This window comes from Pseudophryne corroboree, chromosome 12, assembly GCF_028390025.1.
Source record: "Pseudophryne corroboree isolate aPseCor3 chromosome 12, aPseCor3.hap2, whole genome shotgun sequence".
NCBI classification, from domain to species: Eukaryota; Metazoa; Chordata; class Amphibia; order Anura; family Myobatrachidae; genus Pseudophryne; species Pseudophryne corroboree.
This window is the reverse complement of record NC_086455.1, coordinates 150,189,377-150,333,555: the sequence shown is the minus strand read 5'-3', so window position 1 is coordinate 150,333,555 and position 144,179 is coordinate 150,189,377. Positions and strand designations below refer to the sequence as shown.

At 42.1% G+C, this 144,179-nt stretch overlaps 1 protein-coding gene across 1 annotated transcript; it reads right to left on the bottom strand.

The window, feature by feature from the left end:
- Positions 1–29,281: 29,281 nt before the first annotated feature.
- LOC134979998 (embryonic protein UVS.2-like) lies at positions 29,282–125,308 on the bottom strand. Its single transcript, XM_063946594.1, has 14 exons — positions 125,178–125,308; positions 124,311–124,342; positions 123,241–123,300; positions 115,927–116,065; positions 115,719–115,832; positions 108,756–108,934; positions 105,022–105,103; positions 100,779–100,906; positions 92,957–93,072; positions 88,334–88,559; positions 73,312–73,430; positions 71,428–71,647; positions 29,556–29,640; positions 29,282–29,468 (listed from the first exon to the last, which is right to left on the bottom strand). Exons 1-14 carry the CDS (start codon positions 125,306–125,308, stop codon positions 29,282–29,284), a joined length of 1,818 nt encoding a protein of 605 aa, XP_063802664.1.
- Positions 125,309–144,179: the final 18,871 nt, after the last annotated feature.

Here is a 144,179-nt window from a genome sequence, read left to right as displayed (position 1 = left end):
TTTGTCGCTATGGTCATTATAATTGTCTCTATAGATAGAAGCTGTTTTTACTGAACCTAAACTTTATTACCCAAGATTCAAAATAAGCATACAGTAATACAACAAGATCTAGGGGTATTCAATTAATAGCAAAACTGCGGCAATTTACCGTGATTGCCGTTTTCACCATTTTCGCCATTGTCATTTTCTGCATAAACAGACTTTTCTTGGGTATGCACGATCCTGCGATTCGCCCTATTCTATCAAATTAGCAAAAATGAGATTGCCGTGAAAACTGGTGCCGAAAGTGAAAAGTGAAAAATGAATAAATCTGTCTGTATGCACCCAAAAAGCTAAACTAACATTGGATAACAGTATAAACGTTTATTATTGGTTATAAATAAACATATTCTGGTACCTAAATTGGGTCAAAAGGCTGGTATATGCATTTTTTTTAATGTAAAAAAATGATAGAAAACAATTTTTTTTAGCAAAATTAGTGCTAAAATTAAACTTGGCGTGCAGAAAAATGGGTATAAATATATATTTGTGTAATTTTAGGGGATTTTTAAAAAAGTGTAAACAGACTGGTTACTTCCACCTGCAAGTCTAAAAACACTTGTCCCACTCATAAAGCACCCCAATATACCTGTCCCATACCTTGTACCCCAATTTATATCATTTTGCACTTTTTCACCCCAAAAATTACATGTCATTTTTGGCCAATTAAAAATAATTAAAAACTTCTAAGTGTCTAATTAGTCATTTAGGGGGTGTCCCAGGTGTTCAGAACCAAATCCTGACATTTTTAACTTAAAATAGGGATTTTCCCCAAGTCAATCACCTGATAAGAGTTGGTGAATCTAAATTTGCGTTAAAGTTACAGCAAAAATGTTTTTTGCAGATAATTGAATTGGTGTTTTAGTGAATTTACTACAATTCGTATTAAATTCATGATTTTCAGTGTAAATGCGATTTTGATGCTAATTGAATACCCCCCATAGCGTGCATTTAACATTAATAAATGTTCTATTTATAATAAATATCCCTTTATTCCCAAATTACTTAGTTTTTGGACATAAAAAAATGATGAAAGAATAAAGTATTAGAAGCATGACACTTGGGACACTGACCTCATCCTCCGTAACTACATGTTTATGCTGCCCTAGCTAAACTCTATGTAGTTTTTGATTGTGAACCTCTTGTAATTGGGCTGATTGAAAATACCTAAAAGTATAATCCAAATTATCCAATAAATATGAATGATATCTAATAAAAAAGCAATATAGGGACCATTTATCTAAGCCTCTAAGGTAAATTTCAATATTTTTTCAATAGCTCTTTGGATAATATCCCAATATAAATATTTTGTTTTATATGGGAGAGAAAATACCAATAAAAGTTAAGATGTAAGAATATCTGTACCCGTTTCACCAAATTGCGGAGGGGGAATTGATTGAATAAAGTGCTTAAGTTGAAGATATATATAAAATTGTTTATTACTGTACTTATGACATATTTCACAGCTAAATCTTGGAAGGAGACTAAGCAACCACCAGGATCAAATACATCTTTTAATTGCTGCGATACCCTTAGCTTTCCAGTACAAAGATTTTTTATTCTCTAATGCAGGTTTAAAAGAGGGATTTCCATTAATAGTTATATATCTAGATGAAAGTGGATTTCTACATAACCCTTTATTAATGGCCCACCACCACAGATAGATATTTTGAAATAATACATTTGACATCATTAAAGCTGAATAAGCCAGTTTGACATATGAAGTAGTGCCCTAAGAGAATTTGGATAACACACTGCCTGCTTCTATTTTAACATAAATATATCTGCCTAAAAGCTAATCAGCAATATACTGGAAGTATACCGCCCAAATAAATGCCAAAATGTCTGGTACTACCAGTCCCCCTTTTCATGCTGTTATCTTAATTTTACCATTGATAGTTGTGATTTCTTCCCCATCCAGATGCATTTTGAAATCATCTTATTCCAAACTGCAATATCTGATTTTGACAATTTAATCGGTAACATTTGTAAAATAAAAGATATTTTAGGAAAGATAATAATTTTAATAATTGCCACTCACCCCAATAATGTTACTGGTAGTAATTTCCAATTTTCCAGACTAAAAAATACATTACGTATAAGCATAGAGAAATTTGCTTCATATAAGTCTTGGATCTTGGACATAATATTAATCCCTAAATATTTAATTTTTGAGAATAATAACTGTAATTGAGTAATTTTTTCAAATAATTCAGACATAATAGGGGTCAAATTGAGTGGAAGGTGTTCTGATTTATTCAGATTAATTTTAAAGCCTGAAAAAAAGCCCAATTTGTTTTACTTTGTTCACAATTGCTGGAATAGATATAGACAGTTATGAAACAAAGAGCAGTATATCATCTGCGAATAATGCAAGTTTTTCTTCCAATTTATTAACATAAATCCAATGATAATCTCACATTTTATGTTAAGATATTTACAATGGCCCTATCGCTATTACAAAAAAAAAAGGAGAAAGCGGACAGCCTTGCCATGTTTCTTTCTATATAATAACTGGATCTAATAAATATCCATTACATGCAATTTAAGAGGTTGGAGATGAATATAATGTTTGAAGTATAATAATAATTTCTTCTGGAAACCCAAATATTTAGTTTCAAACATGTGATCCCATGATATAAGATCAACAGCTTTCTCAGCGTCCAATGATAACAAAAACTGAGATTCTGCTAAACCAGCAGATGAGATCCATTGTCCTGCTGTTAATACCTTCCTAATATTGATGGCCGAATGCCGACCACACATACTGTAAATCCTGTCTGGTCTGAATCAATTACAATCTGGAAGAACCAACTTAATTCTATCTGCTGTATTTTAGTCAAAAGTTTGTAAGCCACATATAAAAGTGATATAGGTCTATATGATCCTGGTAACGCTGAATCTTTACCTGGTTTTGGAATTATTTTAAAAATTGCATTATTGAAATACATTGGAAGTGTATGGTTAGCTATAATATTATTAAAAACTTCTGGTAAGGTAGCACAAATCCATGGCAATAGAACTGTATAATATTCTCCTGTGAGGTTTCCTGGACCTTGATCCTTCAGAGATTTCAGTCTTTGAATAGACTTATGGACTCCCTCCGATGTGGCTGGTGTATCCAGCTCAGGGGCAAATACAGGATTGCTAGATGGAGGTTTCCAAATGCAAACCACAATCTCCCACTCTGCAGAACATTGGAGCAAGTGTGGGTATCTGGTAGAGCCGCAGAAGAACCTCGTACAGACCCTGAACATCTACATATATATAGAGAGAAAGCATGAGACAAGTGGCACCCACTTTAATAATCAACACCCTGGAGTGCAAAGCCTTATAAATGTAGGTAAAAGATAAACAGAAGGCAGCAACATCTAGTATAAACTTTTATATAGATTTCATAGAGCAAAAAAAATTTCTTTCACAAAGTGCTTCGTGCAAAACACAGTAGCAGATGTCCAGCAATGATTAAGTTGTAGACAACACAACACACTTGCATCCTACACACTAAATGGGGAAAATATAGGGGTAACTGTGGTGGAAAAAGATTTCGGGGTGTTCATAAATAATAGGCTTAATAACAGTACGCAATGTCAAAATGCAGCAAAAAAGGCAAGTAAAGTGTTTGCGTCCATAAAACGGGGCATTGAGACAAGGCTAGAAAGGGAATATTAGAATAATCCCTGGGTGGCGCAAATAGTAAAAAGTCCAAAGAAATTACCCGTGTGGGCTAAAGTCCGTTCCTTTTCATACAAGTGAGTTCATATATGAATCCGTCGTCCAAAGATGATGTATGAAAAAAAAACACAATATAAACACAAATGTTCAGTACAGTCTCTGTGGGTATTAGAGGAACAAAATGTACACCCAGGTTCCTTCGACTATTCAGTACTTGGGATGTGCAGTTCTACTCGTAAGGTCCACCTCAGTGACTCGCATAAATGGACTGCTTACATGTGCTTACTTCTAAAACAATTGTATAAATCACATCAAGGTTTCTTTTACCCATACAAATGCAGTATCCAAAATAATCAAGCACCCACGAGTAGGTCTCTGGGTATATAGGATGCTCACGTGTATGCTTACTTCAAGGTGCGGTGTACTTTCACATCAAAGGTTTCTTTCGATGTTTTCCGCTGTCTTTCTCCTCTATTCCTTCAATTTTACTTCATGATTATTGAGACAAGGGACGAGGATGTAATCCTGCCACTGTACAAATCATTGGCATGTTCGCACCTGGAATATTGTGTTCAATTTTGGGCACCATATTATAAAAAAGATATTGAGGAACTAGAAAGAGTTCAAAGGCGCGCTACTAAATTGATTAAAGGGTTAGAGACACTTGAGTATGAGGAAAGGCTTACTAGGTTAAATATGTATACACTAGAAAAGAGGCGTCTAAGAGGGGACATTATTAATATCTTCAAATATATAAAGGGTAATTACAAAGAGTTAGCAGGGGATTGGTTTATTAAAAGAACTCTGTACAGGACACATGGGCACTCGCTGAGGCTAGAGGAGAGAAAATTCCGTACACAACGTAGGAAAGGGTTCTTCACGGTAAGGGCAATAAAGATTTGGAACTCCCTGCCAGAGAAGGTAATAATGGCAGACTCTGTAAATGCATTCAGAAACGGATTGGACAAATTTTTAACTGGAAAAAGTATCCAGGTTTATAGCATTTAGCATAGTGTCATTAATATCTGGGAGTGGTAAGAATCATAGTTGTCAATTGGTACTAAACCATTACATCAGCAGGTGCATTATAATATGAACAGCGTAACACAGAATACAGGTTGAACCCGATGGGCATTTTGCCTCTTTTCATCCTCACTGACTATGTAACTGTGTAACTATGTAACTATGTAACATTAATGCATTAATATTTAGAGATGTGCGAGTTCAGATTTACTTGGTTCTGAATGCCAAAATTAAAGCAAGTTTGGATTTATCCAGATTTTTCTTATTGGCTATTCAAAACACATCACATCCAATAAGATGCCATTTTGAGATCCAGGTAAATATGGGTACATCCAAACCTACATATCTTATTAATATTGCAGATGTGTTTGCACAGTACAAATACCAATGCCAGTTTATATGGCTGGAAAGGATCCCATTCTTCTTAGTGTTTGCATTCGATATTTTAACTGCTTATACTATTGTGGACTATCTATAATCAAGTTTAACATTTATGTTAAATAAAGCTATTTACTATTGATATCTAACCATTAAACATTTTAAAAATATATGCTAAAATGTAATCACACTAAATAAATGAGTTCTAACTTTAGGAAATAATATAAGTCTCTTCAAAAGCTTTTAAAGGTGAGTAAGCAAATGGCAGATATTTTATATTTCTTTTTGTGTTCACAAAGCATGCAATATAGATTTTATTACCAGGACATTATTTGCATTCACAATATTCAAATATTGTACTTATAAAAACACAGGCCAGAGTATTACTTATAACAAACTAAGAAGTTACTGGAATGGTAAACAATTAGATAAATATAAAAGTACATTTTTTAACAAGCAATGGAGCTCAACACTCTTCATTTTATTATATTGCCGCTAGACGCCATTGTACTCCTGGCTTCTTTTTCTGGAAATACAATTATCTGTGTTGTAAATATGTTGGATTGGATCAAGAGCAAAACGCTTTCTGTCACTGACCAACTTATATTCAGTATCAGTTTTATTAGTCTTTTACAAGGACTGCGCAAACTCAATTCCATTTTCTTTTACTTTATGAATGCCTACACATCTGAAAGTGTACATATAGAATTATTTTTTTTCCTGATGTTGAAATCCTGCAGTCTTTGGTTGTCCACATGGCTCTCTGTCAATTTCTGCATCAATATCGTCAAGATTAATTATAGAGTCTACATCTATCTACAAAGAACATTCCCCAAGATGTTTCCATGGATCCTCATTGCATCTGTCTTGGGATCCTGCATTGTATCTCTTCCTATTAATTTTATTAGAAAAGATGTTTTTCCAAAAATGAATTCTTCTGATAAAAATATATCACTTCATTCTACATCCAATACAGGACTAGTTTGTTTCATTTCGGCATATGTTACATGTTCTACCTTCTGTTTTCTGTTGTGCTTAATATCAGCTATTTCATTTATTAACTATCTGTTCCGACACATTAAACAAATTCAACTCCAGACCATACAGAGTACGTTCCTTACAGTAAAACCCCATATCCATGCGGCTAAGATTGTAATTAATCTTCTCATCCTCAATGGCTTTTTATTCTTTTCAGTTGTCTTTGTTACCTTCAAAGGAATTGCTATGAATTCATATATTCTTGATGTTATTATACAATTTTTTGATTTACTGCGTTCTGTTAACCTAATAAAAGGAAACACTAAACTTAAAAAAATAGTAAAGGAAATTATTACTTGTCATCATACTAGCCAAACAAATAATGAATGACTTCTTTGTGAGATGTGAGAAAACTATTTCAATACAATCACTGCACATATGGTTATTAATCTTTATTGGTATATTGACATTATATTGCTATTATGCATCAGACCATATACTGCATTGAAATTATCTGCAATACTGTACAGTACCGTGAAATATAAAATAAGAATAGAAGAATTACTTATTCCTTTTCTGCAATATCCAGTCCTTTCTCCAATATTTTATTTGCTAAACTAAGGATTACCGGCCTTTCTGTGATTATGCACCAGCCCGCTTTACCGGATTTATACTCTATTTTCTAAATTGAGGATTACCAGCCTTTGTGATTGAGTATCACAGTAAATGTGTATCAGGATAAAAATGCTTGTCAACAGACTGACTAGCAAGCATTTAACATTGCATATATATTACTAGCTGTAAAGCTTGGCATTGCCAGGCTTTTATTTTTTAACTTTTTTTTCCCGTTGCAACCTCCTTCTCTTTCTCTACATCTCATTCTACCCAACTCTCTTTCTCTCCCTGATATTTTATCCATACCTCTATCTCTTTCTTCTTTCTGTTGCCCCCCCTTTATCTCTTTACCCCACCAGCTTTATCCATTTGTCCATTCTCTCTCTTTAGTACTGTAACCTGACTCTCTCCTGTGCATCTCTGATATTGGTGGAAGAAGTCAAAGTTCAGGCCAAGGTGTGCATTTACTAGAGGTTGATTTCTACCAATTTTCAGCATTTTTAAATGAGAGAAATCAATAAAAATTGATCTAAATTGATACTGAGATTCAGGGGCTAAAACACACATTTACTAATAAACAAAAATCAATATAAATCAAATGTGTGTTTTAGCTCTTGAAAGAAAACATCAATTTACATTGTTTCCTATTGATTTAAAATTTATAGAAATAAACCTTTAGTAAATATAGCCCCAAGTCATTACAATGTGTTGACATAATTTTTATCAGTAGTACATTTTTATATAGATAACTTTTTATGTTCTTACTAGCTTGGATGCATTTTAAGTAAATGATGTGAGTTTATTTCAGATATATACTTGATTTATATGTGTTTTCTGTATGCATAAAGTTTATGATATTATACTATGAACACTCTAAGCTGTGATAAAGACAGAGCCTAGTCTATATTATTGTTCATATCTTTGTTTATCCTTAAATGTATTTTAATAATTTGTGTGGAGTTTGTGTCCATATATTTTATGATTTCATTAGCTGTAGATTCATTATCTCACATTGTTTCAAATTTTCAATAGAGGAAGCAATTTGTATTCAACCATAAAGCCAAAATAATGGGATTTCAGTCTGTGCACAACATTTGTTGGATGAATTGCCCAATAACCATGTGAAGAATAGTCATAGTCGTATATGATATTGTATAGATAGATATCTAAGATCGTGTGAATGGCAAAGTAGTGCCTATATTTTTAACCCTTTCCGATAATTTCAGACAAATATCTGTGAATCTTCAGTCACATCTTCTATACTAAATCAAACCCCAAACAATTCGTTTTGGTTGTTTAATATTATTTGCATGTTGTCCCAACTTATTTGTATACACTTTCATATTCTCATTTACTGCAAAGATACAATCAAACATTTTTAAATATGACCATGATGAATGGAATATAGGCAAATATATGAAATAATACCTAGTGGATATATGTTGAATATATTTCTTTAAACACATCATTCCTGTTCCAGTTTACTTAAATTTTGTAATACATTGCAATAAAATAAGTCTAAAAAATAATATTAATAGTGTTCATTATTTCGTTATTTTCTTCTGTTGGTTTCACCTGACATTTGTAATTAAGAATCACATTTCTCCTTGTGTGCTGGTTAAAAAAACAACCTTATTAATATAAAATTAATGATATGTGGCATCATGTACATCTCAATGCAATGTTTAACCCACTGATGGCTGGGAGCCGCTAACAGAGAACAGTGTTGCTATTGTATGAATCCAATCCAATACAGTACTTTAATACAGTGTCGGAGCATGAAGGGCCCACCAAGGGTATGCAGTGTTAGGGGCCCATGATTAGGGGTGTGGACAGCCTCCAAATGGGGTGTGGCCAGCCACCACATAGGTTTGGCTAACCATTATAGAGTACCTGGTCTGGACTCCTTGATAATTTATATAATAATTAATGCTAGTGCATGCATGATAATGTGCCAGATTAGTGACAGCAATGTACTGTAGAGAATACATCATAATCCTGTGCAGTATAAGGTAACATATGTATAATGTATAATTCAAGTGCACAGTCTAGAACCTGATCCCTAGAGGAGGAGGGCCCCCCAGGCAGTGGGGCCCACCGGTGGTTTCCCCTGTACCCTTGTGGGCCAGTCCAAGCCTGCTTTAATATATGTATGGTGTCAGAGAGACTATGATGGGTGGGCTGCCAAAGGATTTGACCGATAGTATTAAAATGGCAACAGAATTCTAAGCAATCCTGATTTGGCATTAGTTCCTGTTGCCATTTTAACTTATCCATCAAATCTGCCAATGATTGACGGCTTTGACAAACCATAAAATTTGTACATTTATTTCAATTATCACCAATTGCATTTTTCTTACAAATTTTTATTCTCATCCATGAAATAAAAAAAAAAATGCTAATGTTTATCTCTTTGTTAATAATTTGAAATCATAGTCTTCAAGACTGCAAATCAGTCTCTCATGCCAACTAAGCTAAAAAATAGCTAGATACCAATTTTCTATTGTAAATCCAAAATGTAATTTTCATTTATGTATGTGTAGGGTTTTAGTGAAAGGCATTGGCCCTCATTCCGAGTTGTTCGCTCGGTAATTTTCTTCGCATCGCAGCTATTTTCCGCTAATTGCGCATGCGCAATGTTCGCACTGCGACTGCGCCAAGTAAATTTGCTAAGAAGTTTGGTATTTTACTCACGGCATTACAAGGTTTTTTCTTCGTTCTGGTGATCGTAGTGTGATTGACAGGAAGTGGGTGTTTCTGGGCGGAAACTGCCCGTTTTATGGGAGTGTGTGAAAAAACGCTGCCGTTTCTGGGAAAAACGCGGGAGTGGCTGGAGAAACGGGGGAGTGTCTGGGCGAACGCTGGGTGTGTTTGTGACGTCAAACCAGGAACGAAACTGACTGAACTGATCGCAGTGGCAGAGTAAGTATCGAGCTACTCAGAAACTGCAAAGAAATTTCTAATCGCAATTTTGCTAATCTTTCGTTCGCAATTTTGCTAAGCTAAGATTCACCCCCAGTAGGCGGCGGCTTAGCGTGTGCAATGCTGCTAAAAGCAGCTTGCGAGCGAACAACTCGGAATGAGGGCCATTGTTCAATTCTTTCCTTGAGTTGCATTTGTAAGTCTAATTGTTTCTGTCCTTCTTTGTGAGAAAAACAATGGTAGGACACATTACACATTGATGGAATTTGTGGATCTTACAAATAGTATTTCAATATAACGTTTGTAGGAGAAATAATTGAGTCCATTTAATAAAGATGTCCATTGCGGTTTTTAAAGTAATAATACTGCTGCATTATATCAGGTTAGTGTCACATTAGCAATATTACAACAGTGTATCTTATTGTATAAAATTCTAGTGAACTAGGGGCCTAATTCAGACCTGATCGATGCTGTATGTTTTCGCACAGCAGCCGATTAGATCTGAAATGCGCATAAACCGGTGCCGCAGTGCGCCGGCGCATGCCAGACAGCCGGAGGCTGTCTCAGCCCTACGATCGCCTCTACCTGAATGACCGGCAGAGGCGATCACTGGGCGGGAGGGCGCGGGCTGGCGGCATTTGGCCGCCATTTAGGGGGCACGGTCCGGCAATGCAGGCATGCCTGAACCGTTGAGGGGGGTGGGCTGCAGCGGCTGCGTGATGTCACACACAGCCACTGCGACCCTCACAGCGACAAATAGCTCCTGCCAGCACGCAGGTGCTGCACTGGTAAGGAGCTACTCCTACAGTACAAAAGCATCACCGCTGTGCGATGCTTTTGTACTTGTACTTGTGCGGGGGAGAGGGGGGAGTCGGGCCTGACATGCGGGGCGGACTAGCCCTGTGCTGGGCGTCCCCCCGCATGTCTGTGTGACCGAGATGTGCTAAATTTAGCACATCTATGATCAAGTCTGAATTAAGCCCTATGTGACTATGTTGAAAGCATTGGTACATGAGATCTACATGGCACATAGAACATTTTAATGGCTGTTTAGCACTAATTTGTAATATTTCGTTTTTTTTTTATTTCCCACCTAATTGCCATTGTGACACTCCCCTTGTAGAAAAGCAGCCATTACTGTTAATAGATATTACACCTCCTGCTTCTCTTGTTACATGGTGCAACGGGTTCACTACGATATGCCGACGGTCGGGCTCCCGGCGACCAGCATACCGTCGCCGGGAGCCCGACCACCGGCTTACCGACAGTGTGGCGAGCGCAAATGAGCCCCTTGCGGGCTCGCCACGCTACGGGCACGGTGGCGCGCTACGCGCGCCACACTATTTTATTCTCCCTCCAGGGGGGTTGTGGACCCCCACCAGGGAGAATTAGTGTCGGTATGCCGGCTGTCGGGATCCCGGCGCCGGTATACTGTGCGCCGGGATCCCGTCAGTCGGCATACAGAAGACCACCCGGTACTACACCAAGGACTCCTTTACATAGGAAACAATAATAAAACAATGTACATCTAATTATTAAAAAATAACTCATATCTTATTTGTTTTATTGTCTCCAAGGTGAGAGTTGCACATGGCACAACATGTCGGGGACTACATTGTTTCATTTGTCAAATATTCACTAATCTTATAAACCAAGCAAGTGGTACAGACAGTGGGACAGTCCGCAGCAGCTGTAATGAAACCTTACTGTTCAGGGCTGGTACAAAGTTTCTCACTTGTAAAATAAAAATAATAACTCATATCACCTCCTTATATTTTGTCAAGGCTGCGATCAAGATGCAAAATGTTGTCCATACTCCACTGCTACCCAGGAGCAAATGCAGGTTTTCTGGAAGGGAGGGGATTCCAAATGTTAGAATTCGCAATACAGATAATAAAAGACTTGCTGGAATGAGTCTGGAAACAGGAACACATAATGCACAGAGCATCCTAGTGATCTATATACAATACAGAGAGCATGCCAGCAAACTGCCATGTAATGAAGAGCACCCTAGTGACCACCATTCAGTGCATTCAAAACAGAGACCACCACACAGTGTCATCTAGTCATTAATTAATCAAAAATCATAAACAGCTGCAACATCACCATAGGAACCCCATTTCATTTTGTTAGCATATTTACAATCATTAACTTTCTCATCTCCATAATTAAATGATCCCTGCATCATTAATTAATTAAATTAAATTTAATTAACTTCAATAAATACCTCAATAAGTCTCATATTTGTCAGCCTCATTAAAATGATTAAGCTATTCACTCTTATAATAAAACCAAACCATCCTAACTCACTAATTCATAAGATTATTTTCCCTTAGTTGAAACCCTTCCTCCCTCTAACCCCATTTACCTGTTGATCATCGATCTTCCTGTGCAAAAATCCTGGTCCCAACACTGTGTATGAGGGAGAGAGGGTAGCGGCCATGCACTGCAGTAATAGGCTGTACAGTCTTTACATGAAAGAACACTCTATTTGAAATCCGCTCCAAACATCATACCACTCCACTCAACACTTCCCACTTGCAACTCTCAAGAGGCTGAGTAGGTAACAGGAAAAATACAGTTATTGTGGTCACTATATAAAAATTTGGCCTGCAGCTGCCCATGTCTTCCAGCGTGCAGTTTAATTAAAAAGAGTAAAAAAAAAAAAAAATATATCTCACTGGTGCCCCCTGCAGCCTAGCATCATAAGGCAATTGCAAATGCTGCCTAATTCTAGTGTTGGTCCTACTCCTGTTTTAACATGTCCCAGATCATTGGGGGTCATTCTGACCCAATTGCACACTGCAGTTTAGCGCAACAGTGCGATCGGGTCAGAATTGCGCATGCACCGGCGCTGCAGTACACCGGCACATGCCAGTGATCGGACCAAATGGGGGCGGGGCCGCAGCAGCTGCGTGACGTCACTCGCAGCCGCTACGGGCCGGGGAGCAATGAGTAGCTCCCGGCCAGCACGCTAAAGCTGCGCTGGTCGGGAGCTACTCTTGAAGTGCAAAGGCATCGCCGCTGTGCGATGCCTTTGCACTTCTGCGGGGGGGCCGGCACTGACATGCGGGGCGGGATAGTCAGTGTGTGAATGATCATAGCTGTGCTAAATTTAGCACAGCTACGATCATCTCGGAAAGACCCCCATTGTCCCTAGAACTGCTTATTTATCTATGGGTATTTTTTTAAAATTATTCTTTTAATAGGAATATTGTCTTTTTTCATCATTTACAATTTTATGAAAGATATGTATAGATGATATCTAAATATAGCAGTACGGATGGTGTAATGGTTAGCATTACTGCCGCACAGCACTGAGGTCATGAGTTCGATTCCCACCATGGTCCCAGTTGTGCGGAGTTTGTATATTCTCCCTGTACGTGCGTGGGTTTCCTCCCACAATCCAAAAATATACTGGCAGGTTAATTGGCGCTGTGGAATAGGTGTGCGCTATATAAACAACTGGTAATAAATAAATAAAATAAATCTAAATAGTATGGATTTGATCAGTTTTGGATTGAGTTATTGCATGAGTTTTTCAACATAGGAAATAATGAGTATTATATTTTATTTTAGAAAAGATTAATAAACAAAATGTGAATATTTGGTTTTGCTATTACATACATGAATCATAAATGATACAGTATAATTAAAATCTGTAGACACAAATATCTATGTGCATTTTAACAACGGCCACATCAAAAGATGCAAGACTAAAGTTACACAATCCCAATTCCAGATTATCAAATAGAACTGCGATCAAATCTGTGAAGATCCATATCATTGTGTGCACATAGGGGGTCATTCTGAGTTGTTCGCTAGCTGCTTTCGGTCGCAGCGCGGTGAGTAGGTGAAAAAGCGGCATTTCTGCGCATGCGTATGGTGCGCAGTGTGCACGTGCGACGTACTTTCACACAAAACTATGCAGTTTCACACAAGGTCGATCGACGCTTTTCAGTCTTACTGCTGATCGGTGAGTGATTGACAGGAAAGGAGCGTTTCTGGGTGGCAACTGACCTTTTTCCGGGAGTGTGCTGAAAAACGCATGCATGTCAGGTAAAATAGCAGGCGTGCCTGGGGAAATGGGGGAGTTTCTGGACGAATTAAGGGCGTGTTTGTGACGTCAAAACAGGAACTAAACAGTTTGAAGTGATCGCTATCTAGGAGTAAGTCTCAAGCTACTCTGAAACTTTTTTGTAGCAGTTCTGCAAACCTTTCGTTCGCACTTCTGCTAAGCTAAGATACACTCCCAGAGGGAAGCGGCCTAGCGTTTGCTCTGCTGCTAAAAGCAGCTAGCGAGCGAACAACTCGGAATGAGGGCCATAGTACTCTGAAAGAGGCAGGGGCGTTTTAAGAGAGGAGGAGGCCCTTGTTCAGCCTCCTCCGTTGGGCCCCCTCCTCTCTGCCCGGAGCACCGTAGAGTCTGAGCTCTAGAGGGCTCAGACTCTACTGCACATGCTCAGATCTCCAGGTAAATGGCGCGGCGGCCATTTTCCCTGAGATCGCTCTACGGCGCTGCAGATGCCGGCGCTGGACTTCGGAGGGGTAAGTATTTTACAAATGGGTGCAGTGTGTGTGGTGGGGCCCCCCTCTGGACTCTCCCACTATCTTTAATAAACATGATAGACTAATTGTCAGAATAATAAAACTGTTATAGTGTAAAACAAAACACTAGACTGGAAAGTCTCCATTTATAAACTGACAAATAGGTGGACTGTAGAATGTTGAAATTTCAGATGTGAACGCTGCGAACATGCCAACTTACTAAGGACGTCGACATGCTTCCTGTTGACATTTCAACTATGTCAACATCATAACTGTTGACATTGTGTTGTCGATATTGCGAATGTTGATATAGTGAATGCTGACCATATGACGGCATCCCTTGGACTTGTATTCCTTACATATGTCTGGTGTAAATACTACTTAGTGGAATGTATATAAAGATACTTGCAACTCAGTATACACATATACTGTAAGTATACGATCACTGCAAGAAACTTGTTATACAGATGTAGCCATGCTCATTGTGTTCCACAGACGGACCCTCTCGGCGTGGCTAGGTGCGCATGGTCGCGCCTAACAAGATGCAACTGTGCCGAGATGTAGCCATGATAAGCGTGGCTACATATGTACATACTGTATGTTCAGATTGCAAATTCATCCAACTTAGTGGCCCTTAAGGTGTGTAGACAGTAGGACGATATCAACACGATGGGGTAAATTTACTAAGGTCCCGATTTTGACCGAGATGCCGTTTTTTCATCAAAGTGTCATCTCGGTAATTTACTAAGCAATAATCACGGCAGTGATGAGGGCATTCGTAATTTTTTGGAAGTCCAACAAAAAAAAATACAAATGAATACACCATCGGTCAAAACGCGGCTGTTTAAGTATGAATCTCGGTAATTTACTAAGAAGTGCAAAGTATAAAAAAAAAAAACACTGCCGTGAAAAATTACAACTCGTAAAAAAGTGCTAAAAAAACCCAGACCTGCTTTTTTTTTTCCGTGATTGGATAGGCATGCACGGATCCATGAGATCCGTGCATGTATATCAGTGGGAAGTGGTGGGAAAGTGATTATTTTCTCAATAAAAATTGCGTGGGGTCCCCCCTCCTAAGCATAACCAGCCTCGGGCTCTTTGAGCCGATCCTGGTTGCAGAAATATGGTGAAAAAAATGACAGGGGTTCCCCCATATTTAAGCAACCAGCATCGGGCTCTGCGCCTGGTCCTGGTTCCAAAAATACGGGGGACAAAAAGTGATGTCACCGCTGAGCAGAAAGTTCCCACCATTGGTTACAATGGAGCGCATAGGCGCTACATTGTAACACTGCCGTGTGCCGCCTGTCACTCAGTACAGGAGCACACAGCCGATCAGGAGAGTGCTACAACGTAGCGCTCCCTGATTGGCTGAAGAAACCCACTTAGACATCAGTCAGAGTGGGTTTCTGGCATTCGGGGAAAGGAGTCCCATGTGAAAACATGGGGCCCCTTTCAGTTCGTGGCTCGGCTTTCCGTTTTGTTATTTTATTCAAGTACCTGGATTACAAATGGTTGCCCCGAGGACCCTGGGACCCGGGATCTGGTGAGTAGAATTTATTCAACAGGTACCCCTTGGATACTACTGGAGAAGAGGACCGACCTGCGTGTGAACATAAGGTAAGTATGTATGTATGTTTGTGTGCATGTATGTAATAAATCTTTACTTTCACGGTGTGTGTGTCTTGTCATTTTTTGGGTATTTTTTTAGTAGTAGTACTACAGGTACCAGCGGGCCCGTTTTTCCGCCGCATGCTGGTACTTGTGGTTCTCCAAGTACCAGCATGCGGGGGAGGCTTGCTGGGCCTTGTAGTACTGCTACTAAAAACAATATATTTTCATTATCACAAAAGGCTATCAGCCCCCCCATCCGCAGCCCATTGGATGGGGGGGGGACAGCCTCGGGCTTCACCCCTGGCCCTTGGGTGGCTGGGGGGGGACCCCTTGATTGAAGGGGTCCCCACTCCCCCAGGGTACCCCGGCCAGGGGTGACTAGTTGGATTTTTGATGCCACGGCCGCAGGGCACTATATCAAAGTGACCCCCGGCTGTGGCATTATCTGTCCAGCTAGTGGAGCCCGGTGCTGGTTTTAAAAATACGGGGGAACCCTACTCTTTTTGTCCCCCGTATTTTTGGAACCAGGACCAGGCGCAGAGCCCGATGCTGGTTGCTTAAATATGGGGGAACCCCTGTCAATTTTTTCCCCATATTTCTGCAACCAGGATCGGCTCAAAGAGCCCGAGGCTGGTTATGCTTAGGAGGGGGGACCCCACGCAATTTTTTTTTTTGGATTTTACAGTGTTTAATTTAAAAAAAAAAAAAAAAAAAAAATGAACCCCAGCACGGATCACACAGATCCGGCCGAGATTCATTGTAAAAAAGTCGGCAGTGTTTTGCTAATCACTGCCGTAAAAATAAAAAAAAAAACACGAATGACATCGACATCGGAACAAAAGAAAAACCCGAATACGGCAGCTTAGTAAATCCGTCGTAACAAATTCAAAAAGTTGCAGTTTTACACTTTCGATGTCATTCGTGATTGAACTTTGACCTGAAACGGGAAAATACGAATGTTAGTAAATTTACCCCGATGTGTCCAATTTGGACACATGCTTCACTCCAGTGTACTCCAGTACATGCAGGTCCGGCATGTGACATCGCCAGTGAGGGCCATACCGCCGAATACAGCATTGCCACCTCCCCCCCCCTGCTGGGTCGCATTGCTGACGACATTGCATCATTTGCGAGTCGTCCTAGTGTGTACCCACCTTTAGTGTACAGGTCTTTCAACTTCTAATTAAAATGGGGGCAACACACAACTACAGTAAGTGTATGATGCCATAAAATGTCATTTGTGCTACAGTATTGCATTGATAAATGACCCTTAATTACCTAAATATTCCTTCTTCATTAACAGGGAATCTTATCATGGCATTATAAAGTAGATAGGAGCCAATAGCATGTCATATACTGTAGACACTGTTAGATTTTCTTTTAAGAAGGTATATTTTGTCAACCTACAGTAGTATTCTGCAATATATGGCACATTTATTGAAGTAAGTTCCCCTTTTTCCATTTCCATTTGTAAACAAGGTATCTTGTTGCAAACAGATATATTTTGCATCTCACTAAAGCAAATCTCTTTCATCCAGTATATCAAGTTTTGTGTATACAGGCTCCATGAAACACAAGCTTGATGTTAGGCAAATAAGAGTAAGAGGCTATGAGGGCTCTTGCTACTGTATCTGTTAAAATAAGCAATGCAGTATGGGGGTCATTCCGAGTTGATCGCTCACTGACGATTTTCGCAGTGCAGCGATCAGGGCAAAAAATGGCATTTCTGCCCTGCAATGCGCATGCGCGACGTATGGGTACAACAAACGATGTGATTTTGCACGGGCTCTAGCGAAGAATTAAGTCGCACTGACGGCCGCAGAGTGATTGACATGAAGTGGGCATTTCTGGGTGTCAACTAACCGTTTTCGGAGAGTGTTTGGAAAAACGCAGGCGTGCCAGGGAAAACGCAGGCGTGGCTGGGCGAACGTTGGGCGGGTGTGTGACGTCAAATCCGGACGTGAATAGGCTGAAGTGATCGCAAGCGCTGAGTAAGTTCTGAGCTACTCTGAAACTGCACAAACTGTTTTTGCAGAGCGCGGCTACACAAGCGTTCACACTTCTCCTAAGCTAAAATACACTCCCCAGTGGGCGGCGGCATAGCGTTTGCATGGCTGCTAAAAGCTGCTAGCGAGCGATCAACTCGGAATGACCCCCTATGTTCCATCTAGATGACAGTTGCCTTGGATATTTTTTTTTATATGATGTTCATTATTATTTAAAGACAAACTGCTTTAACATGAAAAATACACATTATTAAAATGTAAGTTTTACAATAGTAATAATAATTTAAAATAACTTATAATGATTTCAGCAAAGGTTATCCTGTGTCTATAACCTTGTTTTTTTTTCTCTAAGCACAATGGGGGTCATTCAGATGTGGTTGGATACATAGAAACAGCAGTGACAGCACTAATATGATAATGCGTCATCAGCAGGCACCACGCCTCCTGCTTCATTACTAATCCGAACTGCATCTAAGGATGCAGTATCATTTCCGACACCATTGGCCGGCTGCGTGACCCACGGGGTCATGAAAACCGTCCGCTGAAGCTGCTATCTAGAGACCAGGAAATCTCCATCATCTGACGGAGATCCTGGCCTCTTCCTTCCACTGCAACAGTGGTGACACACCTCCATTTTGAAAAATGGAGGCCATCATCGTCCCCTCCCTGGCCCCAAATGGCATCAGACTGTCAATCACTGATTTAGTAGTATACTGACCGTACAAGATTCATTCATGTACTTAGGGCCAGATTAACAATGGGGCGGATGGAGCTACAGCTCCAGGCCCAAGATACAAATAGGCCCATCAACATAACAGCATGATGATGATGATTAACTGCCCAGTTGGTCACATGGTTTCCATAAATGATAAGAATTTTAATTATAATTCTAATTTCCTCACAAAGTGATGTTTTCTACTTTTACTTATTTTGGGAGACATTGGGGCTTATAGTGAAGGGAGTGTACATGCCCATATGTCACTGGCCACACCCACACAACATTAGTCACGCCTCCTCAACTTCTCACAAAAGGCCCTTGATCATTTTTAGCACCAGGCCCATGTGGATATTTATCCGACCCTGTATGTACTAGACAGTACTGAAGAGGTCAGTGTGTTATGATATATATGTCACTGAAATAGGCTCATACACAATATAATAACTGTGAAGCTATACATTTCAATTAATTTTGCAAATACTGATACACTTACAAATCATAATATACACAATCTAAAGTAAACTACACTAAATAAGACTGTAAAATTACAACTGATCCCTAAAGGGTTAGTCGAGTGTTGCGTGTTAAGCCTTTTTAGTACTTGCTTTCCATACGATTCCAGTGTGAACTTTCTTTGACAACGCTTCTGTAGAATTAGTGTACAGGGTGGTCCAAAAGTGGTCATATAATACTGGGAATTCCACACATAAAACAATTAAAACTTTTTAACATTCATTAGTGGATGTACGTGGACAACCACTTCTTGGTTAGTCTGTAACACTTTTAGCCTTCTTGAACTTCTCAATCATTTTGGAAATAATTTTGGCAACAGTTCTTGGCATGTTCCCTATTAAAGTCTATTGCGACCTTGTGATCCAGCCATTTACATAAATTCAATACTGTATGTTCTTCTGACAAAACTTATACCTGCATATTTTGAAATTAGTAGTTTGTGTATTTCACCGTGAGTGCTACTACCACCTGTCTCCAGTAGTTTAGATTTTAGAAATCAGAACTGCAATATTGAAAGTGGTTATAGAATTATCACTTAGGGTTATGTGGATAATTTGAACCACTCTAATAATCTAAGTTACACCAGATACTGAGGTATTAGTAATATGATTACTTAATGTTACAGATATTAATTGACTATGTAACATTGCAGGCATTGTTGCAGTCTAAAGTGGTGAATCACAAATGAAACACAAAACTAGTAATTGCAATGTAATTGTGTTTATCCATGTGTCAAGAATATGAAATGACATATAACTTCAGTAAAGGAAGCATAACAAGCTAATCAGAAAGAAATAAAGGCGATTGTGTTAGAACGAAAGTGAAAGTACCAAATAAAGACAACAGGACAACAGTAGGAGTTGGATGTTTTTATTACACATGATATTTTCTTTCTTTTTTCGCCATCCTTTATTTTATACTTCACCCTTTTAAGAATTATGAGATATTTTAATGCATATTGATAAAGTATAAAAATGTTTAAATTAATTGTTTCAGTCCTAGTGCACCTGGGTAAAATATTTACATTTTTTCTTCAGTTTATGCAACTACCACCTATCTGCAATAGTTTAGATTGGCTGTGTGACAATATGCAAAAGACATAGTAGGCATCTTGTATAAAAGACATCTGTTGCTGGTTTCTTTGATCTGCTGCCTGTGTCTGAAGATGTAGCATCAGAACAACCTCCTGACAATTGTTCACAGCATCAGACCTCTGAGTAACCCTTAGGTTTCTCATGATGTCTGGCAAAGCTATGCTGCCAAAGCCAGTGAAACTGCATCCTAGGAGGCAGCCACTAATTTCTGGCTCCCGTGGCATGTGTTCCACTGCTGATACCGGAAGCCAGAAGTATGCGTTCCACCGGTGCGTTAGCCATTGGCTATGGCTATTCAAAGCTCATGGCTTGTACTCCATACCTCTTTGTGGAAGTCTTGAGCCATCCATCAGTCTCTCCCCCGGCATGCATTCCATTTGCCGATCCCGGAAGCCAGAAGCTTGTATTCTACCGGTGCGCTAACAGATGGTTTCAGTTTGAATTCCACGGACTTTCCCAGAAGCTTTTAATATACATTCACCATTTGCCTGAGGTTTAGACTGACGGGGAATATAAATTACCATATAGATGCTGGGCAAAAATGGATTTGTTGGAGTTGACCGCAATCATTTATCCATACTGATTTATAATTGATCATATAATCTGAAATGTGGACATCTCTTGGATTCAACTATGTATGTGGCTGGTGAATGTATATTAAAAGCTTCCGGGAAAGTCAGTGGAATGCAAACTGAAACCATCTGTTAGCGCACCGGGGGAACACAAACTTCCGACTTCTGGTAACGGCAAATGGAACGCATGCTGGGGGAGCGGCTGGTGGACGGCTTGAGACTTCCAGAAAGAGAAGTGGAATACAAGCCACGAGCATCGAATAGCCATGACCACCGGTGGAACGCATACTTCCGGCTTCCAGTACCAGCTGTGGAACGCATGCCGTTGGAGCTGGAAATTAGTAACAGATGAAAACAATGATTATCTCTTCTCTCCATATAAATATTTGAAAACAGTTCACAGCCGTATACCCTTGAAAAAGGAACCATCTGAAAACGCGTTGTGCTGAATGCTGTGAACCAGGGCTCCTGAGGACTCTTTTATCCCATTTTGGGCTTAAGCTTTGTGGTGTGTTGCTGAATTTCCTAATCAATGAACTGAACCATCTAGGCACACACCACCACTCTAACACGGAGTATCACTGAATATTCAAAAGACATTAACCAGTGGTATAATTTTGTACAGTACCTATAATGCCTTTTTTTGCACATGTTTAAATGTTGTAATGTTTTAATGTTGTCTTTCCTGTAGAAAGTGAATGCATTTGTCACTTTTATTAATCATGTTACAAATAAAAGTTTTAACCCTAAAATACAGAAACATTTGCTGCTTTGATTAATTATTTTGCATCCAAAAGGGAATACTGTAGCACACAAAATCAATCAATCCTTTATTTTATAAATCCTTCATGTGCCTTGTTAAAACCCTTCATATACTGTCTTTGAAATATTCAACCATGTCCCCCCTTTCCCTTCTCTGCTCCAAACTATACATGTGAAGATCTTTTAGGCAAGACTGGGTCTGCAAGCAGAAGCAACATTTAGGAAGGACAGGCACAATATGTTAAGCAGTGCAAAATTGAAATTTTAAGATATAAACCATTTAAGTAAAAACATTTTAAAAAATGACTTGCTAGTTAGCTGACATAACAGCATTTAGTTTGATAGCAGCATTTGATGTACAAACAAGTGTCAAAGTAAAATGTTTCTCTGAAGGTACTAGCATTTCTGACAATACAGATGCCAAATTGAACTTCTGTTGGTTTTGCTGAAAGAGGGGTGTGCTACTGCACATACTTCAGTCTTCAGGGAGACTTCATGACCTGTTTTAAAATGGCCACTGAGCACTCTACTGAGCACGTGCAAGGGCCATCTTATTCTTTACTATGTAAGAATGTGTAGTGTGGCATGGTGGGAGACAGAAATGTCCTGCTTATCTCCAGAGAGACCTGAAATTGTCTGCTGATATATAGCTGTTCCAGCATCCCTGCACTGCTACCCATTTGCAATATACACTCATCGGCTGGTGTTCTGTATGAAACTCCTTTACTCTCAAGCTCCACTTCACCAGTGTACATGTAATTGTGTCTTGGGGCCTAATTCAGACCTGATCGGCAGCAGCCGATCAGGTCTGACCTGTGCATGAATCATCGCACTTATGCCAGACAGCCGACGGCCATCTCATCCCTGATTGACAGGCAGAGGCGTTCACTGGGAGGGACGGGGCAGGCCGGCGGCGTTCCTCCAATATTTTAGGGGTGCAGTCCGTGCAATGCAGATGTGCAAGAACCGCACAGGGGGTGGACCACGGCGGCTGCATGACATCACACGCAGCCGTTGCGACCCGTACAGCAACGAGTAGATCCCTGCCAGCGCAAAGGAGCTGTGCTGGTAGGGAGCTACTCGTAAAGTACAAAAGCATCACCGCTGTGCAATGCTTTTGTACTTGCGAGTGTGGGGGGGTTGGCAGGGCCTGAAATGCGGGGCGGACTAGCCCAGTGCTGGCCCTGCATGTCACAGTAAATGCACGGCTACGATAAACTCTGAATTAGGCCCTATGGCAGTACCTGCTATATGTCAATAAACGAACACCACTAGTTAAGTAAATGGACTGTTCATAGCTTGATTCACTTGCCGGTGTGTGCCTATATAACTCTGCAATATCAACACCTGCACACAAATAATTCCCAACAAGTTTACCAGACCTGAGCAGATTGTTTAAACCTGGCAATCCTTGTTTGTTTACATGGGATAGTCTTTGTGGCTACAGCTCATTCTTCATTAGTTGCACACAACAAGGCTAAGGTCAGAATCTCTTCTAAAGAAAATACCAGCTACCAATAACGTTCAATTTGCCTAATATATCGGAATGTCCCATCTCGCAAACAGCAATGCTACAGTAAATTACATTGTGGTTGCTAATCATAGGTCAATGGCAATTACCAATCATACTGAAAGTGATATTCCTTCTCCAAAAGTGCCTTAAGTCCTTTTGGAGTAAAATGCTATATAAATCATTATTATTATCCATCAGGGCTCTTCATTTTCAACTTGTGTAATTTATTCCTAGCACAATTGTAAATTCACACTTACTGAAGTGTGATAAAAAATTAAATTAGAAGATTACATTGATACTTCTGAATTAAAATGGTCCATTACATCCACTGTATCACCACGTGGAATGCAATTGTCCTCTTATTGGTCAATGACAATTCAAAGATCAATAGAAAGGTCAACTGTTTGATACTAACTTCTCTTCTATTGCTATGCTGTTCTGAATTGGAATCTTGATAGAAAAATGTGGTATGATAAAACTAGTCTGATGGATGATGACCAAATAGGTCCTCACTCTACCAAAAATGGGTGACCAAAATGGTTGGATGTAAGTTCAAGAAACCTACAAATATATAAAAGTCTAAACTATGAAGAATCTGTTTACGATACTTAAAATCTGATAACAATATCTAAAGTAGCTCTCCTGCTCTTGAAGTGTTCTGACCAGTCTGCACCAAAGCTGCAGGTGAAGGCACACAGCAGATATGTGACAGTATTTCTGCTCAGCAGATAACTGCAGCCTTAAATGCAGGATGATAGTTCCTGTTTAGATAAAGGTGACATTATAATGATAAAGGCAGAGGCAGGTCAAAATATAGTTCCAAGGTCTGGCAGCACAGGTATCCATAATACACAGGCAAGGCAGAGGTTGGTCAAAGCCCAATTCCAAGTTCTGGCAGAACAGGTATTAAATATATTGAGGCCTAGCAAAGGCAAAGATTGCAGGCTCAGAGTCAGGAGGTCAGCATCTCAACGAAGACCAATCACCTACAATTAATGTTGTATGAAATGACCTTAAACAATTCCATATGGATTGAAAGTTAGTGCTTGTCTGCTCCAGCTCTACTGTACAGGCTCATGAACATCCTGCTGTTCCAATAGCTGGGAACCTTTAAGCCTTCACACAGGTGCCAAACTTCTCCTAACTAGCACTGTCCCAACAGCAGTGAATCTTGAATGCAGGGCCTGTGAACAGAAACCTGTTCAGGGTGAACAGACAACTGATTCTGACACTTACAACTGGATTTCAATGTGTATAGATGGTAAATCAGAGTTGATTGCAGCAGCAAATTTGATAGCATCTGGGCAAAACCATGTTCACTGCAGATGGGGCAGATGTAACATGTGCAGAGAGAGTTAGATTTGGGTGGGCTATTTTGTTTCTGTGCAGGGTAAATAATGGCTGCTTTATTTTTACACTGCAATTTAGATTTCAGTTTGAACACACCCCACCCAGATCTAACTCTCTCTACACATGTTACATCTGCCCCCCCCTGCAGTAGACATGGTTTTGCCCAACTGCTAACAAATTTGCTGCTGCGATCAACTCTGAATTAGGCCCATAGTTCAGTATGACTCTGGGCCCTTGTGTGTATCAATGTCAACCCTTGTAAATTAAATGTTTTCACTATTTTGAAAATCATACAGTAGGTCCAGGGGTCTACTGTATGGTCACTTAGATATACAGATGTAGCCAGGCTCATCGTTGCCGCGATGTGTACATATGTGCATACACATCGCAGCAATGCCTAGCTGCGCCTGGCTGCACCTATTTGCACCCGCAACTAAGTCCATGCAATGCGTACGCATTGTGGATGCTAATATATGCATGCACACGTCAGTGTGCATACGCATCATGGCAACCTAGTCGCAACCGCAACTAGATGCAGTCACAATGAGTGTGGCTATATCTGTACCTACATTTATGTATCTTAATTGACTATATTTTTTCATCATCATCGTCATCATCATCATCATCATCATCATCATCATCATCATCATTATAATAATTACTCATCTTACTATTGTTGTGATTCAAAGTGCTTAAAAATTTCTCAAGGGGGCATAAGAGATGATCAGATTATGGTGGTGCTATTCCCATGGACTGCATTGGAAGCCTACTGTATCAAAGTGTGTGAATAGAGACACAATTGCTGGTTGCTTATGTGAAAAGGAGAAAAGTCAGTGGACTACTGGGGAGATTTTTTTTCTCTGGGTCTCCATTTCAGCAATTAAAGTTACAATGTTAAGCCTGCACATAATATTGACATTGCATTGTGACATTGACCATAAGGATACAGAAATTACATTTTGCTTGATCAGATTTAGCCATTTCTCCCAGGACAACTGTGCTTCGTGTCATACAACCTGCATCCATTGGGTGTTTCATCTATGAATTGCTGATCCACACTAGGAGACTGACTGCATCCTCCTCACCAACCTGCCTGATGCATCATTATCATCCCCTAAACACAACCATGACCATTTTTGAGCCCTCTGAGCCTCTACAGCCTCTGCTTGGCATCTAATCTGGACTTGATGCCATTGGTATATCTGTACCCATCTATGCTGTTATTAACCTTTGCCATATTCTTGGAAACTCATTCATCCTGCTCAACTGTCCATTGCCTAAGGCAAACCAATATCAATGGAGCACCAGCATCTAGGCCTCCTAGCCTGCCCCTATCAATAGACCTAACTGCTCTCCTATACCCTGCCATCCATGCAGGATCATGTGCTCCCATAACACTTGCATTGAAATCTATTGCCATGGTGCCCCCACCCATATCAGATACCACTATCTTTGCAGACTTTACTCGGAACCACATATCTCCCAGTGAGCTTCCAGTTCCACTGCTCTGGTGATATCCATTGCTGCAGACTTTCCATTGACTCATGCTGTAATGATTCACTACTGTGTAACGCTACATTGATTATTGTTTTCCATGTCTTCGCACGTTGCTACATCACATGCTCCATAACGAAGTATCACTGTTCCACTTGATCGTTCTCTAGAATGTGATCTCTAATAGGCAGAGTCCCATGTCTTTCCTTAATCCATCTACTTTGGATGTTCCTTGTCCTGTATGATGCTGACTTTATTTTTTCACTCTGTGTGATTTGTACTGTACTGTTAATTGTTGCATTCATTATTCTGCTCAACCATACCCACTGTTATTATGATTACTTATAGTATGATGTCATTTATTTAAGGCACTGTGTAATCCGTGATACCATATAAGTAAGTGATGATGATGATCATATATGTTTCTATTTGCTATGTCCCCACTGATAATTCATACAGGTGCACACTGCTAGAGGCAACTCCATAAATTTAAATATATCAAAATTTTGTAAATGATAGAAACTTGGCATTTTTAATCCCATATGCAAAGTTAACACAAAGGTTTAATCAATTAGAGGTTTTATGGATGGAATTATTTTCTGCCAGTTGTTAGTAGCTATAGTGCAAATAGGAAAAATGACCTATGCATGCATACAGACCAATTACAATATTGAAGAGTCCAAATTAAAATGGAAAAAGATTTGGTTAAGATAAGTTATTGTACAAAGAAAGTGAGTGAGATAGATGGAAAGGTAGACGGACAGACAGACAGACAGATAGATAGATAGATAGATAGATAGACAGACAGACATAAGTACATTTACTCCACAATTATATTTAATATGTTTTCTCTTCTATACAACATAATCCACATGTACCTGCTTTAGAAGGCATATTTGTTTTGTTTGTTTAAAAGATTATTTTATTCATGCCGCATACTTTACCACACGCTGGCATTATTCCAGTAGTCTTCCTAAGTAAATATCTATTTTGTCTTAATACATTGTTAAACTGGGGATTAAATATTTTAATTATTATAGAATAAAAGGAATGTTTGCTAAGAGGTTATGTTATTACATGTATTTTTATATTGAAGTCTGTCAGGCACACACAAAATTCAATCCAGTTAAACACTATTGAGAAAAGTTTTATTTATATATGATGTCTAAAATACAGAAAGCATCAGTGACTATTCTATAGAAGAACTGTATTCATCAAACGGTTCCAGCAGATGGGAAAAACCATGCACACTGGATACTCCGAGATGTTCCATGTCCATATTGTGTTGTTAGCCTTGGACTCTTTTGGTTTGCTGACTTATATTCCAGGCAACCTATTTATTCTTTATAAGGAAAAGAGGTCGCGCTATAGAACCAATTAATTATTCCACACCATTTCCAATTAAAAATATTTATTTAAAACATATAACCATGTAATAACATAAATGTATATTTTATTCCTAGAGTATTAAGATTTGGTGTGGTCACAACACCCTCGACTGCATACCAATTATAAATTAATATTTCTCATTAATAAAATGTGCTGAATAGTATAATGTCCAGACCGGCAATATATTATGCCACAATTTCAGTCTGTAATAGGATCCTTTATGTTAATTTGCACCCAATGATAGTAGGACACTGATGTTTTCGTCCAGACACTATGCACCACAATTGTAAAGATCACAGGTACCTTTGCTCACTCTGTCCCTTGTGCTTGTAATACGGGACCTGTTTGCAAGTTTGAGGAGCTTATATGTGTGACCCGAGCGTCCCCGGGATTACACAGTATAATGGACAACTGTTACCTGCGATTTGTAGCGGTGTGGTGCATGTACATATGGCAGTTTCTGTGTCCGTTTAGCAGGATGAAGAAAGGTTTCCGTACGGGCAACCCGACAGTTCCCACGAGGGGGCAAATGCTGTTGCTCAGCCCGCTCCAGCGGTCAGCCACCTCGCTGCTCCGGCTTCCAAAGAACACTGTTCTCTCCGACACCGTGCGATGGTAACTTCCACGGTTTGCTCGTAGCAGGTGCCAAGTGCTCTGGAAATGCCGGGAGAAGGTCTGAACCATTCAGCAGTCAGCGATCACTTAAACAGGGAGTCCTAGACGCGTTTCGTAACATCCAGTTACTTCTTCCATAGGCGGTACCTATTTATTCTTGTTGAGAGTATCCGGGACTGGATAGAGAACAACAGACTTGCTCTCTCTAACCAGCTCACACTTGGCATCAGTGGATTAAGCGTTCTGCATGGATTCTTAAAAATTATTTCATCCTTTGTCTCCATACTGAATATTAACAATATCATTTTCAAGAATGTCTATTTTATTATTTCCCTGGCAGTTTCATCTTGCAATCTCTGGTTCTCTGCATGGATATGCGTTTATTATTGTCTGCAGATTGTTAATATAAAGCAAAATGTGTACATCTATTTTCAGAGAGCATTCCCTACAATGTTTCCATGGCTTCACCTTCTTTCTGCTGTAATGTCTTTACTGGTGAGTGTTCCATTTGCATGGAACCTTTCAGAAGAAGTATCATCAAATGCAACTCTTGGTTCATCATATAATAATGCATCACTGACTCTTAGGAGAAGTGTAGGTGGTTCATTCTTAGTTCAAATTTCATATGTGGTCTCATTACTGGGATTTCTACTTATGTTGGGTTCATCGTTGACTGTGGTCATCTCTCTATGTGGTGTCTTAAGACAAGGAAAACGAAACACTGAGAACTCTATAAGCCATAATGGCCATAATGTAGAAGATCATATTTCTGCAGCTAAAACTGTGTCTTGTATTGTGGGTCTTAATGTTGTATTATTTGCTGCTGTGAATATAATGAACTCTACAGTAGGGGATATGATGTGGGCCTTGCCATCTTCAATTGCAAATGTTATTGTCCAAATTCTCAATTGTCTCAACATGGTTAAAGGAAACCTGAAAATGAAAATGACTGTAAGTAAAATGTGTACTACTTGTATTTGTAAATTACCACCCACTAACTAAACACACGGGGCCTGATTCAAACTCAATGGTTTATGTAGATCTCTGATGATTATTGACCTATGCATGCTTACGATTAGCATTGTACATATGCAGATTAGTGAATGCACAATGGTCGCAGTGCTCCCTAAGCCGTAGCATGTCAATCACCATTTGATTGCAGGGCAGGGGTGGCGATGGCGAGTGTTTTACAAGATGGCCGTGAGTCAGTCCTCTTCTGCAGATATACAGAGGCCAGGTACTGCATCTTCCAATTCAAATTTCCTGCTGTGTGAGTACACTGGACATCCTAAGTGACCTAAGGGTTATTCAGATGTTCTATGTTCTCGCAGATGAATTGATGATACGTCTCTGGACATACATTAGCAGCGGATCAGCAGAAATTGTCTGTTTACACGAGATGCCTTCTGCTGCATTACCATATTTTTGCACAGCAGCTGCATCCAAAGACACAGCTGCTGTATGAACTATGACCACTTCTGAATAAGCCCCACTGTCAATATAAAAATTTCTGACTCTTTCTTGTCAATGTTTGCAATCTTTTTCTCTGAAAAATGCTTTAATAATGTGGATCTGTAATTATCATAATCAGTAAAGTGTTCTCTCACAAAGTAAAATATATCAGAGTAGTCATCATTTAGTATAAAGGAGAAACTAGAAATGGGAGAGGGGATAGTTAATAGAGTTAAACTGAGATGTGCACTTTGTTTGCAAAAAAAGATAAACTCCTGTGATAAATACACAGGTTCACATGCATTTATTAAGTTGTTTATGATAATGTCATTGATCTGTACATAGCTTTCTTTGCGAGGGTATCTTATTAATTCTACATACATAACAATCATTATATTTGGAGTTAATATTGTTAGCGTTGTTTCTATATCATTAGTATTGGGATCTTCAACAAGGGTTCTCTTAATTCTACATACTGTAGACTTGCAGTCATAACTGTTAGAGTGTTTGAGCTATATCTCTAATAGTATATACAACAATTGTATAATCAAATTAAATAATAAATATGGAGGCATGTGCATGCTGGGATCTGTAGTTGTACACACATTTAATAAAATTATGTTTTTTCATCATGAATGATTTAAAATATCCTTAAATAACATCTATTGTATATATGATTGTTCCGGTTATTTAATTAAAACAAAAAAACAGTGGTCCCATTATATTTATGAACTAATATATTGTCAATGTAATAAAATATAGTGATTTATAGTTCCCCCATAAAATTCCCCTCTAAGAGAAAAGCTGGTTATATTAGCAAAAAACTATTTTAAAGCAGTTGGGATACAGAAACTGCAGATTAAGCATCTGATTACTGTCAGGTGTTGCAACAACTGAGGTTATATATTTTGTTATTAAAAGGGAATGTAAATGATTCTACTTTACTCTTTTATTGTTACCCAAAACAAATGAATCATAAACATTTTGTACACACAAGTTGATTTGTCACAGTGATATTTTTTTCTGAAAATATGATTTGGTGCTTGATTTTCTATTTTTTATTGCTGACTTTATTGCTATATGTTTCTTACAAATAATTTGAAGAGGATTTTGGATATGTAGATACTGTCATTTCCACCACCAAATCATGCTTATTCTCAATACAATTCTTCCAGTTCTTTTTCTTAGTTCAATTACTTATCAATCTAGCTAAATAGATGACCTATAATAGATTGCCGCTCGCAATTGTCTATTTCTACATACAGGTAGCATTAAAGTTAAATATGAAACATTGATATGGAACCTGGAGATATATTTACTAACAGTCGATTTGAGTCAACATGATCAAAAAATCATCCAAACTTCGACCAAAAATTGATCAATATCGACTTTTAATAAATATAACCCCTAGTTTCTTAAAAAAGCTGACATAGGGGGTAATTCAGACCTGATCGTAGCAACAAATTTGTTAGCAGTTGGGCAAAACCATGTGCACTGCAGGGAGGGGGGGGCAGATATAACATTTGCAGAGAGAGTTAGATTTGGGTGAGTTACTTTGTTTCTGTGCACAGTAAATACTGCCTGCTTTATTTTTACAGTGTAATTTAGATTTCAGTCTGAACACACCCCACCCAAATCTAACTCTCTCTGCACATGTTATATCTGCCCCCCCCCCCCCCCTGCACTGTACATGGTTTTGCTCAACTGCTAACACATTTGCTGCTACTATCAGGTCTGAATTACCCCCATTAATCACATGAAACACAAGTACATTGAAACTGTTGATATGTCCTATTGGTACAGAACCTAGGAGGTTTATAATAGGCAGCAAGACAACTACTGTATATATAAAATATCCAAGCACCTGATTGCACCCTAGATCAGTGGCAGAACTTGTGAGTGGTGGGCCCAGATACAAAATAATACTTTGGGCCTCCCTCCTCTGACCCACCCGAAGTCCATAATATGCCACACACCAGTGGGTGACAAGGAGAGTCAGAGGGGTAGATTCAAATGTTTGAAAAGTCAGTTGGGAGTCTGTTTTTTTCCTATGTAATAGACAGGAAAAAACAGACACCCAACCGACTTTTCAAACATTTGAATTCCACCCAGAGGATGACAGGGATAAGCAGTGGGTGTCAGAGAGAGGCACAAAGTGACAGGGAGAGGTAGCAGGGAGTGGCAGTGGGTGACAGGGAGAGTGTGAAAGGAGTGCACAGTCCTGTGTAGATACTAGAAGGGGGACGTATAGTACCTTGTTGGCAGTGGATGCGGAAAGACGTGTACTACTGCACAGACCCTAGTCTACGTGTACTCCAGCGAGGACTCATGCCCTATACCAAGATTACTGCCAAGATCACTATTAAGAATGTCCAGGGGACAAGTAATTTCTTTACTGTATAAGATTGCGTAGTGGCATGGTGGGAGACAGAAGTCTCCTATTTAGCTCCTATGAAAGACCTGGTTAACACCGAGCTGATCCAGCATCCCTACACTGGTACCCATTTGCAGTATACACTCACCTTCTGGTAAGATGTATGAAACCTTGATCCGCCCCATCACCAGTGTACATGTAACAGCGGGCATGGCTGTACTTGCTATTTATTAATAAACCTGCACCACTAGTTAAGTAATTGAGTTGTTCATAGTATGAGCTATCCACTGGTGTCTGCCTACAGTATATAACTCTGCAATAGCAACAACTGCACACAAATCATTTCCAACAGCGGGAACATAGTGGCCACTGCACTGCCTGTGAAAGGCGGCCCTACCCCCTGAGCTTTTCTCAGTTCGGCACTCTGTCAAACAGGCTCTGACAGCATACTGGCTGTGAGCCTTTAATTCACAGACAGCTTTGATTCAGAAAGAATTAGCAGCTCTGTAAATTAGACACAGTACATGGCTGTGATCATCAGCGCTGACAGCAGCAGGACTTCCCTATCAGTCCGGCTCAGATGGCAACCTGATGGGGCAGGTTCCTCAAGCAGTGGGCCAACTCTGCTTCTCTTGATGAGCCAGTCCTCTGACTTTCCTCAAAAAGGTGTTGCTGTGGCCAAGGATGGGAAACTCATTGCTGATCTGGGCAGCAGTGGGCCCCTTAGTCCGCTGAGGCCCTGGTGCAATGCACCTCCTGCATCAATGGTAGTTCCGCCTCTGCCCTAGATATAGGTATCTATCTATCTATCTATCTATCTATCTATCTATCTATCTATCTATCACTGCTGCAGTCCAGTCTGAATGACCCCCTCAGAACCACACACACAGCAAACTTGGTTGAAGACACTGCTACCACTGGGCATGTGTAGTAGCTCTGCTCAGTCCATTAAACTGCATGATGTGGTGGCAGCTCTGGTAATTGTATTATATACCATTGCATAATCTGAGTCACTTGTCAAGACAAGGGGGGGTTTCAGGCAACCCGAAACCCCCCTGTATTTGCCTATGGGGCCAGCAAAGGTATTATGTCTCTCAATAATTTCCACAAATTGTTCTTTAGTGCCCATCCAAACCACAAATATATAATCTACGATATCTAGCAAAAAAACATGCCAGACACATTTTCCTCATTGAATATGTCTTAGTCAGCTTGGAACATTATCCCTTTGCATACAAAGGTGCCATGTTTGACCTATTTGCACAGCTAATTGTAGATAGAATGGATAGCCTTAATACATAGAATATTGGAGTTCCTTGGGGACTGCGTTTGGGAACCACTGCCTAGTTAATTGCTCATTTTATGCTCTATAGTAGAGTTACAGTTGATCTTAAGCTCCTCTGTAATACACACTTTATATACAGTACTGTAGTATGCACCACTGTAGGGGTTCATAATAAGCCACATATTAGTGCCCCCTAAACTTACCTTATAGACTTCATCAGCTAATGGCTTCTCCATTCATCTCCTTAATGGTGCTGATATAATCATGTCAGAAGAGAGACACACAGAGAAACCACCAGCAGATGTGACCTCAAGACATGTCAGTGAAATACTAGGAGTGTCTCTCCCAGATGTGTTTAGCACTGATGCAGATGTGACCTTAGTGAAGGGGAGCCATATCCCATAGCAATGGCTCCACCTGCACCTACTGGACGCCGGAATCCCAACACCTATCACAATAATGGCGCTGGAATACCAAAAAGGGGAGAGGGGAGAACATAGGTAGCTCACATCTGTGGGGATTTCAATTGTCGGGATGCCGGTATCTGTATACTGAACGCTGGCATGGCGACTGCCGGTAACTCATATCCAACCCTAGTTATGCCAGTGATGTTCTCTGTCACTATTAGTAGCCGATGTGCAGTAGCCTATGCTGCTGTATATCTGTATATTGCATTTACAACATGAACTACTACTGCATTTACTGATTCATAATTTTTACATATTTTTTATTTTATACTGCCTAGTAGATACAGTTGCATTTTCTATGTTATACAGCAAATTTATTTTTTTTATTTTAATATTTTAAGCTTATATGTTTCACAAATGAATTCTCTGGATTGTTGCTCTTTTCCTTGTATTTTTGTTGTTGAATGACTCTGCGGATTGGTGATCTCTCTCGTAAACACTTTGGGCAAAATTTGCATTTGAATTTCCCTTTGGCCAGTGAACAATTTAATTCATTACAAAATCAAATACAATAAATAATCTCAAGCAAATGTTATTTGCATTTGAAATATCCCTCGTTTATTTTAATAAAATGCTGCATCTGAAGCCAAACTGTTATATTGTCTGGTATCTTTTTGGTGTGACCCAAGGAAGATGTTGATGTTTGATTTATTTAGTATACTTATTGATACGCTCAATTTGTTTTTCTTATTCCCAAATAACATGTTTATTCTTATTGTAAATATTCTGGACTGGATGAAGACCAAACAAATTCAACTAAGTGATCAGTTTATTATTAGCATCAGTGTGTGTAACCTTTTACAAGGAATGGTGAAGGTTACAAGATGTTTGAGCAAAATATATATGATTGATAATATTATAAATATCTACAAGAGTGTCCATTACACAGTTATTTCCTGCAATCTGTGGTTCTCCACTTGGCTCTGTGTGCACTTCTGTCTGAGGATTGTCAATGCCAATCACAGATTCTACGTCTATCTTCAGAGGAGATTCTACAAGATGTTACCATGGCTTCTAATTACATCAGTTGTGGGATCTGTGTTGGTGGGTCTACCTGCTGCAATTATTTCATCGAAAGGAACGTCAGCAAAAGGGAGCTTCAATAGCTCATTAGAAAATCAGCTAAAGAACATTCAGCTGTCTAAAAATTTAGCTTTTATTATTATATTGTTGGTAGCAATTCTGCTATACTCCAGTGCAGCTGTGACCATCCTCACCTCTCTTTATAGACACGTGAAACAGATACAACAAAGTTCTGAATGTTTTAGAAGTTCAAGTATGGAAGCTCATATTCAAGCCTCCAAGACTGTGATGTCTCTGTTCCTTCTTAATCTTCTTACATTCACAAATATGGTTTTATTATGTTTTAGTACAGCTGACTCGATGTGGCCATACATTATATATCCTTTATATTCGGTTTGTGGAGTCTTTTGTGACTGGAGATTAATACAAGGAAATCGTAAACTGCGTATGACTCTAACTGATATGTTGAATTATTTCCATTGCACTAATATATTGGCTGAAGATACATTAAACTAACTGCTTAAGTAGTTACTCCATAGTCTATATGAAATGTATGCAACTAGTCTGGCAGACCATTAGCTAATAGCTATGGGGCTAATCTGCATTTAGATGACCTTATTGTCAGACGTGCAATACTGTACATTTTTTGGGGGAACCACCTATGTTTGAGATACTGGACCAATGTAACATTGACACTTGTAGTACCAACTGAAAAAAGGTAAAACAACTTTTTATTTCGCCTACAGTAAACTAATAAGTTTAAATTAGATGGAAATGTTGGTGTTGTCTAATTATATACGGTATATATTTAAAAAAAAAAAAGCTTAACATTTTAATTATATTCACAGGTGTGCAGTGCTTTTCTTCAAATATGTTAAACAGGGCATTTGTGTCATTTATTATTTATACCATAGCTGTTTCTGACTAGTTTAGTCTAAGAGGATTATGTAATATCCTGCAAGATGCAGGCTGTGAGGGAATTCTGGCAAGTCTTCCCATGTTATTTAAGCGGCAATCATTAGTCCAGGCAAATCCAGCCTGGTTTTGCCTTGTAAAGGATTGCCACTTTAAAAATACAGTATGGTATTCCTACACAGCCTGCAACTCATAGGCTATTACATAAGCCCCTATGACTGAAAGCATGTAATAAAACATTACAAAAATTGGAATAGTTTGCACAGATAAACTGTTTGTAGTTTCAATTTGTATTAATTTAAGACTGTTCATGGGGCCTAATTCTAGGTAGATTGCAAAACAACATTTTCCTCTAATGGGTAAAATCATGTGCACTGCAGGTGGGGAAGATGTAACATGCGCAGAGAGAGTTAGATTTGGGTGGGGTGTGTTCAAACTGAAATCTTAATTGCAGTGTAAAAATAAAGCAGCCAGTATTTACATTGCACAGAAACAATATAACCCACCCAAATCTAATTCTCTCTGCACATGTTACATCTGCCCCACCTGCAGTTCACATGGTTTTGCCCATTAGAGGAAAATTATGTTTTGCAATAAACCTTGAATTAGGCCCATAGTCCTGATAACTCAAACAGAAGCACACTTTTAGTGAATTTTGCATGTTTAATATAAATAATGTTTTATATATATATAGAGAGAGAGAGAGATAGTTAACATCATGGGGTAGAAGTTGATTTACTTTCTGTACTCTTTGCACTACTATAGGAGAAGTATCTTAACCATTTAGCTGGGGAATTTTTGTTCTAAAAACCACTCAGAAAATTATGTTTTTTTAATGAGTGAATTACAGCAGGTGAAGAACATGTATTTAAACTTATCCAAAATGCTTTACATTATTTTTTAATATTTAAAAAATTATGTTTTTTTTCCAAACATCAGAACATTGGAGCGGCACCATCTGAACATCGGAAACATCAGTAACATCGTGACCATTGTGATTTTGATTTTCCCAGCAGCTGTTAATCTGAACAGCCACAAGTTACACACAGAGGGGCTGGGCTACTAATGTCTGCAGCCACCGGGTGGGGGTCCTGCTGTGCTTACCGATCATCAGTGATCAGCCACAATATAGACACTTGGGGAGGGTGCAGGAAAGCAGAGGGACTAGAAGGTTCCTCTGAGAGAGGCAGCTGCCGGAAGATTCTCTTCCTGCAGCCGCCCATATTGTGTATCTGACTGGTAACATTGTTTGCAACCATATCAGATAATACACTTGCTGGTGTGGTTGCAAACAATGCAACCATGCCAGGCAAGTGGTTAAAGGCAAATTAAATCTTAATAATCTTATTATAATTGACTTAATATTGAAAGTCCTTAATGTTCAAATGATTACACAGAGAAGCAGCTGGTAAACAGAACTAGAAACTTTACATGAATTTCAGGGTACGGGAATATTTTACAACCACTTATTTGTTTGTGTGAATATTACTTTCCTATACCTGGTATATTGTGGACTGTCTAAAACTTCTGTACAGCAATCTGATTAGAAATTCTGTTGTTGTTGTTGTTGTTGTTGTTATTATTATTATTGTTATTTTATCTAATAATCTATTAGCCATATTGAATATCACAATGATATGCAATTGCTGTATACTGGTATAGGGGTATAAAATCTCAGACAGACAAAGAAGCATAAAGAAAAAAATAAACAAAAAAAGCTTTTTAAGATTAATTTACAAAATAAAAATAAAAAGCATATAAAAAAGATCACTGCACTCAGTTTTTTTGTTTCCATCCCCCCCCCCCCCCCCCAAATTACTCTCACGTGTTTTGGGTCTGGATTTTGTTTACAAATGTGCTAAAATCATCTAAAATTAGAGATGAGCGTGCTCAGTTCTCAGAGAACCGAACCCCCCCGAACTTCACGATCCGAGTCGGGAACCGAGTCCGGCTCAGGACTTCCCGTCACACTCAGATCCCAGAATGAGGCAAAATGTCATCATCCCACTGTCGGATTCTCACGGGTTTTGGATTCCATATAAACAGCCACGCATTGCTGCCATTTTCACTCTGGACTTGGAGAGTGAGGGAGACAGACCTCTGTCTCTCTCTGTGGGTGTTGGTGTCGGGTGGGGTCAGCATGTGCTCTCTAGGGGTGCTGTTAGGGGTGCTGACCTGTCACTGTGCTATTAGGGGTGCTGTCCTGGCTGTCACTGGTGTTTCGTGTGCTGTTAGGGGTGCTGCAACTGTACATGGCTGTTGCTGTCCTGGCTGTCACTGTGTTGTAATGAGGCACTGTTCTGTATGCTGTGAAAATACGGGGGTGCTGGCCCTGTCTTGTATGCTGTAAAAATTCAGGGGTGCTGTGCTGGCTTTCATTGGTGTTTCATGTGCTGTTAGGGGTGCTGCAGCTGTACATGGGTGTTGCTCTCCTGGCTGTTGTGCTGTACAGAGGCACTATCCTCCTGTATCCTGTGAAAATACAGGGGTGTTGGCATTGTCTTGTATGCTGTGCAAATTCAAGGGTGCAGTGAAAATAAATGTACACTGGCCCTGTCATGTATGCTGTAAAAATTCAGGGGTGCAGTGAAAATAAATGTACACTGGCCCTGTCTGGTATGCTGTAAAAGTTCAGGGGTGCCGTGAAAATAAATGTACACTGGACCTGTCTTGTATGCTGTAAAAATTCAGGGGTGCAGAGAAAATAAATGTACACTGGCCCTGTCTTGTATGCTTTAAAAATTCAGGGGTGCTGTTGTTAAAATAAAAGTACACTGACCATGTCCCGTATGCTGTAAAAATACAGGGGTGCTGTTGTTAAAATAAAAGTACACTGGCCCAAATACAGGGGTGCTGTTGTTAAAATAAAAGTACATTGGCCCTGTCCTGTATGCTGTTAAATTTCAGGGGTGCTGTGAATATAAAGGGGTGCTGGCCCTGTCTTGTATGCTGTAAAATTACAGGGGTGTTGTGAAAATACAGGGGTGCTGGCACTGTCCTAAATGCTGTAAAAATACAGGGCTGCTGTTAATATAAAGGGGTGCTGGCCCTTTCTTGCATGCTGTAAAATTATATGGGTGTTGTAAAAAAATAGGGGTGCTGGCACTGTCCTGTATGCTATAAAAATACAGGGGTCCTGTAAAAATAAAATGTACACTGGCTCTGTCTTGTATTCTGTAAAAATTCATGGGTGCTGTGAAAATAAAGGGGCACTGTTCTGTTTGCTGTAATAATAAAGGGGTGCTGTCCTATGAAATGGAGAACAAACATTTGGAGGAAAAAATAGTGTAAGATCAGGAACCACTTCCAGTTCTTAGTACTAGTGCTGAAGCTGCTGCTGCAACCAGCCATGACATTAACGATGCAATTCTATCAATGTTGTCTGCTAAGGCCTATGCCCAATGTCATAGAGGGCATGTAAAATCCAAGAAGCAAAAATTTAGAACCAAAAAAAAAGAGAAATTATCTGATAAGAAACGTAAAATTGACAATATGCCATTCACGATACGAAGTAGCAAGGAAAGGCTAGGACCTTGGCCTATGTTCATGACTGGTGATTCAGCTTCTACTTCTACTTCCCTCCTACTTCTCAAAAAATAAAAATAAATAAAGCTTGTTAAAGCACAGGAAAAAACAACTGTGCATTCAGAGATATCACAAATCCCCAAGAAGAGTCCAAGTGTGTCCACAGTTGCGATGTCTAGGCCTGACCTTCCCAAGACTGTATGGGAAGAGGAGGCTCCTACCAGCATTTGCACACCCCATGCAAGTGCTGGAAGGAGCACCACCAGTCCAGTTGCTGATATTGAGATTGAGGATGTCACTGTTGAAGTACACCAGGATGAGATGGATATTGGTGTAGCTGGCGCTGAGGAGGAAGTTGACGATGAGGATTCTGATGGTGATGTGGTTTGTTTAAATAAGGCACCAGTAGAGACAGTTGTTGGCCATAAGATGAAAAAGCCCATTGTTATGCCTGGGCAAAATACCAAAAAAGACACCTTTTCGGTGTGGAATTATTTCTCCATAAATCCAGACAACAGGTGTCAAGCCATCTGTTGCCTTTGTTAATTAATAATAAGAAGGGGTAACCACCTAGGAACATCCTCCCTTATACTTCACCTGCTGCGCATTCATCATTTGTCAAGTTCAGAAACTTTGGGTAAGAGCGTAAGTAGTCCACTGACACCTAAATCCCTTCTTCCTCTTGTACCCAAGCTCCTGCAAACCACACCACCAACTCCCTCAACGTCAACTTTCTCCTCAGTCAGGAACATCAGTAGTCCTGCAGGCCATGTCACTGGCAAGACTGAGGAGTCCTCTTCCTCCGGAGGATCATTGAGTGGCATGCCTACTGTTGCTGTTGCTGCCACTGCAGTTGATGCTGCTGGGAGTTGATCGTCATCCCAGAGGGGAAGTCGGAAGACCCCTTGTACTACTTCAACTAAGCAATTGACTGTTCAACAGTCCTTTGTGAGGAAGATGAAATATCACAGCAGTCATCCTGTTGCAAAGTGGATAATTGAGGTCTTGACAGCTATGTTGGTGTAAGACGTGCTTCCAGTATCCGCCATTAGTTCAGTGGGACTTAGAGAATTGTTTGAGGTACTGTGTCCCGGTACCAAATCCCATCTAGGTTCCACTTCACTAGGCAGGCGATACCGAGAATGTACAGAGACGTCAGAAAAAGTGTCCTCAGTGCCCTAAAAATGCAGTTGTACCCACTGTCCACTTAACCACGGACATGTGGACAAGTGGAACAGGGCAGACTAAGGACTATATGACTGTGACAGCTCACTGGGTAGATGTATTGCCTCCCACAGCAACAACAATAGCTTTACCAGTAGCAGCATCTTGCAAACGCCAACTCGTTCCTAGGCAGGCTACGCTTTGTATCACCGCTTTCCATAAGAGGCACACCACTGACATCCTCTTACGGAAACTGAGGGACATAATCGCACAATGGGTTACCCAAATCAGACTCTCCTGGGGATTTGTGATATCAGACAACGCCACCAATAGTGTGCATGCATTACATCTGGGCAAATTCCAGCATGTCCCATATTTTGCACATACGATTAATTTGGTGGAACATAATTTTTTGAAAAATGACAGGGGCATTCAGGAGATGCTGTCAGTGGCCCCAAAAGACTGGAGCACCAGCAAACACTCCTGAACCTGCCCTGCCATCACCTGAAGCAAGAGGTGGTAACGGGGTGGAATTCAACACTTTACTGTATATGCTTCAGAGGATGGAAGAGCAGCAATAGGCCATTCAAGCCTATACCTCTGCCTACGATATAGGCAAAGGAGGGGGAATGCACCTGACTCAAATGCAGTGGAGAATGATTTCCATCTTGTGCAAGGTTCTCCAACACTTCGGACTTGCCACACGTGATGTCAGTTCAGACACTGCCAGCTTGAGTCAGGTAATTCCCCTCATCAGGCTTTTGCACAAACAGCTGGAGAAATTGAAGGAGGAGCTAAGATGGAGCGATTCCGCAAAGTATGTGGGACTTGTAGATGTAGCCCTTCATTCGTTTTGCCAGGTTTCAAGGGTGGTCAATCTGTTGAAATCAGAGCACTTTATATTGGCCACCGTGCTCGATCCTAGGTTTAAAGCCTATGTTGTATCTCTCTTTCTGGCAGACACAAGTCTGCAGAGGTTCAAAGACCTGCTGGTGAGAAAATTGTCAACTCAAGCGGAACGTGACGCGTCAACAGCTCCTCCTTTATTTTCTCCCGCAACTGGGGCTGCAAGGAAAAGGATAAGATTTCCTAGCCCATCCGCTGGCGGTGATGCAGGGCAGTCAGGAGCAAGTACTGACATCTGGTCCAGACTGAAGGACCTGCCAATGATTACTGACATGTTTACTGTCACGAAAGAAGAAAGGTGTGATTCCGCTAGAGATGAGCGGGTTCGGTTTCTCTGAATCCGAACCCGCACGAACTTCATGTTTTTTTTCACGGGTCCGAGCGACTCGGATCTTCCCGCCTTGCTCGGTTAACCCGAGCGCGCCCGAACGTCATCATGACGCTGTCGGATTCTCGCGAGGCTCGGATTCTATCGCGAGACTCGGATTCTATATAAGGAGCCGCGCGTCGCCGCCATTTTCACACGTGCATTGAGATTGATAGGGAGAGGACGTGGCTGGCGTCCTCTCCGTTTAGAATAGATTAGAGAGACACTTGATTTACTAATTTTGGGGAGCATTAGGAGTACTCAGTACAGTGCAGAGTTTTGCTGATAGTGACCACCAGTTTTATTTATAATCCGTTCTCTGCCTGAAAAAAGCGATACACAGCACACAGTGACTCAGTCACATACCATATCTGTGTGCACTGCTCAGGCTCAGGCCAGTGTGCTGCATCATCTATTATCTATATATAATATTATATATATCTGATTATCTGTCTGACTGCTCAGCTCACACAGCTTATAATTGTGGGGGAGACTGGGGAGCACTACTGCAGTGCCAGTTATAGGTTATAGCAGGAGCCAGGAGTACATAATATATTATATAGTGAGTGACCACCAGACACACAGTGCAGTTTATTTAATATATCCGTTCTCTGCCTGAAAAAAGCGATACACACAGTGACTCAGTCAGTCACATACCATATCTGTGTGCACTGCTCAGGCTCAGGCCAGTGTGCTGCATCATCTATATTATATATCTGTCTGACTGCTCAGCTCACACAGCTTATAATTGTGGGGGAGACTGGGGAGCACTACTGCAGTGCCAGTTATAGGTTATAGCAGGAGCCAGGAGTACATAATATTATATTAAAACAGTGCACACTTTTGCTGCAGGAGTGCCACTGCCAGTGTGACTAGTGACCAGTGACCTGACCACCAGTATATATAATATTAGTAGTATACTATCTCTTTATCAACCAGTCTATATTAGCAGCAGACACAGTACAGTGCGGTAGTTCACGGCTGTGGCTACCTCTGTGTCGGCACTCGGCAGCCCGTCCATAATTGTATATACCACCTAACCGTGGTTTTTTTTTCTTTCTTTATACATACATACTAGTTACGAGTATACTATCTCTTTATCAACCAGTCTATATATTAGCAGCAGACACAGTACAGTGCGGTAGTTCACGGCTGTGGCTACCTCTGTGTCGGCACTCGGCAGCCCGTCCATAATTGTATATACCACCTAACCGTGGTTTTTTTTTCTTTCTTTATACATACATACTAGTTACGAGTATACTATCTCTTTATCAACCAGTCTATATATTAGCAGCAGACACAGTACAGTGCGGTAGTTCACGGCTGTGGCTACCTCTGTGTCGGCACTCGGCAGCCCGTCCATAATTGTATATACCACCTAACCGTGGTTTTTTTTTCTTTCTTTATACATACATACTAGTTACGAGTATACTATCTCTTTATCAACCAGTCTATATATTAGCAGCAGACACAGTACAGTGCGGTAGTTCACGGCTGTGGCTACCTCTGTGTCGGCACTCGGCAGCCCGTCCATAATTGTATATACCACCTAACCGTGGTTTTTTTTTCTTTCTTTATACATACATACTAGTTACGAGTATACTATCTCTTTATCAACCAGTCTATATATTAGCAGCAGACACAGTACAGTGCGGTAGTTCACGGCTGTGGCTACCTCTGTGTCGGCACTCGGCAGCCCGTCCATAATTGTATATACCACCTAACCGTGGTTTTTTTTTCTTTCTTTATACATACATACTAGTTACGAGTATACTATCTCTTTATCAACCAGTCTATATATTAGCAGCAGACACAGTACAGTGCGGTAGTTCACGGCTGTGGCTACCTCTGTGTCGGCACTCGGCAGCCCGTCCATAATTGTATATACCACCTAACCGTGGTTTTTTTTTCTTTCTTTATACATACATACTAGTTACGAGTATACTATCTCTTTATCAACCAGTCTATATATTAGCAGCAGACACAGTACAGTGCGGTAGTTCACGGCTGTGGCTACCTCTGTGTCGGCACTCGGCAGCCCGTCCATAATTGTATATACCACCTAACCGTGGTTTTTTTTTCTTTCTTTATACATACATACTAGTTACGAGTATACTATCTCTTTATCAACCAGTCTATATATTAGCAGCAGACACAGTACAGTGCGGTAGTTCACGGCTGTGGCTACCTCTGTGTCGGCACTCGGCAGCCCGTCCATAATTGTATATACCACCTAACCGTGGTTTTTTTTTCTTTCTTTATACATACATACTAGTTACGAGTATACTATCTCTTTATCAACTAGTCTATATATTAGCAGCAGACACAGTACAGTGCGGTAGTTCACGGCTGTGGCTACCTCTGTGTCGGCACTCGGCAGCCCGTCCATAATTGTATACTAGTATCCAATCCATCCATCTCCATTGTTTACCTGAGGTGCCTTTTAGTTGTGCCTATTAAAATATGGAGAACAAAAATGTTGAGGTTCCAAAATTAGGGAAAGATCAAGATCCACTTCCACCTCGTGCTGAAGCTGCTGCCACTAGTCATGGCCGAGACGATGAAATGCCAGCAACGTCGTCTGCCAAGGCCGATGCCCAATGGCATAGTACAGAGCATGTCAAAACCAAAACACCAAATATCAGTAAAAAAAAGGACTCCAAAACCTAAAATAAAATTGTCGGAGGAGAAGCGTAAACTTGCCAATATGCCATTTACCACACGGAGTGGCAAGGAACGGCTGAGGCCCTGGCCTATGTTCATGGCTAGTGGTTCAGCTTCACATGAGGATGGAAGCACTCAGCCTCTCGCTAGAAAACTGAAAAGACTCAAGCTGGCAAAAGCACCGCAAAGAACTGTGCGTTCTTTGAAATCCCAAATCCACAAGGAGAGTCCAATTGTGTCGGTTGCGATGCCTGACCTTCCCAACACTGGACGTGAAGAGCATGCGCCTTCCACCATTTGCACGCCCCCTGCAAGTGCTGGAAGGAGCACCCGCAGTCCAGTTCCTGATAGTCAGATTGAAGATGTCAGTGTTGAAGTACACCAGGATGAGGAGGATATGGGTGTTGCTGGCGCTGGGGAGGAAATTGACCAGGAGGATTCTGATGGTGAGGTGGTTTGTTTAAGTCAGGCACCCGGGGAGACACCTGTTGTCCGTGGGAGGAATATGGCCGTTGACATGCCAGGTGAAAATACCAAAAAAATCAGCTCTTCGGTGTGGAGGTATTTCACCAGAAATGCGGACAACAGGTGTCAAGCCGTGTGTTCCCTTTGTCAAGCTGTAATAAGTAGGGGTAAGGACGTTAACCACCTCGGAACATCCTCCCTTATACGTCACCTGCAGCGCATTCATAATAAGTCAGTGACAAGTTCAAAAACTTTGGGTGACAGCGGAAGCAGTCCACTGACCAGTAAATCCCTTCCTCTTGTAACCAAGCTCACGCAAACCACCCCACCAACTCCCTCAGTGTCAATTTCCTCCTTCCCCAGGAATGCCAATAGTCCTGCAGGCCATGTCACTGGCAATTCTGACGAGTCCTCTCCTGCCTGGGATTCCTCCGATGCATCCTTGCGTGTAACGCCTACTGCTGCTGGCGCTGCTGTTGTTGCCGCTGGGAGTCGATGGTCATCCCAGAGGGGAAGTCGTAAGCCCACTTGTACTACTTCCAGTAAGCAATTGACTGTTCAACAGTCCTTTGCGAGGAAGATGAAATATCACAGCAGTCATCCTACTGCAAAGCGGATAACTGAGTCCTTGACAACTATGTTGGTGTTAGACGTGCGTCCGGTATCCGCCGTTAGTTCACAGGGAACTAGACAATTTATTGAGGCAGTGTGCCCCCGTTACCAAATACCATCTAGGTTCCACTTCTGTAGGCAGGCGATACTGAGAATGTACACGGACGTCAGAAAAAGACTCACCAGTGTCCTAAAAAATGCAGTTGTACCCAATGTCCACTTAACCACGGACATGTGGACAAGTGGAGCAGGGCAGGGTCAGGACTATATGACTGTGACAGCCCACTGGGTAGATGTATGGACTCCCGCCGCAAGAACAGCAGCGGCGGCACCAGTAGCAGCATCTCGCAAACGCCAACTCTTTCCTAGGCAGGCTACGCTTTGTATCACCGCTTTCCAGAATACGCACACAGCTGAAAACCTCTTACGGCAACTGAGGAAGATCATCGCGGAATGGCTTACCCCAATTGGACTCTCCTGTGGATTTGTGGCATCGGACAACGCCAGCAATATTGTGTGTGCATTAAATATGGGCAAATTCCAGCACGTCCCATGTTTTGCACATACCTTGAATTTGGTGGTGCAGAATTTTTTAAAAAACGACAGGGGCGTGCAAGAGATGCTGTCGGTGGCCAGAAAAATTGCGGGACACTTTCGGCGTACAGGCACCACGTACAGAAGACTGGAGCACCACCAAAAACTACTGAACCTGCCCTGCCATCATCTGAAGCAAGAAGTGGTAACGAGGTGGAATTCAACCCTCTATATGCTTCAGAGGTTGGAGGAGCAGCAAAAGGCCATTCAAGCCTATACAATTGAGCACGATATAGTAGGTGGAATGCACCTGTCTCAAGTGCAGTGGAGAATGATTTCAACGTTGTGCAAGGTTCTGATGCCCTTTGAACTTGCCACACGTGAAGTCAGTTCAGACACTGTCAGCCTGAGTCAGGTCATTCCCCTCATCAGGCTTTTGCAGAAGAAGCTGGAGGCATTGAAGAAGGAGCTAAAAGGGAGCGATTCCGCTAGGCATGTGGGACTTGTGGATGCAGCCCTTAATTCGCTTAACAAGGATTCACGGGTGGTCAATCTGTTGAAATCAGAGCACTACATTTTGGCCACCGTGCTCGATCCTAGATTTAAAGCCTACCTTGGATCTCTCTTTCCGGCAGACACAGGTCTGCTGGGGTTGAAAGACCTGCTGGTGACAAAATTGTCAAGTCAAGCGGAACGCGACCTGTCAACATCTCCTCCTTCACATTCTCCCGCAACTGGGGGTGCGAGGAAAAGGCTCAGAATTCCGAGCCCACCCGCTGGCGGTGATGCAGGGCAGTCTGGAGCGACTGCTGATGCTGACATCTGGTCCGGACTGAAGGACCTGACAACGATTACGGACATGTCGTCTACTGTCACTGCATATGATTCTCTCAACATTGATAGAATGGTGGAGGATTATATGAGTGACCGCATCCAAGTAGGCACGTCACACAGTCCGTACTTATACTGGCAGGAAAAAGAGGCAATTTGGAGGCCCTTGCACAAACTGGCTTTATTCTACCTAAGTTGCCCTCCCACAAGTGTGTACTCCGAAAGAGTGTTTAGTGCCGCCGCTCACCTTGTCAGCAATCGGCGTACGAGGTTACATCCAGAAAATGTGGAGAAGATGATGTTCATTAAAATGAATTATAATCAATTCCTCCGCGGAGACATTGACCAGCAGCAATTGCCTCCACAAAGTACACAGGGAGCTGAGATGGTGGATTCCAGTGGGGACGAATTGATAATCTGTGAGGAGGGGGATGTACACGGTGATATATCGGAGGGTGAAGATGAGGTGGACATCTTGCCTCTGTAGAGCCAGTTTGTGCAAGGAGAGATTAATTGCTTCTTTTTTGGGGGGGGTCCAAACCAACCCGTCATTTCAGTCACAGTCGTGTGGCAGACCCTGTCACTGAAATGATGGGTTGGTTAAAGTGTGCATGTCCTGTTTTGTTTATACAACATAAGGGTGGGTGGGAGGGCCCAAGGACAATTCCATCTTGCACCTCTTTTTTCTTTTCTTTTTCTTTGCATCATGTGCTGATTGGGGAGGGTTTTTTGGAAGGGACATCCTGCGTGACACTGCAGTGCCACTCCTAGATGGGCCCGGTGTTTGTGTCGGCCACTAGGGTCGCTAATCTTACTCACACAGTCAGCTACCTCATTGCGCCTCTTTTTTTCTTTGCGTCATGTGCTGTTTGGGGAGGGTTTTTTGGAAGGGACATCCTGCGTGACACTGCAGTGCCACTCCTAGATGGGCCCGGTGTTTGTGTCGGCCACTAGGGTCGCTAATCTTACTCACACAGCTACCTCATTGCGCCTCTTTTTTTCTTTGCGTCATGTGCTGTTTGGGGAGGGTTTTTTGGAAGGGACATCCTGCGTGACACTGCAGTGCCACTCCTAGATGGGCCCGGTGTTTGTGTCGGCCACTAGGGTCGCTAATCTTACTCACACAGCTACCTCATTGCGCCTCTTTTTTTCTTTGCGTCATGTGCTGTTTGGGGAGGGTTTTTTGGAAGGGACATCCTGCGTGACACTGCAGTGCCACTCCTAGATGGGCCCGGTGTTTGTGTCGGCCACTAGGGTCGCTAATCTTACTCACACAGCTACCTCATTGCGCCTCTTTTTTTCTTTGCGTCATGTGCTGTTTGGGGAGGGTTTTTTGGAAGGGACATCCTGCGTGACACTGCAGTGCCACTCCTAGATGGGCCCGGTGTTTGTGTCGGCCACTAGGGTCTCTTATCTTACTCACACAGCGACCTCGGTGCAAATTTTAGGACTAAAAATAATATTGTGAGGTGTGAGGTATTCAGAATAGACTGAAAATGAGTGTAAATTATGGTTTTTGAGGTTAATAATACTTTGGGATCAAAATGACCCCCAAATTCTATGATTTAAGCTGTTTTTTAGTGTTTTTTGAAAAAAACACCCGAATCCAAAACACACCCGAATCCGACAAAAAAAATTCGGTGAGGTTTTGCCAAAACGCGTTCGAACCCAAAACACGGCCGCGGAACCGAACCCAAAACCAAAACACAAAACCCGAAAAATTTCAGGCGCTCATCTCTAGATTCCGCACCAGTCAGGTTCAAACAATATTGTAAGGTACCAGAATTATATCGGTGTAAAGGAATAATTCCTAATGATTATACCTGGTGGTGCATCCAGAGTCAGGGAGAACTTGTAGGAAAAATGGCTTGCAGAAGACTCTTATGTGGGTGCACTCTTGTATTTATATAGTTATATGACTAATTATTAAAACTTAACTTTTATTAAATAATCATTTTAAAATAAATCCACACTCTCATATTCCACCACAGTTAATTAATGGAACAGAAAAACACTTATATAGGTATAAAGATTACAGAATGAATTTTTTTTTAAAATTGGAAATGTTCTGGTTAGTCTATCCTTATAGACTTATAGGGAGATGTAGACACTATGGTTCTACACCCAAATCCTCTTCAACCAGCACAAGCAAAGCTTGTTTTAATAAGACCTCAGTGGGTCATAGTTGATTGGACCAATATTGTCAAAAATATGAATCTTAATAAATTACATATGCATGGGGAGGTGTCTGTTGTAGTACTTCGTGGTTGTATATAACGGGCTTTAAAGATTTATCCTGGATATGGGGGAAAATAGCCAAGGGAAACAAAGATGAAATTGCGGGGGAAGGTGGAGGACGGGGAGGAGAGGGAAAAGGAAAAGGAGGAGAAGGAAAAGACCAAATGGAAAAAAAGGTTAAAGGAAAAATGTGGTGATCCTGCTGTTGGTTTACGGTCGAGGTGGGTCACAAATTACAACACCAGGTATTCTCTGGGGGTCCCCCTCACAGATACTGACCCAGCCCACCACTGTTTTGCTTCCAAGATCGGACGGGATCAGGCTCTGTCGGTGGGGTATGGTAGTAATTATTAGACACAAATTGGTCGACTCACCAATGAGAGTGCACCTAGTAAAGACTTAGAGAGAGGGAGAAGCAAATTGCAGATCTGCTGTCTACGTTAGGCACAGGATTGACCTGTGAATCATAGATGAGAGTCTGCAGATATAAGAAAATAATAGATTACACAGGATCAAAGGTAGAACTGAATCAGATATATGCCTAAGTCTTTATGCAGGCACTGTCATCAGATTTTGTATTTGAAAGCACACTCTGGCAATTCACACTACTGTATTAGACTGAAAAAAAAACATTCCATGGAGTGTGTAGAGATTCAATACTCTGACAAGCTACCTTCAATACAAATCACTTGCTGAGGTATACAGACAGGGGTAGGTGCTCACTTGCACCAACTGTTCCTACGTGCAGGCACAAAACCAATTGAATCACAAGGCAGGGCTGTTTGTATTCTAATGAACAGCCACTGAGAAGGTTATGTCCAGAAAATAATGGTGTCCCTGAACCCTGTTTTTACACAGGCAATGGGGTTGTATTTTATATTTAGATACACCCTCCGGGAAACTATTCCATGGGGCGTGTGTAAAGATTCAGTATTCTGACATTCTACCTTTATTACAAATCTATTGCAGAAGCACACAGACAGTGATGGGTGCACAATTGCACCACTGTTCCCACATGCAGGCACAGACAATTGAATCACAATGCAGGGCTGTTTATATTCGGATGGACAGACACTGAAAAGAAGGGATGTGTCCAGAGAAGTATCAGTATTCCATGAAACCTGTCGATTTCATAGAGATTTCAATTTAGAATGCCCTGTGCAATTAGGTAATATTGTTTCTTACAGAGTATTACGTGTATTACTGATAATACAATTGGTGTGACAGTCTGATAAATCAAAAGATACCGGTCCCTGCCCAGGTCCCTGGGTCAGTTTGGGGTTAGCAGGATCTGAGTGATACTCCTAGTGTCCCTGGTCCCAGATAAAGAGATGGAAAACGCGTTTCACCCGTCCTGCGGCGATGCCTTTGCACTTCAAGAGTAGCTCCCGATCAGTGCAGCTTTAGCGTGCTGCCTGGGAGCTACTCATCACTCCCCGGCCCGCAGCGGCTGCGTGTGACGTCACGCAGCCGCTGCGGCCCGCCCAGAGCCGGCACTAACCAATATGATGCCCTAGGCAAGATTTTGGCTGGTGCCCCCTTGCACCACCGCTGGTTCTGCCTCTGACCTTGCACCTCTTTCCCAGCACCATCACCCCTCACCCATAGCAGTCCCTATTTTGGTGTTTGTACCCCCTATATTTTAAATAGGAACAGTTCGCACATTTGACGCACAGCCCAAAAAGGGGCATCTTCTTGCGGGGAAGGGGCATGGCCACACAATAGTAACCCCAATTCCAATTACGCCACACAGTACTGCAACTTTATTCACATTTTATCTTGCGATAGTGTCCACAATTCACATTACATTCCACAGTAGTATCACTTTACCTTATAAACGTTACTCCTCACAGTAGTGCCCCTTATTCACATTACATCACACTGAATAGCTCCTTATTCACATTACACCACACCTTATTGCTCTTTATTCACATTAGACAACACAGTAGTGCCCTTTCTATATGCAATGCCACATAGTAGAGCACCTTATACACATAATGCCACACATTAGTAATGCATTTATACACAATTCCACACAGTAATGCCCCTTACAATGTCCTTATAAACATAATGCACCTTACACATTATGACAACCTTTATTAATGCCCTTTTACACATAATGTCCCTTACACATATGCCGCACATTATTAATGCCCTTATACACATAATGACACACATAGTGCCCCCTACACATTTGCTGCACATTATTAGTGCCCCTATACACATAATGACACACATACAGTAGTACCCTGTTACACATATGCCGCACATTATTAATGCCCTTATACACATAATGACACACATAGTGGCCCTTTACACATATATTGCACATTATTAATGCATTTTTACATGACACACATAATGCTCCTTACACATATTCTGAACACTACTGCACAACCAACCCACTCACATGCACACAGCACTCACACTGCCACTAACACTGTGACCTCTGCCTCTGCTTGGATACAGATGTGTCCTCACAAATCTTGCATCAATGCTAACGTCGGGCACCTTTTTTTTAAATGAAAATGCATCTTATTTGCATTGCTATGTGGCTAGGATGCACAAGCAGCTTCTGCTGATGAAACTGATATGCAGCATGCCTATATACTGTGAGACTGTGGCTGTATCTGCATATGAAATGCTACATACAGAATATAGGCATGCCGCATATCATTTTAATCAGCAGAAGCTGCTAATGCCCCTAGGCATATCAAATGCCCTAAGCAATTGCCTAGTTTGCCTATGCCTATGGCCGGCTCTGGGCCTGCCCTCCGTTCGGTCCGGCCATGCCTGCGTTGGCTGGACCGCGCCATGAAATGGCGGCCAAACGCCACCGTTCTGTAAAGTGACCGCCTCTGCCTGTCAATCAGGCAGAGGCGATTGTAGTGGCTCGACGGCCTTCGGCCATCTGGCATGCGCCAGCGCTGTTCTGACCCGATCGCACTGTTGCGATAAACTGCAGCGTGCGATTATGTCAGAATGACCCCCCATGATGGGGAGATGTGAAGCAGACAGCCAGAGAAAGTCAGATGATGTGTAAAAACCTGATATAGGAGACAATAAAGGCAAGCTGCAAATAGGAAAGACAGTGTCCAGAGAGACAAACTGCATTAAAGAGGCTGAGACTTGTGGTGCCACAGCTAGACCAAGCATTCCAGTGGAAATGAAAGCTCCAAGTCATCCCAGATTGCCCTGAAGTAGGAGGAGCCTGATACATTCACTGACTTTGTGAGAGAGACCCATTTCTACTATGCATTCACCAGCCTGCGCTAGCCATTGTCAGTAATACAAATACTGTATCAGCGCTGCAACTATACCATTGAACTACAGAGCTTATTGCCTTATTCATCCTATCCTATGAACATGGTCTGACTCCATCTCCAGTCCTGGGACAGAGATACTTATTATGCTGAGGAATGTTTAGTGCTAACCCTTGCTGAGATTAATGTTGCACTGCCACCCTGTGGACAGGTTATAAAAGTATCAAGAAAGCAAAATTAATCAACACCCAAGGCGCAAATTCACTTATGCAGCTGATTGAGTAAATGAGGGCCACCTTATGGGCCCTACTCACTGGCCGACCTACCGCCGAGCTGCCCGACGGCGGATACGGCCGACGAGCGACCCGGCGGCGGGGGGCAGTGACGGGGGGAGTGAAGTTTCTTCACTCACCCCGTCACGCGGCTGCATTGAAGTGCAGGCAAATATGGACGAGATCGTCCATATTGGCCTGCATGCACAGCCGACGGGAGACCAGCGATGAACGAGCGCGGGGCCGCGCATCGTTCATCGCTGGAGTCTCCACACTGAAAGATATGAACGAGTTCTCGTTCATTTATGAACGAGATCGTTCATATCTTTCAAAAAATCGGCCAGTGTGTTGGGCCTATTACCCTCGTATAAAATTACAATTAAAAAAAAAAACTCAAATAATAGCACTCAGTGTAGTTTCATATGAAATAACTGGAAAAATACTTATAGTCTATATGAATGTGTTAAATAGAGTCCAATCCCAGGGTGATTCCTCCTGTAGTTATCTAAGGACGATCAAGTCTTCCACTCCATACGACGTATCAACTAGGGATGAGCGGGTTCGGTTCCTCGGAATCCGAACCCGCCCGAACTTCATGTTTTTTTACACGGGTCCGAGCGACTCGGATCTTCCCGCCTTGCTCGGTTAACCCGAGCGCGCCCGAACGTCATCATCCCGCTGTCGGATTCTCGCGAGGCTCGGATTCTATCGCGAGACTCGGATTCTATATAAGGAGCCGCGCGTCGCCGCCATTTTCACACGTGCATTGAGATTCATAGGGAGAGGACGTGGCTGGCGTCCTCTCCGTTTATAGAGAAGAGAGTGAGACAGTAGAGAGAGACACAGTAGTAATTTTGGGGAGCATTAGGAGGAGTACTAGTTACTTGCTGAAGTGATAGATAGTGTGACTGTATATTATCTGACTTGTGGGGGAGACACTGACAGTGGGGAGCAGTTAGAGTCTGAGAGCAGGACTCAGGAGTACATATAACGTACAGTGCACACTTTTGCTGCCAGAGTGCCACACTGCCATTGTGACCACACTGACCACCAGTATAATATATATTGTGATTGTCTGCTTAGGAGTACTACTTGCAAGTTGCTGATAGTGTGACCCGTGACCTGACCACCAGTCACCACCAGTTTAATATATATATATATATATATATATATATATATAATTGTATATAATATATATATAATATTGTATACCACCTACCCGTGTTTTTTTTTCTTTCTTTCTTCTTTATACATACTACTATAGTAGCTTACTGTAGCAGTCTGTGGTGCTGCTGAGCTGACAGTGTCCAGCAGGTCCGTCATCAGTCATTACATAATAAATATATATACCTGTCCGGCTGCAGTACTAGTGATAATATATATATATATATATATTGATTTCATCTCATTATCATCCAGTCTATATTAGCAGCAGACACAGTACGGTAGTCCACGGCTGTAGATACCTCTGTGTCGGCAGTCGCTCGTCCATCCATAATTGTATACCACCTACCCGTGGTTTATTTTTTTTTCTTTCTTCTTTATACATACTACTATAGTAGCTTACTGTAGCAGTCTGCGGTGCTGCTGAGCTGACAGTGTCCAGCAGGTCCGTCATCAGTCATTACATAATAAATATATATACCTGTCCGGCTGCAGTACTAGTGATATTATATATATATATATATATATATATATTGATTTCATCTCATTATCATCCAGTCTATATTAGCAGCAGACACAGTACGGTAGTCCATGGCTGTAGCTACCTCTGTGTCGGCAGTCGCTCGTCCATCCATAATTGTATACCACCTACCCGTGGTTTTTTTTTCTTTCTTCTTTATACATACTACTATAGTAGCTTACTGTAGCAGTCTGCGGTGCTGCTGAGCTGACTGTGTCCAGCAGGTCCGTCATCAGTCATTACATAATAAATATATCTACCTGTCCGGCTGCAGTACTAGTGTGATATAATATATATTGATTTCATCTCATTATCATCCAGTCTATATTAGCAGCAGACACAGTACGGTAGTCCACGGCTGTAGCTACCTCTGTGTCGGCAGTCGCTCGTCCATCCATAATTGTATACCACCTACCCGTGTTTTTTTTTTCTTTCTTCTTTATACATACTACTATAGTAGCTTACTGTAGCAGTCTGCGGTGCTGCTGAGCTGACAGTGTCCAGCAGGTCCGTCATCAGTCATTACATAATAAATATATATACCTGTCCGGCTGCAGTACTAGTGTGATATAATATATATTGATTTCATCTCATTATCATCCAGTCTATATTAGCAGCAGACACAGTACGGTAGTCCACGGCTGTAGCTACCTCTGTGTCGGCAGTCGCTCGTCCATCCATAAGTATACTAGTATCCATCCATCTCCATTGTTTACCTGAGGTGCCTTTTAGTTGTGCCTATTAAAATATGGAGAACAAAAATGTTGAGGTTCCAAAATTAGGGAAAGATCAAGATCCACTTCCACCTCGTGCTGAAGCTGCTGCCACTAGTCATGGCCGAGACGATGAAATGCCAGCAACGTCGTCTGCCAAGGCCGATGCCCAATGTCATAGTACAGAGCATGTAAAATCCAAAACACCAAATATCAGTAAAAAAGGACTCCAAAATCTAAAATAAAATTGTCGGAGGAGAAGCGTAAACTTGCCAATATGCCATTTACCACACGGAGTGGCAAGGAACGGCTGAGGCCCTGGCCTATGTTCATGGCTAGTGGTTCAGATTCACATGAGGATGGAAGCACTCAGCCTCTCGCTAGAAAACTGAAAAGACTCAAGCTGGCAAAAGCACCGCAAAGAATTGTGCGTTCTTCGAAATCCCAAATCCACAAGGAGAGTCCAATTGTGTCGGTTGCGATGCCTGACCTTCCCAACACTGGACGTGAAGAGCATGCGCCTTCCACCATTTGCACGCCCCCTGCAAGTGCTGGAAGGAGCACCCGCAGTCCAGTTCCTGATAGTCAGATTGAAGATGTCAGTGTTGAAGTACACCAGGATGAGGAGGATATGGGTTTTGCTGGCGCTGGGGAGGAAATTGACAAGGAGGATTCTGATGGTGAGGTGGTTTGTTTAAGTCAGGCACCCGGGGAGACACCTGTTGTCCATGGGAGGAATAGGGCCGTTGACATGCCTGGTGAAAATACCAAAAAAATCAGCTCTTCGGTGTGGAAGTATTTCACCAGAAATGCGGACAACATTTGTCAAGCCGTGTGTTGCCTTTGTCAAGCTGTAATAAGTAGGGGTAAGGACGTTAACCACCTCGGAACATCCTCCCTTATACGTCACCTGCAGCGCATTCATAATAAGTCAGTGACAAGTTCAAAAACTTTGGGCGACAGCGGAAGCAGTCCACTGACCAGTAAATCCCTTCCTCTTGTAACCAAGCTCACGCAAACCACCCCACCAACTCCCTCAGTGTCAATTTCCTCCTTCCCCAGGAATGCCAGTAGTCCTGCAGGCCATGTCACTGGCAATTCTGACGAGTCCTCTCCTGCCTGGGATTCCTCCGATGCATCCTTGCGTGTAACGCCTACTGCTGCTGGCGCTGCTGTTGTTGCTGCTGGGAGTCGATGGTCATCCCAGAGGGGAAGTCGTAAGCCCACTTTTACTACTTCCACCAAGCAATTGACTGTCCAACAGTCCTTTGCGAGGAAGATGAAATATCACAGCAGTCATCCTGTTGCAAAGCGGATAACTGAGGCCTTGACAACTATGTTGGTGTTAGACGTGCGTCCGGTATCCGCCGTTAGATCACAGGGAACTAGACAATTTATTGAGGCAGTGTGCCCCCGTTACCAAATACCATCTAGGTTCCACTTCTCTAGGCAGGCGATACCGAGAATGTACACGGACGTCAGAAAAAGACTCACCAGTGTCCTAAAAAATGCAGTTGTACCCAATGTCCACTTAACCACGGACATGTGGACAAGTGGAGCAGGGCAGGGTCAGGACTATATGACTGTGACAGCCCACTGGGTAGATGTATGGACTCCCGCCGCAAGAACAGCAGCGGCGGCACCAGTAGCAGCATCTCGCAAACGCCAACTCTTTCCTAGGCAGGCTACGCTTTGTATCACCGGTTTCCAGAATACGCACACAGCTGAAAACCTCTTACGGCAACTGAGGAAGATCATCGCGGAATGGCTTACTCCAATTGGACTCTCCTGTGGATTTGTGGCATCGGACAACGCCAGCAATATTGTGTGTGCATTAAATATGGGCAAATTCCAGCACGTCCCATGTTTTGCACATACCTTGAATTTGGTGGTGCAGAATTTTTTAAAAAACGACAGGGGCGTGCAAGAGATGCTGTCGGTGGCCAGAAGAATTGCGGGACACTTTCGGCGTACAGGCACCACGTACAGAAGACTGGAGCACCACCAAAAACGCCTGAACCTGCCCTGCCATCATCTGAAGCAAGAAGTGGTAACGAGGTGGAATTCAACCCTATATATGCTTCAGAGGTTGGAGGAGCAGCAAAAGGCCATTCAAGCCTATACAATTGAGCACGATATAGGAGGTGGAATGTACCTGTCTCAAGCGCAGTGGAGAATGATTTCAACGTTGTGCAAGGTTCTGCAACCTTTTGAACTTGCCACACGTGAAGTCAGTTCAGACACTGCCAGCCTGAGTCAGGTCATTCCCCTCATCAGGCTTTTGCAGAAGAAGCTGGAGGCATTGAAGGAGGAGCTAAAAGGGAGCGATTCCGCTAGGCATGTGGGACTTGTGGATGGAGCCCTTAATTCGCTTAACAAGGATTCACGGGTGGTCAATCTGTTGAAATCAGAGCACTACATTTTGGCCACCGTGCTCGATCCTAGATTTAAAACCTACCTTGGATCTCTCTTTCCGGCAGACACAAGTCTGCTGGGGTTCAAAGACCTGCTGGTGAGAAAATTGTCAAGTCAAGCGGAACGCGACCTGTCAACATCTCCTCCTTCACATTCTCCCGCAACTGGGGGTGCGAGGAAAAGGCTCAGAATTCCGAGCCCACCCGCTGGCGGTGATGCAGGGCAGTCTGGAGCGACTGCTGATGCTGACATCTGGTCCGGACTGAAGGACCTGACAACGATTACGGACATGTCGTCTACTGTCACTGCATATGATTCTCTCACCATTGAAAGAATGGTGGAGGATTATATGAGTGACCGCATCCAAGTAGGCACGTCAGACAGTCCGTACTTATACTGGCAGGAAAAAGAGGCAATTTGGAGGCCCTTGCACAAACTGGCTTTATTCTACCTAAGTTGCCCTCCCACAAGTGTGTACTCCGAAAGAGTGTTTAGTGCCGCCGCTCACCTTGTCAGCAATCGGCGTACGAGGTTACTTCCAGAAAATGTGGAGAAGATGATGTTCATTAAAATGAATTATAATCAATTCCTCCGTGGAGACATTGACCAGCAGCAATTGCCTCCACAAAGTACACAGGGAGCTGAGATGGTGGATTCCAGTGGGGACGAATTGATAATCTGTGAGGAGCGGGATGTACACGGTGATATATCGGAGGATGATGATGAGGTGAACATCTTGCCTCTGTAGAGCCAGTTTGTGCAAGGAGAGATTAATTGCTTCTTTTTCGGTGGGGGTCCAAACCAACCCGTCATTTCAGTCACAGTCGTGTGGCAGACCCTGTCACTGAAATGATGGGTTGGTTAAAGTGTGCATGTCCTGTTTATACAACATAAGGGTGGGTGGGAGGGCCCAAGGACAATTCCATCTTGCACCTCTTTTTTCTTTCATTTTTCTTTGCATCATGTGCTGTTTGGGGGGTGTTTTTTGGAAGGGCCATCCTGCGTGACACTGCAGTGCCACTCCTAGATGGGCCAGGTGTTTGTGTCGGCCACTAGGGTCGCTTATCTTACTCACACAGCTACCTCATTGCGCCTCTTTTTTTCTTTGCGTCATGTGCTGTTTGGGGAGTGTTTTTTGGAAGGGCCATCCTGCGTGACACTGCAGTGCCACTCCTAGATGGGCCCGGTGTTTGTGTCGGCCACTAGGGTCGCTTATCTTACTCACACAGCTACCTCATTGCGCCTCTTTTTTTCTTTGCGTCATGTGCTGTTTGGGGAGTGTTTTTTGGAAGGGCCATCCTGCGTGACACTGCAGTGCCACTCCTAGATGGGCCCGGTGTTTGTGTCAGCCACTAGGGTCGCTTATCTTACTCACACAGCTACCTCATAGCGCCTCTTTTTTTCTTTGCGTCATGTGCTGTTTGGGGAGTGTTTTTTGGAAGGGCCATCCTGCGTGACACTGCAGTGCCACTCCTAGATGGGCCAGGTGTTTGTGTCGGCCACTAGGGTCGCTTATCTTACTCACACAGCTACCTCATTGCGCCTCTTTTTTTCTTTGCGTCATGTGCTGTTTGGGGAGTGTTTTTTGGAAGGGCCATCCTGCGTGACACTGCAGTGCCACTCCTAGATGGGCCAGGTGTTTGTGTCGGCCACTAGGGTCGCTTATCTTACTCACACAGCTACCTCATTGCGCCTCTTTTTTTCTTTGCGTCATGTGCTTTTTGGGGAGTGTTTTTTGGAAGGGCCATCCTGCGTGACACTGCAGTGCCACTCCTAGATGGGCCCGGTGTTTGTGTCGGCCACTAGGGTCGCTTATCTTACTCACACAGCTACCTCGGTGCAAATTTTAGGACTAAAAATAATATTGTGAGGTGTGAGGTATTCAGAATAGACTGAAAATGAGTGGAAATTATGGTTTTTGAGGTTAATAATACTTTGGGATCAAAATGACCCCCAAATTCTATGATTTAAGCTGTTTTTTAGGGTTTTTTGAAAAAAACACCCGAATCCAAAACACACCCGAATCCGACAAAAAAAATTCGGTGAGGTTTTGCCAAAACGCGGTCGAACCCAAAACACGGCCGCGGAACCGAACCCAAAACCAAAACACAAAACCCGAAAAATTTCAAGTGCACATCTCTAGTATCAACAAGATATGTGAACAAAAGCAAAAATATGCATCATGGTGTAGTACGTCTTTAAATGCTGAAAATGCACAATGCAGCATGGACATCAATTTTCAAAGAAGATGGATGGCGTACCCCACTCACAATTAATAGGACTGATCTTCACACATAAAGGTATCTTTCATTCCACCAAATAACTATAGGTCAGGCATATAGTACAATGCGTACCATTACTCACTCAGAACAAGCCGCGAATCCTCACGTAGCGGTTTCTTTATTTATGGCTTCAAGGATATTCAAAGAAGTGTAATAGTTAAAAACACTTTAATAAAATTAAAACACATATACAAACAGTGGACCTTAACACAAAAATGGTTCAAGGGCGGACAGTGAAAAAGCTGATATGGCTGCCGGCTGAAAACAGCACTAACCAGCAAGATAGTATAACCACAAATCCACCTCAAGAAACCAAATCATGCAGGAACCGCCTGTAAGCACTCATCCAACGCGTTTCTCCCCGCAAATGGGGCTTTTTCAAGGATCCTGCATGATCCTTGTTCTGAGTGAGTAATGGTACGCATTGTACTATATGCCTGACCTATAGTTATTTGGTGGAATGAAAGATACCTTTATGTGTGAAAATCAGTCCTATTAATTGTGAGTGGGGTACGCCATCCATCTTCTTTGAAAATTGATGTCCATGCTGCATTGTGCATTTTCAGCATTTAAAGACGTACTACACCATGATGCATATTTTTGCTTTTGTTCACATATCGGGGGTCATTCCGAGTTGTTCGCTCGCAAGCGGATTTTAGCAGATTTGCTCATGCTAAGCCGCCGCCTACTGGGAGTGAATCTTAGCATCTTAAAATTGCGAACGATGTATTAGCAATATTGCGATTACACACCTCGTAGCAGTTTCTGAGTAGCTCCAGACTTACTCGGCATCTGCGATCATTTTACTGCTTGTCGTTCCTGGTTTGACGTCACAAACACACCCAGCGTTCGCCCAGACACTCCTCCGTTTCTCCGGTCACTCCTGCGTTTTTTCCGGAAACGGTAGCGTTTTTCCCCACACGCCCATAAAACGGCCTGTTTCCGCCCAGTAACACCCATTTCCTGTCAATCACATTACGATCGCCAGAACAATGAAAAAGCCGTGAGTAAAAATCCTAACTGCATAGCAAATTTACTTGGCGCAGTCGCAGTGCGGAAATTGCGCATGCGCATTAAGCGGAAAATCGCTGCGATGTGAAGATTTTTACCGAGCGAACAACTCGGAATGACCCCCATCTTGTTGATACGTCGTATGGAGTGGAAGATTTGATCGTCCTTAGATAACTACAGGAGGAATCACCCTGGGATTGGACTCTATTTAAACACATTCATATGGACTATAAGTATTTTTCCAGTTATTTCATATGAAACTACACTGAGCGCTATTATTTGAGTTTTTTTTGTTTATTATAAAAGTACACGGACTGATGTTAAAGTACAATTGAACCAACACTTGTTTTACTTACTAAAGGAAATGTATCAGTTGTGTTATATGGAATGTGCCAATGTGATAACTGGGTTTACATGTACTAACTGAGATTATGTTGAACTACGCAAGTATCCTAACCATGACTACCTTAATAGAAATGTGAAATGTATTTGAATTAACCAACAATTGTTGTAATGACTAGCAATGTGGTTCCCTTCTCATTGTAAATAAATAAAACCATAGTCACTGTTTTAACGAGTGGTGACCATCTGTGGGGGTTCCCCTGGGTTTTCCCTCATCTATCTGCCAAAATGTACACAGGAGTGCAATACGGAGTTCTACAGGAGGCTGAGACAGACAGCGTCGGCAAAAGACAGGTATGGCACATCCCCCTGCAATCACCTGACTACTAGCGACATAGCACACTGACACGATGTTCTACTTTTGATATAAGCATTTTTATGATGCACAGGAAAAACACAACTTCTTTGAACACTGTGTGACAGCAAACTATCTGCGAGAGAGGTGAAACTTGCAAATGCATTTTTGGGCTAGTCAAAGGTCAGTGTCCCCCCACTCCCATTTAACTCACACAGTCTGGTTTATTTTTTACAAGTATAGTTATAACCGTACTATGTAAGTGATCAAGTGGAAGTGGATGCTTATTCACCTTGGAACTGTGAACTCTCTTCTTCAGGTTTTTTCTGTGTAGAAGTGTTTCCCACTATTTGGCTGTCCCATATGCATCTTACTGTAAAGCCTCATTGTGTGAATAACCCTGCTACAACGCTGACCTCTAGTGGTGGCTCTATGCTATTCCTCCAGCAAGTGTAAATTGAATCATACCAGGTTCTGCACACCCAAGAAGAGTGTGCAAATGCCCACCAACAAAAGGCTAAGCTAAAAAAAACTTGCTAAAAAAAACTTTGCAACCTAATCTGTTCTGCTATTACACCAGACCCAGATGTTTTTGTGGAGTGTATCCATTCACCATCTGCTTTGCCTCAGTCCTCTGACAGTGCCTGGCCTATAGCATCCCAAGGCTCATCTGAGTTCTGATGGTAACACTGGAGATAGCATGGTGGATATTCTTGCTCGTGTTCATCTTCTCCCTACTAAACAAGACCTTCCCACCAAGCAAGACTTTTTGGATCTTGAAAAAAACCTCTAGGAATCAATTAAGGTAGAAATAACAGCCCTTCAAGCGGATATCTTCCAATTTACTCACCGTGTTCTGAGTTGGATCATGTGGGGGAACTTCATGTTTTTCATTGTTAACTGTGGTACTTCATGCTGTGTTGCCTCAATGATCTGGACAACCGTGGTTTCTATAGATATTCCTTATTATAAGTGGACTGCTAAAGCATGATTATCTACAGTACAACTTTTTATGTTCCTAAGAAGTTCACTAAAACAAACTTAGAAACAACTGTAGTGATTTTATTATTTTCTTTATTTTTACAGTTATTGCACCCTACACATAATCCACATTTACAAAAGCCCCTTGATTTAATGCAGCTCAAATTCGAACATTGCAGTGGAATAGCTCCCCTAACCAAATGATTTTTAAGGTTTGTTGCCCTTCTATATATAATGTGTGGTTTGTCCAGGGGCGGATTGGGATCAAAAAGCAGCCTGAGAAATTTATGGAAGCAGCCCTAATGGGGGTGGGGTTTGTTGAGGGGTGGAGTCTGTCAAGAGGACGGTATCACTGCTCATAAGGCCTGATTCTAAGTTGTATAAAAATACATAAAGTGGGCGCTAGGGAATAATTTAAAATGAAATAGTTAGGATTGGTCAATATAGCATATATTACTACAACGGCTGCCCACACAAGGAGGATCTGGATATCCTCTGTAGATAGACAAGTCTAAACCAAAAAATATATATTATTTTCAATGTGGGGGCACGAAAAAGATTTAGATTGTATTGGCTGCTGGTTCAACAATGAATTTATTAAAAAAACATAAATATGTTAAATAAACATTACCAATAAACATAACAATACAATCATATAATTCATTAAAAACAACACATATCAGCATTGGCTGGTTGAATGAGAACAGGTTAGTAGTCTGCATGCGATACCGGTCAATTAGTAATTAATGTGAATTAAAGCACAGCCTGTTAGTACAGTCCTTAATAGGAAAGTGTGTGTGAAAGGTTATAGTTCACCCTCCTTTCAGAATATGGTGATTGCCTTTAGGCTGCCAAAAGACTCTCAATTAGAAATTATAAGTGAGATTATAGTCCTGTGTTTTAGAGTCACTGGTTAATTGCTTGGTTAGTAATTGGTCTAATTAGTAATTGGTTAGTAATTAGTGCTTGGTCAGCGGAAGCACTGAATAGGTTGCGCAGTCGATGTTCACAGTTTGTTATAAGTGGCAGCGCTGGATGGACTTTGCAGTCAGTTACTTCCCAACATTTAGTTCATGGGGGCAAAGCTTACTCTACCACACAGTGGTGGTTCAGTGTCTCCAGCTGGGCTGTAACACGCTAACATCGGGCCTGGTGAAAAAATCAATATTAAAGCACTGGCACATTGTTCAGACGGACCCTGTATTAAGCAGATATTGTAGTAATACCCCACTGTTCAGCTATAAAAGAAGTGGGAATCTGAAAGAAAGGGTCTCATACTCTGATATTAGTCCACGGATTGGTCTTAGTTCCGGTTGGTTAAGTCCACAAAAAGGAGCTTACAAATGTGGTAGCTGTACGAACTGCAGCTTCATGCGGACAGGAAAAAGCTTTGTGCATCCAAGTCTGGGGGACGAGTACCAACTCCGACATGTGAGACAAGATATGTGACGTACGTCATCATTTGCCCATGTAACAAGCTCTATGTGGCTAAGACCATCCGGATGGTCAAAGAAAGAATCTCGATGCACCGGTCGTCCATAAAGAAAGCATATCAACAAATAGAGCCAAGCACTCCACCAGTGGCGAGACATTTTGTTGCCAGTGGACATTTGATTAAGGACTTTAGATTCATGCCCCTCGATCACGTGCCACCGCTGAGAAGAGGTGGGGATAGGGGTAACTTGTTGTTGAGACAAGAATGTAGATGGATCTATCAGATGAACACATTAACCCCGCATGGACTAAATGAGGAGCTGTCATTTTCACCGTTTTTGTGATAACAATGATTATTTATACTGATGGAACAGGTTTGCCGTTATATAAATTAGTACTGTCTACCTATATGCTATTTCGGGCCTGTGGTGACGTACTCCACAGCCTAAATATCATGATCCAATTTTTCTTTTGTATTGTATGTAAATATGTTGTATATATATATATATTGTCTGGATTAGATAGATATTGGATGCTGTGGGTGATGGCCATATCCCTTTGGAGATTATGGTTGGATGGGACTGTTGTTTATTATAAAACTATGTTATGGATATAGTATGGTTAGAGTATTGTAATTGTTGATAAACATTGTCCCATGATTAAGACCAGTGATGTGTGCCATTAACCACAGCATCTTATTTAAATGTATTTATGTTTAGATATGTATGTGTCCCATACACTGTCAGTGCAGCCACTGTGGGGACGTTGTGCTGTGGTTGCCAGGTAACGCCCTGACACTGGCACGCACGCCCCGTCGATGACTCACTCAGGAACCTGGCTGTGGACGCACTTCCTGGTCTGATCGGGTTGCTGGGCAAAGCGTGTGTGCACGTCATCTGACGGACACTAGTCACGATGACGCGTGACGCAGTTGTGTTGCTAGGCAACGCATGCGCGCGCGGTTTGTCGCGGCTGTGTCATGCGATGGCGCGCCGCACAGCGGTGCAGACGGCGCCACGATTAAGTAATCAGGAAGAGAGGAATCAGGAAGGTTGAGGAGGACACAGGGGTGTGGTGTGAGCGGTGAAGGTAGCGGCAGGTTCCCATGGCAGCGGAATCACGGTGGTGAGTACTGATTGTGGATTGGGAATTAACTCAACAGGTGTACACAGTTAGGTTTGACTATTAGCACATAAAAGAAGCACTGGTAGGCTGCAGATGGTTGATACTCCCCTGATGACGGCATGGTCCGAAACGGCTGTTGGGAGCTGTAGCTGGTTTGGTCTGAGGACCCCAGAGGAATCGTGAGATACTAACAATTTTATTGCTGGATTGCCAACTATGCTTGAACTATGCTTGTATTGCACATTGTCTTTTAAAGCATTAAAATAACTTATCAGTTAAAGGAGTGCTGGTCTGGTCTGCTACATAAGCCCCTGCTGGAGCCTCATGGTGTGGATGATTGGATATGCTACTATTTGACCTGGCACCCAATATTTTGTGACTTGGTGAAGTGCGGTTTTCAACATCTATTTTATATATATATAAATATATATATTTATATATAGTATATGCAGTAATCATGCACATATATACATACAACTACTGTATTTTGTGGGCACACTACAGGAAATCTGTGGCTTTTACTTACTGACTGAGCATGCGGCAGTCAGAATTGGCTCCTGTTTTGGCTGCTGCTGCGGCTGGGGCTGGAGGCGGACCCGAGGGCTGAGCCGTCAGTGGTGACTGATGGCTCAGCCCTGCAAAGGCTTACGAGGGTGGGCTGCTGCGGCTGCACATGCGCAGCAGCTCCACCACCGGCCATTAGCTTTCAGATCGTTAACGCTGCCGCGGTAGCCGGTTGACATGGGGGGATGACGGCTACCACTGAGGAGATGACCGGACCAGCCAAACGGAATCTGGTCCAGCGTCCCGGCATGCCAATCCACCCCTGGGTTTGTCTGATGTAACCTGTTTTATTATCGGATCTTGTATTAAAATGTTATAATGTTTATTTTACATTTTCTCTACATCTCTATGGTCTATTCTATATTCTGTTATAAATGTTCATGAAATATCTTTATCAACCCTTGTATTATTTTTTTGTTTTATTGCCACATAATAGGTTATTTGTAGCTATGTTCTTTATTTTATTCAGACTTTCCTCTATTTTTTCCATATTGTAACCTTTATTTTTAAAATAATTATTCATAATTTCAGCCTGTTGTTCAAAGACTGTTTGCTCACTACAATTTCTTCTTATCATTTGAAACTGGCTTCCGGGTATCCCCTTCAGCCAGTTTCCATGATGGCCACTGGTGATTGCTATATTTGAATTCATGTAGATCGGTTTCCTAAGGTTTATTGTTTATATTTTTCCTTTTTCTGTGTATATAGTTATATCAAGAAAGTTTACAGTTTCTTCACTAATTGAATAGGTGTGATATGATTTACTGTTGGTAAGGATGCCAGCGGTCAGAAAACCGACCACTGTGTCCCAATGGAAACATTTCCAACAGGGCCTAGGTAAGTATACTTACCCTCTCCCAATACCCCCCAATCCTAACGCTATGTACCAGCAGCCTAACCCAACACCTTCCCCCTCTGCAGCCTAACACTAACCATCGCTGGTGGTGCCTAAACCTAACCTACCCCCCATGGGCTAACAATAACAGTGGGTGGCATACAGATGTAGCTACGTGATAAGGCACAAGCGGATCCACAGCATGCAATACACAGCTTCACCACTGGGTGGGGATTGTTCCACTAATGAAAACTATAGTACAATGCTGAATAGCAGTGGATGGATATGGCACTACACAATACTGTACAATGTAGCAATCCCTGATAAGCGGGCCGGTGACCAGTAAATACAGTAGTTCTTTTTTAATTGAATAACAGTTGAAAAGTGAACATAGAAAAAGATTTGCTCATAATCTCCAACACACATAAAGAAAAGCACTGTGGTCACCACAAAAGGTCAAATCAATTGATTTATTCAGCCCTCGCTCTATAGTACTGTAGATACAATGTTTCTGACTGCAGCATTATTCTCTATTTATTCAATTAACCCTCTGTTGTTCACTCATGCTGACCTTCATGCAGTGATTTAGATAGGTAGCATTTACATTTTTTAATTTTCCATAGTGGTGAGCTTGTATTATGGAAAAAAAAGTTAAGTAACAAATAATTGAAGTTAACAGTCATCTTTCAGATGTTTACAACTTTAAGGGGAAAAAATAAAAGGTGAAAAGGTCTACAGCAAAGTAATTGCATGAGAACTTTATTGGTTCCTTTACCATGTATATGAGTTTAGCTTTGGGCCATACTGTATGATCCTTGTTTGAGTGGGTTATATTGTTTCTGTGCACTGTAAATACTGCCTGCTTTATTTTTGCACTGCAAATTAGATTTCAGTTTGAACACACTCCATCCAAATCTAACTCTCTCTCTGCACATGTTACATCTGCCACGCCTACAGTGCAACATGGTTTTGCCCATTAGTGTGCTTTTTTGGTTTGCTATCAAACATGAATAACCCCCTTGGAGCGGATATGTACTTTTACTTGGAAAAATGGTAGTTTGGTAGTGAATCAACATCATCATCACCAAATTAAAACTTAAAGCAATTTAATTTAAAAAGGTTCAAGTGCTGCTCAAGTATATCTTGGAAAAATAAAAATAAATAAAAACACTCTGAGAAACAATTGATTTCTCCACTAATAGGGGATGTTTAGTTAATTTATTTATTGAAAATTTTCACAATTTGAGAAATAAAAGTCTATTTTTAATTTAAATAGAGATATAAATTCTGTATCTTCTACTTTAGTTGGAGACTATCTGTGTGTTCACAAATAAGGAATTTCCTTGTATTCCATTCTGTTCTTTAATTTGGACCTGTGGTCAATGAAAAATAAATTATAATTAGAGACAAAGGATTTAGAAATAGCAACAATAATACAGTAATTGGACAGGGCAGATCATTGGTGCATGTTCAGAAGGTCAGTGCTTCTAAAATCCAATACTGCAGACTCACTTTCAGTCTTAGGGGTGAATTTACCAAGATGGGATTTTTTTTTTAGAACCGGTGATGTTGCTCATAGCAACCAATCAGACTGTACTTAACATTTATCTAGCTGCTTCTAGAAGATAATAGATAGAATCTGATTGGTTACTATGGCCAACATCATCAGTTTTAGAAAAAAGTCCCACCTTAGTTAATTTACCAGTAAGGTGTCTATTTACTAAATCTGGGATGGAGATAAAATGGATGGAGATAAAGTACCAGCCAATCAGCTCCTAACTGCCATGTCACAGGCTGGGTTTAAAACATGACAGTTGAGCTGATTGGCTCGTATTTTATCTCCGTCCACTTTACCTTCATCCAAGGCTTAGTACATAGATCCCTTCGAGCCAGGAATTTAATGGGTCTAGCAGCTGGCAAATTCCTGAAACTCAGCCCGACCCTGGTATAGAGCAGGATCAGAGACTCTGGACTATGGTGGTCATTCCGACCCGATTGCTCGCTGCAGTTTGTCGCAGCGCAGCGATCGGGTTGGAATTGCACATGTGCCGGCGCCGCAGTGTGCCGGCGCATGGCAGTCGTCGGTGCCCAAGCGATCGCCTCTGAGACAAAGGCGGTCGCTGGGCGTGAGGGGGCTGAACGGCGGCGTTAAGCTGCCATTTAGTAGGCGCTGTCCGGCCAACGCAGGAGTGGCCGGACCATTGGGGGGGGGCGTGGCGTGGAAGCTGCGTGACGTCTCACGCAGCCGCTGCGGCCAGCGGCAGCGACACACAACTCCCGTCCAGCCGCAGGTGCTGCGCTGGCCGGGAGTTACTCCACAGATACAAAAGCATCGCCTCTGTGCGATGCTTTTGTATTTGTGCGGGGGGGCGCACTGACTGTGCTGGGCGTCCCCCCGCATGTCTGGAAACATGATCGTAGCTGTGCTAAATTTAGCACAGCTACGATCAACTCGGAATGACCTCCTATGTCCCGGTTGTTTGCTTTCACAGTAAGCAAAATCCCTGGTTGCTGTGCATGCACATGCAATAAACTGGAATTTTGCTTCTTGTGTGAAAGGTGTATAATAAGCTTTCAGACATGTGACCCAGGAATTTGCCAGTTCTAGCAAGCCAACAAATTCTTGAGTCTTATTTGTGTAAATAAGAAAAACATTGTTACCAGAAATGTGAAAACTATGCCAATTGTATTTACCTTCTCATAAGCTATTTCATAGAAATATTGTACTTAATACTGAGAGCTTAGATCATTCAATAAATGCCGCAAATGATCAAAACACATACCAAAGAAACTTAACCTAGTCCACTGGTTCCAAACCTCTGAACTCAAGGCACACTATCAGTCCAGGTTTTAAGGATATCCATGCTTGAGCATAGATGCTTTAATAAAAATAACTGAGGTAATAATTAACCTGTGCTCAAGTATGGCTAAAACTAAAACCTGGACTGTTATACCACTTTTAGACATACGACCGGTGAATTTCCCAGCTCCGACCCATGTTTTTGCTAGAGACCCCCTTTTACACTACACCTTGGACCTGGGAAATTCCAGAGTTGACTCCGTTCACACTGAACCTGGGAATTGGAAAGGAAATAATGTAAATGTTTTTTATATTCACAATGAATACGCACTCATAAGGTGGATGTTGTATACCTCCTCAGGTGCCTTCATGGAGGGAACAGCACCCCCAATACAGCATACAGAAGCAGAGGCACTCTGACGCTTCTTCAGAAAAGTACAAATAGGTAGTTTTATTCAGTGTTTCTTGGTGTTACCCCCTTCATCAGGATACCCAAACAAATAGAGTGACAACATTTTGTAAAAGGCAATAGAGAAATTATAGACAGCATCTGATTGGTTGCTATGGGTAACATCACCAATTCTCTGTTTTAGAAGCTTTAGTAAATTTACCCCACGGAACACAAACAAATAGTGGTCATAGCAACTAACCATACGTAGTATGCCAACTGCACAAAAACACATAAACTTTGCTCATGTGTATAATAAAATGACAATAATGTGTGAAAATGTGTACCAATGGGTGTACACATATATATATATAATGGTGAAATAATAATATTATTTGAAGAGCAATGCTCAATAAAGTGTTTTTGTGCCTAGACAATTTTAAAACAACATTAACTGATCAACTGCGAGGTAGTAGACTGAAGATAGTAAAAATGGTTTTAGGTATCTTACTGTGTGCAAATCAGAGCAGCTTTCTAGGGAGGCAGTCAATTGATTGCCGGTCGGGATCCCGGCGGTCAGAATACTGATGCCGGAATCTCGACACCAACTGAAATACCGGCGGTCGGAGTCACACCGGCTGTCCACGACACAACCCGAGGGGGAACAGAACCCTGTGGCAACCAAAGGTCGCCACCGAGCCCAAAGCGTGGCAAGCGCAGCGAGCCCACGAGGGGACATGCTGCGGGGGAGGATTGCCACTGGGGTCCCAGAGTAAGTCCCAGTGAATTTTCCTTAACATAACGATTTTATGAAAAATCAGACTTGCTCTGGAGGTGCGAGAAAAAAGACACCTATAGACTGCGGAATATGTGTGCGCTATATAAGTAACTGGTAATAAATAAATATCTAGTAATTGTCAAACTCACTCTAGAAATAAATTGTCAAAAACTGTTGTGTACACTATGGATGTTATAAGCAAGAATTATTGTAGTTTAACATTAAAAGCTAATCTAGAGTTAGATGGGGTGGTCTTCTGTATGCCGACTGATGGGATCCCGGCGCACAGTATAACGGCGCCGGGATCCCGTCAGCTGGCATACCGACACTTATTCTCCCTTGTGGGGGTCCACGACCCCCCTGGAGGGAGAATAAAATAGTGAAGCGCGCCACCGTGCCCGTAGCGTGGCGAGCGCATCGAGCCCGCAAGGGGCTCATTTGCGCTCGCCACACTGTCGGTATGCCGGCGGTCGGGCTCCCGGTGCCGGTATGCTGGTCGCCGGGAGCCCGACCGCCGGCATATCGTAGTGAACCCGTTAGATGTGAGGGGTTTATTTGAATAAGACATGCTTTTCAGTAATTTGCATGTACTGTATACAAAAATGTGGACACATTCCTCAGACCTAATTGCTCCTCTGCAGATTTGCGATCAGATAGTTGCCTCCCATAGAGAGTGAAAACCCGCCCCGTGCAAGTGTGTGAATGCATGCGTATGCAGTGCAAATACTTCGCTAGACAGCGGACATCTGCAAATCCGTTCACAACTCACTCACGATTGAATGATTTTTTTCAGTCAAGAAAAATGCAGGCGTTCCAAAGTGTTTTCAGGGAGGGTGTGTGACGTCAGCTCCGGCCCCGATCAGCCTGTTTGTATCGCACTGTAGGAGTAAGTCCTGGGCTACGCACAGACTGGAAAAATCATTCGATGGTGAGTGAGTTGTGAACGGATTTGCAGCTGTCCGCTTTCTGGTGGAATTTTCGCATAGTGTTAAACACGCATTCGCACACTTGCATAGGGTGAATTTTCACTCTCCCTGAGCGGCGACTATCTGATCGCAGACCTCTGCAAATTTTCATCACAGCGATCAGATCGGAATCTGGCCCAGGGTAGTATGGCCTTTAAAATATTATTTATTTTGAACATTATGAAATGTTCAGTGGAGTACATTACCTCATGATATACTGTAGTATACTACTTTATTGGAACCATATGCTGACACACCGCAGTCATCCCCTCTCCCCCCATGTTCCCACGTTCATCTCTGCCCCCTCTCTGGCTGGCTCCATCACCTTTTTGCTGTCCCTGCCCCACCACTATGGCTCCCATATGACAACCCCCCCCATTGTGGCTCCGTATGGGGCCCACCGTCCACTAAAACTCTGTACTGATACCCCCAGGCCTCTTCCATACTTACCCTGGCAGTCGATTCTCCTCTCCTTAAGTTGTTGCTCTACCTCGCAGTGGATGCCATTGGACCTCATGCATTGAGGAGACGGGACAGCCTTACACAATATTTATGTAGATATATACAAGACTATGATACTCACTGATTACGTATGACGCCTGAAACCCCTTTAGTTGCACACTGTTATCACTATGGAATTTGACCAACATGGAATTGCCTGTGGATACCAGGGGAGGTGGCACACGGGAGCAGTATTTTCCTATTAGTGGAGAGGTGGTCTGAGGTCCATCAAAAACAGCCAGGTAGTCATAACCACAGGTAGGTTCATACTCAATGGCAAAGTCATGTACAGTAAGTATAATCTGTGAGGAAGAAAGACCAATACATTTTTACATTTGATTCAAAGTGAAATCTGTTCGATATTTTCAGTTAGGTTTTTGCAACTTCTTCTGCATCTATAACTTGTCTCTAGGTGTCTGTGTCGCTTCCATCATTTTCTGCCATTTCTATATACATGCTTAGTAATTTCTTAAAACTTCCTCTATCTCATAGATGGCAGAATACAAAAATATTTGTCATGACACCTTAGTGCAAGTCCCCCGTGGCATAATGTCACAACTGCTCTATAAGAAATGCATATGATGCCTGGAGGGGAGAATGTAAGCTTAATATGCACACACACACACACACACACACACACACACACACACACACACACACACACACACACACACACACACTATATATTATATATACATACATATATTATATATACATACATACATATTGTGTACACAACTGATTAGTGTCTTTTCTACTTTCTAAGCAGTATCACATCCTGATGACGGTGTATAGGAACACCGTAACGTTGATGATTTGATATGATGTTCTGCTTACAAATCTTTAAATACAACTTTCTACAATAAAAAAAAACAAAAAAAAAACTTCTGAGTGCCGTCCCATTCATCATTTCTATTTATCCAATGTAACTCCGGCACTCTAAACAATAAACTAAGTTTATTGTTCACTTGTCCTGAAGACAGGGAAGTGGTCCCCGAAACATTGACATCACACAATATACATTTGGTTTGATTCACCAGCCTCTGAGTGCCGCCTCTTCTTTTGCGCACTCTCTCTCTCTCTCTCTCTCTCTATATATATATATACATACACACACACACATATATATATATATATATATATATATAAACTCATAACTATTGTGCATATCAGATGAGTACTGTAATCAGAGTACATAGGACAAATATAAATTGTAGCACAAGAAAATTTTGAACATAGTGATTGATAAACCTGGTAGCATAATGGTCTTTCCACAGTGCATGGGGTCACTTGCAATAATGACCCCATAAAACCAAGATTATATTTAATGAAACAAAATGTTTAAATGAGCAAGACTTAGAGGAGATTGTTCCAATAGCAGGAATAGTAGTTGTTCAGCAATTCAGACTAAATTCTGTATATATGTATTTTCAGAAGTTGAGTTATTTTATTCAACTACCATCTACCGCCTGAGGAAGTATTGGATAACAAAACGCACCAGGACTCTCTTGGCACACTCTCAGCAAATCTGTTACCATTTCTGATAAAATTTGGAAAATGTTATATGGCCAAAGACTACCTACGATTTTCAAATAATCCATATATGTTTTATCTATTTATACACAAGGATTTTAAAATTTTGATCCATATGCATATTTTTGATAAGCCTTTGTTGAATTACTAGAAGGTTTGAGGTATGAATATCTAAATACTAACTAAAGTTACTACTATACATGTCCCATTAGTTTGGTTGTACAGGTATAGCTCTTCATAAGAACATACAGTATGAGAAACCCAGGACACTGCTATCAGATGAGCACATCATTTATTTTTGGTACACATTTTAATATTGTCTGATCTCCGCAATCTTTCTTTTTTTTTTATTGGTGATCATCTTTGCATTTTAGCTATAAAATGGCAACTCAGAAATTACACTTTTCATTTTATTAGATTGTTTTCCTTTTACCTTGTAGTGTGTAGGAGCTGTGATTATCCAGCCACAGTCTAGATCTGTATAATAGCTGATAGGATACCCGGGGGAGGAAAATGTCTTTGTTGAGGCATAGTAAGCTCCTCCACATTGCACTGCAAGAGAAATTAGCAAGTAGGTTTGCAGTATTGTATGAACTTGTACAGTACAAAATAGTAAAACAGATTTATGCATGAAAATTAGATTAATGTGTGCACAGCATTTATTCATGGAAGACAGACGAATTGGAGGCATGCCGGGAGCTCACAGAGTGCTGGGCATGTCCCCACAATAGGGTTGGACTGGACTGGCCCACAGGGGTACAGGGGAAACCACCGGTGGGCCCTACTGCCTGGGGCCCCACCCCCTCCTCTAGTGATCAGATTCCAGACTGTGCTGTTACTAATCTAGTACATTATCTTGCATGCACTACAGTATTTACTGTATATATTTATCTAGGGGACCAACACTTGCAAAATGGTTAGGCAAACCAATGGGGCGGCTGGGCACCCCCCCTCTAGAGATTGGCCACACCCCTAAACATGGGCCCCTACCACTGTATTCTCCCGGTGGGCCCTACATGCCCCAGTCCGACACTGCCCCACAGTGAGGGACAGGTGACACGTGGCTTGCAATTGCATCATTCCCGCAAAGCCACACCTCCTTTTGCAGAGGCCACACACCCTTTTTGCGCCATATGCGGAGTCACAACTACATAACCATAAATATTGGTAGGTATGCATATCAACCATCAAGGAGTTTCATTTACAGTGAGACCTGGAGATAGAAAAAACTTAAAATATTGTATATTGGGGTGAATATAATAGGGTGCAAAAAGCTGGAGGTGCGGGAGTTTGCGCTAGAATGCCTGTACTTTCAAAGCCACAATCATTTATAAGGCAAAACCAGGTTGGTTTAAAATTATGGGCATTCTCACACCCTATTATATTTATCCCATTATCTGTAAAAAGAGAGAAAGTTGCCCTTTAGAATATAGGGTTTTATATTAAGTCTTGGAGAGAGATAAAGTGGATGGAAATAAAGTACCAGCCAGACAGCACCTAACTATAATTTTTCGAACACAACCTGTAACATGGCAGTAAGGAGCTAATTGGCTGGTACTTTATCTCCTTTCACTTTATCTCTCTCCAAGGATTAATAAATAGACCCCAATGTCAACAGTATAGGTTCAGGGTAAGCTGCAGTTTGGGTAGGTTTAGTGTTACAGTTGGACTGCCATTGTAGTAAGGTATAGGCTGCGGCTAAGGTTAGGTTTAGGGTCAGAATTAGACTACCGTTAGTGTAAGGGATAGGCTGCTGTTAGGGTTAGAATTAGAGTAGGGTTAGGAGTCTAACACTAGAAAAATATTATGTTGACATGCCGACTGTCAACCTGTACAAAATCATGACCTTGTCAGCAGTAAGACCATGTCAGCAGCATCACCACTATGTTGAGTTGTTGACATTTCACATGGTGAATATAACATCCACGTCAACATTCTGAAAGTAGACATTTAGATCATCTTGATATTCTAAATGTCGACATAACATAACCACACCCCACTCTTTTAGTATGTTTAGTCGGGCTGCAGACAAAATACTGTAGAAGAAAGACTTTGCCACCAGAGCGAGAGCACATTATTCTGCATAGCTAAGTTCCTGCCTTTGGTCCTGATTCGGAGGTGGACACATTGGTGATATCGGATACAAACGACTGATCATGCATCCAAGTCACACTGCACATGATTCCTCATGGTAACCGCTCTGAGATATGGATTGAATTTGGATGCATAAAGATGTAATTTCTTTGGGCCTTTCTGGGAGGTAACAGGAAGGGGGGGGGGGCTAGCCAGACAGGCATTTAGCTGACAGCTGCTTCATCTTATGGCACAGAAGCACTGACACAGGAAGCCATGTTAAGATGGAGTATCTGCCACCATAGGGTTGGCAAAAGTTTTGATGGTGCAACCGATTGTGAATCAATAGTACATCTTAATAGCACAGCAATGGATCAGCGACATACAGTAGTCAGTGAGCATCCTCGTAGGAAGACCATCAGCCATAGCATTTGCATTAAAAAATTCAGATGCATCTCTGGCATCGGTCCCTAAAGAGTAAAAAGAGTAGAACTGATATTACACGGCTACCAGAACTCTGTCTACATGTTTTACTATTCAGATAAGATTTTAAAGCAAATATAACTAAAACAAACCAAAATTTAGATAATCACTGATTGCCACTTCTGTGAGGGTGCCTGGAGAACAGATCATATGCTGTCGTTTTTCAACAGTACAGTCAAAAATCCTACCGCTCAAAGGCTAGAAAGCTAAATATGCTATAATTAGAGCATTGTGAGCAAATTCCCCCTTCTACTTTTGTCCCATGTGCCTACAGGCAGTGAATGGAGACAATGAGAGCGGGGAAAGATGCTAATGCCGGAACGGAGTATAGATAAAGTGCGAGCAGCTTCTGCTGTCCCCGAGGTCACTCACTCCCTCCCCTGATGTGCACGTACATTGCAGAGGAGGTGAGCGGTATCCCAGGTATGAGAGAGCCGCTCTGAATACCTGTCAAGAATGGATGCTTGCAGTGTGTAAGTGCCGCTGGAAAGTTCACAGCACTGTACAGGGAGACACTTGCAGACCTAGACGCCGGGTCGGGTGTAGATTCCGTGCATCGGGAAACAATGTATGTCTGTGCTCCCGATGACGTACGTTTCATGTTCGCTTCATCACATCAGTCTCCTAAAATGTGCCTTATGGAATGCACACTCTGTTTGCTACACATTAACATCCATCCATGACCTCTTCATCTCAAAACACCTTAACCTACTGACTAAAATAGAAATATAGCTCACACATTCAGACATGGTCACCCCTGGAGCTCTTTCACATGGTGGTCTCCACTACACACACACACCTTCAGGCCTGGTGACACATACACAGTTCTATCACAGGAACTCACATTTATATATTTTGAAGTACATTCTATCAGGATTTTCACCCCTTTCTCTCTGCATGTTGCTGCTATCTACCAGCCACCTGAGCAACCCAAACAATTTCTGGAACATTTGTTCTGCCTGGCTTCCTCTTAACCTCTGACATCTCCACCATCTTTAGGGGTGATTTCAATATCCATATTGACAGCCCGCAATCTCATGCCTCCAAACTACTTTCTCTAACCTCCTCTCTTAGCCTCTCCCAATGGACTAAGGGGTCTATTTACTAAGCCTTGGATGGAGATAAAGTGCATGGAGATAAAGTACCAGCCAATCAGCTCCTAACTGTCATTTTTCAAACACAGCCTGTGACATGACAGTTAGGAGATTATTAGTTTGTACTAGAGATGAGCGGATTCGGTTTTACTCGGTTTTACTCGGTTCTCAAAACCGAATCTTATTGGCTATCCAAAACACGTGACATCCGTGAGCCAATTAGATGCCGTTTTGAGAACCGAGTAAAACCGAGTAAAACCGAACCCGCTCATCTCTAGTTTGTACTTTATCTCCATGCACTTTATCTCCATCCAAGGCTTAGTAAATAGACCCCTAACTCCTCTACTCATCAGGAGGGACACTGCCTTGATTTTTCAGACTATACTCAGTCTCTGAATTAACATAACAGCATAGAATTTGACAGCAGATGGAAATCTGGCTGGAATATTAGGGTTAGAGTATTGTGGTTATTCACTAACACTCCTTTCCCTCTATCAGATCACAACCTTAGCACCTGCATGCTTCCATAACTTTAAACTCAATGTCACTTAAGTCTACTAAGCCTCCTCAAGTCCGTAGAAATATTAACACTATTCATTTTTAACAACTATCCACCTCTCTGCAACAACTACGCTCACCAATTTCTACATTCACCTCTCCAGAAACTGCTATTTCACACCTAAACCAGACTCTAGAAATAACCCTCAATAAAGTTACTCCAGCTACCCATCACATTCCATGTAGAATTAGATGTCAACCATGGCACTATAAATTAATAAACACCTACAAAAATTCTCATTTAAAGTAGGATGTCAGTGGCATAAATCACGTACTCCAAGGGACTACCTCACATATAAGACTATCTATCACTCTATCACTACTATGGACACTGATTAACAAACATAACAATATCTCTTCTCAAGTCTCTCACCCCAAGCGATTTTTAAATACATTGAAATCACTTCTTTTCCCTCCCTCACCCAACCTACCAGCTACTATTAGTGCACAAGATCTTGCATCCTATTTCAAGGACAAGATTGAAAAAATCCAAAATGAAATTATATGCTATTCTTCAGCCAGTGACCTTCTCAATTCCCTACCTGAACCCACTACACCTTTTCTTCATTTGATCAAACAAATGAAGAGGAAGTATATACACTCCTCTTCTTGCCATCATAAATCAGTAAAGATGTTACCTGTGCTCACCTTAACTAAAATCTGTAATCTTTCTCTTTCTACTGGTATCTTTCCATTAATGCTCAAGCATGCAGTGATTATTTGCATTCTAAAAAAAAATAAAAAAAATACCCTACTGTAACTCTTTCTCAAACTCTTGTCCCATTTATCAGCTCTCATGCCCCTCCAAGCTACTTGAGAGACTTGTCTACACTCACCTCACTCACTTTCTTAACTTGTACAATTTATTGGACCCACTTAATCTAGTCTTTCATTTGCAAGAATCTTCAGATTCTGCACTAACTAAGGCAGTGAGGGATCTGGTCATTGTTAAGTCGAAAGGCCATTACTTACTTTTTATTCTTCTAGATCTCACTGCCGTTTTTGACACTGTTGACCACTCTCTTCATATGCAAACAATACAATCCCTATAGTAGGTCTGCAGGACACAGACCCTTCTTGGTTCTCATCCTACCTATCTCATGTTTGTTTCTCTGAATTCACCTCCTCTATCAGTTGGAGGCTCAGTCTTAGGTTCTCTGCTTTCATCAATGTAAACCGCTCTCTTGGCAAACTAATCATCTCTTTCAGAATTGAGTTTAATCTGTACATGGATGACACTCTAATCTACCTATCCTTCCCAGATTTGTCACCATCTGTATTGGTCTACATCCCTGGATGCCTTTCTGCCAATTCATTTTGGATGTCATCTCGTCACTGCAAACTTAATATTTTCAAAACAGAATTAATTATATTTTGATTTGCCAATAGTAGTTACCAACCTAATATCTCTATCACTGTTGATAACTCAACAATCAACCCTACCCCACAAGCTAGCTGTCTAGGTGTCATCTGTGACTCTGAAGTGTACTTTGTTTCCCAAATTCTATATGTCTCAAAATCATGTTACATACATCTTAAGAACATATCCAAAATATGACCATATCTTACACTGCAAAAACTCTAATACATGCACTCACTATCTCCCACATTGATTATTGCAATAGTTTGAAAAAAATAAAACATGAAGGAAAGGGAGGACTCAAGGATAACTCCAAGATGGAGCACAAGGTGGCAAGAGGAGATAGTTGTGCTGTCAACTCTGATTTAAATACCAGACTAACAAAAAAACGACTTTTTGCTATTTTATTTATATTCATATGCATTGTAGTAGTAATTACAATATGACTGATCCTAACCTCTCCCAAATCATAACCACTAACCAAGAGGTTCCCAAACGCCATCCTTTAGCACCCTAACAGTCCAGGTTTTAAGTATATCCATTGCTCAACACAGATGGTTAAATCAAATTTACTGAGGTATTAATTATGTCACCTGTGGTCAAGCATGGATATACTTAAAACCTGGACCATTAGGGTACCTTGAGGACCGTGTTAGAGAACCTTTACTATTACTCTAATACCTTAAACCAACTGCTTAACCAACTCTAATAACCTATCCCTTATGCAGTAAACTAACCCTAACACCCTATCATGACCCTAATACCGTAACCCTAAAGGGCAGACTGGATGGGCCATATGGTTCTTACTTGCCATCAAATTCTATGTTTTTTTGTTTCTATGTGTGGTTTGCTTTTACAGAAATCATTCCCGAATTTGTGGATCTGAATCCAGAGTAGATCCGATCTGAGTCCTCATTTGGATCTTCCCACTGTTCAGAATTAGTATTTTAAATCTGAATTTCAGGTTTTGAATTCCAAAACTGACATGATTTCTCTAGCATCCATAAAGGATATAGGGGAGACTTAGTACAATGGGGTATAGACTGTGTCCAAAGGAGCCGGTGCACTTAAAATGTCTTCACTGGGTGTGCTGGCTCCTCCCCTCCATGTCCCCTCCCACAGGCAGTTTAGATAAAAGTGCCCTCAGGAGAGGATGCACATCTCTGCAGCTCCATAGAGTTTTCTTCAATTTCTTTTAAACTTTTTAGATTTTCGGTATGCTGTTTGGGCAACAGCATACCTGCACTGTAGGAGTTAGGGGGGGGGACGGTCACTGGCCTTGTGAGATATCAAAACCACTTCCTCGCTGCAGGACCAACGTCCTGAGAGGATGTTTGTTCAGTGGGGCACTGCGCCTTAGCTGTCGCAATTGCAGCACGCCGCACACCCCTAACATATTACTGAAGGTGACGTCTGTGGTGAGCACAAACCAGGGACCCCGCTAGAGGGGTCCCTCGGTTCAAAGTGCAGCTGAATGCAAGCGCGGAAAATGGGACCCTCCTGGGGGGGACCTGCTAGAGCCCCCCACGTAAACTGGCTTGGAATTGCTTAAACTAGCACTTGTGTGATGTTTTTAAGCAGAATAGGAGACTTTGTATAAAAATCACTGTAGCTCCAACGGCACTGGGGGGCCGTAGCTACCTCACAGCGTGATCAGAGGCATTTTGGATACTTCCTCTGCTTAATGCAGCAGCAGCAAGCACACACAGCGCTTCCTGACTCACAAGACACACTGGAAAACTGGTACAGGGTGTAGCAAAGGGGGTGATCCGCTATTGTGCACAATCTGTGTCCTATATAGGACAGAAATCATTAGTGTTTTACTGTGTTATAGTTAGCCATACTTACCTACTCTCCCGGAAGCTGCGGGAGGCTCCCGTTTTTTGGGGTAGCCCCCCGCACCCCAGTAAGAGTGGGCAGGTCTCCCGCATCCTGCTCGCACCCTAGTGATGCGAGCAGGATGGAGAGAAAATCTCCCGTATTCGCGGGTCCGTCGGGTGGAGAAGGGGTTAAAATGACGCAAATCACGTCATTTTAGCCCTGCCCCCGCATCGGGAAATGCCGCGATTCGCGGGTCCGCGGGAAGCTTAGCGATGTCACAGTCCGCCCCCCCCCCCCACCCGAATACTCCTGCAGCGTCTCCTCTCCGGGCTTCTCCCGGAGAGGAGAAATAGAATGTAGGCAAGTATGTAGTTAGTCGACAGCCTCACTGAGGCTGTACAGCAGGGGTGTGCTGGTGTCTCTCTCTGTGGGGGTCATTCAGACCTGATCGCTCACTAGCTGGTTTTTGCAGTCCTGCGTTCGCATAGTTGCCACCCACCGGGGAGTGTATTTTAGCTGTGCAAGTGTGGGATCGCATGAGCAGCCGAGCGGTACAAAAAAACTTTGTGCAGTTTCTGAGTTGCCCAGAACTTACTCAGCCGCTGCGATCACTTCAGACACCCGCCCTGCAAACGCTTGGACACGCCTGCATTTTCCAACCACTCCCTGAAAACGGTCAGTTGCCACCCACAAACGCCTTCTTCCGGTCAATCTCCCTGTGATTGGCTGTGCGAATGGATTCTTCGTAAACCCATCGCACAGCAACGATCCGCTTTGTACCGGTGCGACACGCCTGCGCATTGCGGTGCATACGCATGCGCAGTTCTGACATGATTGCAGCGCTGCAAAAAACGCTAGTGAGCGATAAGGTCTGAACGACCCCCTGTGTGTTTCCTCTCACATACAGTAAGGGCAGGCTTGATCAATATTACTGTCTGTGTGAATGTGTATGTAATTGTGATTACTGTGAACATGGGTAAGCACAAGCTATGCAGTGTCTGCCACACCAGATTCTCTCCCTTATAATCTGATTCTGTTTCATGTGAACAATGCAGCCAATCTTCACAACTTTGGGGGTCATTCCGACCAGTTCGCTCGCTGCGTTTTACAAGTTTGATACCCTGGCCAAAGAGGATACCCAGTTTGGGCAGGCGGTGCTGCAGCAGTCTCCGCACATTCTTGTCCATTCTGGAAGCTTTGGGAAGTCCCTATCATACTAAGTTTCCCCAATATCCCTTATGGATGCTAGAGAAAATAGAATTTTAATTACCTACTGGTAAATAATTTTCTCATAGTCCATAAGGGATATTGGGCGCCCGCCTCAGTGCGGTGACTTTTCTGCAGGTTCTCCTTTATGTGGTTACCTGTTCAGCTGTTGCTGTTATTGTTACCAGCCATTTCTGGTTGTATATTAGTGGTGTGCTGGTATATAAATCTCACCACTACTTGTTATGTTCCTTCTCTCATATATGTCCTTTCTCCTTCAGGCACTGTTTTACCTATAACTGCCTGTGGGAGGGGGCATAGAGGGGAGGAGCCAGCACACCCAGTGAAGAAATTTAAAGTGCACCGGTTCCTTTGGACCCTGTCTATACCCCATCGTACTAAGTCTCCCCAATATCCCTTATGGACCACAAGAAAAGGATTTACCGGTAGGTAATTAAAATCCTATTTTTAGCTGTTTTTACCAATTTTATGAATTTATTTATCAATGATTACACATTTTTTTAATCAATATTTTTTGTACCTAACTAAAACTGAATCCAAACCACAACACTTGAGGTGGTTTTGCCAAAACACATTGATAGATTAGAACCAAAACACTGGGGTCCGCGCACATCTCTGATAATAACATGTATATAAAAGAACAATGGGGGTAATTCTGAGTTGATCGCAGCAGCAAGTTTGTAAGCAATTTGGCAAAATGATGTGCACTGCAGGGGGGAGGCAAGATATAACATGTGCAGACATAGGCGTGCGCAGCTAATTTTATTAGGGGGTGCACCGCCCAGGGACATGTCTAGCACTTACATTCTCTCAGTAAAGTAACATGGCTTAATCTAATTTCTCCCTAGTTATTAATTATAAAAGTAGATATAATACACCGCAGAGAAATAAAATTAAACATAATTGTGCAACCACCGGCCCGTACTGACTGTCCGCTACGGAATAACCCTGAGTCCTAGCTGCCGCTGCACCCTACCGCTGCTTACACTTACTCAACCTATCCCTGACCCAGTGGCGGAACTAGAGAGTGGTGGGCCTAGGTGCATATACATTCCACCCCCCTTCCCCACCATCACCAACCCTTGCACCCCCCAGCACCTACACCCTGATTTTGAGTGAGCCATCCTGAAAAGTACGGGAGATTTACGGGGCCAAACGTTTGAGTTTTAACATAACACAGGTAACGTTTAAAATGTACACATGTGCCATAAGAGCCACATCTGCCTCTTTCTATGCCATCAGATCCCACCTCCTCTGCAGGATACCAGCATTTGTCACATATGTCCCCGTGCTCACCAGCTACTGACATTAGTGCCGCTTATTCACAGTACGCCACACAGTATGAGCCGAAATTCACGTTACAGCACACAGTTTGAGCCAAAATTCACATTACGCCACACAGTATGAGCCAAAATTCACATTACGCCACATGGTATGAGCCAAAATTCATATTATGCCACACAGTATGAGCCGAAATTCACATTACGCCACACAGTATGAGCTGAAATTCACATTACACCAAACAGTATGAGCCAAAATTCACATTACGCCACATGGTATGAGCCAAAATTCATATTATGCCACACAGTATGAGCCGAAATTCATATTACGCCACACAGTATGAGCCGAAATTCACATTACGCCACACAGTATGAGACGAAATTCACCTTACACCACATGATATGAGCCAAAATTCACATTACGCCACACGGTATGAGCCAAAATTCACATTACACCACACAGTATGAGCCAAAATTCACATTACGCCACACAGTATGAGCCGAAACTCATATTACGCCACACAGTATGAGCCGAATTTCATATTACGCCACACATTATGAGCCGAAATTCATATTACGCCACACATTATGAGCAAAAATTCACATTACGCCACACAGTATGAGCCAAAATTCATATTACGCCACACAGTATAAGCCGAATTTCATATTACGCCACACATTATGAGCCGAAATTCATATTACGCCACACATTATGAGCTGAAATTCATATTACGCCACACAGTATGAGCCGAAATTCATATTACGCCACACAGTATGAGCCAAAAATCATATTATGCCACACAGTATGAGCCGAAATTCACATTACGCCACACAGTATGAGCTGAAATTCACATTACACCAAACAGTATGAGCCAAAATTCACATTACGCCACATGGTATGAGCCAAAATTCATATTATGCCACACAGTATGAGCCGAAATTCATATTACGCCACACAGTATGAGCCAAAATTCACATTACGCCACATGGTATGAGCCAAAATTAATATTATGCCACACAGTATGAGCCGAAATTCACATTACGCCACACAGTATGAGTTGAAATTCACATTACACCAAACAGTATGAGCCAAAATTCACATTACGCCACATGGTATGAGCCAAAATTCATATTATGCCACACAGTATGAGCCGAAATTCATATTACGCCACACAGTATGAGCCGAAATTCACATTACGCCACACAGTATGAGACGAAATTCACCTTACACCACATGATATGAGCCAAAATTCACATTACGCCACACGGTATGAGCCAAAATTCACATTACACCACACAGTATGAGCCAAAATTCACATTACGCCACACAGTATGAGCCGAAACTCATATTACGCCACACAGTATGAGCCAAATTTCATATTACGCCACACATTATGAGCCGAAATTCATATTACGCCACACATTATGAGCAAAAATTCACATTACGCCACACAGTATGAGCCAAAATTCATATTACGCCACACAGTATAAGCCGAATTTCATATTACGCCACACATTATGAGCCGAAATTCATATTACGCCACACATTATGAGCTGAAATTCATATTACGCCACACAGTATGAGCCGAAATTCATATTACGCCACACAGTATGAGCCAAAAATCATATTACGCCACACAGTATGAGCCGAAATTCATATTACGCCACACAGTATGAGCCGAAATTCATATAACGCCACACAGTATGAGCCGAAATTCATATAACGCCACACAGTATGAGCCGAAATTCATATTACGCCACACAGTATGAGCCGAAATTCATATAACGCCACACAGTATGAGCCGAAATTCATATTACGCCACACAATATGAGACGAAATTCATATAACGCCACACAGTATGAGCCGAAACTCATATTACGCCACACAGTATGAGCCGAAATTCATATAACGCCACACAGTATGAGCCAAAATTCATATAACGCCACACAGTATGAGCCAAAATTCATATAACGCCACACAGTATGAGTCAAAATTCATATAACGCCACACAGTATGAGCCAAAATTCATATAACGCCTCACAGTATGAGCTGAAATTCATATAACACCACACAGTATGAGCCACAAATCATATTACGCCACACAGTATGAGCCGAAATTCATATTAAGCCACACAGTATGAGCCACAAATCATATTACGCCACACAGTATGAGCCGAAATTCATATAACGCCACACAGTATGAGCCACAAATCATATTACGCCGCACAGTATGAGCCGAAATTCATATTAAGCCACACAGTATGAGCCACAAATCATATTACGCCACACAGTATGAGCCGAAATTCATATTACGCCACACAGTATGAGCCAAAAATCATATTACGCCACACAGTATGAGCCGAAATTCATATTACGCCACACAGTATGAGCCGAAATTCATATAACGCCACACAGTATGAGCCGAAATTCATATAACGCCACACAGTATGAGCCGAAATTCATATTACGCCACACAGTATGAGCCGAAATTCATATAACGCCACACAGTATGAGCCGAAATTCATATTACGCCACACAGTATGAGCCGAAATTCATATAACGCCACACAGTATGAGCCGAAATTCATATTACGCCACACAGTATGAGCCGAAATTCATATTACGCCACACAGTATGAGCCGAAATTCATATAACGCCACACAGTATGAGCCAAAATTCATATAACGCCACACAGTATGAGCCAAAATTCATATAACGCCACACAGTATGAGTCAAAATTCATATAACGCCACACAGTATGAGCCAAAATTCATATAACGCCTCACAGTATGAGCTGAAATTCATATAACGCCTCACAGTATGAGCCACAAATCATATTACGCCACACAGTATGAGCCGAAATTCATATTAAGCCACACAGTATGAGCCACAAATCATATTACGCCACACAGTATGAGCCGAAATTCATATAACGCCACACAGTATGAGCCACAAATCATATTACGCCACACAGTATGAGCCGAAATTCATATTAAGCCACACAGTATGAGCCACAAATCATATTACGCCACACAGTATGAGCCGAAATTCATATAACGCCACACAGTATGAGCCACAAATTATATTACGCCGCACAGTATGAGCCGAAATTCATATTAAGCCACACAGTATGAGCCACAAATCATATTACGCCACACAGTATGAGCCGAAATTCATATTACGCCACACAGTATGAGCCAAAAATCATATTACGCCACACAGTATGAGCCGAAATTCATATTACGCCACACAGTATGAGCCGAAATTCATATAACGCCACACAGTATGAGCCGAAATTCATATAACGCCACACAGTATGAGCCGAAATTCATATTACGCCACACAGTATGAGCCGAAATTCATATAACGCCACACAGTATGAGCCGAAATTCATATTACGCCACACAGTATGGGCCGAAATTCATATAACGCCGCACAGTATGAGCCGAAATTCATATTACGCCACACAGTATGAGCCGAAATTCTTATAACGCCACACAGTATGAGCCAAAATTCATATAACGCCACACAGTATGAGCCAAAATTCATATAACGCCACACAGTATGAGTCAAAATTCATATAACGCCACACAGTATGAGCCAAAATTCATATAACGCCTCACAGTATGAGCTGAAATTCATATAACGCCACACAGTATGAGCCACAAATCATATTACGCCACACAGTATGAGCCGAAATTCATATTAAGCCACACAGTATGAGCCACAAATCATATTACGCCACACAGTATGAGCCGAAATTCATATAACGCCACACAGTATGAGCCACAAATCGTATTACGCCACACAGTATGAGCCGAAATTCATATAACGCCACACAGTATGAGCCACAAATCATATTACGCCACACAGTATGAGCCGAAATTCATATTAAGCCACACAGTATGAGCCAAAATTCATATAACGCCACACAGTATGAGCCACAAATCATATTACGCCACACAGTATGAGCCGAAATTCATATAACGCCACACAGTATGAGCCGAAATTCATATTAAGCCACACAGCACGTGCCTTGGGTAACTTATGGCAAATTCACCACTGGTAGCATAAGTATGGCTGCAAGAAAAAAAAATTATACTTCCAATAATGATGTCACTTTCATATTATATTATTTATTATCTTTCCCCCTTTTTTTCATAGGATCTCTAATACTTGTATGTATAATGATAGGGAAGGATATTGATAAATTTGGCTATTGGTAATGGAACTCACAATATCAGAAACAGTGACTTACTGTCCATCTCGGTGACAGAGTCTCTGCTGAACTGCCCCAGCAGAATGTGTCCTCCAGCGACAGCTCCGAGTCCCCATGAGAGGAACGCTGGCTGTGGCTTGGCTGCACCCTAGGATTGAGACTGAGCGCGGGCAGGAGGGGAGCGCGACGGCCGGGAGGAGAGCATGGGCAGACGCACGCTGTGATATAATCACATCAGATGACTTCAGTTTCCCCCTGTGAGGCCGCCGGCACGTAAAGTACACTAAGCACTGTCATCATTTATTAGCGGGCGCCGGGCGCAGCGGTTGGGGGAGGCACAGCAATGGGCTGCAGGCTTGGCTATTCTATCACTGTGCTGTAGTAGGCAGCATGCGAGGTGCCGGACATTAGGGGGTGCCTGTGCGCACCAGGCACCCCCCGTGCGCACGCCTATGTGTGCAGAGAGAGTTAGATTTGGGTGGGTTATTTTTTTTCTGTGCAGGGTAAATACTGGCTGCTTTATTTTTACACTGCAATTTAGATTTCAGATTGAACACACCCCACCCAAATCTAACTCTCTCTGCACATGTTATATCTGCCCCTCCTGCAGTGCACATGGGCCCTCATTCCGAATTGTTTGCTCGCTAGCTGCTTTTAGCAGCATTGCAAACGCTAGGACGCCGCCCTGTGGGAGTGTATCTTAGCTTAGCAGAACAGCGAATGAAAGAGTAGCAGAATTGCTACTAAATATTTTCTTGCAGTTTCTGAGTAGCTCCAGACCTACTCCTAAACTGCGATCACCTCGGTCCGTTTAGTTCATGGTTTGACGTTACAAACACGCCCAGCGTTCGACCAGCCACTCCCCCGTTTCTCCAGCCACTCCTGCGTTTTTACCTGGCACGCCTGCGTTTTTTTAGCACACTCCCTGAAAACGCCTTGTTGCCACCCAGAAACACCCACTTCCTGTCAATAACACTACGATCAGTCGAGCGTTGTAAAAATGTCGCTTGAGCTTGTGTAAATCTACTAAGTTTTGTGTTAAATAACTAAGCACATGCGAGCTGCGTACCATGCGCATGTGTATTTTCTACCTAATCGCTGCGTTGCAAAAAACGGCAACGAGTGAACAACTCGGAATGACCACCATGGTTTTGCCCGACTGCTAACAAATTTGCTGCTGCGATCAACTCAGAATTAGGCCCAATGTGCAGAAGTTGTTGAAGTATTTGCTTGGTGCGGATCTCAGATGTTTTTAATATTTATCACTAACAAGTCATTGACTTCTAATAATTATCTAATATACAGGATATCAAGAAACTGAAAAAACATCTGGCAGGTACCTGCAGAGTATACAGCTTTAAAGCCAGTCCCTGTAATGTCCTTATTACTGACAAACTCCAGCAGCATCTGGTTTGTTGAAGCAACCAATAGAGGAATCAGTCCTGCGCCACAAGTCTTGTTCAGTAACAGAGGAGAAGTTTTACTGGGACCATCATAAACCGTAAGGTAGTCAGAAACACAACTCGTTGAGGACTGAAGATCAAAGGCTTTGAACTGCAAGGCTACCTAAATAAGAAATAGAAAGGATTATAAAGTGATTTCCAACTCCTCTGAAGTTTTAAATTGTCAATTTTTTCATCACCAATAGGCCCTCTATGTACTGTACGTTATCAATGACTGAAGGTTAGCAACATCAGTGGGGCTGAGCCAGTGTGTCACAGGGGACTTGGGGCCTGCTTCAGATCTGATTGCAGCAGCAAATTTGTTAGCTAATGGACAAAACCATGGGGGTCATTCCGAGTTGATCGAAGCTGTGCTAAGTTTAGCACAGCTACGATCAGGCACTCAGACATGCGGGGGGACGCCCAGCACAGGGCTAGTCCGCCCCGCATGTCAGTGCTGCCCCCCCCCCTGCAGAAATGCAAGCGCATCGCACAGCGGCGATGCTTTTACATTTCAGGAGTAACTCCCAGCCAGCGCAGCGCCTGCGGCTGGCCAGGAGAACCTCCTCGCTGCCTGGGTCGCAGCGGCTGCGTGTGACGTCACGCAGCCACTGCGGCCTGCCCTCCCAACGGTCCAGCCATGCCTGCATTGGCAAGACCGCGCCCCCTAAATGGCGGCTTAACGCCTTCGTCCAGCCTCCTCCCGCCCAGCGATCGCCTCTGCCTATCAATCACTGCAGCGCCGGCGCATGCGCAGATCCGAACCGATCGCTGCGCTGCGATAAACAGCGAGCGATCGGGTCGGAATGACCCCCCATGTGCACTGGAGTGGGGGCAGATATAACATGTGAGAGAGTTAGATTTGGGTGGGGTGTGTTCAAACTGAAATCTAAATTGCAGTGTAATAATAAAGCAGCCATTATTTACCCTGCACAGAAACAATATAACCCACCCAAATCTAACTCTCTCTGCACATGTTACATCTGCCTCCCCTGCAGTGCACATGGTTTTGCCCATTAGCTAACAAATTTGCTGCTGCGATCAGATCTGAATTTTCCCCTAAATAAGCCATCATTCTGCTAGTTGTGTGCAAATCAACATTAAGTACAGAAGAAAAACAAAATCAATCAAGTGACTGGAGATTTTTTGGTTTTACTATGCATTGTGTGAACTATGGCCCTCATTCCGAGTTGTTCGCTCGCAAGCTGCTTTTAGCAGCTTTGCACACGCTAAGCCGCCGCCTACTGGGAGTGAATCTTAGCTTATCAAAATTGCGAACGAAAGATTAGCAGAATTGCGAATAGACACTTCTTAGCAGTTTCTGAGTAGCTCCAGACTTACTCGGCAACTGCGATCAGTTCAGTCAGTGTCGTTCCTGGTTTGACGTCACAAACACACCCAGCGTTCGCCCAGACACTCCTCCGTTTCTCCAGACACTCCCGCGTTTTTCCCAGAAACAGTAGCGTTTTTTCACACACTCCCATAAAACGGCCAGTTTCCGCCCAGAAACACCCACTTCCTGTCAATCACATTACGATCACCAGAACGAAGAAAAAACCTCGTAATGCCGTGAGTAAAAAACCTAACTGCATAGCAAATTTACTTGGCGCAGTCGCACTGCGTACATTGCGCATGCGCATTAGCGACTAATCGCTCCGTTGCGAGAAAAAAATAACGAGCGAACAACTTGGAATGACCCCCTGTGAACACTTCCAAACTATCTGATGCCATGTCGCTTGTGTTAGGATTTGTTTATTTTAAGGGGGGTACTGACGGGAGAGATGTGTGCTGAGCGATCTTAACACAGACCGCTCAGCACACATCTCTGCCCCCGCACGGCACAGCGCAATGTGCTGAGCGAGGGGAGGACGGACGGACGGGGGGCCGCTCACTTCACACAGCGGTGAAGTGAGCGACCCACTATTTATTTATTGCATTATTAATGCCAACAACAATACATCTTTCTGTGTTCAAAAAGGGTGTACTACGATATTCCAGCTGTTGGGATCCTGGCGCCAGGATCCCGACCGCTGGAATGCTGGCAGTGGGGCAAATGAAAATGAGCCCTTTGCGGGCTTGCTGCACTCGCCACGCTGCGGGCACGGTGGTGCTCTACATGCGCCACGCGTGAAAACAGAATGTTAAATGGAGTGGACATGGTTTATATATATGCATGTGTGTGTTGTTATATCTGTGTGCATGTGTGTCTGTGCGTTGGTGTATGCCAACATGCCTGTCTCAGTATATGTGGATGCATGAATAAGAGTTTAACTTAGTTTATATAATAATGTGTGTGTGTGTGTGTGTGTGTAAGCATGCATGCATGTGATTGTACTGGATGTGAAAGCATGAGTGTCTGTAAATATCTAGAAACATGATTGCGTACATGGAAGTTCTTGTATGTGTACATGGGGGGTGGGGAGAGAGCGCCAATGGCCTCCATTGGTGAAAATGGAGGCCATACACTACATTACTGAACCCATTGCACTCTACACTACATTACAGACCCCCCCCCCCCCTATACCCTACTGTGAATTACTGACCCCATTGCAGGTATAAAAACACACACACATTGGCACAGGTAGGAAAGAAAACACACATTGGCAGTAATATAAAAACAATAAAGCACATAGGCCACAAGCCCACAACAAAAGCATATAGGCCCCCACAGGAAAATAATGATTGCAAAATAATAGAGCACATAGGCCACCACAAAATGCACCTACAGATGTGTCTAAAATAAATACACCTCTTCTATTTTCCTCAATTTGGCACGCCATGCATACCATGACTAAGCTTTTTTCTATGAGTAGCGAGTGGATAGATTTTAAATTTTTTGTTTGCCATAATAGAATATGTATAAAGCAGCATATTAAAGAAGCAAATGAAGAAAAATAACAAAGCAGGGCTAAATCTTGGACTATATGGCATGCCAAGCCGTTCAATACATGGCAGGAAATCGGAAGGGTATATGTGGAATCATCTGTAGGCCCCCACAGGAAAATAATAAAACATTGGCTTTACATGAAAAATACAATGGCGCTGATAGGAAAAATAACACACACATCGGCACCGATACGAAAATCAAAACTAGAGCTGGGCATAGACTATACAATTATCTGACAAAACCTGTCCATGATTTAACCAATTTGTATAACCGTCAGGTTTTGTCCATTTTCCAGTGTTTGGGAGCAAATGTTCGATTGTCACAGACCTATCGCCTGTACACACTGGCCGACGGACCCGCGATGTATTGGGCGTTCAATATAACGGCAGATATATCGGCCAGTGTGTACCCACCTTGAATCTACCTGTAACTATTCTCCTTCCTGAAGGCAAAAAAAAAAAAAAAAGCTCTGGAACAGACAAATCCCTGCACATTATCTCATTTGTGTGCTGCTAGGACCAGCCTTCAAAGTGCTTAAAAAATTAGAACGCTATAGGTCAATTGTTCTCACCCTAGTACATTTTGAGCCCTGGCCGTTCTATATGGCCACAAAATATATTATGGTACATTTGCATATGTATGACTGATCGGGTGTGGATCATTAGATCGACAGTGTCTAGGTCGACAATGCCTAGGTCGACCACTATAGGTTGACAGGGTTTCTAGGTTGACATGTTCTAGGTCGACAGGTCGAAAGGACGACATGAGGTTTTCATGTATTTTTTGGGTGGCGTTTTCTCCGTACAGTGACCGGGAAGCCCAATTAGTGCACCGCGTCCCCTCGCATGGCTCGCTTTGCTCGCCATGTTTCGGGCAAGGTGCCTCGCTCTGCTACCGCTGCGCTCGGCATAGGTTACCGTTCCCAATCGTAGTCCACGTGGATCGTTAAGTATGAAAAAGTTCAAAAAAAGAATAAAAAGAGGAAAAACTCATGTCGACCTTTTGACCTGTCGACCTAGAATATGTCGACCTAGAAACCCTGTCGACCTAGTGACTGTCGACCTATAGTGGTCGACCTAGGCACTGTCGATCTTCAGACCGGATCCCGACTGATCACATTGTACTGTATTTTTTGAGGGTAAGTCAGTCATAAACTATACCTAATACATGATCTCAAATTGATATTATTATCAAATATTACATTTATACTGACAAATGAAGACTTATTACAGCACATGTCATTATTCAAACACATTTACAATGTTAATGGTTCACAGCTTCATATTATTCAGGAACCATCTTTAAACTTAAGATAAATAGTTGGTGACCATGGCAACAGATATATCGTAATTATGCTCATATCAAGGAAAACCACTTTCGATTCTGCCAGTGTGCTCCTTATCATTGATCTCTATGCTGAGTTTGATATTAGTGTCTATTTGAATAACATTGTTGCCAAAGCCACATTCAGTTTTTTGAGTAACATAATTGCTACATGCCCGATTTATTACGCTACTAACATTACTTTCATAATCCTGGTACATTTTACACCAAATGTGTCATAATAACTACTGTATATCATAACCATTACTGTCCATGTACACAATACACAGCTCATGTAGATGACTACTCACCTGTCCAGCTGGGGTCCTGATCAACCATACACAGTTTGCATTATTAGGATAAGATGATGGGTAATTGGCTGAAGTGAATGTCCCATTCAGATTATTAAGTAAATTAGCACAGAGATCTGAAATGATACCACAAATATTACTTATATTTGGCTTCTGGAAGGTACAATGATAATTAAACAGGTTATATTTTGTTTGATTTAAAATTTTAAAGAATATGGACCAGTACTGGTGTCATGGTTCTATTCTGATCCATTCTGGCACTTGTATGTTTTCCCTGTGTATATGGGTTTTCTTTGTGTGATCTGATTTTCTATGATAGTGCATACAGTATCAATACTTGTATGTTAAATCTCATCTATTAGGAAATCTAGATAACAAGTTTCACTGGGACAGGGAGTCATGTGAATGACGGAAATATTCTCTTTAAAGTGCTGCAGAATATGTGTGTTCTATGTAAATAAATGTTAATAAATAATAAGTAAATAAAACCTTACAGCACATCTGTCATGTGATTCCCCTCTAACACCAACTTGCATAAAAGGGGATCACCTAATTGTCTAATGCTAGCTGTTGCAATGCTAAAGCAGTGTAGAGGCATGAAATAACATGGATAAATAATTTTAAGCAATAGATCAAAAACTGGTTTATAGCAGGAGACCAAGACACCCACAGACCTATAAAGCTACATAAAATCCTATATGCACAATGACCAGTACAAATGAAAGGGGTTCACTACGGCTGGCCGGCGGTCGGGCTCCCGGCGACCAGCATCCCGGCGCCGGGAGCCCGACCGCCGGCTTACCGACAGCTTGGCGAGCGCAAATGAGCGCCTTGCGGGCTCGCTGCGCTCGCCACGCTACGCGCGCAACACCATTTTATTCTCCCTCTATGGGGGTCGTGGACCCCCACGAGGGAAAATAATTGTCGGTATGCCGGCTGTCGGGCTCCCGGCGCCGGTATACTGAGCGCCGGGAGCCCGACCGCCGGCAAACAGAAGACCACCCAATGAAAGTACAGGTCACAGAAAGATAAGTGGTATTGTTCACATGTACAGCTTAATACAACAATTCAGAATTGCGCATACATTTAATAAAAATTTCAAAATTGATTGCATAATGTAAAACCTTCAAAATTAATATTAACTCTAAATGTTGCAGAAAGAAATACTGGATCCTGACAGTATGCTCCCTAACAATGCACCTTAAAGATCCATCCAAAAAAGCATTGGAAAAGGGATCTTCAAAGCAGGTGTCAGTAGCAAAATGGTAGTCCATGCATGGGAACTGGGAGCTAGATATTCTGGATCTGGATGTACAGGAGCTTAGGAACAGTACTAGTCATTTTGAATACCTAGAGAATACAAAATGTCAGGTCAGAAACCTAGAAACTGGGACCTCAAGGTAGGCTTTCATCTCAGGGACAGGCTGTCATCTTAGGGACCTCAAAATAGGCTGTCATCTGTGAGAACAGTCTATCATGCATGGGACTTTGGAACAGCCAGTCATCTCCAAAACCTTTGAACAGCCCATTATCTTTGGTTCTTCATAATAGGCATTTGCCTATGGAATCTAAGAATAGGCTTAAATCTCTGAGACCTCTGGCATTGCAACAACTGGAACCTCTGAAAATGCAGACATCTTGAACACAGCAGGCTTGTCTTTGGGCCAAGAGGCCAGCGGAGTAGAGTTGTCCTCAAACTTGGAGGCCAAGACAGAAGTTTTATTCTCTGACCAGAAATCCAGTGTAGACATCTCAGACACATGTGACTGGGCAGACATCACAGACACCTCAAATAGGGCAGATGACTCAACCACTTTAGACTGGGCAGATTTCTCAGATACCTTAGACTTGAAAGTCATCTCATACTACCGTGATAAGGCAGACATCTCCAAGATCTCAGACTGGGCAGATTTCTCAGGGACCAGGCCTAACAGGCATCTCAGATACCTCAGACAGGGAAATTGTCTTGTACTTCTCAGCAACTTGACACTCAGAAAAGAAGGCAGTGATTTTGCAACCTCATTTGTGTACAAATTATGTGACAGGCAAAGGATGTTGATCTAAAGATTCAACATACAGTACCTGAATGGCTTTAAAAAAATTCTGTAGTGTCCACATTGTGGTAGATGTTTTGTTGACAGAATGCACTGGCTGGCATTGACTAAAACAATCATGAATTAAAACATCACAGGACAGAAATTAACCATTAGAGTCCAAGTCTCATGGATGCAAAGCCAATTGTAGTAAGATAATCAACACTATAAAAGTACAATCCCGTTGTGATTTAGACACTGATGTTTACCAGCAGGAATTAGAAAGTCCTTTACGTGTCTTCTCCTTAGATGATCAGACAGACTGACAACACCCCCCAGATTTTACAAAATTGTCTAAAATACCATTTCCTTCTGTTTTCAGGTGTGTGGGAGCAAATGGTTGATAAGTAAGCGCACCCATTTTGATAAGGCCTATGTTAATTAAAATATATGCAGATACTTCATAAAATGTTTCAAAAGCAACAGACATTGTATTATAATTAATTTCATGCAATACTAACTAACTGTGAGGTTCTTAGAGGGGAGATGATTATGTAATTAGAGCAGGGGTCATATTTGGGAATGATGGGTAGGGGAAGACTGTAATCTGATAGACTAGTGCAAATGCAACACTTGATGAGGTGTGGTGCACTGAGATTCAAATATCGACAATTTAATACATAACTTTTATTATTTTAATTAAAAAAGATATTTTTCTACAGCCATATGAAATATCAAAATAGTATAAATGAGTATAATAAACAATATGGGGTTAAAATTAATCATCCACAGAGACTGCTGCTGCTGTAATGAGGATTTCTCCTCTCATATCGGCTCAATGGCCCTTGCTGCTGTCAAACTTGCTAGGTTTAATTTATTTTAATGTATAACACACCTTTGTCATCTAGGGAAATATCAGTCTTTTATATATTTTTGTTAATTTACTTAGTTGGTTAATATTCATTAGTTTCTTTATCTGTTTCACAAATCAACTGAATTATCAGTGATTTTTAACCTGGGTACTGGGCTCAATTCTTTAGCACTCGGCTATTATGGTGATTCCCCGTCACAGCACACCACACTACTGTCCTATAATAGATAATTGTTAATTGAACATATATTATTACCCAATTGAGTAATGGTGCAGTATAAATGATGGTATATGTGTATACTTCTCAGGTCGCTTCTAGCGGTTATGAACACCCGCCATGCGCAGCCGTCTATTTGTTATAAACTGCACATCCCTCCTGACGCTGTTAATTCCCCATCAGTTATCTGACTAAGTGTGGTCCCAATACTTTCACTTTATCTGCGCATCATTATATATAGTGGGGATCAGTAACTTTCAGTGAAACATCTAATCTGTATAATTAGATAGAGCTTAATTGGAATAGGGAATTTTCTTCACTCGTGAAATAATCATATTCTCACTCTGATTCATTCACTTCAGCTTTGTGACACATCACTCAATTGTATAGGTTATATCTGTGTCTTGCAATCCGCTAGTGACACCACCTAATGTATCCACCACATTTGTTAATTATTGCATTGGTAACAAAGCTGTGTGTTCATAGGTGTATATATAATGTATACATATGACAAATGCTTCTACAGATTTTCTATCTGTCTAGCACGTGTTCCACTTAATAAACAGCGTCTGGGTTATATATTATGATTTACTTTGGAATAATCATATGTTACTTTGGTATATTAACCGTTCCTCTTATGTTTATTGAGGATAGCCCTAGTGCTATTGTAATGTTGTTATTGATTCAAGCCGCGTGTGGCGGCTCCGGATAACCGCCACGTACGGCAGACTGGCTGTCCCAGCCCACACGCCCCTGCACCCTAGATCCCAATCCCGCTACTGTGTGTCGGGTAGTTAGTCACCATGCACTAACAACACCCTGACTTGCTCCTGAGGAAGCTGGAATATTTAAACCAGCGAAACACGTTGAGCTTCATTTCCATTGGGACACTCAATACCACCATCTCCACTGGCTCCACGGATACTCCGGTGCACACCATTTGGGACATCTTTTATCAGCAGAATCCACCTTCTGGACCCAATCCTCCATGCCAAGAGGACAAACCTGATCCTGCCACACACCAGGTGGACATTACCTGCTCTTAGAACACTGGTAAATACCTCACATCTGCAAATTTATCGGATTTATGCTACTAACCGATTAGTGATGGACATTGCCAAGTGATTTCAGTCCCCTTGAGTACAATTACAGCCAAATGTGGATTCATAAACAATAAGATATTGTGGTATATACTTTTGAGTGTTCCATATATATTTTTTATATTTATCTTTTATCCTTTTATTTTGGGTATTTATGTGAAATAAATATGATTATTTAAAATATAAGCCTTTTGAGACATAGATTGTTTCATATTCAGATATATATATTTTTAATATTTATAATTTTTGATCAGCCAGCGCTGGTAATCCATCCCTTTTTTTCTGACCATCTATCAGTCTAGCGGGATCGGTCCAACTAATTTAACATTCAGTATAGACTTTATCTTTCCCTTTAAGCTAACAGCAGTGAAATTACAGCATGCAGCCTTCTCTTAGAAACGCCAACGTACGTTTCACAGAGGCTGCTTCGTCAGGGCATCAACCTGATTGCCATACCTGACAGGTTTATATACCCCTCCCTTTGTTTTCATTGGTTGTATGAATTTGAATTTCTATTAACCTGAGGAAAAGGTGTGTTGAAGCCGTATATTACTTAAATCATTAATAAATCATTTCTGAACAGTGTTCTTGCTTGTTTCTATTCCTCATTTTATTAATGTAATTACCTAAATTCCTAGAAAGCATCATGATAAATTGATTAGTTACAATATATTTGGTAAGCTATAGATTTACCATATACAGCAGTAATATCCAATAATCTATAATTTGTTTCTTGTTTAAATATTTATATTAATTTTTCTTTATTTCAATTAGGTAGTAGATGTGATTGGATAAGGTTCTTCCACTTTATATCCTATGTCTCCCCATAATAGGAAAGAAGAAATAGGCTAATGTTATATGATTATTTAATATTATCCCAGATTGATCATTACTATCTGAATTTATTATTTATTCATGTTCACATATAACCACTCATTCCCAGTCTCCTTCCCATATCTTGATTATATTCATTATGTCAAATATCAGTTTGTGAAAAATTAATTACTTGTAGTGTAATATAAAAAAATAAATAAAAAAAATAATATTTTAAATTTATTACTATTGTGAGAAATTGTGATTAAATTCCCTTATAGTGATGGTGTGATTCTACTAGTGTATCACAGCTAGTCTGTGATATTGGTTTGCTATATTTCTTTTGATATAGTAAATTTACTGTAATTCCTGTGATATAGTAAAAAATATTTGTGTAGATACTGTGAATTCATTTCTATATCTTTATTAATTGTGTGACTTTTACCAATTAATGTTCTAAATATACGTGACAATACAGGTGTCAATTTGTAACTATCAAAAACGTGACTCCAAACTGTGCTCCCTCCCCTTAGTATCCCTACCCTATTAATTTTCCTCAGGTTAATAGAAATTCAAATTCATACAACCAATGAAAACAAAGGGAGGGGTATATAAACCTGTCAGGTATGGCAATCAGGTTGATGCCCTGACGAAGCAGCCTCTGTGAAACGTACGTTGGCGTTTCTAAGAGAAGGCTGCATGCTGTAATTTCACTGCTGTTAGCTTAAAGGGAAAGATAAGGTCTATACTGAATGTTAAATTAGTTGGACCGATCCCGCTAGACTGATAGATGGTCAGGGTGTTGTTAGTGCATGGTGACTAACTACCCGACACACAGTAGCGGGATTGGGATCTAGGGTGCAGGGGCGTGTGGGCTGGGACAGCCAGTCTGCCGTACGTGGCGGTTATCCGGAGCCGCCACACGCGGCTTGAATCAATAACAACAGTACAATAGCACTAGGGCTATCCTCAATAAACATAAGAGAAACGGTTAATATACCAAAGTAACATATGATTATTCCAAAGTAAATCATAATATATAACCCAGACGCTGTTTATTAAGTGGAACACGTGCTAGACAGATAGAAAATCTGTAGAAGCATTTGTCATATGTATACATTATATATACACCTATGAACACACAGCTTTGTTACCAATGCAATAATTAACAAATGTGGTGGATACATTAGGTGGTGTCACTAGCGGATTGCAAGACACCGATATAACCTATACAATTGAGTGATGTGTCACAAAGCTGAAGTGAATGAATCAGAGTGAGAATATGATTATTTCACGAGTGAAGAAAATTCCCTATTCCAATTAAGCTCTATCTAATTATACAGATTAGATGTTTCACTGAAAGTTACTGATCCCCACTATATATAATAATGCGCAGATAAAGTGAAAGTATTGGGACCACACTTAGTCAGATAACTGATGGGGAATTAACAGCGACAGGAGGGATGTGCAGTTTATAACAAATAGACGGCTGCGCATGGCGGGTGTTCATAACCGCTAGGAGCGACCTGAGAAGTATACACATATACCATCATTTATACTGCACCATTACTCAATTGGGTAATAATATATGTTCAATTAACAATTATCTATTATAGGACAGTAGTGTGGTGTGCTGTGACGGGGAATCACCATAATAGCCGAGTGCTAAAGAATTGAGCCCAGTACCCAGGTTAAAAATCACTGATAATTCAGTTGATTTGTGAAACAGATAAAGAAACTAATGAATATTAACCAACTAAGTAGATTAACGAAAATATATAAAAGACTGATATTTCCCTAGATGACAAAGGTGTGTTATACATTAAAATAAATGAAACCTAGCAAATTTGACAGCAGCAAGGGCCATTGAGCCGATATGAGAGGAGAAATCCTCATTACAGCAGCAGCAGTCTCTGTGGATGATTAATTTTAACCCCATATTGTTTATTATACTCATTTATACTATTTTGATATTTCATATGGCTGTAGAAAAATATCTTTTTTAATTAAAATAATAAAAGTTATGTATTAAATTGTCGATATTTGAATCTCAGTGCACCCCACTAAATGGCTTCTTTTCTTGTGTGTATGTATTGTAGTCTTTAAAGCCAGGTGTAGCACTCCCAGAAAAAGAAAAAGGTGCATATATTACACTAAAAATGATCATTTGGGAATGAGATTAATCATTTTGTAAAATTATACACTGGTGCGGGAATAACCTTTTTGCTCTAACTTGATGAGGTGTGTTGTGTGTGGATAGTATTTAAATGAGGGGTGTTTCTGGGAACCTGGAACCCACCCTTCATTTAAAAGAGAGCAAAGGGTGCTCCCTTATTTAAAGGAATGCAAATGCAAGAATTCCGCTTAAAAATGTTTAGCTTCAACTGTAACAGGGCAAGCATGAGCATAATGTCTCTCTGTTATTATGAAAATAAGCCCTTAGGCTATTCAGCGCCGTACCAAAACCTCTCATGGGCAAGGCACAGTATGTATATGTAATAGATGCTGTCATCCTCACTTAGCCTACCAACACCATGCTGTAAAGCAGTGAGGTTCTTTCCAACTCCTTGGGCTCTGAAAAGTTGGAGAAAATCAAAATTGTTACCCTCGGAATGTCAACTTTGCTACACACAAACAAGTGAAAATTACAACTGGATGGTCACGATGGCAGCCAAACTGGCCAGCATGTAAAAATGCTTGTGATTGGCTGTCAGCCAAATGCTAAATGAGGCACGTATTTTTTGGAACAGTTTTGAGCATTTTGTTAATCTTTGCTGAAAGCACTTACTGCAGTTATAAAGCTTGTTAATTTTAGAAACGTCCAGGACACTTAATCCATCTCTTTGTCCAATGGGCACATTTGGGTCAGGTTTGGGTATTATGGTGTCTTGTCCATAAACTGTGCTGAATGCATTCCTGAGAGCCAGAAAAAAAACAAACAGAAAATGATTAGTCTGTAAGTGTACTGTATTTTTTTTTAATCAAAATAATCAAGTTGTTACAAAATTAAAATAAAATAAAATATCTGAGTTGGATGCTGCTGTGTCTGCATTAGCATTTTTTGCCGTAATCACATCTGCGACTTAATGCTGATGCTGGTACTAGCCCTTCTTCTGGTGTATAGTCATGAATGTGAAAGGCTGGGGTGCCCATATTGAGTGGCTGTAGTCATAACCATACATACTCCCTACTGCCCTCTACAGTCAGCCAATCCTCACTGCCTCTCCTTCCATCTGGTTACTACTTACCGCTCCTGAATCCAAGATCTCTCCAGCGTTGCCCCCTTCCCACACACACTATTGAAATGATCTCTCACTTTCTATTAGACCAGGCATGTCCAAACTGTGGCCCTCCAGCTGTTGTGAAACTACATATCCCAGCATGCCCTGACCCAGTTTTGCTGTCAGAGAATGCTAAAGCTGAGTCAGAGCATGCTGGGATGTGTAGTTTCTCAACAGCTGGGGGGCCGCAGTTTGGACGTGCATGTAGTAGACTATTCCATAATCTGCATAGCATCAAACGAGCACTGGAAACCACCTTTTCATAAACTGGTTGTATCTCCACATAGTTTCATTTTCCTTTTTTCATCCCCCATTTCTCCCACTCTTGCATCCTGCCCATAGCTTCCCTGTGTCATACCTTTGTCTACCCCTTCCCTTTAGTATGTAAGCTCCTATGAGCAGGAATCTCTTCCCTCTGTCTTTAGAAAGTGGAGATGTCACCCAGAAATGAAAGTAGACACCGGAGTGAACGCAACTCATTTGCAGTTTGCGTACACATATGCAGCCTATACGCAAGAACGTTAAACATCGACTGCTCGAGTACGTCTATGGCTACACAGATTAGACACGGCAGTAGTCACACAGGTGCCATATTTTTGTACGTAGGAATTGACAGCTGACATTATATACATGCCCCGTAAATGGCCATGACACGCCTGCGTTTTTACAACTGCTCCCCGCTAACACGATGTTACCACTCCCTAATGGTCACTTCCTGTCAATCACGTTGTGATTTAATCCTCATTGCGAACGCAATCACAAAGGTACCTCTGCGCATGCGCAATGCAACCACAGAATATGTACAGTCTGCCAATAATTGCTCAATTGGGAAAACATTGGCATAGCGTAGAGGTATGCTTGGTTGAGACGGACTCAAGATAGGAGTAAAATATCTTTGCTTCTAGCCTTTATCTGGCGTTATGTAAGGGGTAGGTCTCAGGCTTCATTTGTACAATTTTTAGCTGTGCTTTCTTATATTTTGCACCTGAGGGGGCAACAGGGCTTTGCCAAGTCTTTTTTGTTGACTTGGGTCATGAGAGGATGGGCCAGGGTGGCTCCGGTCTCCCGGATCCATGCTGGCCCATCAATCGGTTTCTTTTGCGGCATTTGTTATTGGTTACTAATAGCTTAAGTACTTCCTCTTCTGGGGGCAGATGTTTAGTTTGGCCTTCAAAGCAGCTTTTCATGGGTTATTTTGGGTGGAGAAACTCGCTGCTGTCTGAAGAAGAGCCCAGGCTCCTTTGTTACTTGAGCACCTAATTTTGAGTGATGATTTGGTGATGTAATGGATACAGCTTTTCAAAACTGATCAATTGGGCAGAGGTCTCCTTGAAAAGATGTGCTGAGGTGAAGATGTTACTTGTTTACCTGGTGTGGCGTTATGGTATGCAAAGGCAAGGGGGGCATGGGCTGGGCTGTGTCATTTGGATGTGTCACTAGTTACCAGGTATCAGTTTAGTTGGGTTTTGAACAACTGTATTCTGGTCTGGGTCTTTCTACGGGGGATTATAGTATGCATTCTTTTCAAATCAGAGCTGCGTCATCAGCCGCAGCAGTGTGGTGTTCCATGGAGGAGTTTTGTGCGTTGGGAATTCTAACCTATATTGTAAATACATAAAATTTTAAACTGCTTAGCATTTCTGACTTGAAGGCTAGCCACTCGCCATCTTTGATGGAGTCTTGAGCATTTTTTTTTCTTGACAGACATCTTAAGCCCTGGATCAATGCCCAACCGGAAAGGTTTTTGTGTTTTCACCTCTTGTCAAATTACTGTACGACACCTCCCCCCCAACACACACACACACACACACACACACACACACACACACACACACACACACACACACACACACACACACACACACACACACTGAACCCAGCATACATTCTTATCCTGCCACTTTAGATTTTACATCATACATCACATGTTGTTACTTTGCATTTTATTTATCTTTCTTAGACTGGGTTCATTATAGATTAATGATTGTATGCTTGTGGGTGTCAATTTATTGGTATTTGTTCTTTTATTATTTATTTTGTTCTTTGTTCTTGTCTTTTCTTTGGTTTCGGATTGCAGTTGGACTATTTGCCGATTTGGTTGGAAGGCCACTCCTTTTTTTTATTGGGCAGCTCTGTCACAAGCTGGCATTGATTTTGTGGCTTCATCAGAATTTTGCATAGTCCGGTGTATTGGGCAGAGGGGGCTTTAATGGGCAAACTTCATGCAATTGTTTTGGGACCAGGTCTATTATTTTGGGTGTTCCGCACATCTAGGTCCTTCCTGGATTTTTGTTTTACAGTTAGACAGGAGCTGGTGTGGCTGCTAGGACAGCTTCCATTCATCCATTTAGAATTCTCAGAGATTGTTCCTAAGCTGCACTGGTGAAGTGCAGTGCATTCTTCCACTATCACGTTGATTCAGCACTGGGTGAACTTGGTGGTTTGGAGGGGTTTTGTGGTATGGCACCCTTGCATTGTTGTTTGCGATGTCCACCTGTTCATGGCAGATGGTCATAGGCATTTCTATAATGGGTGCAGTGTTTGCGGTACACACGAGCCCCTAGGGGGGAGGGCACATGGCACACACTTCACCCATAGAGTATACTTACCCTTCCGGAGTCCCGCGGTGGGGGCCCTGCAGTGCGGGCACAAATCACTTGAAAAATGTCCGCTATGGTAATTTCCGAGTGATTTGCACATGCACACTAGAGGTGTCCCCGGAAACAAGGCACGGGCCGGAGAAGAGGGGGCCAGCACATAGGCTGTACATGGGTCCCCTCTTCTCTTAAAATGCCCCTGCAGATGGTGTACATCTGTCTTAGCAAGGGATATCAATATTCTTGGCAGACCTTCTTGAGGCTCCTAGAGCTTTGTATTTTTCTGCAGGTTTACATAGGTTTCCCTTCTTTCTGGTTGTTTATGGGTTTAGGTCAGTTCTTCTTACCCTAGCCTTTAGGAAGGTTTGTTTAGCTAAGTTTTTGTATGGTGGTGGAGTTTCTGTGAACCTATGGTGTTTATGGGTTTAGTTCAGTGGTTCTTACCCCAGCCTTTAGGAAGGTTTGTTTAACTAAGTTTTGCATGGTGGTGGAGTTTCTGTGAACCTATGGTGGGTGGGACAGCCTAGTTGGCATGTGGCTGGAGTTTGATTTACCCTGAGGTGTTAGTAGGACTGTCAACGCCAGTATAGGCAATTGCCCCATGATGGGAATGGGGGCACCTCCAGTGCAGATGCCTCCATCAGGTGTTACGTTGACAGGCACTTCAAGATGGAGGGTGGGTTTAGCAGTTGGCCACCATCCTTCCCATTTGTTGTTCCTAAAAGGGGGTGGCGGAAGGCCACTCGGCCTACTTTCATCTTGATGTGGAGGTTTGGCTGGAGATTGTGCCTATCCTCTTACGTAGTTATAGTTTTTCTTGGTTAATTTTTTGGAATTGTTTTATCTATATTTTCTTTAATTTACACACAGTCACCAATTTAAATAGGCCTTCATACTCCTTAATCATTGTAAAAAATAAAGCTGACCTATCTGTTAACTGGCATTCAGTTTGTCTGTGTCATTTATTTTGTAGGTGTATGCATGTGTGTATATATTTTTGCAGGCCTCAGGTGATAGTGGTTTATGCACTCCCTAATAATGGATGCTCATCTTCTATTTAAAAACATGCACTAAAAAAACTCAAATAAACATGTACTATAAAGTCCATGTACTGTACTACTACATGAACATGTATTTTGGAGAAAAAGATTACCTGGGATAATGCATTACTGACGCATAGTCATATTCAAGGCCCAAATTATTAGTGTTATATTTCTGAAAGTTGGCCACATTTTCTGTGAAAGAGAAAATATATTTCCATAAGGTAAATTGAGGATGAAACAGCATGCCTATAGGGACTGGTAAGTATTCGTGCATACTGCCAATCAAAAATAGCAGTGTGTAGGCAAATGAGGTCAAGATGTATCATAATTTTCTTGCAAACATTGATACATCCCACCCAAAGACAAAGATTTCTGATTTTAGGAGGATCAACTTTGCAAAACCACATGAATAAAAAAGCAGTAGGAAAGTTAATATGTACAAACACAACTTAACTTTGTTTCAGACTTGTTAGGAAATTTATAGGAAAATAAATCTAGTTTGGTTTACAAAAGAAGTAGCAATCATTGTAAAGTAAAATAGATGGCCTTCAGGAAATATGAGTAGACTAAATACATTACATACAATACTGTATATCTGATATGGCAGAAGAGATCCATATACTGTAGTTTTCAAATGTGCATAGCTTGAAGAGAGAATAAGGAACAACCCTTCTAGGATTGACAGTAGGTATATAAGTGACTCATCAAGCCCAGAGAGCCGCACACCCCAGCAAGTGTTTATTCCTTACAGACACTTAGTATACTGGAGTGCCGGACCAATTGCACTATATATATATATATATAAATATATATATATCAATTCTAAATAAATTAAACATTTTGGAATTAGATTCAACAGTGGTCAAATGGATTTTGGTTGGTGGATAAAGCAGACTTATAGTGAATGGAAGATCATTCAGCGAAGGGGGTGTTTTCAAGTCCCCCAAGTATTTTGTATATTTATGATGATCTAGGAAATCTAGAGTAATAGTCAGGTTTGTGGCAACTCCAGGTTCAAGACAAAACATATAATAAAAAAATATATACACAGGTCTATAAAACCAAATGGCTGAGATTGAGTATTATCAATAGCACTGATAATATCATCTACTGAGCAGGACAGGGATCGAGGAAGTGATTCTAAGGTGACTCAAAGATAAGAAACCAAATTAACAAAGCAATGTGGAAAACCTTTCTATAAACAATACTAGGTTGAACAAGGAGAGGAATTAGTAGTGGAAAAGATAGCATAACTAGTATGGTGATAACTATAATTGTGTGGTTGCCATAGAATAATTTTCATGGGCCCCAAATGAGGGAGGGGGGTACCTTCATACCCTCCAACTATACCTTTTTGGCAGGTACAGTACCTTTTTTTTATGGTCTGTACTGATTTTTGACTCTCCAAACTTCCATTGAAAGTATAGGAAAGGGGACATGGCCACACCCACTTTCCTCGTGACCACACCCCCTTTTCTAATTTGTACCGATTTTTATGTGTAAAATATTGGAGGGTATGGGTACCTTCTTCTCTTTCTTCTCTTTCACTGTGTGGTTGTACTACATCAGGGGCCTAATTCAGAGTTGATCACAGCAGTAAATTTGTTAGCAGTTGAGCAAAACCATGTGCACTGCAAGGGGGGGGGGGCAGATATAACATGTGCAGAGAGAGTTAGATTATGGGGAAACATAATGGGAGATGTACTTAGACTTGGAGACAGTGTCATAACTAGAAATTTTGCTCCCCCAAGTGAAAACAAGTTTCCGGTATCTCCCCCCCGCTCCCCCCCACTGTAATGAAGTAATGAAGTTGCATGCGCTTAAGCTACAAAAAAGGGGTGTGGCCTCACTGGAAGAGGCATGACATTGCAGGAAAAGACTACCTTATACCCCAGTTTTGCAACATGCACGCCCAGATATCAGCCACCACAGGGAAAAGACACCCTGATTTATGCTCCTTACATTATTTGTCCTTTTTCCACCATATTGTAATGCCCCTTACACATCATGCCACACACCGCAATGTCCATTACACATTATACCACACACCGTAATACAGGAACAGACTTGGGCCAGAATTCGGCCCTGGTATTCGTGTGCGTGTTAGGGGGCGTGGACTCGCAGCACCCCCCCCATTTTGGTTAAATTGCAGAATACGGGTGGGAGTGCGCATGTGGGCGTGCTGTGTCTGCATGTTACAAACAGGTACTTCCGGCAGCGGTGGGCACAAACAGAGAGCCAGGAGCTGTGCTGCACGTGGCCTTCACGACTTCTCTGTGACCAGACCAGCCCACGTGCCCATCAGTCCGGCCACCGTAATGACTATGACACATCATGGCATACACAACAATGCCCCTGACACATTATGCCACACACTACAATGCCTCTGACACATTATGACACACACCACAATGCCTGTGATACATTATGCCACACACTGAGATGCCTGTGATACATTATGTGACACAACACAATGCTCCGGACACAATATGCCTCACATCCCAGTACCTCCGACACATTATGCCACACACTGCAATTCCTGTGACACTTTCTGCCACACACAATTCCCCTTACACATTATGCCACACACCACAATGCCCCTGACACATTATGCCAAACACTGCAATGCCCATGATAAAGTATGCCACACACCACAATGTCCCTGACTCATTACGCCACACACCATAATGCCCCTGGCACAATATGCCACACACCACAATGCCCCTGGCACAATATGCCACACTACAACAATGTCCCTGACACATTCTACAACAATGTCCCTGACACATTCTGCTCCACACTAAAATATTCCATGCTCGTTGCCAGAGGTTTCATGCTCTGGGTGTCATGCTCAATGCCAGGGGTGTAATGCAGTTGCCAGGGATTTCATGCTCTGGGTGTCATGCTTGTTGGGGTGAATGCTCATTGCCAGGGGTGCATGCTCTGGGTTCATGCTTGTTGCCAGGGATTTCATGCTCTGGTTGTCATATTTGTTGTCAGGGGTGCCCTATTTGTAGCCAGGGCTGAATGCTCATTGTCAGGGGTTTCATGCTCTAGGTGTCATGCTCATTGCCAGAGGTGAATGTTCATTGCCAAGGGTGAATGCGCTGGGTGTCATGCTCGTTGCCAGGGGTGTCAAGCTCATTGCCAGGGGTGAATGCTCATTGTCAGGGATTCATGCTTGCAAGGGGTGTAACATGTTGGTGTCTGGTAGTCGCTGGCAATGCCGCAAGTGCTGAGCGCTCCCGGCACTTCCTGTCAGTATTGCAGCGCTTTACAGGGAAAGGGGAGTCAGATGCTAGAAATCAAGTATGACCTCTAGCATCTGTCTTCTCCAAGGTGGTGACCATCATTGGAGGGACATTGGCAGATTTACATGCGGACGACTAGGAATCTGCTGCGCCACCCTGGCACCTCGAAGCCCCCGCAGTGTAGTTACGCCAATGGAGAGTGATTCTGAGGGACATATGTAAAAAGATTAGGGAGAGATAAAGTGGAGCAAGATAAAGTACCATCCAGTCAGAATCTGTCATTTTTCAAACACCATGACAGTTAGGAGCTGATTAGCTTGTGGTTTATATCTTTATTTCCAAGGCTTAGCACATATGCCCCAAATATTCTTGCAATAGACACAAGGCTCTTCTAAATTTGAAATAAATAGTGTCAGATAGGGTCTGGGGTTATTATGAATAAAATTTGTCAGAATGAATTGACCAAGTGGTACTTAACATCTATCAAACTCAATGTTCATATGTTTCAGAGATTGATATCAGTTGTACATTTTTTTTCAAAATCTAAATAGAGGATGTGAAATCTGTTAAGCTTTAAAATAGAATGACATTACCTGGTGAGATGTATTGGGTCATAATAGTGACGTGGTTATCGCGATCACTACGAGATTGTTCATGAAAAAACCCAATAGCATGGTTTAGCTCATGTTGTATGATCCCTCTGGACATGCAATAATCTGCTGATAGGAACACTTTCTGTACACCACCAATTCTTCCAATGTAGGATGCACAACTGGAGGAAATCGGAGAAAAACACAGCATTAAACTATACAATACTGGGGGTCATTCCGAGTTGATCGCTAGCTGTTTTCGTTCGCTATGCACCGATCAGGCAAAAAAATCGGCACTTCTGCGCATGCATATGCGGCGCAATGCGCACGCGCTTCGTACTATAACAACGAATGATGTAATTTCACACAAGGTCTAGCGAAGCATTTCAGTCGCACTGCTGGCCGCAGAGTGATTGACAGGAAGTGGGCGTTTCTGGGTGTCAACTGACTGTTTTCAGGGAGTGTTCAGAAAAATGCAGGCTTGCCAGGAAAAACGCAGGCATGGCTGGGCGAACGCAGGGCGTGTTCGCGACGCCAAAACAGTAACTGAATAGTCTGAAGTCATCGCAAGCGCTGAGTAGGTCAGAAGCTACTCTGAAACTGCACACATTTTTTTTGTAGCCGCTCTGCGAACCTTTCGTTCGAATTTCTGCTAAGCTAAAATACACTCCCAGAGGGCGGCGGCATAGCGTTTGCACGGCTGCTAAAAACTGCTAGCGAGCGAATAACTCGGAATGACCCCCCACTATACTGCACACAGTTCACAAATTACCCTGAAGACAAAAACTAACAGCATCAGAGCCGGCCTTAGGTATAGGCAAACTAGGCAAATGCCTAGGGCATTTGGTATGCTTAGGGGCACCAGCAGCTTCTGCTGATTAAAATGATATGCGGCATGCCTATATTCTGTGTGTGACTGCGGCTGTATCTGCATACGAAATGCAACGTTGCAGTGTATTCCTGGAAATCACTGTAATGTAGCATTTTGTATGCAAATACAGCCGCAGTCGCACACAGAATATAGGCATGCTGCATATCATTTTAATCAGCAGAAGCTGCTTGTGTATCCTAGCCACATGGTAATGCAAATAAGATTCATTTTCATAAACAAAAGGCGCCCGACGTTAGCAGAGCTGCCAGCTGACTCATGCCAGGCATCTCCTTCAGAACTAGTGGCGGTGCTAGGGGGCACCAGCCAAAATCTTGCCTAGGGCATCATATTGGTTAGGGCCGGCTCTGAACAGCATATTATAAGCTTGATTGAACTTTACATTAATGACCCCTCTTTGCAGATGCTAATAATGTTTGAACAGTAATACCAATCTCCATTAACTTAATTAATTTTGTGATAGAACATCTGACACCTGGAGGTATGTGTGTGTGTGTGTGTGTGTGTGTGTGTAAGGGGGGGATAAGGGGGGTATTCAGATACTTTTTACAATTGGAACTTTAGCTATCTAAAACTAAAGACTGTAAAGTTATCCCTAAAACGCAACACTGGAGTAGCTTGTATGATGGACCGGGTGCTTTTGTTTCAATAATAATTTTAAATTCTGCCGATCTTTGAGTTTGTATTTGTAAAAACGAAGAAAAAGCTAAATAAAATGAGAAGTGCATATGGTAGCATGAACTCTTTAAACTGTCAGTAAAAGCACAGTAGCACAGAACAGATCTGCCAGTTTATCAGGCTATAGCTAGGGTTGTGCAGGCGGTTTCACCACCCAGGGAACATGGAGTAGAGGACATCACCATCACTTCCCTAGTGGCATCTAAATATGGCTTGCAAGGTGCCTGGAACAGAACCCTGTAGCCTGGACAACAAACACAGAGTTGGCCAGAGCGTATGAAGGTCCCTACAACCCCGCATCCTCCTTGTGTTAGCACCTGTGTAGATGAGGAAAGCCCAGGAAATAGGCCGGCATGTGATGGTTAGATTGTTATGGGGAGTGAGCTTTTCCTTTTCCTTTTAATAACAATATGCATGACTTCCGATTCCGGCGTCATGCTGTGAGCACCCTCGCTGCACAGCTCCGGCTCAGCACCCGTTCACGGACCGCCATTTACGGCTTTTAAACAGCCTCCATACAGCATCCCAGCTTCTCTCCGCTCCCCCCGCTCACAGATGGACAAGTTTTGGCCTCCAGCCCTCCCGTGAAGCCGCACATAGGGGGTCATTCCGAGTTGATTGTAGCTGTGCTAAATTTAGCACAGCTACGATCATTCACACTGACATGCGGGGGGACACCCTGCACAAGGCTATCTCGCCCCTCATGTCAGTGCCGACCCCCCCCCCCCGCAGAAGTGCAAAGGCATCGCACAGCGGCTATGCCTTTGCACTTCAAGAGCAGCTCCCGACCAGCACAGCTTTAGTGTGCTGGCTGGGAGCTACTCATCGCTCCCCGGCCCGCAGTGGCAGCGTGTGACGTCACGCAGCCACTGCGGCCCGCCCCCCGTTTGGCCCCGGCAATGCCTGCATTGGCCAGACCAAACCCACGAAACACCGAAACGACGCCGTTACGCCCCCTTCCGCCCAGCGATCGCCGTTGCCTGTCAATCAGGCAGAGACGATCGTATCCCTGCAATGGCCTTCGGCCGTCTGGCATGCGCCGGCACACTACGGCGCTGGCGCATGTGCAGTAGGGACCCGTTCGCATTAAAATGCAGCGAGCGAATTGGTCAGAATGACCCCCACAGTTCCGCAGACTACACGCCAGGAGAAGCGGAGGGCTTATACAAACATGGCGCCTGGCCTTACAACACCGCCCTCCTCACCTAAGAAACAGCTTTCTAGTGCTGTTATGCTCACTAACCCCACCGCTGAACGCTCCAAACTTGGTAAACGCCTGGACATGCCAGTTACACATTCAGACATGGAAGATGGCATAACTACTACGATGGGTCCATTACTGGCAAAAGCAGTCTCAGATATCACATCCCAATTACAACAACTCACTCATAAAGTAACAGTGAATGAAAACAGAATTGGTAATTTATGCCATGATATGGCACAAGCACAGTACGCCATTACACACCTTGAGAAAGAAAACTGTTAACTTTGGTACAAACTTGATCATGCAGAAAATAGATCGCAACGGAATAATATCCGCCTTGCGGGGGTCCCAGAAACGGTTAAGGGGCTGACTTGTCTTCTTTGGTGCAAACCACATTACCGTATTTGCTGGGAATAACTGACGCTTGTAAAGACCTTGTAATTGAGAGGGTTCATCGGGTGGGACCACCCCCTCATACTCCATCATCTCGCCCTAGAGTTATATTGTTTAGATGTATGAACTACCTCCACAACGTCACATTCTGGACCACTTCTAGACGACATCGGACGCTCATGTGGGAAAATCAGCAGTTATATATTTTTCAAGATTTCTAAGCAAAACATACACGCACAGGAAAGGCATTTAACCCTATCTGCTCCACCCTCGTCTCTGAAAAACGCAAGTTCACATTATTATACCCAGCGAAACTACATATATATGAAGGGGATTCCTTTGTGGATTTTACATCTGCTACAGATGCAATGACCTACATAAAATAGGAGAAGGCTGAAACTCCAGCTGATATTTCCGACCCCCTCCCTGCATCTCAGGACACTTGACCATTTTGCAAATGCTGAGTATAAATGTTAATGTTTTTTCTCTCTCTTTCTTTGAAAGACTGTTCTATTTCCCTATGTTACACTTGTGATATTTCTTAGTTCTAACATCAGAATTAGACAGGCTTTATTCCTAACCACTGTCTTTACTGGGCGTAACACTTCAAGTGTCATATTACTTTATTCACATGCCATGTCTTTTGATTTCTTGTTTTATAAATGCTAATAATATATGATACATGCTACTTAATGTGTCCTGCTGCTAGCCGGGAGCTGCTCGCCGGTTAAAGTTGTAAATGTTATTTTCTCTAATGTCCTATTTGGATGCTGGGGCTCCGTAAGGACCATGGGGAATAGCGGCTCCGCAGGAGACTGGGCACAACTAAAGAAAGCTTTAGGACTACCTGGTGTGAACTGGCTCCTACCTCTATGACCCTCCTCCAGACCTCAGTTAGAATTTTGTGCCCGGCTGAGCTGGATGCACACTAGGGGCTCTCCTGAGCTCTTAGAAAAAGAAAGTTTATTTTAGGTTTCTTATTTTCAGTGAGCTCTGCTGGCAACAGACTCACTGCTACGAGGGACTAAGGGGAGAGAAGCGAACCTACCTGCTTGCAGCTAGCTTGGGCTTCTAGGCTACTGGACACCATTAGCTCCAGAGGGATCGAACACAGGCCCAGCCTCGGTCGTCCGGAGCCGCGCCGCCGTCCCCCTTACAGAGCCAGAAGCAAGAAGACGTTCCTGGAAATCGGCGGCAGAAGACTTCGGTCTTCATCAAGGTAGCGCACAGCACTGCAGCTGTGCGCCATTGCTCCCCATGCACACCTCACACTCTGGTCACTGATGGGTGCAGGGCGCTGGGGGGGGGGGCGCCCTGGGCTGCAATATAGAGTACCTTGCTGGCAAATAACACATAATATAGTCATAAAGACTATATATGTGTAAAATACCCCTGCCAGATATACATATAAAAAAGCGGGAGAAGTCAGCCGAAAAAGGGGCGGGGCTATCTCCCTCAGCACACTGGCGTCATTTTCCCTCACATCTCCGCTGGAAGGATCGCTCCCAGGCTCTCCCCTGCAGTTTCCAGACTACATAGGGTAAAAAAGAGAGGGGGGGGCACTAAATTTAGGCGCAATATTGTATATATAAGCAGCTATTGGGAAAAATCACTCAGTTATAGTGTTAATCCCTGTGTTATATAGCGCTGTTGGTGTGTGCTGGCATACTCTCTCTCTGTCTCCCCAAAGGGCTTTGTGGGGTCCTGTCCTCAGTCAGAGCATTCCCATTGAAAGAATGGTGGACAATTATATGAATGACAGCATCCAAGTAGGCATGTTAGACAGTCCGTACGTATACTGGCAGGAAAAAGAGGCAATTTGGATGCCCTTGCACAAACTGGTTTTATTATACCTAAGTTGTCCCCCACTCCAGTGTGTACTCCGAAAGAGTGTTTAGTGCAGCCGGTAACCATGTCACTGATTGGCATAGGAGGTTACTTCTACAAAATGTGGAGAAGATGATGTTCACCAAAATGAATTATAAATTCCTCCGGGAAGACCTTTACCAGCAATTGCCTCCAGAAAGTACACAGGGACCTGTGATGGTGGATTCCAGTGTGGACAAATTATTACTTTGTGAGGAGGAGGATTTACAGACTTAAAGAGGTGAGGAATCAGAGGATGAGGATGAGGTCGACATCTTGTCTCTGTAGAGCCAGTTTGTGCAAGGAGAGATTGATTGCTTCATTTTTGGAGGGGGCCCAAACAAACAAGTCATTTCAGCCACAGTCGTGTAGCAGACCCTGTCAATGAAATGATTGGATGTTAAAGTGTGCATGTCCTGTTTATACAACATAAGGGTGGGTGGGAGGGCCCAAGGACAATTCCATCTTGCACCTCTTTTTCTTCTTTGCATCACGTGCGGTTTGGGGCCTTGTTTTTTTTTTAGTGCCATACTGTCTGCCACTGCAGTGCCACTACTAGATGGTCCAGGTGTTTGTGCCGCACACTTGTGTCGCTTAACTTAGTCATACATCTACCTCATTGCATCTCTTTTTTCTTCTTTGCATGATGTGCTCTTTGGGGCCTAGTTTTTTTAAGTGCCATCCTGTCTACCCCTGCAGTGCCACTCCTAGATGGGTTCACTACGGCTGGCCGGCGGTCGGGCTCCCGGCGACCAGCATCCCGGCGCCGGGAGCCCGACCGCCGGCTTACCGACAGCGTGGCGAGCGCAAATGAGCCCCTTGTGGGCTCGCTGCGCTCGCCACGCTACGGGCACGGTGGCGCGCTACGCGCGCCACACTATTTTATTCTCCCTCTATGGGGGTCGTGGACCCCCACGAGGGAAAATAAGTGTCGGTATGCCGGTTGTCGGGCTCCCGGCGCCGGTATACTGAGCGCCGGGAGGCCGACCGCCGGCATACAGAAGACCACCCCTCCTAGATGGGACATGTGTTTGTGCCGCACACTTGTGTCGCTTAGCTTAGTCATACAGCTACCTCACTGCACCTCTTTTACTTCTTTGCATCATGTGCTGTTTGGGGCCTAGTTTTTTTTAAGTGCCATCCTGTCTGCCACTGCAGTGCCACTCCTAGATGGGCCAGCTGCTTGTGCCGCACACTTGTGTCGCTTAGCTTAGTCATACAGCCACCTCGGTGCAACCTTTTGGCCTAAAAACAATATTGTGAGGTGTTCAGAATAGACTGCAAATTAGTGGAAATGAATGTTATTGAGGTTAATAATACTGTAGGATCAAAATTACCCCCAAGTTCTGTGATTTTAGCTGTTGTTATGTTTTTTTCAAAAATCATCCAGATTCAAAACCAAAACACGAAAGGGTGGTTTTGGCAAAACCAATCCAAAACCAAAACACGAGCGGGGAATTAGAACCAAAATCAAAACACAAAAAGTGCCCCCCGCACATATCTCTGCAAAATATCATTACCCACCGTGTGTAGCTGCATGCTGTTGTTCTCTGGGTTGAACATTGGGCATGGAGCATGCTAGATGGGACAACACAGGGAATGACCTGCAGGAGCCATGAACACTATGTGATGTTTAAGATATATTGTTCCGATCCGCATCAGAACTATATATTAGATGATGCATTGCATAATGTGTACCTGTTTAACAACTTTGTCTCTCTGATAAGATAAAGACATGGAGGAACACTACAGAAGGAAGCTAGAAAAGATAAACAACTTGTATGATATATGCATAGAAAGTACCAAAGTAAAGTTTTTATGATTGTGGAAAACTCCTTACCTTTTATTCATTGTATACATTATTTTAGGAGAGAAGATTCATAGTTGTTTTGACCGATTATCCATTTTGTTGTGTTTTACACACAGAAGAACTTACCCATCTGAGGCTGTAATATTAAGAAAATCAGTCTCCGTCTTGTGGGGAACAAATCGCACACAGGTCAATGTTTCAAACTCCTGCATGACGGTTTTGAACAAAGTCACCTGTTGGCTATCTGCATTAAAGAGAAACTGGATTTTTAATTGAGATTGTCATGTTAATTGACATTCTATACGCAACAGCAAAGAGGAGCAATAGGGCATACTCACTGTAGAGAGAAGAAAGAATGTAAGGCACATTGACCATCCCAAGTGAAGATGAAGACCAGAGGCATTGTGCACAGCTGATAGCACTGCGGCCTTTTTTTATGACAATGTCACCCTCATGGATCATCATGTTGCTATCTGGATATGCCATAAAAAAAAAGAACTATCAGTAATTCAATCTGTCATTCACTGTATCTTTCAGCGCGATCAGCCAATGGCTAATTCAGTTAAGCCTTTTCTAATACATTACACACCGTATTTTAATACTACTTCAAAAATTTCGCTTTTTAGTTCTATGCATTTGAGTTCACACATTTTTATACAGTTTCAGTAAGTTACATTGATTTTATATCTGCATACCTATTCAATTTCTCACCCTGAATTGTTGCAAATATACTCATTGGAGTCAATATTCTAAAGGCCCATACACATTAGACCAGGCTTTTTCAACCAGTCTGCCGTGGCACACTAGTGTGCCGCGACCAGTTGCAAGGTGTGCCGCGGAGCCAGAGCAGCTTCCTGCACCTTCAGAGTGAACTGTTGGCCCGGGCTCTTCTTAGAGGATCATTCATGCTCCGGCTGTGACCTGTGCCTTGATGGCCCGGCGGTGTGATATCATAGGTCACAGCCGCCGCATCTCACCACCCAGCCAGCCCACCCGCCTGCATACACATCTTCCAGTTCCCACCTACATCCACAGCTTTCCTTGCCCACCCACATCCACAGGTGCCCGATCGCCCGCTGCTCAGTATTCACAGCACTCCACTATGAACAATCCCCGCCACTGAGGAACAGGGAGGGGGACAGCTGACCGGTAGGGGCTAATGTTTCTTATGTTATTTCTCCTGTGGGGAGCAGTAGGATTTATGGATTTATGGGAGGAACAATGTGAATAATTCATGTGGGGAGCAATAGGATTTATGTGGGGAGAAATGTGATTTATTTATGTGTGAGCAACATTATTTACAGTGTGTGAGGAGCAATGTGATTGATTTATGTGGGGAGCAATGTGATTGTTTTTTCTGTGTAGGCCAATGTATGTGTGGATTTTTTATTACTGTGAGGCCCAATGTGTGTTTTTTGGGAATTTTTCTGTGGGGGTCGGATGGTGTGCCTTGGCAGTTTTAAAATATTGTTTGGTGTGCCGCGAGTAAAAAAAGGTTGAAAATCACTGCATTAGACGATGTCGCTCTGTGAGGGACATCGTCTAATATTTCCCCCTCCCGGGACGGCCGGTTGGCGGCCGCCTGTACACACTGAGCGATATGACTGCTCATATCGCTCAGTGACGTCTCGCCCCCGCCAGCCCTGCATGAAGGTAGTGGACGACAGTCCACATCCTTCATGCATGCCCTACCGGCAGCGACGATCGTTGCCGACCTGCAGGGCCGCGCATCGGTCGTCGCTGGCGGCATACATGCTTGACGATAAAATGAGCGACGTCGCTCAAGGAGGGGGAAAATGAGCGACGTCACTCATTTTATCGTTAAGTGTGTATGGACCTTAAGGCAAATTTATAGTACAAGGAGTGAACTACTGTATTTATAATATTAATACAGTATTTCCTTAAGCTAGATATACACTATAAGCTTCTGACCAATTCAGACCAATTACGCTCAACTCAAAAATCCCAAAAATGGTCAATGTACAGCGTACAAAATACCCAGTAATCATTCATTTCTATATGATCCCATCAATCTCAACTTGTTTTGCTGATAGTGTACCATACACTGTACACTATACATTGGCTGATGTATGTAAACACTGCATTCTCTGAACAATTTAAAAGTGACCTGAAATACATACAATAGTAAGTGCAACTCTCTCTGTATTAGGAACAAAAATGTCAATTTTTTGACCGACCACCAGGCACTTGTGCTGCATACACACTAAATAATTATCGGCCATGTTGGTCAGAAGTAACTATATCGGGCAAAAAAAATCTTATAGTGTTTACCCAGATTTAGGGGTCTATTTACTAAGCTTTGGATGGAGGTAAAGTGGACGAAGATAAAGTATCAGCCAATCACCTCCTAACTGTCATTTTTCAAATCCAGCCTGTGACATGACAATTAGGAGCTGATTGGCTGGTACTTTGTCTCCGTCCAGTTTACCTCCATCCAAGGCTTAGTAAATAGACCCCTTACTGTACTACATATTTCCCATTTCCCAATCTGCCACTTTGCACAGCTGTCTGCCAGAAGGGGAATGCCTAGATCATTTTACACATACTGTAGTAGTAGGAGCTTATACCAATTGTGACCTTGGCACAAGATAATATTAGAGACTGAAGTGATGGACAGTGGTGTACTGTGGTGAGATAAGTAGCAATACTGCGACACACTAACATATTCAGCAGGACTTGCACAGCTGCTATATATCCTGTTCCTCCAGAGGTAGATATCAGAGCCGGGGAAATCGTATAGATGCAGGACAGACAACACACCTGCAGGGGAGGCAGTCAATTGACCACCACATGCAGAGTCTGTATCTAGCCTAAAGTCAGGACAGGCAGCTGACAGATGAGGTCAGAATTGAGGACAAGGTCAGGGCAGTCAGCTAATAGACAAGGTCAGTATTCAAGCTAAGGTCAGGACAGATGGATTACACTCAAGATTAGTATCCAGAACAAAACAATTAAAGGTTTGTTGGCGCTGTGTGAATAAAAACCTGCAGATCTGCCTCTTGACAAAGCCGCCTGTTGTGCGGAGAAACGCCTTTAAGGAAACGGAGGGGAGACCCCTGGATTGATTATTGTGCAGGAGAATCTGGCTACTTGTATGAACTGCTAACTGCAACTTCTGCACTAACTCATTCTCCTGCAGTATCCTGATTGCCGCCTGAATGCTAGCAGCTGTACGTGATGGCTCCCTGCATCATCATCTCCGCCGCTTCACAATCAGAAGCTACACACAGTGACCACGGGCATTGCCGGACCTGCTGCCTGTCATCAGCGGGTGCTCTCAGCAGCCCTTGTTATTGCTACACTCGCCGCCTGACCATCAGCGGCTACTCTTAATGGCCCTTTGCACTGCCGCCTAATACACATACCAGCCACAAATAGTGGCTCCTGGCCCCGGTGCACCTGCCGTGGTACGTCCAGCGGCTACTATGACAGCTTCTGCTACTTACATACAGGACTGACCGCTTGATTACATCTGACGGCTTTTCATAACACCATCTCGACTAGTCACTCTTCGGGGAAGAGGGTAAAAGATGGAAACATAGAAAATGCATTGAAAGAGCCGAAAACCATCTAAAGTGTATTGGAAAAGCTGGAAATCATAGTTAAAGCATTGAAAAAGCAAGAAAATATGATTTCCAGCTTTTCCAATACACTTTATATTGTTTCCGGCTTTTTCATTGTATTTACTATGTTTCCGGCTTTTACCATTACACGTTACATGGTTTCCGGCTTTTTCAATTGCATTTCCTATGATATCTGGCTTTTCCAATACACTTTACATGGTTTCCGGCTTTTCCAATACACTTTACATGGTTTCCATTTTTTTTTAGTGCATTTCCTATGATTTCCGGCTTTTTCAATTGCATTTCCTTTGATTTCCAGCTTTTTCACTACACTTTACATGGTTTCCGGCTTTTTCACTACACTTTACTAGTGATGAGCGGGTTCGGTTTTACTCGGTTTTACTCGGTTCTCAAAAACGGCATCTTATTGGCTCACGGATGTCACGTGTTTTGGATAGCCCATAAGGTTCTGTTTTGAGAACCGAGTAAAACCGAGTAAAACCGAACCCGCTCATCACTACACTTTACATGGTTTCCGGCTTTTACAATGCATTTCCTATGATTTCCGCCTTTTTCAATTGCATTTCCTATGATTTCCGGCTTTTCCAATACACTTTATATGGTTTCTGGCTTTTTCATTGTATTTAATATGTTTCCGGCTTTTCCACTACACTTTACATGGTTTCTGTCTTTTTCAATGCATTTCCTATGATTTCCGGCTTTTTCAATTGCATTTCCTATGATGATATCCGGCTTTTCCAATACCCTTTACATGGTTTCCGGCTTTTTCAATGTATTTACTGCGTTTGCGGCTTTTACCCACACCCACTCTTTGGTGACCATGGATCACCCATCATTGTTGTTTTTACATTCTGTGAACCAGGAGACGGTGCACTAGGCATCTGCACAGGAAATGCATGTATGCAGATTGACAGTCTACTAATAATCTATATACCACTAGTCTATGGATATAGCATTGAGACTGACTGAACACATACTGAGAGTCTCTGCTTGCTGCAACTAAGGGTGGTAAATATATTTAAATATTTATTCCTGTTCTGATTATTTACTTTTCAAACTCCAGGGACTCTCTTTTTCACACAATAATTGTGTAAGTCTAGAAAAATACTCCGTGACTTAGGTTACTATCTAAGAAATATCGATTTTAATTGTGTATTCCTTGTCATTATTGTTTTGCAATGTGTAATAAATTGTTATTTTTACAAGTATTGGTCCTGAGATATCAAGCGTCTACCTGGTACATTACTTATAAGTTTAGTATCCAGGCTGCGTTCATAGACAAAGTAAGTTTGAGGCAATCGTCAGGGTGGAAACAGAAAAGATCCGTCTTCACGCAATAGTCACATAAAAAGACAGTAATCAGGCTTCAGCAACACACAGAACAAATGATACTGACACTGGCATGACAGAGAAGCTCATTACATTATAAGAAAAAGCAATATAATAGTACATATGTAATGAAAAAGTTTCAAATCACATCATCTATTGAACAGGGCTAGATATGTTTGGTCAAATAAGGAAGATGTATTGACTATAGTAACTCAAGGTAAGATTGTATTTTACTGTGCACATTTTCATAGAAAGTGCTCAATGTACAGTATATACAATACATATTATATACTGGAGCAAACTGTTTAACACAATGCACCTCAATGAATAATACCTTAACATAGTAGCCTTTTACTTTTGTTACTAGGGACAGTAAAACCTACAGTTTTGATCCAACCACAGATGGTAATGGGGTTGGATGTGCAGTTTGGAAACTATGCCAAAAGCACCACAGATAACATCAATTAAAACAAATTTATTTATCAAGATTTCGACAAACTGCATGAAAAAAACCACAAGTGATTAGTAAAAAAATAAAATAAAAAATGGTTGTGTTCTGATGATCAAGGTACAGTTGCTCAAAGTGCCGTCTGTCTACTCTATATTGCCTCTCAGAGTGAGAAAACAAATAAAAATTATATAATTAAAAAACTCCAATTTTTCTAACCCAGCCTACTGTATAATAGAAAAGGTACAGTAAAGTACAATAGAGAGGGTCTTCAAAAACTCTCAGGCCACTATAATTATACAGTATTGGCTCAATGATGAGTTGCATTGGATTCTTACTGGTACCTCTGGCCATAAGGTTCCAGAGTAAAACTACAGTGCATGTTCTTGGGGGCTGAGGGTGGTAATGGTGCAATGTGTAGGTAGTGTGAAGGGGTGCTAGTGGTGAACTTTTTTGGAAGAGGGGTATGATGGTTATTGATGTAATGTGTTTAGATAATAGTGGGGTGGTATTGGTGTAATCTGTAGAGAAAGAGGTCGGGTGCTTTTGGTGTAATGCAGTGATGTGGAACCTTTGGCACTCCAGCTATTGTTGAACTATACATCCCAGCATGCCCTGCTACAGTTTTACTATTTGGCCATGCTAAAACTGTAGCAGGGCATGCTGGGGTGTGTAGTTTAACAGCTGGAGTGCCAAGGTTCCCCATCACTGGTGTAATGTGTGTGGAGAGAGGTGGAAATTGTATTTATGTAATTGTGGGAATAGGGAGTGGTATTGATATAATGTGTAAGGAGAATGGTGGTGTTGGTACTGGTATAATATTTGGTGACAAAGAAGGCAGTTGTATCATTGAGTGTGTGTTGAGAAGGTAGTGGTATTACTGCAATGTATGGAAAGAGGTGAAAGGGGTGTAAAGTGACTGAAAGGGTGGATATTGTAATGTTGTAATTTAGGGATGGAGGTGAGGGTGTAATCGGTGCATATTTGCCAACCTTAAAATGTTCCTTCTAGGTAGTTCCCAGGGGGGAATGCAGTTAATCAAAGTGAGGGTGTGGTTGGACCAATAAAATATCTTTATTTGAGAATCACATCGTTGTGCCCTCTCGGATCTATTCATAAAGTAGTGAATAGTGTAGAGAAGTGAGCCAGTGGAAAAGTTGCCCATGGTAACCAATCAGCATTGACATAACATTTATAATTTGCACACTATAAAATTATACAGAGCAGCTGATTGGTTGCCATGGGCAACTTCTCCACTGGCTTACTTCTCCACACTCTTCACTGCTTCATGAATAGACCCTCTATCACAACCATTTCAATAGGATGTGGGCAGGAAGATGGAGGGTAACCTACTCTTCCGGTAGACTTCCATCTAAAAAAAAATCAGGTGTTGCTGTAATCTGGGTGCTGTGTGGTGGAGATGGTAGTGGTATAAAGTGTGGTTAAGGGATAGGGTGGTATTGATGTTCTGTATGAGAGGAAGGGTGAGGGTAATATTGGTGTAATGTGCAGGGAGAGAAATGGAAGTGGTATTGTACTGTACTGGGAGAAAGGGAGGGCCATATAAATAATATGTGATGTTATGAGTGGGGGTAATTGTTTAATGAGTGACGTGAGCGGTAGGGTTGGTAGTAGTGTAATGTGCTGGTAAAGGTGAGGGACTGGTAGAGTAATGATGTAAAGGGAGAGCTGTCAGTTGGCTAAGGAGTAGTACTGTAATATGCAGTAATTGTTGCAATGTGTAGAGAGAGGATAATTCTCAAGGCAATAAAAGGAACTATTTCTTAATGTCAGGGGTGAATACAGCATTCCCAGCATGCTTGAAGACAAAGTAGTTTGAGGATAACACTCTATAATTATACTGCTATATATATTTAAACACCTACAGCATGTTTTGAGTGCCATATGTGGCTGCTTGCCAACACCCACAGTGGCGGCTTATACACAGTACTCTTGATTTGAAAATGTCTATGGACAATTTGGCCACACAAATGACACAAATGACACAAGGCCATTTCATAACATTTAAACTGCCACTCTGCCCCTAGAGTAATCCCTCATATGCAGGAGGATATATTTTAATCTATCTTTCCCCGTGAGTTGTATAGGTATAATGTGCCACCAAAAAAGACATTGACAGTAAGGATTTTCCATTCTATGTTTTTCATTCATGCATAAATTTCACATTGATAAAACATTATGGAGCAGTTGAAATGACTCACTGAACCCATTGTGAGTCTGTCTCTAACTTTCATTGCAATCTTACCTTTATTTGACTGAACTATTCTGTTAAAGATATCTTTAATTTCTAAAGATCCATTATTTCCTGTGAACAATAAAAAAAAACAATTAGACACTGTCACTCTCAAGACAACTATCCTTTTTTTTTTACACACAGCTTTCATGCCAACTTAATCCCATAACAGTATTTACTGTACGTACTTGGTGTATTGAGAAAGAAAGTGTCCTGTCCAGAGAGAAAAGAAAAACAGCGCGACTGCATGAGAGTGGAGGGGATTAAACCCCAAATCTGAGGGCTGTCTTGTGAGGCACCTTGTGATTGTTTTGGCCAGTTGTGTTTAGAGGTGTGTAATTAGGTGGTATGTGAGAATTTGTGGGCTGCAACAAAGCCTCTTTGTTCCTGTCTTCCCATTCTCCCTTCCCAATGGATGTCTTAGTGGTGGTTAATGTATGTATATATATATATATATATATATACCTACAGAAATACACCATACTCATCATTCCCAGGAGAGCTCGGCACTCTTAATACATTAGTACATAAAAAAATAATGGAGTTTTAGTTCATGGATTGTACAGTGCATTTAAGCTTGCAGCCCAACATCAAGGGACCCCATCTCACTGCAAGTTCTACTTACTCTTTTGAGTGCTGGGCTCTCAGTATATTTTTATATATATATATATATATATATATATATATAAAGAGCAAGTTCAGGCGGCACTCCACGGATTTACAAAACCAAATAAGACAGCTACACCAGCTTGATTGTCAACGTTTCAGGTGCTATTTAATTACACCTTTCGTCAGGATACAAATAAAGAAAGTACAACATACCTTATATAGATCACCAGTGTTCAGACCCCAATCACCTTTGCCACCCTTTTCCGGTCACGGGTGCCGTCATTAAGCACGGCCATCCACAGCTGACAGGAAAACGGGTTGCCATAGCAACCCCCAACCAACCAACACGTAACCTACGTGCTCCAGACCACCCACACCCCCGGAGCCCGCCCAGCGGCATCGCGTAAAGCCGCGTCTACCAATGAGCGGACGGGGGAGGCGGGGGCCCGTCGCCTAGGCAATGAAATGCTTACCAATGTGACAACAAACAGTGTGCGGAATCATGCTGGAACATAACACAGGCAATCAAAGCATATAACAATATCACATTGTGGTGCTTCGTCATGAGTACAACAACTAGGGTTAAATAAAAGGTCTGGATGCTGCAATAATCACGATATTAATGAGTCGGTTATCTAAGGAATTACGGCAGTATTGCGGTATATATTAATGATCAGAAAGCTATTACTTTAAAGCTGGTAACATCCATGGAAAGAATTCCTAAAGGCATTGATTAACCACCCTTACAACACTAAATGTGTCAAAGATCATAGCAACAACATAGCCAAATATAATATTAGGTAACAAAGGGGTTAGGATATGTCCCTGCGCACAAATGCCGCCAACCCAAGGTCTATCCTAGTGTGTCACCTAACACACTGAAATAATGCTAGAAAGGGAATATTAGAATAATCCCTAGGTGGCGCAAATAGTAAAAAGTCCAAAGAAATTACCCGTGTGGGCTAAAGTCCGTTCCTTTTCATACAAGTGAGTTCATATATGAATCCGTCGTCCAAAGATGATGTATGAAAAAAAACACAATATAAACACAAATGTTCAGTACAGTCTCTGTGGGTATTAGAGGAACAAAATGTACACCCAGGTTCCTTCGACTATTCAGTACTTGGGATGTGCAGTTCTACTCGTAAGGTCCACCTCAGTGACTCGCATAAATGGACTGCTTACATGTGCTTACTTCTAAAACAATTGTATAAATCACATCAAGGTTTCTTTCACCCATACAAATGCAGTATCCAAAATAATCAAGCACCCACGAGTAGGTCTCTGGGTATATAGGATGCTCACGTGTATGCTTACTTCAAGGTGCGGTGTACTTTCACATCAAAGGTTTCTTTCGATGTTTTCCGCTGTCTTTCTCCTCTATTCCTTCAATTTTAATTATTACCAGCAGCCTATCGTCTTCCCAGGAGCTTTGCTGCTGCTGAATAGTCGAAGGAACCTGGGTGTACATTTTGTTCCTCTAATACCCACAGAGACTGTACTGAACATTTGTGTTTATATTGTGTTTTTTTTCATACATCATCTTTGGACGACGGATTCATATATGAACTCACTTGTATGAAAAGGAACGGACTTTAGCCCACACGGGTAATTTCTTTGGACTTTTTACTATTTGCGCCACCTAGGGATTACTCAAATATAATATTAGTTTATGAATCCATTCAGCAATAAGCCGCCTCTCCTAGAAACCGAATTAATTAACAGTTAAATGTGTCATTAAATAGAAAGACTCATTATCGCTGCTAGCAGACCTATTAGGTATACAAAAAAAACATTTCGTTGCCTAGGCGACGGGCCCCCGCCTCCCCCGTCCGCTCATTGGTAGACGCGGCTTTACGCGATGCCGCTGGGCGGGCTCCGGGGGTGTGGGTGGTCTGGAGCACGTAGGTTACGTGTTGGTTGGTTGGGGGTTGCTATGGCAACCCGTTTTCCTGTCAGCTGTGGATGGCCGTGCTTAATGACGGCACCCGTGACCGGAAAAGGGTGGCAAAGGTGATTGGGGTCTGAACACTGGTGATCTATATAAGGTATGTTGTACTTTCTTTATTTGTATCCTGACGAAAGGTGTAATTAAATAGCACCTGAAACGTTGACAATCAAGCTGGTGTAGCTGTCTTATTTGGTTTTGTAAATCCGTGGAGTGCCGCCTGAACTTGCTCTTTGTTTCTGCTCTGTCTGGACCGTGGGAGGGCACCCAGGTAATTAACAAGTTGTTTGGAGTGCCGGTCATTTGGGAACTTTATGCATTAAATTTCTGCTTGTCAGATATTTATTGGACATGGCAACCATTCTTCAAAAATGATATGGATTTGTGTCAGTACCGTCTTTTTTGCTCACTAAATTATTATTTTCTGCACGCTTATTTGTGAACACGGTGTTTGTTTATGCATAAGGGCTTGCTGCTGCTTTGATTGATTCACAATTATGGAGGGATCAAGTCAAGGCAGATTGAAAAATATTCCAGGTTTTCAGACTATCACCCTACCTACAGGGGAGTTTCTGAGCTTCACTGATTCTGAGGCAGAGATATTACTAAACAAAGACACCTTTAAAAGTACTGCTGGTGTAGATGCCGCAGAGGACATTTATTTCTCATTACTCAAATTAAAGAAAAAGGAGATTGACTATCACCTGCATAGCGTGACAATCTCTGATTATTATAGGGAACGGAAGATCCCCAGGGGATTTAGAATCAAAAATATCCCCACTATAGGGAGGATGAATTCGGAGTTTTGTCGCCGCTGGGTGGCAGTGTTGAACAAATGCTCATGTGACCTGATGTTATTAGTGGTGGAAGAATCCACCAGAATAATGAATGAAACCAAAGCTAAAATAGCAGATCTGGTAAAATCCTCCAATACCCTCTTGACAAGCGACCCCAATACAGATTGGATGACCAAACTGAATCAAAAGGTTGAGTCCTATAAAAGTGAACTGATCAAATATAAAAAATCAAAACTGGTAACAGTGAATAAGGACTATGAAGAACAAACAGTCTACCCCTGGGCCACAGGGCGTTATCCCCTAAGAAGGAAGCAATTCTTTAATAAACGAAATTCAAGACGATTTCTAACAGATACTGAGGTATCCACTGGGGGAAGCTCAGCAGAGGAACAAGAACCCCTATCCAGCGCCCAAAGCAGTAAACCCCCTTTAGGGACCTCGACACGCACCGGCGGTGCGCGAAGAAAAGAACACGCTCCCAAACGAGGAGGGGTGGCCAAGGAGAAAGGAAGAGGAAAACGCTAATTCCTTGCAATAATCTCATAATTAATCTGTCCTCGTATACACTATCCGATGAAGAAACCAGTTTACTGAATAAAGGGCTCTCATATGTACCCACAACAAAATTTAATGCTTTTGATTGGAAAGTGGATGCATGGAAACACCAACGTAACCTAAAGTTAAAAGAGCATTTTGGGAAGAATCCAATCACTGAGGTTTTGGAGGGTCCGGATCATCCTTTAAGACCTATTTCTCATTTTGATCCGCAGACGCATAATGCTTCGATTAGAAGCTATTCAAGGATGCTTGAATCCACTGTCATCAAGGAGATCAAAAAGATGGATAAACCCCTGCCGAACTTAACACAAGGAGAATTTGTAGCAATGAGATCTTTAAGCGAGAACAAGGAGCTGGTGATACGAGCGGCCGACAAGGGAGGGGCCATTGTGCTGCAGGATCGTGCCCAATACATGGACGAAATCCACCGCCAGCTTAATGACCAGTCGGTCTATGAGAAATTGGGGGGGGATCCCTCAATCTCATTCAAAAAAGAGATTGATATAATTCTACAGGATGCATATCAGAAGAATTATATTGATAAAATTACCCTGAAAGCACTGACGGTGGACCATCCTATTACTCCAATTCTTTACACATTGCCAAAAGTGCACAAGAGCCTGTCTGCCCCCCCGGGACGCCCAATAATCTCGGCACGTGGGTCGCTATACAATGCCATCTCCAGATATCTAGACCATTATCTACAGCCGGTAATCCAAGCAGAGCAGACCGTACTCATGGATACCACACAACTTTTGCTCCACCTTCAAAGCTGTACAGATCTACCTGAGGAATGTGTATTAGCGAGCATTGATGTAGTAAGTCTGTACACAAACATCCCACATCGAGAGGGAATTTCCTCAATGAGGCGGTTGCTGATTGGTAACTCACATTACAAAGGCCCGGATATTGACTTTTTCTTACTTTTGTTGGAAAAGACTCTCACCCGAAACTTTTTTATGTTTGACGGTACCTTCTTTCTGCAACGCTTGGGGTGCGCGATGGGGAGTAACGTGGCCCCAGCGTTTGCAAATGCGTTTATGTTGTCCGTTGAAAAAACGCTGTTTTTAGAAAATTTACCTTTTGCTAACGGTATCATCTTATTTTTGCGTTATATAGATGATCTGCTTATAATATGGTCCGGCAAACTCAATGATTTTTTGTGTCATATGACACTTATCAATCAAATGGACGCTAACATCAAGTTCACCTATGATGTAAGTACTGACACAATCCATTACCTGGACGTCCAAATCACAAAAACAGGTACAGCACTATTTACATCAATGTATCACAAACCCACGGATAGGAACACACTACTCCATGCAAGGAGCTTCCATCCAGAAGCCATGAAAAAAGGTCTTCCGTACTCGCAATTTCTAAGAGTAAAGCGGATTTCAAGCAATGAGATGGATGCAGAGAGAGAAATCAACGACTTGATGGAAAAATTCCTTCAACGAGGCTATAGAAGGCATGAGTTGATTAAGGCCAAAGAAAAAGCAATGGCACTATCACGTGAAGAATGCCTACGTAGAAAAAGTAAATCTGAACGGAAGATAGTTCCTTTGGTAACTACTTACACGACGGCCAGTACAATCATCAGGAAAAATGCCAACATACTCTGGCCCATTGTCAGTACAGACAACTCGATTCCAGCGCTCCATAACAGCTCCTTACTCAAGTGTCATCGTCGAGGAAGAAATTTAAAAGACTGGTTGGTACATTCTGATATAGTATCACCACAAAGGGAGCTCAGGTCTCATTTTTTGAGTAAGCCCCCGGGGTCCTACAAGTGTACGGGATGTACAACTTGCAGATTCCTGGAAACAGGACCAGTGGTACAGCATCCCCACTCTGGTAAAAAAATTGCCATTAAGCATGTGCTGACGTGCACTTCAAGATTTGTTATCTACATCATTAAATGTCCGTGCGGTCTAGCATACATAGGCAAAACGGTATGCACCTTTCGGGAACGGGCTGCACAACATAGATCCGCCATCAGAATGGCCTTGGAGGGTAAAGCCACCGAACAGCCAGTAGCGCGTCACTATAAGGAAATGGGCCACAGTATGGCCACTTTGCGGTACAAATTGGTGGACCATGTTCCACCATTACCGCGTGGGGGCGACCGAAATAAGAAGCTGCTGCAGTTGGAGGCACGGTGGATAAATAACTTTAACACTGTCTCACCAATGGGCCTCAATGAAAACTTATCTCTTCTATGCTTTTTATAAAGTATTGTCTCTGCTTGGGTATAATGGGCCTGGTAATAGCATCAACAAATATGTTTTTTTGTATACCTAATAGGTCTGCTAGCAGCGATAATGAGTCTTTCTATTTAATGACACATTTAACTGTTAATTAATTCGGTTTCTAGGAGAGGCGGCTTATTGCTGAATGGATTCATAAACTAATATTATATTTGGCTATGTTGTTGCTATGATCTTTGACACATTTAGTGTTGTAAGGGTGGTTAATCAATGCCTTTAGGAATTCTTTCCATGGATGTTACCAGCTTTAAAGTAATAGCTTTCTGATCATTAATATATACCGCAATACTGCCGTAATTCCTTAGATAACCGACTCATTAATATCGTGATTATTGCAGCATCCAGACCTTTTATTTAACCCTAGTTGTTGTACTCATGACGAAGCACCACAATGTGATATTGTTATATGCTTTGATTGCCTGTGTTATGTTCCAGCATGATTCCGCACACTTTTTGTTGTCACATTGGTAAGCATTTCGTTGCCTAGGCGACGGGCCCCCGCCTCCCCCGTCCGCTCATTGGTAGACGCGGCTTTACGCGATGCCGCTGGGCGGGCTCCGGGGGTGTGGGTGGTCTGGAGCACGTAGGTTACGTGTTGGTTGGTTGGGGGTTGCTATGGCAACCCGTTTTCCTGTCAGCTGTGGATGGCCGTGCTTAATGACGGCACCCGTGACCGGAAAAGGGTGGCAAAGGTGATTGGGGTCTGAACACTGGTGATCTATATAAGGTATGTTGTACTTTCTTTATTTGTATCCTGACGAAAGGTGTAATTAAATAGCACCTGAAACGTTGACAATCAAGCTGGTGTAGCTGTCTTATTTGGTTTTGTAAATCCGTGGAGTGCCGCCTGAACTTGCTCTTTGTTTCTGCTCTGTCTGGACCGTGGGAGGGCACCCAGGTAATTAACAAGTTGTTTGGAGTGCCGGTCATTTGGGAACTATATATATATATATATATATATATATGTAAAAGAGAAACTTTCAGCGCCAATATGCGGTCACCAGTCAACATTAGTAGTCAGACAAAATAGCTAGGATAAATAAGATCAAAAAATAAATAGATAGCCTCCCTATAGGACACTCCCTTGGATATATTCGGGTGTCTGCTACACCTTAAGGAAAAAGCATTGGTAAGGTGCTTTTAAGTAATGTAAAAAAGCAGTGGATAAGGTGTTTCTGAGCGACCAATGTGTCATACAAATTTTAAGAGGCTGTGTTAAAAAGTAGTATACAATTTAATCACATATAAATCACACCAGTTAAAATAGAATATCAATGCCACAAATAAAAACCAATAAATTGTCTCTGGAGCCGAATAAATATACAGAACAAAACTATGAATTAATATAAAACAAGAGGACTAAAATGCTAATGTTAAAAAATTAGAATAAAAAGTCAAAGTAAAAAATAAAAATAAAAATCTTAACTTGAGAGGGTGGGTTATGCCTGGTAGTACCCAATGCATTTCGTCCTATCTGGACATCATCAAGGGGTCTATCTATCTATCTATCTATCTATCTATCTATCTATCTATATATATATATATATGCTCGTTATTGGCTAACAAGCCTGGTGAGTGCTCCAATTTATATATATATATATATATATATATATATATATATATAATCACTTGCGGCTACAGAGGTGGGGCTGCAGCATAGTCCAAAATTAACATAAGGGAGCCAGATCAATTGCCACTTCAGACGTTGCTAAACATTGTCATCCAGGATTCGCTGGCAGTTGGTGTGACTCCCCTATTTGGATTTTGAACTGCGCTGCACAGATGTGTGGTTCGGTTCTCCAGAAATATGAATCCACCTGAACTTTGTGGTTCTGAAGTGAACCAAAACCTGGTCCAGATCCCCAGAGGATATTCTACAGTATCTCAACCGAGTCCTGGTTAGTATCCTCTCATGGTTCAGAGATCGGATTTTAAATCTGAATTTTGGGATTTGAATTACAAAAATTAATCGATTTTTATCAATGATAATCCATTTTTTTTATTAGTTTTAAAACAAACCTAAAATCAAATCTGAACCTAAAACACTTGAGGTTGGTTTACAAAACCACAACATGAAGATGAATCCAGACCCAAAGCAAAAACACAGGGGTCATATCTCTGAGGCAGTTATCAACTATAAACTGGGAACGCATATATATGCTGTATTCATATCATGTGCTGTGTCACACTGAGTCTTAGCAGCAGTGTCAGAGGTGAGATTGGGATATAGAGGAGAAGGAGAAGAAGGAAGTAATGCATACAGCTGTGCGCAATATTAGGCATTACTGCTGCTGGGCAACTTATTAGGAATTATAAGTATTGATAGCCATGTAATTAAACATCTAAACCCAACTATACCTGGCCTTTACTCATACTGTGGATTTTATTGGCCATTTCTGATAGCAATTTATTGGCCACTAATACTGAGCAACTACTACTGTACATCTGTCACAGCATCAAAGCTACTAGAAGCCATCTAACTTGGCAACACTGATATTACTATGAACAAAATTGAGCATCACTTCAACTGATCATCTAAATGGGCATTGGGGGTCATTCCGAGTTGATCGTAGCTGTGCTAAATTTAGCACAGCTACGATCATTCACACCGAGATGCGGGGGGACGCCCAGTACAGGGCTAGTCCACCCAACATGTCAGTGCCAGCCCCCCCACCCCCGCAGAAGTGCAAAGGCATCACACATCGGCGATGCCTTTGCACTTCAAGAGTAGCTCCCGGCCAGCGCAGCTTTAGCGTGCTGGCCGGGAGCTACTCATCGCTCCCCGGCCCGCAGCAGCTGCGTGTGATGTCACGCAGCCACTGCGGCCCGCCCCCCCTTTCGGTCTTGCCACGCCTGTGTCGCCATTCCGCCCCCTCCCTCCCGGCGATTGCCTCTGCCTGTCAATCAGGCAGAGGCAATAGCAGCCCTGCTACGGCCTTCGGCCATCTGGCATGCGCCGGCGCACTACGGCGCCGGCGCATGCGCAGTAGGGACCCATTCGCTCGGCTGCGACAAAAAGCAGCGAGCGAACGGGTCAGAATGACCCCCATTGTTGCTACTGCAACTGATTTATATCTGAAGGGGCATTATCACAGGTATTATCATTTGTATATAAGAGCTCTGCAATAGCTGCTGGCCTGTCTATCTTATTGTAATTATAGTGGAATATTACAAGTAGCAAAAAAGATGGGGGTGAAACATGTATAAGTGTGTATTAACTCACCATAATTGCCAGTATTTGTAAAAGGTGCCTGTGGCAGAATGAAATAAACAAGTTACATTAGTAAATTGTACAAGCTAGTGATTAATTACATGACTTTTTTTTACCTCCTAACATAACAGTTCCACTTTATAATGTAAAACTACTTCTAGTAGAGAGATAGGAGCAAAGTTGTCCTTCAGGGATAAAAGTTGAAGGTACTGTAGTCTTGGAATCAGAAATATTCCTGTCAAGATAAACATTTCCTTAGTGAAACAACACATCCTTTTCTTTCACAGGGACACCACACTTACCTGAAAATGCAGAAATACTTAGATTATCTCTATGTTTTATAAACTACTAATTGTATCTAAACAGCCTCTAAGGAAACATCACAATAAAAAGTAATCACACAACTATAGTATATAGATCTCAGATATTAAATTTTAAAGATAATAATAATAATAATAATAATAATAATAATAATAATAATAATTAAAACACATGTTAATGCACTTGTGTTCCTCTATCTAGTGTCTCACCTTTGAACTTGAAGGTAAAGGTTTACTTTCAGCAAGACCACTCATACAGGCCAGGAAAACAGCAGAGAATCTCAAATCCATCTTTAGCTACAGTATGATTTGTTTGTGACTGTCTAGACTCTGCTGTTTTGTCTACATTATAAAGTTCATACAGGTGTGACTCAAATCAAGGAGCCATAGAGAACGTAGACCAATAAAAAGCCATAATGGCTATTTTTTTTTTCATAGTACTGTAAAAGATACCAAGGGGAAAAAAGGTAATTTTCTTTTGTGAGAGATTGAAAAACAATTGCCTTTAGGCCAGTTTCCATACCATGAAGCCAGTGTATTTCTGTAATTGTATATTTTTTCTGTAAGTCTATACTACATTGTACTGTAAGTATCTTAAATCTGCAATCCTTTGGTATTATAATAATGCACGTGTTCTTGAGATGTTAATAGTAGTAAAGATGGGATGTGATGTGGGATTTCATATAACCTGGGAAAAATGTAAAAAATAAACAAAAGTTAGTTTTGAATTTGTTATACTGCATAGTCATTACTGCCATCATTATTATCAACCCAAAAACTTTTTGAATGAAGAAAAGAAAAATAGTTGTAAAAAATATGGTTAATATATTCTGTTCCAGCTTACAAGCATCAATTAAATAGCAAAGCTGATAAAAAATAAGTGTGATATGTATAAATGTGTGTGTGTATATCACAAAAAACAGTAGTAGCGCTAGATGGTCATATATGAGAGAGATAGGTCAAATCTAGTACACATGATTTATTGGATCACATTTAAAATATTCATATAAAAGTTCATAAAAACAATGAAGAAATGAAAGAAAGCGGTATGTATCTCAAATGAGCTGTGCCCCTCTCAATTCAAATGGGAAAGGATGTAAATAGTTCATTTAACCTGTTCCAAACAACAGTCCCCTGTTTCTTGAATGTCCCGTATACGTCACACCGTGTAGTATAATTACCACCAGCAGTCCTCAAGGCGTTTAAGCGGTTGGCATCCGCAGAAGGCTTTCCCTTGATTGGCTGTGTGAAGGTTTCACGGTGAGAGTGGAATTCCTAAAATGGGGTCCAAGATGATGCAGTGTTGGGGACCTGGTCCAGGTGTAGATGTCGCAATGGATCCAATCTACATAGAGTGGGCACAAGCAGCAGATCTCACCGACGCGTGTCGTTGCGTTTACGCAACTTTTTCAAGGTGTTGACAGTGCTGCTGTTCAGGGTTTATAAACCCCTCCAATATGGTTGCTCATTTGCATGTGTAATTGGAAATGACCATCCTCTCTCATTATATGACCAAATAATGACAGACAATAAATTGCACTAATTAGCTAATTAACAAATAACTTTTCATCCATATTGTATATTTAATTATTCATAATATAAACGTTATAAACATTTTCAGATATCAGGTCACATGACCCTTAACCTACAGGGAAACAAATGGTAATGCAGTAAACCCAGAGTGGTGTATAGAAGAATCTCCTATTAAACAACTAGTATTGGAATCCCTGATCCACTCCATATATTTGGACCTCATTCAGGGGATATCAGCTGATTTTTCATCCCCATTAGTATTACCTAAGTTTCCATCGTGGAAGGGGCGCGTCATCAGCCCGCGATCGCGGGTCCGGGAGTCGGCAAATGATCCTCCTGTGGGGGAGGATCATTTGCCGACTCCCGGACGGCAAATGGGGATGAAAAATCAGCTGATATCCCCTTGAATTAGGAGGTCCAAATATATGGAGTGGATCAGGGATTCCAATACTAGTTGTTTAATAGGAGATTCTTCTATACACCACTCCGGGTTTACTGCATTACCATTTGTTTCCCTGTAGGTTAAGGGTCATGTGACCTGATATCTGAAAATGTTTATAACGTTTATATTATGAATAATTAAATATACAATATGGATGAAAAGTTATTTGTTAATTAGCTAATTAGTACAATTGATTGTCTGTCATTATTTGGTCATATAATGAGAGAGGATGGTCATTTCCAATTACACATGCAAATGAGCAACCATATTGGAGGGGTTTAAAAACCCTGAACAGCAGCACTGTCAACACCTTGAAAAAGTTGCGTAAACGCAACGAAACGCGTCGGTGAGATCTGCTGCTTGTGCCCACTCTATGTGGATTGGATCCATTGCGACATCTACACCTGGACCAGGTCCCCAACACTGCATCATCTTGGACCCCGTTTTAGGAATTCCACTCTCACCGTGAAACCTTCACACAGCCAATCAAGGGAAAGCCTTCTGCGGATGCTAACCGCTTAAACGCCTTGAGGACTGTTGGTGGTAATTATACTACACGGTGTGACGTATACGGGACATTCAAGAAACAGGGGACTGTTGTTTGGAACAGGTTAAATGAACTATTTACATCCTTTCCCATTTGAATTGAGAGGGGCACAGCTCATTTGAGATACATACCGCTTTCTTTAATTTCTTCATTGTTTTTATTAACTTTTATATGAATATTTTAAATGTGATCCAATAAATCATGTGTACTAGATTTGACCTATCTCTCTCATATATGACCATCTAGCGCTACTACTGTTTTTTGTGCTAAAATTGTTTGGGGTCTGACCAACCCCTTGTGTTTAGCTGCTGTGTTGAACCTCCCCTCCCAGCGCCAGGAGTAAATTCACCTTCGGGTCCTTTTTTCTCTTCGTGTGTGTATATATATATATATATATATATATATATGTATTTGTATATATATATATATATGTATATATATATGTATACATATATATATATATATATTTTGATCCCCCGTCATATAATTCTAGCATACATAGTATTATGAGGATGACTAAGAATGATTTCAGGGCCAACTCTGTCAGGGGACATGGCAATCTGACGTCTGATCAGAGACGGGCCCTGACGGCCCTGCGCACCAATGGCAAAATAGTTATCTGGGCCACCAATAAGGGCAGTGCTGTGGTTGTTCAGAACTTTCAAGACTGCAATGGAGAATTCAGATGTCAGCTTGTGGACACTGCCACTTACATCAAGTGTGACTTCAACCCGATGCCCTCTATTAAGAGGAAGGTTGATGCTTTAATTGATAGGTCAGTGGCCCAAAGCTGGTTGTCTGACCAAGTATCATTGTTTTTGAAGGTAGAGTTTCCAATTTGTCCCATGATATACACTCTACCTAAGGTGCATAAAACACTGGTGAACCCCCCTGGCAGTCCTATCATCTCTGCCAGGGGGGTCTTTATTACAACCTTTAGCTATATTTGTTGATAGCTTCCTTCAGGAATTGGTACCATACATAGTGAGTTTTCTTATAGATATGGATGACTTTTTAGACAAGATCTTAGCAGTGGGGGACATCAAGGAAGGAGTCCTTCTAGTGACCCTTGATGTCTCATCATTGTATACTATCATCCCACATAGACTAGGTATATATGCGGTAAGAAAGTTGCTTATCACTACAGGTGTATCTACCATACCTATAGAATGTATCCTTGAATTTTTGGAACTACTATTGGTCAACAATCATTTCATGTATCAGGGTGAATATTTTATGCAGTGCTCTGGCACTGCTATGGGCTCTAATGTGTCACCTGCCTATGCCTTTCATTTTCATGCATGAGTATGAAACAACAAATATTTTACCAACTTTTGATACTAACATCATTTGCTAGAAACAATTTATAGACAACATTTTTATGCTATAAAATGGCACTGAGATTGACTTTACCTTGATGTTGGAGCAGCTTAATGGGTTTGATTCCACGGCACATTTTACAGGCCATTCTAGCCGTGATTATATTAACTTCTTGGATGTGAAGATTTTTCGTGACTGTAATAGATTGGGAACTACCCTATACAAGAAAGATAGAGATCGCAACACAATATTGCATGCGTCAAGTAACCACCCGCCGTCTATTAAAACTAGTCTACCCATATCATAATTTATGGGTGTTATGAGAAACAACACGAATCCCAACATGGCAGAGGAACAGATTCTGGAGATAAAAGCTTGTTTTATTGAGAGGGGGTACAAAAGGAGCACTGTTGATGATTGCCTGATCAAGACACGCGCAAAGGTTCATTCAGAACAAACCTGTAAAAGATAAACACATGATATTTGTCACGCAATTTGATGAGAAGGCAACACATATTAAGAAATCCATCAGGAGGCACTGGCCGTTATTGAAGTCCAAACCTAAATTGAGAGACACATTTCAGCATCCACCTATGATGGCCTTTAGATGTGGACAAAACTTAAAACAACTTCTAATGCAACCTGCTCGACAAGCTACTACTTGTGATAATTCCTGACTGAACACACAAAGACAGGGCTGTGTGAAATGTTTGGGCTGTGTGACATGTTGCTCAATGCTTGTGGGTGACAAGTTCCCACCCCCCGCAGTGGGAAACCAATTATGATCTGCTACCGATTACATTGCAGTTACTGTGCCCATATGGCTTGCCCTTTGTGGTATGACCACTTGTACATTTAGAGAATGCCTAGCGAACCACCGCAGGTCAATACACCAAGCCTTACAGTCTGGTAAGACAGATAAACCAGTTGCCCAGCACTACTTGGATGCAGGACATCAAGTGGCGTCCCTTAAATGCAGAATTATCGATTGGGTGCCTATCTCAAAGAGGGGAGGAGATCGGGCCCTATTCCGTTGACTGTCTGTGTTCACCCGTTTCTATGCCGATGACTGAAAGCTGTAAGCTTGTAGAAGGAATAGGTAATGTAACCACCGTTTGTGTAGGAGGTTGCTCTGGTGAGGGCTGCTAGGTTGCAGCTGGCAGCTGTTGGGCTCCATGGTGTTGCTGTGGGCTTGGCATCGTAGGGGTGGGCGGGATGCCTGGTGGGGGGGATGGGATGGGTTTGCTGCAGAACACGGGGTACTGGCTTGCACCGGTGTAGTATTGTGGTGGGTATACTGTATGCTGATACCAGGAGGGGTGCACTGGGGGGCAGTAGTTTGCCCATTGTGAGTAGTGGGCTGGGGGAAGGTGCTGGCCTGTTTGCCACCCAGGGGGATGCGTGGTAATCTGCTGCCCCCACCCTGCAGGCAGTGCTCCCGCTGAGGGAGCTAACAGCTGGGCTTGTTGTGCGCCCGCAGCATGCGCTGCCTGTGTAGAGGGGGTCTGGCTGCTGTGAGAAAGCTGGGGGTAATGGCTGACTTAGCCCCATGGTGCCCACCTGTGCTGTGCTTGGCGGTGTGGGAAGCACCCGCTCAGGACCCGGTGGGGGGACCAAGCCCGCCAGAGCCGGGGAAGGCGCTCACTGCAGCCCGGCACAGCATGTGACAAGATCATCCTGTGGCAGGGGGGAGGCGCCGGAGCACTCAGGCAGCTGGTCTCTGGCGTGATGAGCCCCGGGTCCACCCCGCCGCGTGCCAACCACGACTGCAGGGGAGTACCGAAGCCTGAACCGACCGCTGTAGCCGCACTGAGCCGTGCCGCTGCGCGGGAGGTGGTAGTGAGCTTTGTGGGTGTATTGCGGGTGGAAGTGGAAGGGTATCCATCGACCTGGGTAAGGTGCCTTGGATGGGTATCCTGCCTCTTTGGCCTGGGTATGCTGCTGAAGATTCACCGCTAGTGTTTGGGAAGTGGTGTGCTTTGGAAGTGGTGCGGGCTGGCCAGGGGCGACATGGGCATGGGGAATTGAGAATATAATACTGTTAATATGCTGCGCATTAAGATATCTTTTGATCCTTTCTTACACCCAAAGACACCCCTGAAGAAGTCGCCATAGGCGAAACGCATTGGTTGAAAAATATATACATTTTTGATTATATATTTTTTGTATTGACATTGTATGATTAAGAAGTGAATGGGTATATAAAAACCCGTGATCAATTGACATTGTTTTATATGTCCTAGAGAATGTTTGTGTAATATGAACTTTTACTTTAAAATACAGAAAATCATTTTTTATTTGGGTGTGATTATATATAAGGCGTTATTAGAGTATCCTCATTCCATATCCATAATAGTAAGAACTATTGCATTTGAGCGCTCCTCAAAAAGTAACTATCTATACTCAATCTTGCAGGCCCATATTGGCAAGGGGCCTTTTTTGGGGAAATCTGCCTAAGATATTTCAATTTAATAATAAATAACATTATTGTGGTTGGAATATACCACATTATTTAACAAATAGCGCATAACAAAACTTTTTTTATCTATCTATCTATCTATCTATCTATCTATCTATCTACCTACACACACACACACACACACACACACACACACACACACACACACACACACACACACACACACACACACACACACGTGCACTGGCCAAAAGGGGAAACCCCCGGTGGGCCCCACTGCCCAGGAGCCCACCTCTTCTTGGAACTATGGTGCATCATTTTCTACAATGCACTGCTGTTTTTAATCTGGTACATTATGATGATGCACTAGCAGTATTTACTATATATATATTTATCAATGGGTGCATGACCACTAAACAAGGTGCCCTATCACGGCATTCTTTGATGGGCTTTCATGCCCCAGTCCGATAATATATATATATATATATATATATATATACATAGAGAGAGAGAGAGAGAGAGAGAGAGAGAGAGAAAGAGAAGTTGAAGAATACAGCAGCACTCGGAGACTTTAAAAAGGGCAAACTGTTAGAAAGATCACGACGTGTGAACCACGCTGGTTTACATGTTGTGATTTCTCTAACACAAATTTCAGTCTTTGAAAGTCTTCGAGTGCCGCTGCATTCTTCAACTTCTATGCATCAATCTGCCCAGAGGGCACCGGAGCCCTTTATAGCACAGACGAGTGTCGGGGTGTCTCCTATATATATATATATATATATATATATATACACACCTTGAAAAAGGGGCTACACGCCCCGAAACGTGGGTCTAAAGCTGTATCTTTTGATGCTGTAATACATGAATTTTGACAACTTAAGTCCTGGAGTGCCGCCGTCTTCTTTCACTTCTACCTACAACGCCTTGCGGAGGGCACCTGGGCTGTTTACCTCTTACGACAGTGAGTGCCGGACTACATGTTGCTATATATATATATATATATATATATATATACATACAGTACATATCAATTTTATTTAATTCACACAACTGTTATTTCCATAAAAAGCAGTTCAACTAAAATAGTTATCGTACCATGTAAAACACAGTTGTGTGGTTTATATCACCCAGCTCCTGTCATAGAAGAGGAGCCGACAGCACAGGAAGACTGTTTCCGGGGTCAGCCCAGTACAGCCCATTATCTCCAGAGATGCTTGTGACGCCCCCAGAGTGACAATCACAGGACCCCCATGAGGCCACACCTCCTCTATATACAACCTTGCCCCCTTTTTGCCATGCACGTGACCACGGGAGATCAAGGTTGCGCCCCGGGTGGCACCTCTGGTTTTCTGACATTGGTGTATAGAAACTTTGATATTTTTCATCATTGGTACCATGGGTTCAATGTAGCCAAAAATCTTGTCACCTAAAAAGCTAACTCAGCTTCATAAGATTGGGACAAGTATTTTAGAGATACATATAAGTGTCAATAAAAGCTACATTATACTAATGGCATAAATCATGTCACTATAGATTAAGTACGGCAGCTGGAACATATAACTTCTGATGTGGGGAGAAGGTATGAAGAGTACCTCTATTTTGCTCTAATAATGTTATTATTTTACCGCCCCAAGAACTCCAGCAATTGGATTATCGATTCTCATTCTTCTCTAAAGATTGCAAAACAATCTTCTATAAAGGTTTATTGCTGGAATTATCATGAACACAGAAAGATAATTAAAACATTCTAATATCTGTGACTGGACAGTACACGGCATGTTATACTGTATATAATTTGCATGTTATGTAGCATTCTATAGAGGCTGCAGATCAGTAATATTCTCAATAAACACTTCCAATTCTGTATCTGACCCTCATATATCATGTGTCCCATATTGAGCTGAATAGAGAGTGGTATATTATATCTATAAATACGAATGCTCTTACTGACTGACTGACTGACTGACTGACTGACTGACTGACTGACTCATCACTAATTCTCTTATTTCCTGATATGTTAGAAAGCTGAAATTTAACCTACAGTAGGTATTCTTCAGGTGGGGAATAGGAAAAGTTGGTAATTAGAATTTTAATAAACCTTCCCTAAGGGGATGAAAAGGGGGTTGACATAATGAAGTCATTACCAATGTGTGACTTGCATTGTGTGAACGATAACGCCCAAACGGACAATCAGATCAAATTTTGAATTGCCCTCCAATGGGTTGAATTGAATAAACTGCAAAAATGGTCCTGTCACTTTTTACTGTATCTCTCACTCACTGACTCATCCCTAATTCTCTTACTTCCCAAAATGTTAGGAAACTGAAATTTACCATACATATTCTTCAGTTGGGAAATAGGAAAACTATGTAATCAGAATTTTAATAAACCTCCCCTAAGGGGATGAACAAGGGGTTGACATAATGAGTTCATTACCGATGCATGGCTTGCATTGCGGGAGCGATAACGCCCGAACGGACAATCGGATCAAAATTTGGATTGCACCTCAAGTGTGTACAATTTAGTAAACTACAAAAATGGTCCAGTCACTTTTTACTGTATCTTCTACGGGTGCTCCTAGGGTAATGCCAATAACCATGGATTACTGTACTTACATTAAGACGTCCCAGATTTACCAAATTTTTAACACTTACAAACATGAAAATCAGAAACTCCCACGTAAAGAATGGGTAGAACAGATAGTTATCCATATGTGGACAAATGTGGACAAATTGGTTACTGTTTAACCATATAAAATATCTATGCAGCTTATTGGTCACTTTCTAGTTTGTAACAATTTTGCAAACATAATACAGATATACATCCAGGCTATTAATCCTCCCCATGTATAGCTAGATCTATGATTTGAGCATACTTATATATCATGGACACATTTAACAAAGACAAAAAATAAATCAAAAATGGTACATATATATTATCATAATAGCATAAACTGCTCAGTACAATCAATACAGATTACCACTTCAAAATAAACCTAAAGCAACTGTCAACATTATATACTGTATCTTTGTTTCTTTATACAGTATGTATGTATATGAGTAGTTAAAATGTTACCGCTATTTTCCAAATTAGATCTACTGTACCTAAAGAGTTTTTATGGTTCAATAAAGGGTGTCATTTCGTAGCCTTCATTTAACCCTTTAGGGATTAGCGTGTCAAGTGTTATTATCCAATACATTTCTCTCTTTGTAAACTGTTTATCCCTATCTCTGCCTCTTTTATCATGAGATATGTGTTCTATTCATTTAAACCTTAACCCACTAGGGTTACAATTATGATGTTGTTTGAAATGTCAGAGAACACTATGGTTCATTCACCATAATATTTCTGGTACATTCCAAGATTCTAGTTTTCAAAATTCTTTTAGATTTTCTGATGTATTGTAGCCTGCATGGGCATGTTATTATATAGTTACAGTTTATAAAGTTTATAGTTTTTGGTTTTTAACTATAATTGCGTTTCAAATGTTTTGTCCCCTTTTTCTCTTAGTGGGCAGATTTTGCATCCTGGGATGACCTTTTGGGGGTTGCTAGTTGTTTTCTCTAGACAACTTTTTGATATGAAGTACTGTTTGCATTTCACTTATTTATAAATTATATTTGCCCACTCTGGTAGGTGTTCCGCTAGAACAGGATCTAGCTTTATCCTGATACGATCATTCACTAAGCTGCGAGTTTTGCACAATCGTTTTTTCCGATGTCGATGTGATTCGTAATATCAGGCAGTATTTTACGGGAGTGATGAGTAAAACATTGCCTGACAAAACACAAGGAATCCCGTCCGGATCTGTGAGATCCGTGCAGGGCTTCATTGTGTACCTTAAAAAGGTTTTTAAAGTGTTTAAGAATCTGGAAAAAAATTGCGTGGGGTCCCCCCTCCTAAGCATAACCAGCCTCGGGCTCTTTGAGCCGGTCCTGGTAGAAAAAATATGTAGAAAAAATTGACAGGGGTTCCCCCATATTTGATCAACCAGCAACAGGCTCTGCGCCTGGTCCTGGTGCAAAAAATACGAGGGACAAAAAGCGTAGGGGTCCCCCGTATTTTTTGAACCAGCACCGGGCTCCACTAGTCAGGGAGATAAATTCCACAGCCGGGGGACACTTTTATATAGGTCCCTGCGGCCCTGGCATTAAATCACTAACTAGTCACCCCTGGCCGGGGTACCCTGGAGGAGTGGGGACCCCTTAAATCAAGGGGTCCCCCCTCCAGCCACCCAAGGGCCAGGGGTGAAGCCCGAGGCTGTCCCCCCCATCCATGGGCTGCGGATGGGGGGCTGATAGCCAAGTGTTAAAAAAAAGAATATTGTTTTTTGCACAAGAACTACAAGTCCCTGCAAGCCTCCCCCACAAGCTGGTACTTGGAGAACTACAAGTACCAGCATGCGGGGGTTAAATGGGCCCAAATAAAAACAGGACACACACACCTTGAAAGTACAACTTTATTACATACATTCCGACACACACATACTTACCTATGTTCACATGCCGACTCGGCCCACGTCTCAATGGCGATTCCAGGGTACCTGAAAATAAAATTATACTCACCTAAATCCTGTGTGTCATGTCCTTTTGTAATAATCCACGTACTTGGCAAAACAAAAAAAACGGAAACCCGACCACGTACTGAAAGGGGTCCCATGTTTATACATGGGACCCCTTTCCCCGACTGCCAGGACCCCCCCTGACTCCTGTCAAAGAGGGTCCCTTCTGCCAATCAGGGAGCGCCACGTTGTGGCACTCTCCTGATTGGCTGTGTGCTCCTGTAGTGTCTGTCAGGCAGCACACGGCACAGATACAATGTAGCGCCTATGCGCTCCATTGTAACCAATGGTGGGAACTTTGCGGTCAGCGGTGAGGTTACTTTCGGTCAACCGCTGACCGCAAAGTTCCCACCATTGGCTTCAATGGAGCGCATAGGTGCTACATTGTATCACTGCCGTGTGCTGCCTGACAGACA

Excerpts from the sequence above, each read along its gene's own strand:
- LOC134979998 (XM_063946594.1), bottom strand. The coding sequence starts at position 125,308 with ATGTACACCCAGGTTCCTTCGACTATTCAGCAGCAGCAAAGCTCCTGG. Across the intron at positions 100,907-105,021 it reads TCAGTAATGCATTATCCCAG|GAATGCATTCAGCACAGTTT; the intron begins GTAATCTTTTTC and ends TCTGGCTCTCAG. Across the intron at positions 29,469-29,555 it reads ATAAATGCATGTGAACCTGT|TTTCTCCTTTATACTAAATG; the intron begins GTATTTATCACA and ends TCCCATTTCTAG.